The sequence below is a fragment of the Arachis ipaensis genome, chromosome B1 (genome assembly GCF_059453495.1).
Source record: "Arachis ipaensis isolate K30076 ecotype BB chromosome B1, ASM5945349v1, whole genome shotgun sequence".
In the NCBI taxonomy this organism is placed as follows: domain Eukaryota; kingdom Viridiplantae; phylum Streptophyta; class Magnoliopsida; order Fabales; family Fabaceae; genus Arachis; species Arachis ipaensis.
In genome coordinates this window covers 150,582,709-150,726,887 of record NC_142436.1, presented here as the reverse complement: position 1 = coordinate 150,726,887, position 144,179 = coordinate 150,582,709, and the positions used below count along the sequence as shown (strand labels likewise).

At 33.0% G+C, this 144,179-nt stretch overlaps 12 protein-coding genes and 1 non-coding gene across 21 annotated transcripts; 4 read left to right on the top strand and 9 right to left on the bottom strand.

Moving 5' to 3' along the window:
• Positions 1-1,416: 1,416 nt before the first annotated feature.
• Positions 1,417-3,265, top strand: LOC148578883 (uncharacterized). Its single transcript, XM_088501629.1, has 2 exons — positions 1,417-2,215; positions 2,307-3,265. Exons 1-2 carry the CDS (start codon positions 1,417-1,419, stop codon positions 3,263-3,265), a joined length of 1,758 nt encoding a protein of 585 aa, XP_088357755.1.
• Positions 3,266-21,124: 17,859 nt separating this feature from the next.
• LOC107641824 (putative alpha,alpha-trehalose-phosphate synthase [UDP-forming] 11) lies at positions 21,125-24,751 on the bottom strand. 2 transcript variants are annotated; one of them, XM_016345266.3, is made up of 3 exons: positions 22,161-24,751; positions 21,815-22,088; positions 21,125-21,703 (listed from the first exon to the last, which is right to left on the bottom strand). In XM_016345266.3, exons 1-3 carry the CDS (start codon positions 24,125-24,127, stop codon positions 21,395-21,397), a joined length of 2,550 nt encoding a protein of 849 aa, XP_016200752.3. In that variant the 5' UTR covers positions 24,128-24,751; the 3' UTR covers positions 21,125-21,394. The 2 variants fall into 2 exon arrangements, with proteins under 2 accessions (XP_016200752.3, XP_088358391.1); XM_088502265.1 differs by having other exon boundaries at positions 21,815-24,751.
• A 21,379-nt stretch (positions 24,752-46,130) lies between these two features.
• TRNAA-UGC (transfer RNA alanine (anticodon UGC)) lies at positions 46,131-46,203 on the top strand. Its single transcript has one exon. It is a non-coding gene; the product is annotated as a tRNA-Ala (tRNA).
• Positions 46,204-46,488: 285 nt separating this feature from the next.
• LOC107641811 (uncharacterized) lies at positions 46,489-48,795 on the bottom strand. Of its 2 annotated transcripts, XM_016345260.3 has the most exons (5): positions 48,597-48,795; positions 47,888-47,972; positions 47,308-47,421; positions 47,016-47,117; positions 46,489-46,748 (listed from the first exon to the last, which is right to left on the bottom strand). In XM_016345260.3, exons 1-5 carry the CDS (start codon positions 48,683-48,685, stop codon positions 46,704-46,706), a joined length of 435 nt encoding a protein of 144 aa, XP_016200746.1. In that variant the 5' UTR covers positions 48,686-48,795; the 3' UTR covers positions 46,489-46,703. The 2 variants fall into 2 exon arrangements, with proteins under 2 accessions (XP_016200746.1, XP_088358390.1); XM_088502264.1 differs by lacking the exon at positions 46,489-46,748 and having other exon boundaries at positions 46,803-47,117; positions 48,597-48,777.
• A 4,442-nt stretch (positions 48,796-53,237) lies between these two features.
• LOC107620409 (uncharacterized) lies at positions 53,238-55,724 on the bottom strand. 2 transcript variants are annotated; one of them, XR_015902628.1, is made up of 2 exons: positions 53,664-55,724; positions 53,238-53,308 (listed from the first exon to the last, which is right to left on the bottom strand). XR_015902628.1 is itself a non-coding variant. In XM_016322576.3 (1 exon), exon 1 carries the CDS (start codon positions 54,753-54,755, stop codon positions 53,865-53,867), a length of 891 nt encoding a protein of 296 aa, XP_016178062.1. In that variant the 5' UTR covers positions 54,756-55,724; the 3' UTR covers positions 53,637-53,864. The 2 variants fall into 2 exon arrangements, 1 of the variants encoding a protein (XP_016178062.1); XM_016322576.3 differs by lacking the exon at positions 53,238-53,308 and having other exon boundaries at positions 53,637-55,724.
• Positions 55,725-55,908: 184 nt separating this feature from the next.
• LOC107641791 (RING-H2 finger protein ATL56) lies at positions 55,909-58,967 on the bottom strand. Of its 2 annotated transcripts, none has more exons than XM_016345248.3 (2): positions 58,287-58,967; positions 55,909-56,262 (listed from the first exon to the last, which is right to left on the bottom strand). In XM_016345248.3, the coding sequence occupies exon 1, from the start codon at positions 58,816-58,818 to the stop codon at positions 58,291-58,293; it is 528 nt and encodes a 175-aa protein (XP_016200734.1). In that variant the 5' UTR covers positions 58,819-58,967; the 3' UTR covers positions 55,909-56,262; positions 58,287-58,290. The 2 variants fall into 2 exon arrangements, with proteins under 2 accessions (XP_016200734.1, XP_088358392.1); XM_088502266.1 differs by lacking the exon at positions 55,909-56,262 and adding an exon at positions 56,325-57,791.
• Positions 58,968-60,605: 1,638 nt separating this feature from the next.
• On the bottom strand, positions 60,606-62,503 carry LOC107641778 (RING/U-box superfamily protein). Its single transcript, XM_088502263.1, has one exon. It carries the CDS (start codon positions 62,366-62,368, stop codon positions 60,815-60,817), a length of 1,554 nt encoding a protein of 517 aa, XP_088358389.1. The 5' UTR covers positions 62,369-62,503; the 3' UTR covers positions 60,606-60,814.
• A 6,617-nt stretch (positions 62,504-69,120) lies between these two features.
• On the top strand, positions 69,121-73,644 carry LOC107641766 (E3 ubiquitin-protein ligase XBAT32). Of its 5 annotated transcripts, none has more exons than XM_016345236.3 (12): positions 69,121-69,664; positions 69,847-70,056; positions 70,163-70,432; positions 70,522-70,581; positions 70,691-70,762; positions 70,877-71,046; positions 71,138-71,298; positions 71,574-71,632; positions 71,761-71,807; positions 72,264-72,404; positions 72,640-72,728; positions 72,871-73,644. In XM_016345236.3, exons 3-12 carry the CDS (start codon positions 70,238-70,240, stop codon positions 73,440-73,442), a joined length of 1,566 nt encoding a protein of 521 aa, XP_016200722.1. In that variant the 5' UTR covers positions 69,121-69,664; positions 69,847-70,056; positions 70,163-70,237; the 3' UTR covers positions 73,443-73,644. The 5 variants fall into 5 exon arrangements, with proteins under 5 accessions (XP_016200722.1, XP_088358388.1, XP_088358387.1 ...); XM_088502261.1 differs by having other exon boundaries at positions 69,336-69,604; positions 69,824-70,056; XM_088502260.1 differs by having other exon boundaries at positions 69,353-69,611.
• A 7,787-nt stretch (positions 73,645-81,431) lies between these two features.
• On the top strand, positions 81,432-83,470 carry LOC107641757 (Acyl-CoA N-acyltransferases (NAT) superfamily protein). Its single transcript, XM_016345226.3, has 5 exons — positions 81,432-81,819; positions 81,978-82,139; positions 82,481-82,576; positions 82,679-82,799; positions 83,099-83,470. Exons 1-5 carry the CDS (start codon positions 81,514-81,516, stop codon positions 83,260-83,262), a joined length of 849 nt encoding a protein of 282 aa, XP_016200712.1. The 5' UTR covers positions 81,432-81,513; the 3' UTR covers positions 83,263-83,470.
• LOC107641745 (mannosyltransferase APTG1-like) lies at positions 83,450-86,652 on the bottom strand. Its single transcript, XM_088502259.1, has 9 exons — positions 86,357-86,652; positions 86,147-86,264; positions 85,655-85,759; positions 85,236-85,519; positions 84,725-85,006; positions 84,433-84,634; positions 84,179-84,330; positions 83,922-84,084; positions 83,450-83,817 (listed from the first exon to the last, which is right to left on the bottom strand). The coding sequence occupies exons 1-9, from the start codon at positions 86,575-86,577 to the stop codon at positions 83,734-83,736; spliced, it is 1,611 nt and encodes a 536-aa protein (XP_088358385.1). The 5' UTR covers positions 86,578-86,652; the 3' UTR covers positions 83,450-83,733.
• Positions 86,653-88,328: 1,676 nt separating this feature from the next.
• LOC107641736 (auxin canalization protein (DUF828)) lies at positions 88,329-91,601 on the bottom strand. Its single transcript, XM_016345211.3, has 8 exons — positions 91,317-91,601; positions 91,147-91,221; positions 91,000-91,068; positions 90,226-90,622; positions 89,193-89,378; positions 89,061-89,110; positions 88,883-88,931; positions 88,329-88,617 (listed from the first exon to the last, which is right to left on the bottom strand). Exons 1-8 carry the CDS (start codon positions 91,599-91,601, stop codon positions 88,406-88,408), a joined length of 1,323 nt encoding a protein of 440 aa, XP_016200697.2. The 3' UTR covers positions 88,329-88,405.
• A 7,454-nt stretch (positions 91,602-99,055) lies between these two features.
• On the bottom strand, positions 99,056-106,170 carry LOC148578882 (uncharacterized). The gene is made up of 2 exons (XM_088500174.1): positions 105,045-106,170; positions 99,056-99,380 (listed from the first exon to the last, which is right to left on the bottom strand). Exons 1-2 carry the CDS (start codon positions 106,168-106,170, stop codon positions 99,355-99,357), a joined length of 1,152 nt encoding a protein of 383 aa, XP_088356300.1. The 3' UTR covers positions 99,056-99,354.
• An 11,361-nt stretch (positions 106,171-117,531) lies between these two features.
• P1R1 (transcription factor) lies at positions 117,532-118,590 on the bottom strand. The gene is made up of 2 exons (XM_016345200.3): positions 118,467-118,590; positions 117,532-118,391 (listed from the first exon to the last, which is right to left on the bottom strand). The coding sequence occupies exon 2, from the start codon at positions 118,388-118,390 to the stop codon at positions 117,881-117,883; it is 510 nt and encodes a 169-aa protein (XP_016200686.1). The 5' UTR covers position 118,391; positions 118,467-118,590; the 3' UTR covers positions 117,532-117,880.
• Positions 118,591-144,179: the final 25,589 nt, after the last annotated feature.

Sequence of the window (144,179 nt, the reverse complement as noted above, 5' to 3'; positions counted from 1 at the left end):
AAAGATTTTATCAAATGAGAAAAAAAAAAAAAGGATTTAAGATTTGGTTATGCTTCATCACCACTTGTATCGTGATTGTTTTATAGGTTAGCGTTTTCTTTGTTAATTAGAAGCACTTCTCGGATGCACTTTTTAATTAGGAAAAAAATTGAGCGCGTAAAATGTGATCTCTAATTTTTTATTATTTTTTATCTTATTTATAAAATTAATGATAAAAGATCATACTTTACTCTTTCAATTATTAAAAATAATTGAGAGGATCTCTTCTAAAAAATATAACATTTGAATAAATAGTTTGAAAAGAATGATATTTTGGTAATAAATTTTAAAAATGATGGTGTTCGGTAAGTCGGGTACCGGACGATTCGAGTCAGGGTCCTGAGGTCAATGCTTCGGATGATGGAAAGGCTCGTCTGGTCGTGGTTTCCAGGTTCCGGGTGGACGAGGTCCCGAGCACTTCAGATAAAAGGGGGGGGTGCCACCTGCAAAGACACTCCGACGCTCTTGTCAGAATATGTGCAGGCGGAGAGAGTGATGTGTGGAATGCGACGTACTGGCTCTCCCCCTTATATATATGTCAGTAGTGGGCCCCTTCAGTGGTCAGGCCCATATCCTTGAGGACGCTGTCCTTCGGCTGTGTGCAAGCCGTACGGGACGCGTGTCCAGGTCGGGTAGAGGGCGCCTTACTGGGCCGGCGAGAGCTCGGGTCGGGTCGACCCGCGTGGATTTGGGCCAGGCCGTAACAGTGCCCCCGACGCGTCAGTGATGGTCGTAAGGGCCATTAGTGGCGCGTGATGTTTTCGTTTGTGCGTTGTCGTCGGGTCGGCTGATCGTGGGGGAGACGCGCCTCTTGTGCGCGTGTCTCTTGGTCCGCTGTGGCATCTGTTTGCCGTTTCGTTCTCCGCGCTGGGCATTTAATGCTCATAATGATTTGAAAAACCCTGTGCGCAAAGACTATCTTGCCCCTTTTCCTTTCGCGCTTTTAGGGGTGGTTTTTAAACAGTTTTTCTCCCTATCTGCTTCTCACTTTCACTATTTCTAACTCTTTTCTCCCTAACATCCAAAGTTTCCTGCGTGAACTCCTTCCTGCTTCGACTTCCAGCCCAGATTTCTTTCATCGTTCCAGGTAATCTTCTGATTTCTCCCTTCTGGTGTCTGCGTTACGCTCTGTTATTGTGTGATTTTTTGTTTGCATCTACCGCATGGCTGGTTTTGTTTTTGTTAAGAGGTTTTTTCAGTGTTGGGATAGGTGGGTTAGGAGAGGGGTACCATTCCAGGAAAGGCTTTTTGGGTGGTTTGTGAGGTAGGTGTGGTTTTTAGCCGTATCTGGTCATGATTGGGTTGAAAAGGTGTAGTTTCTGAGTTTTTTCGGGCTCCCGACCTCTTAGACTAACGGAGTGGTACCCCGCTGTAGGTATGCCTCGCGTTGTCTCCCGGGCTTCCGGATCCGCTGCGGCTTATGACCCGTATGCTTGGGTGACTGACGATATAAGGAGTTCGCCCAACCAGATGGGCTTGGAGGAGTTGACGGAGTTTCGACAAGCCGGTTACCTGTGTGGGGGTACTGACGAGGAGGCCAACTATGAGTCCATTGTCCCGCTTCCTCGTGAGCGTATTTATGAGCTCAATTTTCATTCTCCTCGCGTCCCCGACTGGATCTGGTTTTACAAATCCATGTTCACACAAGTCGGTGTTCGGATCCCGTTTTTCGATTTTCAAATGGCGCTGCTGAATCGGATATCCGTCTGTCCGTCTCAACTTCATCCGAACAGCTGGGCTTCTATTCGCTGCTTCGAGATGGTCTGCGAGTATTTAGAGCTGCCGGCGTCGGTGGACGTCTTTCTTTTTTATTTCAACCTTACCAACCCCTCCAAACAGGGGAAGGCGAGAAAGGGGTTTCTTTCTTTCCGTGCTGCCCAGGGTAGGAAGATTTTTAGCCTTTTTGAGGATTCCTACCATGGTTTTAAGGATAAGTATTTTAAGGTTCGTCCCGTCAAGGGTCGCCATCCCTTCTGGTTGTCGTTAGAGGGGGAGCGCCTTATCCAGACTTACTGGAGCTTTGGCGTGGGATCGAATCCTTTTGTGAAAGTATCATACAAGAGGTTGTCGGCTGTAGATAAGAATATAGCGAACGTTCTTCTCGCTATCTTTGAAAAGAATCCTGTGAATCCCCATCTTCTTATGGGTGAGCGGGAGGCCGGCCGGAGCTATATTCGTGAGTTACCTTTTTTGTTTATCTATGTTTCTTTGTTGTTGTTATTCTTCTTTCCGGTTTGACGACTAACGTTCTTGTTCTTTATTCGCAGTGGAAATGTCTGCCACAGTGACCGGTCTCGAGAACCTGATGAAGACCTTTTTTGAGGCTAGTGATGATGAGAATGCCGAAGAAAAGGGGGCCGGCAGGTCGGAGGGTCCGTCGGGGGAAAAGGAGGGCCAGGCTTCCCCTGCCCAGGATGAGGAGACGTCGGGAAAGCAGGGCCTAGGGGGTCAAGTTTCCCCTGTCCGGGAGGAGGGACCTGCCGACGGGAAGGCGACCCTCTCCCCCCATCCAGATAGCGACGTGGAGCTTATCCACACTCCCAAAAAGCGAAAGATGTCTTCCAGCCCGGAGGGGGTCCTAACCGTAATGGAAAGGAATTTTGATGCCTCCAAGTTCATTGACTCCCAATTGATACCCGGGACGGAAGAGCATTTTCATGCAACCGAGCTGTCCGGGCAGGCGAGGTGGATGTATCGCACCTTGCTTCGTGGGGCCGTGATAGCTCGGAAGGCTGAGTTTGAGCTGTCTGGGATGGAGGCGCTCCGGAGGAAGCTTGAGTCTTCTGTTAAGGCGAATAATGACTTTAAGGCTCAAGTTGAGCTCCTCCAGGGTCAGCTGTCCGAGATGGGGGGAAAGCTTAATGCTGCCGAGGAGAAGTCGTCGCTTATTGCGGAGAGGCTGAAGGCGTCTGATGAGACCGTGGCTCGGCTTCTTGAGCGTGAGATGACATTAGAAAGTCAACTGAACGCCGCTCAAGGTCGAGTTGTCGCTTTGGAGGAGGAACGGGAGCAGGCCATCTCGGAGGCGAAGGCCGCTAAGGCAGAGGCCGTTGATCTTAAGAAGAAGCTTAAGGTGGCCAAGGAGCAAGGGAAGAACGCCATCTTGATGACCGAAGATGCCCTGAAGGCCCAGCTGAAGATTGCTGCTCCTGATTTCGAGATCTCGTCTATTGGTGTTTTCAAGACTATCCAGGATGGGAAGATTGTCGATATGCCGAGGAAGTGAAGTCTTGTAACTTAGGATATTTTGTAATGTATTTGTCGAACAACTTGTTGATGCTTTGTCATTTTGTTTGCTTTGAACAACTTTACGTGTTCGTTGCGCGTTTTGACGCTTCGTAAGTTATCATCGTTTGATTGCTATGATTTCTTGCTTATTTCATTATTTTGTCGCGTTGTCGTTTTCGTGTTACCGTTTGTTCTGGGCGGGCTTATGTCTTGTGCCCGTCTTGCCGTTTTCGTATTTGGTAGCAGTTCGGACCGGTTCGGTCGCGTAATCGTTGAATTGGTTGAGACCTATGAGCCGTCTGGCTCCCGGGGTGATCAGTCCCGGGGTGCCGTTTTAGATTTTGGTCACGAGGGACAGATATCAAGTAAGAGAGTTTTAAACAAAACATTTGAACAAGTAAAAATTACTCGACAGTAAGTATTTGACAAGGTAAGTAAACAAGTTGAAATAACATGTGGACGGGGCGAATACTAACTCTCTGGTTAGGCTATTTGGTCGTTGAGCCGGTGGGTCAGGAGTAGAACCTCTTTAGGTTGCTCGCGTTCCATGTTCTGGGTATTTCCTTGCCGTCAAGTTTTTCGAGTTTGTAAGCGCCCTTGCCGAGCACCTCCCTTATCCTGTAGGGGCCTTCCCAATTTACCGCCAGCTTGCCTTCTCCTGGGGTCGGGGCGCCGATGTCGTTGCGTCGTAGGACGAGGTCCCCTTCTTCGAAGTCTCGTTTGAGGACTCGTGCGTTGTAACGCAGGGCTATTCTTTGTTTCAGCGCCGTTTCTGTTAGGTGAGCCATCTCCCTTGTTTCTTCGATCAGGTCTTTCTCAACCGCTTCGCTCATGCCCGCGAGGAGTAGTCGGGGGCTTGGTTCGCCGATTTCGACCGGTATTACCGCGTCGACCCCATAGGTTAGGCGAAAGGGGGTTTCCCCCGTGGCGCTTTGCTCGGTTGTCCGGTAAGACCATAAGACTGAGGGGAGTTCGTCGGCCCAGTTTCCCTTCTTACTGTCTAGGCGCTTCTTTAGCCCAAGAAGGATGACTTTGTTAGCGGCCTCTACCTGCCCGTTTGTTTGGGGGTGTTCTACTGAGGAAAACTTTTGCTTTATCCCCAGGCCAGAGAGGAATTCCATGAACTTCTTGTCGGTGAACTGGGTTCCATTGTCCGAGATAACGACCTCTGGGATGCCGAAACGGGTTATCACCTGCCTCCACATGAACTTCCGGCAGTTGGAGGATGATATGGTGGCTAGTGGTTCAGCCTCTACCCATTTGGTGTAGTAGTCAATGGCTACAATGAGGTATTTGACCTGTCCTGGGCCGATCGGGAAAGGTCCCAGGAGGTCGACTCCCCATTGTGAAAAAGGACGTGTGGTCGTTAGCGAGCTTAGCTCGGAGGCTGGTGCTTTGTGAAAGTTGGCGTTTTGTTGACACTTTGTGCACTTTGTGACAAATTCCTTCGAGTCCTTCATCATTGTTGGCCAGTAGTATCCTGCTCGGACGAGCTTCCTTGCTAGGGCTTTGCCCCCGATGTGATGTCCGCAGCACCCTTCGTGGACTTCTCTAAGCACGTAGTCCGTTTGGTCGGGGTGCAAACACTTCAATAGGGGCTGGCTGAGTCCCTTTTTGAATAACTGTCCTTGTATGATTGCGTATCTGGCCGCCTCCCTTCTTAAAGCTTTGGCCGCCTTCTCATCTTCGGGTAACTTGCCGAGTTCCAGGAAGGTGGTAATGGGATCTAGCCATGAGGGGCTCGCCCCCGTCAGGTGGAGGGCGACCGTTGGTTCCTTCACCATGCCCTGGATGAGCGACCGGTTACCCGATCCTGGCTTTGTGCTCGCTAGCTTCGACAAAAGGTCTGCTCGTGTGTTCTTTTCCCTTGGAACGTGCTGGATAATGACCTCCTGGAACTGGCTCATCACTTGCTTAACCTTTTCCAGGTATTTTTGGAGGAGGGGGTCCCGGGCTTGGTAGCTTCCGTTTACCTGCGAGGTGACGACTTGGGAGTCGCTGCATACTTCGACCCTCATCGCGCCGACTTCCTGAGCCAGAACTAGACCGCCTAGGAGAGCCTCATATTCAGCTTGGTTGTTTGACACTGGGAACTCGAACTTGGTCGATTGCTCATAGATGACCCCTGTTGGGCTTTCCAAGATGACCCCTGCTCCTCCGGACGTTTGGTTGGAGGCTCCGTCCACATGAAGCCTCCACCGTGTGCCCGTTTCCTCGGGAGGATTGCCCGTTACTTCCACCAAGAAGTCGGCCATTGCCTGTGCCTTGATTGCATGTCGAGGTTCATACTGTAGGTCATATTGTGAGAGCTCGATGGCCCAGGTCATCATCCTCCCAGCCAAGTCAGGTTTTTGCAGTATTTGCCGAATCGCCTGGTCTGTCCTCACAACTATTCGGTGACTCTGGAAGTATTGTCTTAACCTTCGGGAGGATACTAGGAGCGCCAGCGCCAGTCTTTCCAGTTTGCTGTACCTCAGCTCTGGTCCCTGGAGTGCCCTGCTCACGAAGTAGACGGGCTGTTGTGTCTTTGCTTCTTCTGTGACGAGGACCGCGGCAAGCGCTTCCTCGGTTACTGATAGATACAGGTAGAGTGGTTCTCCGACTCTGGGTTTCCCGAGGACTGGTGGTGCTGCCAAGATTTGCTTGAAATGGTTGAATGCTTCTTCGCACGCTGGTGTCCAATCGAACGTCATTCCCTTTCTCATTAAATTGAAGAAAGGTATGGCCTTTGCTGCCGATGCGCCGAGGAAACGGGACAAAGCTGTCAATCTCCCAGCGAGTCTTTGGACGTCTTTGATGCAGCCCGGACTCTTCATCTGAAGGATAGCCTGGCATTTTTCGGGATTGGCTTCCACTCCTCTTTGAGTGATCATGAAGCCTAGAAATTTTCCGGCCTCCATGGCGAACGCGCATTTGAGTGGATTAAGCCTCATGCCGTGTTGTCGTAAGGACGAGAAGACATCGTTAAGGTCACTCAGGAGATCGTCAGATCGGGCGGTTTTTGCGAGTATGTCATCTACGTAAACTTCCACTGTTTTGCCCAGGAGTTCGTTGAATATCTTATTCATCAATCTTTGGTATGTGGCTCCTGCGTTTTTTAGGCCAAATGGCTTGACCTTGTAGCAGTAGATGCCTCCTGGCGTTATGAACGCCGTTTTTTCCTCGTCAGGTCGGTGCATCGGTATCTGATTATACCCTGAATAGGCGTCCATGAAACTCAGATATCTGTACCCTGCCGCTGCGTCAACGAGCGTATCAATATTAGGTAGGGGGTAGCAGTCCTTGGGACAAGCCTTGTTGAGGTCAGAGTAGTCTACGCACATTCTCCACCTCCCGTTGTGTTTTTTAACCAGAACCACATTCGACAACCAAGTCGAGTAATCAAGTTCCCGGATGAATCCCGCTTCTAGGAGGCTGGCCGTTTGCTTGGCTACCTCGTCTGCCCTTTCCTGCGACATTTTTCTTCTTCTCTGGGCCACTGGTTTGGCTCCTGCCTTTACGGACAGGTGGTGTGACATGAGCTGGGGGTCTATTCCTGGCATGTCGGCAGGCGTCCAGGCAAAGAGGTCGGCGTTAGCCCTGATCATTTCCATCAAAGGCTCCTTTATTTCGTGCGGGAGGTTCTTGTTTATGAATGTGAACTTATCGTGCTCCTCGCCGACTCTGATCTTCTCCAAGTCTCCTTCTGGCTCTGGTCTGGGTTTGTCGTCTACCCTGGCGTCCAGGTCGGCCAGGAAAACTCCTGACGCTTCCTTTGATTTTTTCCTGAGGGAAAGGCTGGCATGGTCGCAAGCGACTGCCGTTTCCAAGTCGCCCCGGAGGGATCCCACGGATCCGTCATCGGTGATGAACTTCATCACCAGTAGTTTCGTACTGATGGCTGCCCCCAGATCGTTAATGGTCTTTCTTCCCAGGATGATGTTATAGGCCGTTGAATCTCGTAATATTACAAAGTCGGCCATGATTGTCCTCCGTCTTTGCCCTTGTCCCACAGAGGTCGGGAGTGTGATGATCCCATCTGGCTTTATGAAGTGGTCTCCTAACCCTACCACACCGTGCTGGTGGGTCGTCAGGTCGGAATCTCTCAATCCCAGGGCATCGAAAACGTTTCGGAACATGATGTTTGAGTCTGCCCCCGTGTCTACCAGGATTCGTTTGACGAGGCCGGTTCCGACCCTAGCCGTAATGACCATGGGTGGACTTTCCGGCGCTTCGTCGAACCATTGGTCCTCCGGGCCGAAAGAGATAGGTGGGAGACCTTTAAGGCCTCTACTAGGTGGCGCGGAGATTGCTAAGACCTTGGCATCTTTCTTCTGCGCCGATTTCGACCTCGGGGCGGTGTTCCTGGCCGTCACCACGTTTACCACCGTGAGACCGTGATCGTCACCCTCTGGCTCCTGCCGTCGTCTTATTGGTCGGGATCTGTCCCCATTGTCGTTGTCCCGGTTGCGTCTCCTTGGTTCCCTTATAAGGTGGGAGAAGTCGGCGAGTTTGCCTTCCCTGATAGCTTGTTCGAGGGCGTCCTTCAGGTCAAAGCAGTCTTGGGTCTTGTGTCCGTAACCCTTGTGGTACTCGCAGTAGAGGTTCTTGTTTCCTCCTGTCCTGTCCTTCAGTGGTCGGGGCTTCGACAGTATCCCCTTTTCTGCTATCTGTTGGTAAACTTCAGTGATCGATGCCGTAAGGGAGGTGTAGTTGGTGAACCTCCCAACTCGGGGGAACGGTTTGGATTGTTTGCTCGGACCGCCGTCCTTGGCGCTTTCCTTCGGTCTTTCTCTGGCGTCGAAGTGCCGGGATTGGTTGTAGGCGGGCTGCCGTTTATTGGCAGCCACGACTCGGCTGACTTCCTCATCGTTAATGTATTCTTTGGCCACGGATTGGATCTCTTGCATCGTCCAGACGGGCTTCGTGGTGAGGTGCTTCCTGAAATCCTCATTCGACAGCCCGTTTGTTAAGCACAAACTTGCCACTGAGTCCGTCAAACCGTCGATTTCCAAGCACTCGTCATTAAAACGGTCCAGGTACTTCCTGGTCGGCTCTCCGGGTCTTTGTGTCAACCCCAGCAAATTGATTGGGTGTTTGGCTTTGACAATCCTAGTTGTGAACTGAGCCAAGAAGGCGCGGCTGATGTCGGTAAATTGGGTCACCGAGCCTTGCGGGAGGTTGTTAAACCACCGTATTGCCGGGCCCGCTAAGGTGACCGGGAAAGCGCGACATCTGACCTCGTCTCCCACCCCTTCTAGGTTCATTCTGGCCTCGAAGGCCGTCAAGTGTTCTAGGGGGTCTTGTGTTCCGTCGTACTTCATGTCTGTCGGTTTGTCGAAATGTTTTGGTAGTCGGACCTCGAGTACAGAGCGGTGGAAAGGGGTCGCTCCTATTATGACGGGTCCTCGGGCAGTTCTTCTCAACTCATTGTTCTCCCGGTGGACTTCTTCGTTGCCTCGGTTCGACGCGCGCCGTCTTTCGTGTCGGGCGTAGATGATGGGGTCGCGACTTCTTCTTCTGGGACGTACCCGTTCCTCAGTGCTCTCCGACCCGTATTGGGGGCTCGGCGTGCGCCTCGACCGGCTTCTTGAACGGGAACGGGTGGGGCTCCGCTCTGGGGAGCGTTGGTCGCGTTCTCTTTCTGCTAGCCTGCGCTCTAGGTCTTGCATTCTGTGGCGTAGTTCTTGCATTATCCTGGCGTGGTTGTCGCCCGTCCCCCCGAAGGGGCGTCTCTCGTGTGTCTGTGTCGCATCCCTCGTGGGCGATCGTTGCTGCTGCCGGGATTCCGTCGCGACGGCGCCTCCCCCCAGTATGGGAGGCGCTACCTCGGAACCAGTCCCAGTTTGGACCAGTACGAAATCCATGAATGTGTGGGTTCGGTTCCCACAGACGGCGCCAATGTTCGGTAAGTCGGGTACCGGACGATTCGAGTCAGGGTCCTGAGGTCAATGCTTCGGATGATGGAAAGGCTCGTCTGGTCGTGGTTTCCAGGTTCTGGGTGGACGAGGTCCCGAGCACTTCAGATAAAAGGGGGGGGGTGCCACCTGCAAAGACACTCCGACGCTCTTGTCAGAATATGTGCAGGCGGAGAGAGTGATGTGTGGAATGCGACGTACCTCGGGGGGAGAGCCAGTCTCCCCCTTATATATATGTCAGTAGTGGGCCCCTTCAGTGGTCAGGCCCATATCCTTGAGGACGCTGTCCTTCGGCTGTGTGCAAGCCGTACGGGACGCGTGTCCGGGTCGGGTAGAGGGCGCCTTACTGGGCCGGCGAGAGCTCGGGTCGGGTCGACCCGCGTGGATTTGGGCCAGGCCGTAACAGATGGTATATTGATTATAAAAGTAAGAGAGTTAGAGTGAGTGAAGAAGAAATAGATAAATCAACGAGTTATAGTTCAAATGACATAATCTCTTCATTTTTCATCTAAAGATTTTAGATTCGAATCTTACTCTTAATTTTGAGAAAAAAAAAATAATAGATAATTTTTTAATTTAAAAAAAAAATATTTTATTTGTAATGAAAAAGAATGTCATATAATATATTTTAATGATCAAATTAATAATATATAATAGATTTTAGTTCAATTATAATAAAAAATATTATATAATATATTTTGGTTGTGAAATTATTAATTAATAATTAGAGATAATATAAAAGAGACCTAGAATAGATGGAAGAGGAAGAGATATAGAAAAGAAAAAGAGAAAAGGAGAGACTTTGATTTTGAAAAAAAAAAATCAATTCAACTGCAAAAAGAGGATGTCATGTGTATATTTTTTGTGAAATTTGTGATATATAATAGATTAGTAATAATATATAAGAAAAATAAAATGGATAAAAAAATAAAAAGAAAAAGAAAGAAATAGCTCTTAATTTAGAAAAAGAATTTATCTTAATTATAATGAGAGAGTAAGATGTGATATATTTTGATAAATTTTAAAAATTGTGACATATTAATTAAAATAAAGTCAGGAGAGATAAAGTGAGTAGAAAAGAGAGGAAAAAAATTTAACTTTAAAAAAATTTATTTTAATTATAATTAAAAAATATCATGCGTTATATTTTAATTGTTAAATTAATAACTAATAATAATATATAAGAAAAATAAAATAAATAAAAAATAAATAAATAAATAAAATATTTTAATTTAATCATAATAAAAAAATATAATATAAGATATTTTATTATAAAATTAATATATAATATTAAATTATTTAATTAAATGTATCAAATTATTTAACAATTTTTATCTATTATCCATATACAAATTAAAGACAATTCTACGTGAGAAGCAACTTAAATAAGTGACGTTTTAACCTGAATTGTGACTTGGAGTAGATAATTAAATTGCAAGAGAAAAGGGAAGGTGGGTTTATTGTCAGTGTGAAGCTTTTTAACGAAACTTTATAATGATTGATTGCGTAGTTTCCTTTGCTTATGAGACATGCAACTGCGCTCCTTCTCTATTGCGGGTCCCATCTCAATGTAGTTTGTCAAAAGTTTTGTTCTAAATTTTTTATATATATTCACATAATATCCACTTATTAGTCATTTTAATAAAAGTTAACTATCAATTTGATATTTGAAAATTTTATACGCTGGAAAAAATTTTTTAAAACATATTATTAATAAAATAATTTTTAAATAATTTAAAAATATGATAATAATAATCAATAAATATTATATTTTTATAAATAATAAAAATATTTATATGAAATAAATGACGTATTCATTTTATTTGAATTTTTTGATAATATTTAAATAAATATCTAGAATATGCAAAAAAAAAAAATTCAAAGCAAAATTGAAATTGAAATTTTTTTATTTTTGAAAAAATTTGGTCATTCAAAATAAAAAAAAAATTTAGAAAATATTTGACATAAAATTATTAAATTTTAAAAATGAAAAAAATTTATTTTTTAATAATACTTATAAAAAATGTATCAAAATCAAATTTCTAAAATTATTTTTTAAAATATATATTTAATATCTAATTTTTTTGTTATATTTTTAATTTTTTTATAAATTTATTTGTCATTAATTTTTTTTATAATTTTACTCTTAAAGATTTTTAGTTATCATGAAATGTTTGTAGAATGACTAATATATAAACTTGCAGAAAAGAAAAAAATAATATATATACAATAAAATATAAATTATACTTTTTGTCTCTAATGTATCAAATTCTTTAAAATTATAAAAAAATAAATTTATTTAAAATGAAAGTAATGTGATTAAATGTAATTTATTTAGATGTAATTAAAAAATAATTGAATACTATGTACAGTAAAAAATTAATATTATTGAAAGATAAAATTAAATTAAAATTTATTTTTATGTATCGTTTTTGTCCCTAACGTTTTCGTCCTATTTAAGTTTTTAACGTTTCAAAATCGTCTCAATTTTGTCCCACCGTCAATTCTGTTAACGGATCCCTAACGGCAGGACAATATTTAGTCAATTTTGAAACGTTAAGGACTTAAATAGGACGATTGAAACGTTAGGAACAACTTTAGGACTTACCCCAAACGTTGGGAACAAAAACGATACTTTACTCTAATTTAAAAATACGATAACGATAATCAATAAATATTATATTTTTTATAAATAATAAAAATATTTATATGAAATAAACGACGTATTCATTTTATTTGAATTTTTTGATAATATTTAAATAAATATCTAGAATATGCAAAAAAAAAAATTTCAAAGCAAAATTGAAATTGAAAATTTTTTTTTAAAATTTGGTCATTGAAAATAAAAAAATTTTAGAAAATATTTGACATAAAATTATTAAATTTTAAGAATGAAAAAATTTATTTTTTAATAGTACTTATAAAAAAATGTATCAAAATCAAAATTTTAAAATTATTTTTTAAAATATATATTTAATATCTAATTTTTTTGTTGTATTTTTAAAATTTTTTATAAATTTATTTGTCATTAATATTTTTTGAAATTATTTTTTCAGTAACATAAACTTTTGTGTATCATTTTAATAATTTATTCTTTTAATAATAAAGAATCAATGGAAATTATTTCTCCTTTAAGACAGCGATGCTTTATTGAATTTTTCTAGAAAACTATAATTAAGTTGAGAACTAGCTTCTTCCTTTATCCTTTTTTTTTTTTTTTCTCTAGATTGTAAATGACGGAAAAGATTTTGGCATAAACATTATTATTAAATTCTTTATATAGATGATTACATGCATGGTCCTGATATTTTAAGCATAAGCCGGTGGTGTCTTTTCTTGTGTAAGAAGAAAATATTTTAGAAAGCGATTACTTTTCTTAGGATTTAAAAGTCTTTCTATAGTCTTTTATCATTTAAAGGAGGGAGTCACGTTGATTTTAATTTCCTATACATATATACAGAAATGGATATATATAAATATAGTAGATAAGCTTGGCATTCATTATATGTTGAGATATGGTTATAATAAATAGTCTTCGTTTAGAATTTATCATCCTTTGAACCAATTTTTTGAAGTAAAATAACATACCTGTTATTAAATAAAAAATAGAGTAATACCTCAAATAGGTTCCCAAAGATTTAGCGGTCCAATAAATTTGTCCTCCAAAAAAATTAACTAGGTCCCAGGTTCCTAAGATTACTAGATATATCCCATATAGGTCCCCAAGCCAGGTTGAACCGGTTAACATGATACTCTCTCTCCTACGTGGAGGTTATAGGTGTGACGTGTCAAGTAAAGCAACATGTGTCACGCTCAGGACAGATTAGTCCCTGAACACGTGGCTAAAACGACGTCGTTTTGGGATAACGCCAAACGACGCCGTTTTGAGGGGACAAATTCGTCCCCACCTTTGTTTCCTTGTTCTTGAAACTTCGACTTTCTAAAGTCAAATAGGTCCCCAAAAATTTTGTTGTAAGTCAAAAAGATCCCTGAATTTAGAGTATATATATCAAATTGGTCCCCTCAAATTAAGCAACTAGAACCATAATTAGAATAAAATCATGATGAAATTATCCAATGTATGTCAAAATATGTAGGTTTGAGCGCATGAAATGGCAGATCTCAAGTATAATTACAGTCAAACAATTGGAATTTGTCAGTAGGTACCTTGTATAAAAAAACGTATCATCTCCCTTTCTCTTTGTAAAATTACAAGTATCTCAAACCCTAACATAGATTTTACGACCTAACCCTTCATATTCTTCACCTCCGTTAACGTTTATCCAAGTTCGTAATGGTACTTTGACAGTGTGAACAAGGACTGCTTGGTGGTGGTGTGTCGTACATATTGCCATTGTTCGAGATAAGTTAAGTTAATTTTTGCTTTATTAAATTGGCAATAAAGAGTGAAGTATGATGAATGTGCATGTGATGTATGTTTAGAGTAGATCAAAGACAGTTTGTTGTAGGTGTAGCTTAAATGAGAGATGTGAAGTGGTTACAGATAGATATTTGATAATAATAAAAACAATGTAGGTATTTGAATTTTTTATTCTATTATGATGTTGTTGTATTGTGTTGGTTGCTTGGTTAACTTGTGATAGAGTTTTATTTTTTGGTATTAAGATGAGTAAAGACATGATACCTGTATTTCACCGTAGTGAAAGTTTTGTTAGAGACAACGAAGGAGTACTTGTGTGCATTAATGGAGAAGTAAAAAAATTTCTCCCAGTAGACATTGACTTGATCTGTTTCTTTAACCTATAGAAATTTTTCTTGGACTTGGGTTACCATGACCACAAGGCAATGTATTAGTATGATCCCACTTCTAATTGTCTGACTGTAATTATACTTGAGATCTGCCATTTCATGTGCTTGAGACTGCATATTTTGATATACTTTGGATAATTTCATCATGATTTGATTCTAATTATGGTTCTAGTTGCTTAATTCGAGGGGACCAATTTGATATATATACTATAAATTTAGGGACCTTTTTGACTTATAACAAAATTTTTGGGGACCTATTTAACTTTAGAAAGTCGAAGTTTCGAGAACCAGGGAACAAAGGTGGGGACGAATTTGTCCCCCTCAAAACGGCGTCGTTTGGCGTTGTCCCAAAACGACGTCGTTTTAGCCACGTGTTCAGGGACTAATCTGTCCTGAGCGTGACACATGTTGCTTTACCTGACACGTCACACCTATAATCTCCACGTAGGAGAGAGTGTCATGTTAACCGGTTCAACCTGGCTTGGAGACCTATATAGAATATATCTAGTAATCTTAGGGACCTGAGACCTAATTAATTTTTCTGAGGGACAAATCTGTCGGACCGCTAAATTTTTGGGGATCTATTTGGGGTATTACTCTAAAAAATAAATAAAAAAAAAAAACCGTTTCATTCTAACATAACATATATGTCATATAATTTAATAAAATGACTAATTAATATTGCTTGTCTATCTTCTGCATTCGCTTATTGTAACTAAATATAACAATTAGTCAAAAACATTTGTTAGTCAAGTAATGAGTTTTAGATAGACACGGAAGTGTCTTATAGTTTTCAATTGCTTCTGCCTAATCATACGGTGCACAATATATACTACTTTTTTTTTTAAGATAGCTATTTATACACTAAAATTAATTATTAATATATTTATATATATATATATAATTTAATTTATTTATATATATTTTATATTAATAATTAATTTTAGTGATTTATTTTAATTTATACTTAATATGATTGCTAATTTTTACTGTGAAAAGGGAAATCTTACACCAAGTGTTGTATACCAACTATAAAATATAGGATAGTTATATAGAGGAGTACTAGCGAGTTAGTAAGTTTTGTGATTTATAGTCATCAATTAATTATTATAGGTATTTTTAATAGTGTAAAATTTTATCTAATAGTATGAGATTATTTATTTTTTTGTTGGTTAAATATTGACTAAATTTTAATAAAAATGCTAATTTTCTAGACTTTTTCTAATTATATATACACAAAAGAATATTCCAAGAGGAAGAAAATTCATTCAGATATTGCTTTTTCAAAATGATGTAATTAATTAAACTTTTTAAAAATAAGTATATGACTTTATGTCCTATCAAATTTGCACATTTTCATTATTGTGTAAATTGTACAATCATGTTGACTGCTTTTATTATAGGAAAAATTTCAAGTGTACCGTCATACTAGTGTTTCAGTTATTTTTAACCATTGATCTTAATTATAAAAAATATATATATATAATATATATAATTAAGATTAACAGTTAAAAATTACTGATATATCGACAGTACACTTGAAAATCTTCCCTTATTATAATACATACCTAACGTTAACCTTCTATGTTTTCATTTTTCTACATAAATTATTAAAAAGGATATCAAAGGAATTAAGCTAAGCAAGATATGTCTACATCACATGTAGTCGTAAGCAATATTTGAGTGTAACAGAAATGAACCTTATAGGAGACTAGAGGAATATTATTGCTTCTAAAATATATAGTGGTTGAACCATGAAAGAAACTCTTTAAATATACTATTTTGGTATATACGGAGAAATTATTATATATGAAGCATCAACATACATACATACATATAAATAAGATAAGACAAAATAATACAAAAAAATATGGAATATAATGCTTGCTCTTATATATATAGTATTGGAAGATTTTCAAGTGTATCGTCATATCGGTGTATAGTGATTTTTAATCGTTGATCTTAATTATATATATTATATATATTTTTTATAATTAAAATCAACGATTAAAAATAACTGAAATACCGGTATGACGGCACACTTGAAAATTTCTCTATAGTATTAGTTAAGCATATGCTTTTAACCTACTTTGATTATGCTAGGCTTTTGTAATGTTCTATAAAGTCGAAGATCAAAGTCCATGCTAAAAAGTTAAAAGCTTTTACGCACCAACCAATCCATTATTTATCCATATATATAATAATAACTAAAACCAAAGAAAATTCTTTCACACACACTCCTCCAATGATGTATACCTCGATCTCTTTAGTCTTTACCTAAACCCCTAAAAAGGCAAAGGATTGTCTTAGAAGGAATACTGAATGAATTAACTTTTTAAAAAGCAGATGCTGACATCTGAAGCATTGCTTATTAATTAGCCCTAAACTTATTAACATTATTTTATTTTTATAGATAAAGGCAAGGAAGTTAGAGTTGTCAAAATATTCCCTTTCCACTTATTATTCAACCAATATGTATGATATGTGCTATGTACGTATTTAATGGTACAATATAAAATATTAATATATAAAGAGAGACTATATATATAGATCCCTTGAATTAGAATATATAGAATTAATAGATAGCATGGAAGGTGGAACAAGTAGCCGACGAAGAAAAAACATGGCTTTATTTTATTGTTCATCTTTTCGTAGATATGCAGGCTTTTAGAGCGCCATGCTTACCTGTTCTCTCATCACTACTATGCTTAAATTAACATTTTAACAAACTTTTCCACTTTACCTTTTTTCCTCTTAGTTGATGAGTGTGGACCCCAATTCCAAAGTGACTCACTTGAGCACCATCACGTTTGCAATTACAAAGATGATTGGCACCACATTTTTCAAATCTAATCTAATCAAAACTGCTCCTCCATCCCTAATTGACCATATCTATATTAGAGTTTAATTTTAATATATTATTTATAAAATATTGAGTGAATACTCATTCCACCCTTACAATTATTTTAAAAGAACAATGAGGTCTCAAAAAAAAATACTCAATTTTTTTTTAGTACTGATTAGTCTATATGTCAAAAAAACAACATTTACTATTTTTGGTACAGGGACTAATCAATCCCATAAAAATAAAGTTCAAGAATCGAGTTAGATATTTTTTTTTTCAAAAGTCTCGTTGTCTTTTGAGGTAATTGTCAGAGGCTGTTTTAAATTTTTCTCTAAAATATTTCATACAGTTATATAATTATATTTATTTTTTAAATAATCATTCACATAATTAATATAAAAAATAATTATTTTTATTAATTTAATATTACATAATTAAATACACATATAAAATTATTTTATACTGATAATATATCAAAATTAAATTCATCCATATTAAAGTAAACAATTTGAGTTGAGAATATGTGCGTGGTGTGGTAGGTATCTCATTCTTATATTATCATTTGCTTATGCAATACCTCATCTTATTATATATATATTCAGCACTTTTATCATCTCAGTATAATAATCATGTAACCAACTACCACTAGGGCAGCATGTGAATGGGAGGGGTATAATAGTAAAATTCCCATATATATATAATTTATGGAGGCATATCCCAAATGAAACTAAATTTGGTACCGATATTTTTATCATCTTGAAATAGTGTAAGGATAATGCGTGCACCTGATTGATGACGGAAATGAAAAAAAACACGTGTCTTTAATCAAAGAGAAAATACCAACCATACCATATTGAATTTTTGACATTAATGGTTGCATTGATGAACAGATTTGAGGTAGGGGACAAGACAAGAGTGTCTAAGGAGCCTGCACAAACTTCCTTGCAATAAAGCATCCATATCTTGTTCAGATGATGATATAGATATGAAATAAATTTGGAAAAGTCACAACTACCTTTTTAATTCTCCCATGTTACATATAGATATAGTAATAGTATAGTCTTTCTTTTCGGTGTATTTATCAATTGTTGCTTCTAAATTACTAAATTTATATACATACCAGAAGGAAAGAAACGTAAATTGTAACAAGGATATCATTATATAATTAAAGAAAATCAATGTTTTAGCGAGATTGTTCAAAATACATTCAATGGAGAAATCAGGATAGGACATGTGCATATAATGCAAATCTTTTACAAAGATAAGGGTCAGAGTGGATGGGCCTGGAACAAGCTGGCAAATTTGATCTCATTATGTCAACTTGCTAACTATAGTTCTTTTGCTACATAATTCCAACTCAAATTGTTCTTTATCAAAATCATAGATATCTTATTTATCTTTAGAATTTTTTTTTTTTGGTCTGAAGCAACCTTTTTTTTTTCTTGGACGAGGTCTAAAGCAATCTTTATGTAGCGGGCCTAAAGTTTCTTACCATAAACATACTAATTGCTATCGGACAAAAGCCCAAAGCCCGGCTTAAGTTGCTCTTTTATAGGGCCGTTTCATTGAACCTCTCTAATTGGGCTGCCTTTTCTACAATTGGGTCCAGAAACAATAAATGAACAGTCCTTACCAAAAAGCAACCAAGCCCGGTCCAAACTTTGTAAAAAAATAAGGCCCAAAACTATAAACCAGAGGTGTGGCCTTCAGGGATTCAAGCCTTGTTAAGATAAAATGATCTAATTCGTTTTTTTTCTCTGTTCTTGTATAGCTCATTCATAAAGGAGTCCAAGTTGTGATGTTATTCCGTCCTGGATCCAAATATGCATTAAATTTGACCATTCATATGTTTAAATATCAATCTTATATTAATATGTATGATTGCTTAAATTGAAAATTATTTTTTCTATTCAATAAAAATTTTAGTTCCACCAAAAGTAACAATCTTATGAAATTTTGGATAAACTGTTTAAGACTTATTGTTAACAACATTGTGTGTGAGGAAGGTGTGTTTTTTCAAGACATTGATGATAAACACTGGTGAATTAAGATTCTTTGCTGCTATGATTTAGCAATCTTAAACAATAAGCAAACTAGATTTCTTATTCCTTCCCCTTAGAGGACCCCTTTGAATCATGGGTCAACAAGTGTATGCTTTTTTATTTTATTTCTCCTTATTAGATACATCTTATCTTTTCCATCTTTGTCATAAAAGTGGTTGAGTCAACATTTTGGCTTTCACTATTTTTTTCCTTTTTCTTTTTTTGCATATTTTTTTAAATTTTAAGTCTTATTAGAACACTTATTAAACATATTAAATATTTAACTGTAGAAAGTTTTTTTTTTTTTTTATGTTTTCCACTAATTTAACCAATTTCTTTAAAGGACTATTTAACTGAATTATTAAAAAATCAGCAGATACAAAAAAAATGGTTCAATCACTCTACCATGTACTACCAACAACCACTGGTTGTCTGGTTCTGTTAATTCAATGTAAATTTTTTTCACACACACACATGCATAGCAAGCTAGTGTTCAATGAATGAGCAACAAATGCAATGAACAGAGGGGTCTTTACTTTGATAGAAAGACAAGTTAACTATGAGGTGGATTGGTCAGAATTCTTTTATGTACTGCATTCTGATTTCTGAGTCTATGTTGAACCCTTTTCAGTATGTGTTTATATAGCTAGACAGAAAACGAGTCAGAAAATAAAGACAGAAGCTTGCAATCTGTTAGCACAGATGAATATAGTAGGAATAACTAGCCTCTACAGCTTTCAACTTTCAACTCTTCCATTCACACTCTTTTCTCTCACCAAGTTCCAACAGATTTTAGCCCATGGTTTGGTCATGCTGTAGAATTATATTTCCTATACATATATTATGAGAAATTAAATAGAGATTGACTTAAAGATAAGTAGCATCTGATACTAGAACTAGTGTTGAAATAATCACATAACATGCATGTGTTGTGTTGTATGCACCTATACAGCTACATGATGGAGCTTGTTGATGTGTTTGAAAATTGAAGGCATTCCCACTAACGGTTAATTTGCACTTGTCAATGTACAAAGCCAGTCTTATCCTTTGCACGTTGGCCACACATGGTTTTGCCATTTGTAGCATTCACATGGACTAAGAGTGCTGATTGATGCCATTCGAAATTAAATGAAAAGGAAAGAAAGCAGAAAATAAAGTCTGATGAATTTGACATAATTTCTGTATCATTCAAGTGCTTGTATTTTAGATATTAGATATTACAAGATAACTTTAACTACAGTTTAAGGAAGCTTGTTTCTTTTCATTGTCCAGCTCCCTCTAAAGAAACAGATCATGCTCAAGTATGCTTCACACTTCACAGGGATAACATCAATACATCAACCATATAGTATACATATGAATAACACTATACTTTTTCTTTAATTTTGAAATAAACGGGAATGACAATTTATTCACGCTAAGTCCTTGTCTTGGTGGATCAAAGTGGTGGTTTAGCTGGACAAATCTTATTGGATCATTAGCTGATATATCTGTACTTCTAAGGATAGACTAAATTATAGCAGAGTGTATTCCAATTGGTGATTCAAACCGGTTGACTAAGTGTTTTAGTTTAATGGGTTTTCTGGTTCAACCAGGTTATATCAACTAGGCTAGTACACCAATGTATTAGTTAATGACGAATTCAGTGGGAAATTGCTATCATAACTAGAACTACCAAAAGAAATAAAGAAAATTCCTTGACATAGAAAAAAGTAGTAGTTGGGTGCTGCACTCTGCCGACCATATGAAATTTCCAAAATAAAATATCAGCAAATTAGTACCATATGAATTTAAATATGTGATTTATCGTTCACCTAAATGTGAGTACTACTAAACACTTGGTATACTTGGTTCACGAGTTCCCTTCATCATCAAAGTCTGAACGTATGTACACGATTAACTACTGTTCATGACACTTCACAATCTGTGACACTTCTTAATTACCTAGCAAAGAAAAATAAGTTTGCCAGCCTGTTATGTCCAGCAAGTACTTTCAACTTTTCTTTTCCATCAGCGTGCTCTGATCCCACCCTTTTTTCATATCATACTTGTGCTTTCATTAAATTAAAATCCAAATCCAAATCCAAATATTAACATGTCCCACCTTCAACAACTTCACATCAAACTTGAAGATAAGTAAATTGAGAACTTTTCTAGTTTCATCTTTATCCATATGATCAAGGAAGCTTCTGCCGGCAGCCAAACGAATAGGAAATTCACTCAATATACAATTTGGCAGCCACTTCCAAAGACCTAATCCACGTAGTACTCATTTTGATCATTATCAAGAAAAAAATAAATTGTTTATTTTAGAAGTCTTATATTATTCCTCAAAGAAATGTTGGGCATGTTCTCATTGGACTGTGCACAAACAAAAGATTCCTTTGTTGTTCTAGTACAAAAAAAGAAATTCTGATGCACGTTATATGTGAAGAAGAACATGAATGAAGCTAATCTGTAAAAATTTCTAAGTATTAACCTTTTTTGTTTTTCCGAATCAACCTATAAAAGTAAGTATGGTTCTGTACAAAAGATTTTTCCATTTCCCTTTGTTACTTTTGTGTATTCAGTTCCTATAGTGATCCTTGTTGCGATTCTTGAAAAGCTGAGGGTGCTGATGCAGTAGCAAGTCCTTGTAGCAACTTGATAACTTCACTCGTATCCTCCAAATAGTACTTTGCCATGCTTGGTTTCTGGCCAACCGTGCATGCAAACACTTGTGATATTGTTGGAAGTGCTGGATTAGAAACTGAACGAGCAATGCTTTCGAACATGTCTTCATCTGATCGATCATCCCCAATGCACAACAGAAAATCTGGTGATTTACCCTCACTCCTCATGCTTGAGATTAGATTTTCCACAACTATACCCTTGCTCACACCCTGCATCTCAGATTAAAAAACAGCACAACCATTATTTAACAAAATAATCCCATCATGCATCAGAACAGAGTTCAAATACCAAAAATGCAATAAATCTTGATCGTTGTGTACCTGAGGTTTCACTTCAACTATGTGTTGTCCCCTTTTAACAACAACAGGCTCATTGGCCAGCACATTCTCAAGGTGATCAAGAAGCTCTTTGGCTTGGCATGATCCAAAATAAGGATCGGCTTCTTGATGGTGCCAAACCATTGCACTCTCCTTGTGTTCAATGAAAGAACCATCCGTTGCCTCTGTGTAATGCGCCATCACAGGTTCTGCCATCTTCTTCCAGTCAAAATCAGTTGTCAACCCGCATGTCTCCCAAGGAGTATCCCTCCTCAACCTGCCACACACACACCAAATTAGACGAACAATAACAAAACAAATTGGTCCAATGTAATGTAATGTAATGTACCTAGTGAAGTAACCATGTTCTGCTGAGAGGCCCAACTTGTCACAAGGATCAAACCACTTGCCGAGGCAATCCTTGTCTCTGCCACTCACAATGAACACCATATTCTTGGGATCACTGCATAAATAGTTCAATACAGATAAAACCTCAGGACTTGGGGTCTTGTTTATGGATGCCTGAGGCAACATAGTGCCATCATAGTCCAAAAGGATCAAGCGGCTGTGTGTAGCTTTGTATGCAGAGACAATGTTATCGACTGAGAGCTTCCTAAAGGTAGGATCCAAAGCAACGATCCTGAATCCGAGACCAAAACCAACACCCCAATACCTCTTGAGGTAATGCTCCCTACAAGCCCTCTCCAAATCCTGATCAAAACTCCTGGCCCAATAGGCCACATCATGGGAGCTTATGTACTTGTAATGCTTCTCGTGGCGCAAATGCTTCTCCCCGTCCGGCATTGTGATGGCGGAGTTCATAGCCTCGGAGACATCATCAATGTTCCAAGGATTGACCCTGATTGCTCCGCTGAGGGAGGGCGAGCAACCGATGAACTCAGATACAATGATAACACTCTGATTAGGCCTCTCACTCTCAACTATCTGCCTGCAAACGGTGTATGTGTAAGGCACCAAGTTCATGCCATCCCTCACCGCATTCACCACACAACACTCGGAAATTGCATAGTAAGCAGCCTTATCCTCCGTTGAAACTGGACCATTCACAAACACAATTGGCTGGTAACCCGGCCTACCATATTTGTCGTTAATCTCCTTAGCAAGGGCCTCGGACTCATTCTTGACGTCTTGAATATCCTTCCCTGAGCTCCTGGCGGGGTTCAGAATCTGAACCAACACAACCTTCCCTCTCAGAGCCTCATGCACCTCAAGAAGCTGCCCCATTGCCAAGAACTTCAAGCTGATACCTTTGAACAAGTCCATGTCATCGACGCCAAGAATGACAACCTTGCCCTCATACTCCACCTTCAACTCCTCCACCCTCTTGGCCGTGCGCGGCAGAGACAACACGGAGCGAAGCTGCCCCATGTGAATCCCAACGGGGAGAATCTTAATAGTGACGGTTCTTCCATAATAATCCAAGCCAATGTAACCTCTTTTAGACTCGTAGTCCAAACCAAGCATCCTGCTGCAGCAGGACAAGAAGTGTCTGGCGTAATCGAAGGTGTGGAAACCAACCAGGTCGCAGTTCAAGAAGGCTCTCAGTATGTCATCACGAACAGGTAGAGTCCTGTAGATTTCCGAAGAAGGGAAGGGACTGTGCAAGAAGAACCCTAGCTTCACGCGGTGGAACCTTTTCCTCAAGAAAGTGGGCAGTATCATCAGGTGGTAATCGTGAACCCACACGAAATCCTCGTCGGGGTTTATGACCTCCGTCACCTTATCGGCGAAGATCTTGTTGGCCAGGACGTAGGCCTGCCACTGGGCGCGGTCGAAGCGGGCGCCGTGGCTGGGAGACATGGGAAGCATGTAATGAAACAGGGGCCACAGATAGTGCTTGCAGAATCCATGGTAGAATTTGTTCTGAATTTCCCAAGGGAGGAAGGTGGGCACGCACCGGAACCGCTCTAGGAGCACCTGCGACACCTCGTCCTGCTCGGAAGCCTCCACGTCGGCCTTCAGGGACCCTACGTACAGGACCTCCACGTCGGAGGGGAACCCATCCTTCAGCTGCAGATACAGGCTGTCGGCGTCGTACTCGAAGATCCATTTCTTCGTGTCTGAATCGCGCGTCGCTTTTATAGGGAGTTGGTTCGCAACGATGATTCTGCGTTCTTGAGGGGGAGGGGAAACGGCGTCGTCGGATCCGCCGCTGGAGAGGCCGTCACGGCTGATCTGATATGAGTCCCGGGTGGGTTCTCCCGGAACCGCCATGAGGCTGGGTACACGGCTCAGTGCCTGGTAATCATCCACCGATACCAAATTCAATAGCCCTAAGCAAGATCGAGATAGCATTATCCGCAACAAGAAGAGAAAAGGCTATGGTTGAGAAGGTGCGGGGTGAGTGTCTTGTTATTATAGGTGGGTGTTGGAGAGGAAGATCACGAATCTTTGAGTGATGGGAATCCAAGATACCGATGCACTTTCCATAAGAACAAGGCAGAATGAGAGAAGACGAAGATGAAGAAGAAGAAGAAGAAGAAGAAGAGGGTGCGTCCGTGCGTGCGTGTGTTTGCAACAAAACTAACGACAGTGGTGCGGATAAGAACGAAGGAAGCAAGTGAGAGAAAGAGAGAGTCTCGGGTGGGGCATTTTATATGGGATACGTGAACGGGGTGTTTTGGACGGTCACGATTTGTTCTCTTCTTCCAGCACCTTCTTAATTACTCGCTTCTTGCATTCTGCTAAGTCCCAACTGTAACCGATTACTATTACTCTTGCTCTCTTATCCTTCGGTTTTCTTTTACTATTTTTCGTTGGTTTTCAAAATGGTTACTGGATGTAGCCGGTGAAATGTCAAAATGAATTGGATAAGGATGTGTGCATTGAAAGAAAAAGGAAAATAGGAGTTCAATGCCAATACATAGGATCACGTGATCTATACGCCAAATCGGCAATACTAGCAGATAATATGATAATATGTTCATCCATCCTAATTTTTTTTCTATAACTATACATCTCGTTATGGCTATTCAAAAATAAATATCTTATCTCTCTATGCTTTATGCCATCTTACCTACTTTATATTTATCTAAAAAATTTCAAACATCTTTATTATTTTTAAATATTATATATGTGTCAACATTAAATCAGTTTAACTATTTATTTATACAAAGTAAAAGCTTCCTTTCTACTTTTACCACAGTCAATTTCCACTATTTTTACAATTTCTCTAACTCTATGATATCTACAGTTTAATTGCTTTCTTCCTTAAAAAAATTATTTTATCTAATTAATTAAAAAAAGAAACATCCAGGTGGTTGAAACTACTGAAACCACTGTTGCGTTTCTAGAGGTGGAAAGAAGGATTACCAAGCAGGTAAATGTCACGGATGGAGAAAGTTTGCTAGTATGACATGTTCCTTAAAAATAAAAAATCTCTCGGTCTTTGGAGAAGTTTAAAGAGATTTTGGGTGGGGATTTTTTAAACTATTGTTTTTGCATTTCTTTTTGTTTATGTGGGTGGGTGGTGTGGACTGCGGAGGCATGAAATGAAATGATACAGTTGGAGATAAAGAAATGGGTGTAAAATGGGGGGTTGTTAGAAGGAGCCACGTGGTGGTGTGCCTAAGGAACGTGGCGTGTGGGGGTGGTCTTACACTCACGGGCCACTTTGACTGCTGACTTGGCATTCACGCCTCTTATATTGGGGCCAATACTTTTCTGCCACATCTCCGTTCTATTTTATCCTTACACGTACTTAGTCCCTCTACCCTCATTAATAATCACTCAGAATCAAATCAAATCCCATACCACCAATAGCAATATCCTCCTGCAGAAAATTATTCATTCATCTCTTCAATTCTTATACTTCATGCTTATCAGAAAAAAATATATATATAAAATCATTTGAATTTATTATTTTTATTCAATACTTAATTATTAATATTTAAAAATATACTAAAATATATTATTAAATTATTAGACTAAAATAATTAAATTAATAATTAAATTAATAATAATAATAATAATAAATTTTAATAATTATCTAACATTTTTTATAAAAATATATGGATACGGGATACAACTAAAACTGTTTAATATGTATTAATTAATAATTAAGGATGGCTATCTTTCTTCCTTCTATTCAAATTTAAAGAAATTGTTACATGTATTGTCATGTAGAAGACTAATTGGCATTACCAACTCAGATAATTAAATTTTGATTACTTCCACAACACGGTGGCAACAAAATTTAGCAGCTGAAGCTTTTGAATTTTGTTTTTAGCCCGTTATGTTGTCAACTACTCAACTTTAAGCTTATATAGACGATATATCTATTTTTATCTTTTATCCATAAATGGCAAATTTTTCATTCAAGTAATTACTTATGACATTTTACACACTAAACTTATCTTGTATCAATTTGAAATACGGCATGCCCAAAGTTTTGTTATTAATCCATCTATCTATCTATCTATCTATCTAATAAAGAGGATACAACACTAGTTTGGTATCCAAATTTTCTTTTTAAGACACTTTTTATTATATATAATTGTAAAATAAAATATTTTATTATTTATTTGATTAATTTTAAATTTATTATTATCATATTTATATATATGAAAAAAGTAAATTAATAGACACATTGATTCTTATTAATACACTAGTATATATAAAACACTTAATCTTTTAATATGATAAAGAAATATAAATTTTATAAATATAATTGAGATGAGGGGATGCCATAAGTTAAGATGAATTTTGGAAAGAAAATACAAAGAAAAAGTTTAGGAAGCCAGCAACTTTATTAAATTCTAGCCAGTATAATCACAAAAAAAAATTATGGCCAGTATGTAACTAACAAAAGAAAAGTGAATAATCTCTAGTTATTGTATGAAATTTCACATCATTAAAATTATTATATATCAATGACTACTTGATGGCTATAAATCACAAAAGTTGTTTCCTCCCAGTACTCTTCAAAGATAAATTCATTCGGTTCGATATTAAATATGGAAAAGTCTAGAGGCCAGCAAACTTTGTTAAATTCTGACCAGCATGTAACCAGCAAAAAAAAAGTGAGCTATTGGATGAAATCTCACACCAATCTCATACCATTAAAACCATCATTAATGACTATTTAATGGCTACAAATCACAAAAGTTGCTGGCCTAGCATTCCTCATTAAATAATTGTAACTTACATTAACATACATTATATTGAAGCAATAAGGTATTACCTTCATTTCAAATTAGTACTCTTATTTTAATTTTTCAATAAACTTATATAAATGTATAACTTATGTTAAAAGGGTTAAATGATCATTATCATTTAAAATATGATATATCAAGTTAAAATGATAATTATTATAAATTAAGATGAAGATAATAATACAAAGACAAGTTACTAAAAAATAGTTACTTAGAAGGTACTTGTAAAATCTTAATCCCAAAACAATTAATTAATATTGAGACAATTGTTTTTATACTTTTCGAAGATTAAAGAGTAAACTATCTTCTATTACATATTATTGTAGGATAAATTTATTTTATATATTTCAATGGATAAAATAATGATATCTTTAATAAATACAATCTATATTTAAAAAAAAATAAATGGTCAAATTAGTTTTTAAAAGATTATTCATTCTCTAAATTGGTCTTCCAATTTTTTTTAATCAAATCCATCTTTTAAAGATTTTATATTAGTCATATTAGTCCTTCCGTCACTTCCATTGCCAACGGCCGTCAGAATTTGTTGATGTGGTACTTTAAGTAACATCACAACACACACCTAGTAGTCCTAATTGACTATTAACACAATTAGTTTATGAAATTATATCAAATCAACCCCCAATTAAGGAATTCTGATGACTTAAGTTTTCTTTTTAATTAGATTTTGATTTGATATAATTTCATAAATTTATTATGTTAAATTGTTAATAGTCAATTTAGACTTTTAGGTATATGTTGTGGTGTCACTTAACGTGTTACGTTATCAAATGTTGACACTATCAACAAAGAAAGTGACCGACTAACATAATTAATTTAAAATCTTTAAATAACGAATTTAATTAAAAAAAAATGTCAAGTACTAATTTAAAAAATAAATAATCTTTCAAAGACAAATTTGATCATTTACTCAAAGTTTTATACAAAATAAATTTTTAAAACACACATCTAGAAACATAAATGATAAATTAAGTAACTATGTAAAATCTAATTAAAAAATATTATGTTAAATTTGAATGAAAAATTTAAAGATAATTTATGTTAGATATTAAATATATGTATAATTTAAGGGCAATTTACGAAAATAAAATATTTGACTTTTAAAATTACGGAAATGTAACTTTTGTAGTTTGAATACGAAAATGTAACTTTCTATGAATTTATGTAAATCGTGAAAGGGATCCAAGGATTTGAAATACACGTAAACTACTGCGGGGTTCCACGGTGTACGCTGATGAAGCATTTGGGAAGAAACTGTAGTAGGAGTTCCACGGTTTATGTGAGGATGCAAAACATGCATAAACTGTAGAAGGATCCAACGATTTATACACGAGTTTCACTAAATATACCAACTTAGAGTGAGTAGGGTATATTTACATCTATCATTTGTATTGTCAATGAAATAAGATTATATTTTGTAGTACATTTTAAATTTATTCAAATTGTAAAAATGATATAATTTTAAACGATTTGTATAATATTGATTTAATTTATACTTTTCAATCTAATTCAATTTTATACAAATGATTGATTTGTACCGTGCTAATTTAAATTTATTTTTCAAATTATTTTAATTTAATATAATATAATTTAAATTAAATAAAATTATATTCTATTTAAATTTAATTTTTTTAATTTAAGTAACTCATTCAAATTTTTAAGTATATACATTTAAATAATATTTTAAATTTTTAATACGTATAATTTATATATATTTATTTAAATAATACTCTCAAATTTTTATTAATAATAACATATTTTACTTCAAAATATTTAAAATTTAAATAAATATAATTTAAAATTTTAAAATTTTAAACCTTATTAATTGGATGATATATAATTTTATATATTTGTTAATAATTTTTTTTGTGCGACTTAAAAAGGATAAATTCAAAACAAAACAAAAAAAGTCACCAAAAAAATAATAATCACAAAAAAAAAAAAAAAAAAAAAAACGTCAAGAGAAGTTGCAAGCCTACAAGGCTACAACATTAGTGGAAATAAGCATTTTCAAGGTCTGACCATGTTAACCACCGTTTAGGCTTGGTTTGGTAAAGCTTTTATTTTTTAAAGTTGTAGTACTTGCGTTTGGTAAAATTAAATTAAAAATGACTTTTAATAAACATAAGTACCACAATTATGTTTAGTAAAACAGCTTTTAAAATTTAAAAAAAAATTATAATAAATGTATTTATAATGAAGAATAATTTATTTTTTCAAATTCTTTAAAATTTTATATAATATTTTAAAATAAAATAATTTTAAAATAAAAAATTCATAATAAACATAAATATAATAAATAAACTCTTTTATTTTTTAACTTTAAAATTTTATATAAGTATCATAAAAATTTATTTTATCCTAAACATCATCATTAAAAATACTAAATTACCTAACTCAAATTTTAAAGACTAATAGTTTAAATATTTACTTGGTATATAAAAATGACATTGTAGAAAGTTGTATTTTCGTATCCAAACTATAAAAGTTGTATTTCCGTAAAGATAGGAGACTCGAACCCGCAACTTCTTAATTGAGTATGAAGAGACTATGCCATTTGAGCTATAACTCATTGACTAGAAAAAAAGTCTTTCCATCTTTAAAATTTGATAATTTTATGTTAAATAAATTAAAAAATTATTGTAAATGATCAATTTAAAAAAAAAAAATTTACTATGCACTTTTTTTACCTTTTAAATATTTATTTAAATAGTATCGCAAAATTCGAATAAAATCAATAAATTATTAACTAAATATAAATTTTTTTTATCACTTATAAAATATATAATATTTATTAATTATTTTTATTATATTTTGAAATAATTTTAAAATTTATTTTTTCAATAATATCTTTTAGATTTTTTTTGGCTAATTTTTTTTATATTGATTAAATATATGTGTAATACATTATTATTGGAAGAGTAGGTTTTTTTTATATATGGTGTTTTATTCAAATCGGATGGTCCATTTGTTTGAAGAGAAAAATAAATTACAAATCGGAGAGTCCGATTTGTTTGGAAAAAAAATAAACTACAAGTTGGAGGTCCGTTTTGTATTTTTTATTTTTTTATTTTTTATAATAAAAATCGGACGGTCCGATTTTAACATTAAAATTTTTTTTTATTTTCGAAATCACAAATCGGACCGTCCGATTTGTGATTGTTTGTTTAAGAAAAAAATAAAACAAACAAATCGGTGCCTCCAATTTGTACATCCCATATCAATGTAAAACACACCTCTGCTCACAACTTCTTGTTATACACTTCTCTCTCACACATAAAAAATAATAAGCGATTTTTTTTTGTTAATAACTCAATCTTTTAAATACTGGATTGGATTGGTAGTCGACCCTAATTCAAATAAAATGATGCCAAGAAGGTGAAGGGAACAGTTACGAAACAGACAAGTTCAGTGAACCAGAGGCGCAAGGTGACGTGGTGCATGGAGCAAGGAACACGTGGCAGAACGGGGGATTACTGTTGGAGACGATTTTGGTGAGCGAACAGGAGCATAACATGTATGTCAGTCATCCTCGAAAGCTTTTATTCGAAACAAATATTGGGACCTGCGCCTGCGAATAAAAAGAGAGAGAGAAACTTTACGCGAGAGATGTGTCACGGTCGTTGATAGATTATAGATAGGTGGGCTGGGCCCACCCATTGGGCTACGTGGCCGTAATGGGCCCCACTTTATCTACAACGCTATTATTATTCTTTAAACCATAGCCATTCACGTGGCCGGCATCTTGTGTTTCTATGGGCTGGGAAGTTGGGACCCATCATTTTCTCTGCGTGCTTTATTTTATTTCTTAAATTTAAGCACATCTTAAAATTGTTAATAAAAAATGAATTTTGCTAACTAAGACACATTTTAAAAATGTTATAAAAAATATTAAAAATTATTTTAATATATTAAATATATAAAAATTTAAAAAAAATTATCTTTCTAAAAAATATATTCTTAAAACATAAAATAACTAAATTCATAAAAAAATTATCAAATAAATTATATTTCTGTTAAAATAAATTTAAATTTTTTTAATGATATTAATCTGAAAATATTTTTAAAATACACGTTAACTAATCCCTTACTGTTATTTATTTGTTTTTTTTATCAAAGTATCAACCCTCGTTTCTCATTCTATTTTTCTATGGTACATGCGCTTTACACGTTATTATTTATCGTCATCTTCGTTCTCACCCAATTTCCTTTTTCTTCTTTTTAATTTTAATCATTATCCTGATTTCTTTTATAGATCTCTATTTGTTATCCCCGTCACTCGTGATTTAGGAACATTCTCATTGTTTGCACTTTACAATCGTCCTTGTTGTGCTTTATATTTTCATCATTTCTATGCAGATTTATTTTATAATTTTAAAATAAAGAAAGAAATTCTTATATAATGGTATAATTTCTTAAAACGATATGATTCTCAACCCATTGATTGATATGAGAATGATCAATAAAAGCGTCTTACTTCTGTTTCGCTCCAACTTTATTTGATTCAATTCTGTTAGATAAACAGTAAAGATTATGAATAATGTGAATAATGAATTATAGATTTATTAAATATAAATAAATTTAATTAATTTAAAATTTAAATTTTTAAATTAAAATTATTTTTTTAATTTATTATTTACGTTATTCATAAAAAAAAGTTATTTTCTTGTATTTTCTCTATTTGATTTTATAAACATAGTTTTGGAATTCAATGAGTTAAATTTAATCTTAGAAGTTTGTTTATACAAGGAGGAATATATATCAAGCTTCATATTATTCTTATAAAGGTTATTATGGTTTTGTCTCAAGGAAATAGGAGACTTTACTAAGCTTATTAGGCTTTAATTTTAATGTGTAAAAATGGTAGAATTTGACATGGGCTAATGACTCAATTAACAAATAAAAATAAACACTATTATAATTTTAAAAATAAAATATTATTTTAGTATTTAATGTTTGAACTAAATTTTATTTTGGTCTCTAATAATGTTTTAAAGGTTTTATTTTTGTTCTAAAAAATTTTAAACAAATCTAATGTTGTTTTACCGTTATTAACGGAATGAGTGATGATATAGGCATTAACAATGTTATTTTTTTTTTTTACCAAAAATAGGAGACTCGAATCCGCAACCTCTTAATTGAGTATGGAAAGACTATGCCAGTTGAGTTATTACTCATTGGCGCATTAACAATGTTATTGTTAAGTCATATATTCTTTTTTATATTAAAAATATAATCAAATTTTTTTGTAACACTTTTTTTTATCTCCTTTTTGTCAAAAAATTCCAAAATTTTATCAATTAATTATCAATAAAAAATTAAAGAAAAGAATTTTTAAATTAGTGATCATTAATGAATCGATTTTATTTACATACTAAAATTAAATGTTATTGACTTTTTAATATGTGAATTATTCGTATCAAATTTAATAGTAGAATAATATTAAATTTGTTTAAAACCTTTTTAGACTAAAATTGAACATTTACAAATTTTTTAAATTAAAATAAAAATTTAAAATATTAAAAATTAAACTAAAATTTATTTAAAATATTAGAGACTACAATAATATTTTATCCCAATTTTAACTTTGTATGGATTCAATTTATTAGGTGAAACTTAGCGGATTTTGCGTCCAAGGCCAAACATCTAAATCATAACTAAATATATCTCAAGTGGTCCAACTTATAGACATTAGTAGCATCCATGAGTGAATAGGGCATATTAGTATTAGTTTGAAGGGCTTTATAAGAAGAATTAATAAAGGCGGTATATTTTTAAAAGGAGAGTGTTAGGTAAACAATGATTATTTTGAACAACATGAACAACCACTAATCAAATAAAAATACACTACATCCTAATTTAATGCTACTAATTAAATTTAAGATTAATTTACTCTTCTAACCCTATTAATTTACATTGTTCACACATTATTCAAAAATGTTGTTGATTACGTATATTTTTCCTTTTTAAAAAATTAGAAAGATCATTTATTTACATAGGCTTTACTAACTCACATTCTAATAAATGATTGACTTCTTACAAAGTTTCAGCAGCCTCGGTATATTACTTGAAAAAAAATTATTACCTTTTACTTTAATAACATTGATCCGTCACCTTATAATTCGGTCTTTATTGTGTATTATGATTTATAACTCGGTCTTAATTATCATTCATTCTGTAACTGATATCTTCATTACCGACTTAATGACCATTATTCTGACTTAATGATCAACGGTCATACCATCAACTCTATGCCTATAAAAGGCACCAATTTTTATATACACCATACATTCTAGGGACATTCTAGATATATTTTATATACATTCTATATTTATAGAATTATTACACAACGGACAATACCATGATAAGTTCTATAAATTCTATATCATGTCTTATATTCTATATTTATAGAATTATTATAATACACAACACATGATAACTTCTATTTCATGTCTTACATTCTATATTTATATAATTATTCTTATATCTCTTAAATACTTATTGACTTGAGTGTCGGAGTATTTTTACAGGTATCCACTCCCTTGTTCTCTCCTTGCCGATGTATAGCTCATCCCGATGAGAAGCTTGAAGACATTCATCAACAGACGAGTTATACACCGGTCAATCTCTGCAAGAACAATTGGTGCCGTCTGTGAGAACGAGTAAAATAATTCCCACTCCCTTTAGATTCATAAAACTTGATTTACATTCAAATTTTTGAACCAATCTCAACAATCTTGTTTAAGATTTTATTTAATACCTCTTATCAAATTTTAATCTATCGTAACTTTTTATAAAGTATGTACTTTATACATTCAAATTGTTTTATTTTTACGTATCATAATATTTCACATCTCATAATCGATTAATGAACCAATCCGAAAACAAACTCGGCTGTCAATCAATCCAAGAACAAACTCGATTTTCAATCAATCCGAGCACAAACTCACTTATCAATTTTGCTTACTTTTTCAAAGTTTTCTATTTACACAAGTAAAATTATATATTTTATTCAACATACTTTTGCATTTATATTTTGTATAACTAATAGTTATATTCAAACCTCAATATATGCTCTATGCAATAATGACATATAACAACCATGTCAATTGCATTTTTATTTCATTATGTATTATATTCTTATTGCTAATGATTTCATTTATACAATTAAATTACGGTAATGATGAGTTCAAATTTTAAAATTGGATTCCATAAAAAATTAATTGTATATCAATGATATATAATTGTTACACTATTCACTTTATGCTATTAACTTTTATGTTACTATTTGTTTAATACAAGTTAAGCAAAAACACATGCAAACATTCAAAATTTACTATTATTGCCCGAGGATTATCCTTCATCATACTGTAATTGCTAGAAACATTATGTTAAATGTATAATTCAATAACTGTTATCTTATTGCTTTATTATCAAATTAAAGCATGTCCTACATAACAAAATTCAAATATTCACATTTGACATGTATGACATTCATATATGTCATATTCTTCTCTACAATTATCAACTTTTAAGGTATATTTTTTTACTTTGAACTATTTTACTTTTACAATATATATTATTCAATAAATGTTGCGACTTTATACCTATTCATTTTCTCAATTTATCTTATTCATGTCAGACCTTCACTATAAATTGTAAAAATTCAATAACTAATTGTTTTGAGCGAGAAATTTATCAATAAGTTGTTGTGGGTCAGAAAAATTCCCAAGACAATTAACCATTATATCCTCGGATCATACAATCGATTCCGTCAATGGATATCTATCTATGAACTTTTCAGCTCACATACAATCAAATGCTAAAATTGTTCTTAAGCGGAAAAGTATCCCCCACACAACTACCTTTTGAATAACTCTTGTCACTCAATTATTTTTTGAATAAATACCGACATAATAACCCGACTAAGTTTGGGGGCTCACCATATCATTATTCATTTATCTTTTAACCACAAAGCTTGGAGGCTATGATCCATCACCTTATAACTCGGTCTTTATTGTGCATTATGAGTTATAACTTGGCCTTAATTATCATTCATTCTGTAATCGATACCTTCATTACCAACTTAATGACCATTATTCTAACTTAATAATCAACGGTCATACCATCAACTCTATGCCTATAAAAGGCACCAATTTCTATATACACCATACATTCTAGGGACATTCTAGATATATTCTATATATATTCTATATTTATAGAATTATTACACAACGGACAATACCATGATAAGTTCTATAAGTTCTATATCATGTCTTACATTCTATATTCATAAAATTATTATAATACACAACACATGATAACTTCTATTTTATGTCTTACATTTTATATTCATAGAATTATTCTTATACCTCTTAAACACTTATTGACTTGAACGTCAAGTGTCTTTTGCAGGTATCCACCCCCTTGTTCTCTCCTTACCGACGTATAGCTCATCCCGACGAAAAGTTTGAAGACATTCATCGACAGACGAGCTATACACCGATCAACCTCTACAAGAACAAACTTTAACTAGTCTCATTAATTAATTGCAGTGCTAAACCAATATACACAATTTTTTTTGTTTTTTACGGTATTTCCCAACTCGACAAGTCAAGGACTAATACACAATTAGAAATTGTTTATCTAATATTGAAAATTATGGTATTGGTCACGTCTAATTTAGCTGCAAGTTAAATGCCATTGAAATTTAATTGAATGATAGAATCCGAATTATCCAAAGCTTGGTCATTAAATTAATCCAACCTAATGAACCTATTATGTGTAGGATTTTGATTTGATGGCCACTTCTACCAGAAAATTAAAGTGATTAAATAATTGAAAAATATTAATTTGACAATTAAAAAAGAACTAACAAAAAATTATAAAAAAAGAAAGAGTAAAAAGACTGAATGTCCTGGCGACTCTCATTTACTTTGTAGTTGTTGGGAGAATTTAGATATTACGAACTCCCGTTGTTAATAACTAACATTATTTTGCTGACTAATTAATGTTACGCTAATCACATGGGGTTTTAATTTTAGTGATGGTACCTGATAATGTACGCCAAGTACTTATTTACGAGAGACGTGTGTATATATATGGAAGACTATTAGGTGGACCAGCTAGACTTGTGTTATTTTATTTTATTTTTTTTCGGATAAGCTATAGTAAACACTGTTGAATGTTTAATGTAGAGTGAAAAATTCTTTTTTTTTTTTTTTTTTTTTATAATAGAGAAAGGTAAAAATTCTTTAGGTTATATTAATAGCATTTCCACCAGTCCCAAGTCTCTATTGACACTGATTTAGGACATGCCGCAGACCTATAGGATCTCCAATTTTATTTATGATGAAACTCTAAAGTGTTAGTTTAATAATTAATAGATACATTACATTATTATAAGTTTTATCATCTAATTATATTAAAAGAAAAAAATATATTGGTCTCTGATCTTTTATTTTAAGGACAATTTCATCCTTCAAAATTAGAAACACAATCATTTCTTATCATCTAAAACGTATGACATATGAGTTTTTTTGTGTAATTTTTGTAGTCAAATATAGCAGAATTAGTTTATGTGGCGTTTATGTGACGACTTTTGTTTGCATTTTTTTTTCACTTTTTAGTCTTTGACTTTTAATTGAATTGGATGGTGTCTCTTTGCATGTTTTAACAATGGTGACATAAAAAATTAAAAACTCATCTTCAATTTATCACTTTCAATGACAATGTCTGCTAGATTTTTTTGTTTGTTATAAACTTTAGGGTAAAATACTAAATTGGTCCCTTACATTTAGACGTAATCTTATTTTGATCTTTAAGGTTCAAAGTGTCCTATTTGAATCTAAAAAAGTTTTATTTAGCTTCAATATAGTCCTACCGTGAGGTCAAAATTAAATAATTAACGGAATGTCTTACATGACATCAGTACAAGAACAAGATCGATAATCTGAAGAACAAGTACAAGTTCTAGAGACAGAAAATCAACCGTGGATGCATCAATATATTTATTTATCATTTTTCTTATAATTTAAATGAAATATTTTTTATAGAACTAAAGAGAATGATAAATAAATATCTTGATGCATCCACTATTGATTTTGTGCCTCTCAAACTTGTACTAGTTTTTCAGATTATCGATCTTGTTTTTCTACTAGATGTTATATAAGACATTTTATTAATTATTTAACTTTAACCTCACGGTAGAACTATATTAAAGTTAAATAAAATTTTTTAAATTGAAATAAGACATTTTAAATCTTAAAGATCAAAACAGAATTATATCCAAATATAAGAGACAAATTTATTACTTTACGTTAAACTTTAAAACGACTAATTGGCTTCTTTATGATTGGTGGAGCAGGTTTAGTATAATATGACCTTGTCCAATACTCTTCACTTGTAACTAGCTGAATGAAATGTTCATAAGTCTTATATATGAATTCTGTACCGCCATGAATGGACATAATCTTCAGGTTGATTATGTTTTTTCTTAATTTTTAGTTGTCCCATAACGTTTTTTAAACGGGTCATGTCAGCTCTGTTATAGACTCATCAGCAACACATCAACACTTTGCACACGCCCATAAACTAATTCCGTTAGGTTTGGTAAAAAAAATTACACAAAAAGATCCATATATGTGTTTTAAATGGTGAAGGATAGTTTTTATATTTTCTAATTTTGAGGAATAAAATTATCTTTAAATTAAAATATGAGAGACTTATATATATATTTTTTCTTATATTAATGAACATGAAACTAATATGTATAAAACAGTGTAACTAGCTTACTGTAACATTTTTATATTGTTAGATATTTTAAAATGATATAAATATTTTTTTGAATATTAGAAATTAGTTATTCAATAATATCATAATGCACATAACCAATAGAATATAAAAAAAATCTATAATAACATATACGTACAAATAAAAAATGACACAATCAAACATCATTTTTTTTATGTTTATTTCATATTTATTAATATGCACTAAGATTTAAATATGCTTTTTTTCAACATTAAGAAAATTAATTTTATATATAGGAGAAAGAAAATTTTTACAGAATATCTATTTATATTTAGCTCATAAGAAGATAAAACAATATTTTAATCTCTGACATTTAGTTTAAGTCTAAATTTCGTTTGTAACATTTGAAATTTTTGATTTTGTTCCAAAAATTTTATTTCCTTATATTTTAGTTTTTTTTATTAAAATTTGTTTTCTCAAAAATATTTTTTTTCCGTTATAATCTTTTTTATATATTGTTAAAAATTATAATTATAACAGTTATAGTGATGTTTTTAGTGATTAGAGAATAAAAGTGTCAGAAGAATAACAGAAATAAAAAATAATAATTAATGAAAAAATATTTTTAGAAAAAAAATTAATTTTAATCTAAAAACAAAAATACAACCAAATATAATATTTAAAATAAATTTTAGATCAGAGGTTGAGTTAGGCATGAGTCATTTTTTTTCTCTTTAGATAATTTAATTTGAGAGAAATTTTATGGTGTCTAAGATATTAGTGCTTAATTTGCCTAAAAAGTGAGAGAGACAACGATAAACTTCACCTTTTACTTTTGTATCAAATAATCTAAAAAAATTAAGTAGCATACAAAACACCTTAATTTGAACTCTCTTAATGGAATGCCAAACACTTTTCTTTTTCTTTGGTGGAGAGTCTGAACGTATTTTGATTCACTTGTTCACAAACCAAACCCACCCATGTCAATTCCTTCTCACAACTTTTTATAGCAAAAGAGAATTGTTACTTATTATTAAACTACTCTTTCATCTTAATCCATAACAACAATAAAAAAATTTTATAGTTCACAAATTCAACCCAACAGAATACATAAATTTAATTACAATTTTAGTCTTTATCATCTTATGTTGTCTTATCTTTATTTTATCTTTAATTATTCTTATTTTATCTTTATTTATTTTTATCTTTCATAGAACAATACTCTATATATATTTAATTTTATCCTCATAGTTTACACTTCAGATCAATACAATTCAATCAATCAACAATCAATAAAATTTCTTCATCTATTCTTTTCCTATTCTTTCACAATTTTATCACTTATATACCCTGTGGATGTGAATGTAATATTAATATATAGCCAAATATATATAAAATCTTGAAAAAAATGGTTATAAATAATTAGCAGGGGAAAAAAAACATGGAATGTTTGACATATGTATATACACCCACTAACGCGTCCTATATTTATGCATATCGATGTGCGTTTTTATTATTAAATTTGAAATAAAATATCTGAATAGGGGCACAAAACAAATTAAATTAATTTGAAGCATGATAGCTAGGCTGCCAACCTTTCTTATGAATAAAAAATTGCAGCACGTTGATTCCTTTGTTAGGCCAGCCAATGAATGTCTCTTTCCAACTTATTAAGCAGAAAAGTTCACGATGATCCATTCAGTACTACTACCCAAATCCGCGTTTAATTAATTGTATATGCATAGATAATTGAACACAACTTTTTGAATATTATTAGCAAGATAAGAATATTCAAAGTATAATAAGCCATTCTCCCAAGCTATCTTTCTCCCTTTCTTATGCTTTTATACCAAGAATATTATTATTACTAACTTATCTTATGTTTTTTTCCAGATCTTATATATATATATATAAATAAATACATATAAGTCTTCTTTGTCTTTTCCATGTTGGTACTCCCTTGGACCTGGTTGTTTGCTAGCTTTTTGGTCATTAATTATATATATATATATATATATATATATATATATATATATATATATATATATATATAAAGTAAAAGAATAAATAAAGTTTAGCATGCATTTGAATTTGGTAGATAAGGCGTGACAAGGACTTTAATATGTCCAAATCTTGTTTCCACGCTAAACAGGCTTATCTAGAGCGAGGAAGCAATTTCAAAAGCACAAGACACAAATTGACAAGGCTGAATCATTTGTAGTTATCTTTAAGTTGAACAAGTAATTAAAAAATAATCTCAGCTTGAATTGAAACATGATCTGCTATTCATTTAATGGGAAAGGAATAGATAGATAGATTCATAGATATTCTTTTTGTACATACAACTAGAACATATTTAGGTTGTGTTTGTTTACAGAGACAGAATATTGAAACAAGGACACTGACATATAAAATTGTGTTTGGCAGAGAAGATATGGACAAAGACAATGTATTCAGAGATACTAAAATAGTGTATTTTGTATTCATCCTGATAGAAAGGACACGGAGACACTAACAAGGGACACAACTTATTTTTTATTTTTTCTTTTATTATTCTTGTTAATTTTTTATAATTATATTTTTTATTGTTATATTTTTTATCTCAAATTTTTTGAATGAAAAAAAGAGAATAAATTGAATTTTTATAATTTGTTCTAATTTATCATCAAATAGAATACAAAAACAAAAAATTTTGTATCACTGTTGAGTATCTTATCATATTCTATTTTCAATGTCTTATCATATCATGTTCACGCCTTATTTATTATTAACACTCTCGTAAAATATTTTACATATCTATATATATATATTATTATAGTGCATGCATTCCAGTGGTAGAAGAAAAGCACAAAGGTTGACCCGTCCTTTTATTATTTTACTCTTATATTTATAGGTTCATAAACTTTTAGGGACCTTCCCTCTAATCTCTATGATTCTTTTTGTATTGTAAACATTATCCGATCCTTTCTTCAAGGGCTAACAACCTAATCTATGAAAATAAATAATTCCCCATTTCGTATAAAAGGAGTTTTTGAAAGTAACACACGATAGTTATTTGCTATATATAATATGCTATAGCCTTTACTCTTATCTACAGGCCAAAATACTTTTTCAGGGATTTTGAATATTAGGGTGGTTGGTTATTAATGTGGTTAGTGATTATTACACATTATTGATTGAAGAAAAATAATGTTTTAGACTTTTAGATAAGATTTAAAAAAAAAAAGGCAAAAGCAAAAGATGAATAGTGTCATGCAATGAAAAAGGTAGAAACCCCCTGGACTAGTTAATTACAACTTTAACACAAGCTAACGGAATCACATTCGAGAATGGTTCATCTTATCATTTAATTTCTATCCCTATCTCTCTCTTTTTCATGATAATTTTGATACAACTTTGCTAAGATTACGTATGGTGGATGCCAATTGCAAAACCAATAAGGAACATGCTATGCTAGCTAGTTTAATTTTGGACCTCCCCATGTGACATTTTTATTTTATTTTATTTTTTATAATATGTGAATTAATTAATACACGACTTTTATCCAATTGGGGCAAATCTTCAAACATGTGAACTACCCTATAAAAGGATGGTAGACATGTAACGTCCTCCACAATAATGTTTCAATACTATATAGGCACAAATATAAATAAATCCGCTATAACAAAACTTTGACACATTAATTTTACAAAAAAATATTATTTGTACATTAAAATTAGCCAATAAAATCAGTTACTAATATATTTGTGTATAAATACATACGTAATTTACTTTATTTTTAATATATATTTATATTTTAACATATATTTTATATTGGTAACTAATTTTAGTAGTTAATTTTAGTATACATATAACATTACTCTTAATTTTGATATTTTACAAGAAATGGTGAAATGCTTATATGTGGGAGAAAGAGCGTAAATTTTAGAAAAGGGATAAAAAATTGCATGTCATTGAAAATTCGACGGTTTGATTTAGGATGTGCACAAATTTCATTGTTCGATTTATATTTATAATTTTTTTTATGATTTTAAAATCAAAATCTCATTTTTAGATTTGTTTTTTTTTATTTATTTTTTTTAAATAAAATTTCATCCTCCAATTTGTGTTTAATTATTATTTATTTATTTTTTAAAATAAAAAATCTCACTTTTTTGTTTCTTTCTTTGAAAAATAAAAAAATTACAACATTAAAATTGGACTTTTGAATTTTATTTTTTCCAAATATTCTTTATGTTTTGGTAAAAAAAAATGACAATATACTTAAAAATATCACATTTTAATCCCATTTATTTGTTTGCCAAAATTTGGCCATGTATAGAGAAAATAATCGAAATTCTAAGTCCATGAAACAATTGAAACGTATGATGATATTGTTGGATAGCATGGTGGCACCAATTCTCTAAGGCTCTATATATCTTTAACAAAAATATTAATTGTCTAAATTTTTCAATAAAGTTAATCAAGTTGTTAAAATTAAAAACTTTCTCACGTGCCACATTTATTCTCTTTCTTTTATTTAACGAACATTGAAATTACGTACTGTTTGTGAAGAAGGCTCACTCTCAAAACCTTTTTTTTTTTTTTTTGCATTGTGTTCGACTCCTTCTTTTTTCTTCTCTTAATTTTTTTTCTGGGTTGTGCTCAACTCTTTCTTTTTTCTTCTCTTTCAATTTTTTTTTACATTGTATTCGACACATTTTTTTCTTTGCATTCTGTTCAGAAATATGTAGTGCTTGTAAAATCAAATCTAAATTCTTGTTAAATACGCGAATCTTCAGTGATTATGAAAAATTATAGTTTAGATAAGTTAAATCAGTGTGAATTGAATGTTTTTTCCATATCGAACATAGTTAAAGAAGTACGAATGATTTTTTTTTTTGTATTTAATTATTCTAGTAATTAGTATAAGTTATAAGAGCTAACTTGATTGAATTTAGTCGTGAAAAAAACTTGTACATGTAGCAGCATTTTTAATTGCTTCCTCTTCCTGATAAAGTTCAAAGGAGCTAGATGGAGTACTACTTCATTTGATGTCGGTTTTGAAGAAGCATCATTTGAAACCATTGCACTATAGAAGGGACACGTACTAGACAAGTGCATATGTTCTCATACATGAATTGTCTATTTGTCTTTGATTGGATTAGTACTCTTAGTTCTGTTCACAACTACACGGGACATTATGCTAACTTGTCCTAATTGCAATGGGTGGTAGTGGTAGTGGCAGTGGTGGTGCCGGTGGCTGTGGTAGGTGGTGGAGCCCTCCCCTCTACAACCAAATCCAGAATATAATTAAATGAAACCGTACCTAAATGCAAACTGGTTCTTCATTCTTCACTCAAGATGGAGATTTAACCTCAACACAGCCTAAACCAGCTCATGTATGTCATGTTATTCTATGGACCAAAAATAAATGAAACTATAGTCAAGTATGAGACCCAATGTTAGATAGATAATTATAGTTGATTATGTTAGATTTAGATTGGTCCAAAATGTGACGCGAACCAACAATTTCTTTCTGTGGTAGATTTAAATGGATTTATTATTTGGAAAAAAAAAATCCTAGAAAATTTGATGTAAGAACTAAGAACAAATTGGTTGGAGACGCATTCAGCCACGTTTTATAGAAAATGGTTTCCCAGGGTACGGGCCTACGGCGCTTAGACTAGGGAAACCTAAAAGAACACGTTTCTTTTTCGGATAAATTATTACAAGGCTAGTAATAATTATTTATTTACTATTAGAAAGAAAACAAAACACTAAAAAACAAAGTAGCTAAAATTTTGATCAAACTTTTAAAGTTTTTTTTTTATGAAATAAGATAATGTTAGAATTGAGATCTTAATTTTTGTTACCTAGTTAGGCAATATTGATTGTATATCCGATGAATTATGCAATTTATTATTTATTGTAAGATAAGGAAAATAGCTAGGTAGGTCTTGAAAGAGATTTGAAACGTTTTGCCCCACATCTTGATTCGTTGAGGATTGAGGAGAGGTCTTTTTCTTGGATCCACTTTTTAAAAATGAATAAATAAAAAATAAAATGGATGCCCTCCTACGTCGACCTCTATCCTTATCCAGTTATCCTTGTTGGTTTTAATTGCGCAATGCCACTTTCCTAGGAAACTGCTTCTTTTGTTGACCCACGGATTCATCTATGTCTTCTATTACTGCATCCTCTCTTTCAACTTTATCTATCTACCCTCTCATTTCAATTTCTCTTCTTCATTCCCATTCAGATTACACCTTCTAATACAACTTTGAATAACTATCACCAAAAGTTGTTAAGAAAAATGGTACTAGGAAGTCAATATTATGTAATTTGCATCCCCATTTTGAAATCCAGTTATAATATAATAAGGTAGAGAAAGTATAGGGAGCCAATGACCTAAGCGTACAATGTGTACAATGAAGGTTTAGAAAGTATTAAGGATATGATTATTAGTGTTACATTATCTTGTCAGATTATGCTTTTGGGATGAGTGGTTTCAGGATATGGTATTAGAGTGCTAAATTCGGAAGGTCAAGAATTTGAACCTTGGTGAACCCAAAATTAGTTTTTTATAACATGAGATGTTTATTATTCCTGGTATCCGGATGGTTATTCTGGTCACGTAAGAAAATAATATTTTTTGAGGATGGAGTTCCTCCCCCACATAACTGAAAAATGTGATTGATATCACTATATAAACTTAGAAAACGTTCATTCTATGAAAAAATTCATATACTAATTTTATTTGCTAGTTGTTGTTGAGGGATATCCCCATATCCTCCACATCTTTAAAACTTCAACACGCCAACTCAAATTCTTGGAAACATGTTATGTTATATAATATAATTCGATTCATTGAATAAAAGGAACAACAAAAGCACTTAATTTGGTTTCTTTATAGAGCAAATCAAGCCTAAGGATATGGTTGCGACCACGACCAGCACTTTATGCGTCTTGGTACTATTATGTTTTAATTTAGTACGGAACATATATATATTAAATAGCATTATTTGATTCTAAAGTGATAGCATAGTTAGTTCGACGTTGAATTTTCATCGGCGGAATTTGAGATAAAGATGTAATCTAGTGTGATGCGACTTGGGAGCGTGACTAAATGAATGTCTAAGATGAACAAGAGCAACTTTCTATGACATTGTTGCACCTTTTCCTCGTTATTTACGGCTTCCAAATGATAAGTATATATAAATTGATACACGGCTTTCATAATAATCTAAGACGCAATGTTTTGTCTGAAGGGGACCCAACATTTTTTTTTTTTTTCGATAAACAAAGGGGCTTTACGCCCAACAAAAAGAAAAAAACTAACAACCAGAAATTAGCCTTGGCAACATAGTGCCCCTAATGTCTTCATCAAGAATCATTCTTAACTCTCCTGGGGGTTGATCAATGAACACAAACCCTGGATATATGTCTAAACTTTTCTTGGCGAGCCAATCTGCCGCTCTGTTTCCTTCTCTGTAAGTGTGCTTGATCTTAATCTGCCAGTCGAAGGGGACCCAACATTGTTTGAATAGAATTTTATTTATTTCGGTGCAACTTTGTTCAACTTTAAAACAATACAAGAAGTGATGTTTTGGACTTTTGGTGTGGGAAATCTTAAAAGTGCTCTCCTCGGATATAGATAAATAAAGCCAAACACCAAGGATTAGGATTAGGAATAGAACCTTGTTAACTTTAGAAACTCGAATGATGATTACTTCTTTAGCATGCTAATAAAGTAGCGCCTCCAGCTAAAAGGTATTATTTCCTGCCGCAAAGATTAAAGGGGCTGGACGTTATATAGTATGGGCCCACTGGGTGTTAAAGGAAAGCCCAATTATTGGTCACATTATTAGTACTCATATGGATAAGATTCTCTTTGGGCTTTTAGCCCTGTTTCTATATGAAAAAAAGTAAGGGATAAGATTTCATTTCGAGATCATGACCAAAAATATTAAAAAGCATTTAATTTTGAAATTTATTGATATTACATTTAACTCCCTCCAAGTTTTTAACGTGACATTTACCTCTTTCCGTTTAACTAACATAAAACTACAATTTTATCCTTAATTGATTAAGATATTATTGGATTTTCCATTCAATGCTCCTGTGCCAAAGTAAAGAAAATTGAGATTTTACGTGAAATCGAAAAAGTAAATTAAGTACTTAAAACATAAAATCGTCAGACCTAGTAAAAATTTTATAAAATCAATTAACTCATTTAAAATCGTAATATTAAAAAATTTTAAGAGTTAAATCGAGATTTTAGCTATTATGCTTCTGTCCATCGATTTCCTCCATAACTTTGTCTTGTTCTACCCAAGAAACCCCTTGTTCTATCCTTCCAAAAATTTATGATTTCCTTAAATCACCACCATGGGGATGTAGCTCAAATGGTAGAGCGCTCGCTTTGCATGCGAGAGGCACGGGGTTCGATCCCCCGCATCTCCACAATTTGTTACCATTTTTACCCAAAAAACTCACAAAAGAGAGAATAAGAGTGCGCACGCCACTCATAATAGAAATTCCAAATAAAGTATCAAATGTTACAACTTCATTCTTTGGAAGTTAGATGCAGTACTCAATAGTTGCATGTAAGTGTTTCATTTTACTAAAATGTGCCTTATTGAGATAGTTAAGAAATGAAGAATGGAAGTTACCAAAATTGAGAAGTTAAGAGATCACATAACACCATTATTCAGGCTTCTTTGCAGCAGTTATAACTACACGAATGCATAACGAAAACTGGAAACAAGTCATATACTTCATTTAGAAATCCAATTCTTTCCTAAAAATGGGTTACATACTTACATATGTTGCATCAACAGGTAACAAAGAACGCTGAGCAGTGAAAATTTATGGCTTGCCATGACAAGAAAAAATTAAACTTGTTGAGCTGATATAATATCAAAGAATGTGAAAATGACTCCCAGACAACACTCGGCATAAGTCTACCGAACAAAAAAATGAACAATCGCAGCTAAGTAGTCTGCGAGCTGAAAGAAAGAAACAAAATGTTTATATCAAAAATGTTAAACAGGAATTGATCAGCCAAATGGAAGTAATAAAAGTAATCCATATACTCCCTCCTTTCCATATTGACAAGTATCTGGATATAAATTACGTTTGCATACCCTTGACTATAATGTAGTAGAAAAGTTAAAACCACTTATGAATAGGGAATTAAGGGTGTATTAGATTTCTTCCATTTGATTTTGTTTGACATGTGTATGCAAGAATGATGTGGCATTTGAAAATTTCACCTGAGTAGGAATACTTTTTCCAGTTTGACCTTCAATAACTAGGCCTGCCGCGAGACCAATCATTGCCCATGCTCCATTAATTGCCTCAATTTGGCGCCGCCTCTACATTCAACACATTAGGTTAGTGAGAAATGAGGAACATGATTTTAGTAGAGTTAGAGTTAGATATCTTAATTTCTGTCAGCATTGATTGACATACAAGGGGAAGCAACATAATTTGAAAGTTCCTTCTATAGTTCTACATTAGTTGAAATTTGACAATAACAACAACCAAATATAAGACAACTTTCACCTTGAGTTTCTCTTTTGCTTTAATTCTTTCCATTTGCCTGGCAGCCAATCGCTTGGCCTCAACAGGATCAACCATTATCACATCTTTATTTGAACCTTCCTTGCCCGAAGACACCTGTGTAATTAATATGAAAAAATGATGATCTCAATATAGGAAAGCCAAATAAATAAATAAATCAGAGAATGTTCAAGAGAGTTGCTGTAATTTCCGTGTGCATGAAAACTTTTAGTTACTAGTTTACATTTTAGCCTAAAGCACATAAAGCTTCAAATTCACTATATCATTTCAGAAGAAGATAGCACCCTTTATTTTCTCAGAGAAACCTAGAATGCATCAATAAAGGAATATTTTAATTATAAACATACACTGTAAATCTAATACTAATTTGATAAGCGAAATACCTTCACATGAACCAAAAGTATTTCTACAAAACTAAGAATGTTTTCACTTTTATTCCACAGTTCTCTCCATGAAGAAAGTATATTGGACGTTAACAGTAAAGTCAGAAGTTATAAACTTATAATCAGTTCTGCATAACTCTTTATGTATGAAGCAAGAAGTCTACACTTTTTATGCATACATTAGGATTAGCCAGAATTCGAAATGCTTGACCCCTGGTTCTATTCGCGGCTATGCCTGCATCTTGCTCTCTTCTCCAACCCCACCTAAAACAAGGAGGTGAATCTCATTAACATAACAATTTGTGATTCAGATTTTCCTCCATTCAGAGAGAAAATTGTTGGATTTTCTGTTAGAATGGACTGAACTTTCTTGTGCTTTTTTTTCCTATATTAAGATCAATTCTCTCTGCCTCTCCACTAAATAACATGTATGTATACCATATCAACACATTGTGATATATGTGGCCCATTAATTTTATGCTAATATTATCAAAACAGAACAGGAAATGGAAGTCCAAGCTGTTCTGATATACATATTTAGTTATTTTATTCACACCTAACACAAAACTTTAGATGGAGTTAGGAAATTACTAAATTTGAAATATATTAATTTTCGTACCCCAAGTCTTGCCTATTCTACTTTTGGCATGAAAAATTGGATGCACAAGTGCACGAAGGTTATGGCTTATAAAACGATGATAAATAATTAGAGCTATTCGACAAGCTTAATTCCGAAACTTGAAGTCGAAGGAAGTGAAAGCATAGATTGCAAGTTCAAAGCTTCAACATTTAGATGAATTTCAGCTGCAATAAAGTAAAAGCAAAAGAAATCATAGACGAGAGAGGAACAAAGATAAAACGAAAAGAAGGAAGAAGGAAGAGGGATACCTGAAAAGAGGAAGGGGCTGAAGGTGGTGGTGGTGAGCGTTGGAAGGGAGAAGGTGAGCGTTCAGTGGTGGAAGAATGGTTGAAGCCATCGCTTTGTTGTCTTCCTCTTTCTGTGGCCCTCTCCTCTTTATCTCTTCCCCTTCTCTTTCTCACTGCTCCTTTCAACTTATTTGAAAAAAATAAAATAAAGAAAGGGGTTAACTACAAAAAAACGTTCCGGAATTATTTAAACACACAAAAAAATTTTTAAAATTTAGTAATTTTTTGTTAAGTATATTTTTTTATAATTTTTTTGTTAATAATTAATAATATTTTTAAAAAATCACAAAAAATTATTAAATTTTAAGAATAATAATATTTTATTTTTCTAATCATGATTGCAAAAAAATCGCATCAAAATTCACTCTCTAATGTATTTTTTGAGAAATACATATTTAATGTTAAATTTTTTGCAAAATTAACTAACATTAAATATATATTTCTAAAAAATATATTAGAAATTGAATTTTGATACGATTTTTTGCAGGCATGATTAGAAAAATGAGTTATTATTATCCTTAAGATTTGGTGATTTTTCGCTAAGTATATATTTTTTTTGTAATTTTTTTGTTACTAACCAATAATATTTTTTAAAAATTACAAAAAATATATACTTAACAAAAAAGTCACCAAACTTTAAAAATAATAATATCTCATTTTTCTAATCATTCTTGCAAAAATCGCATCAAAATTTAATGTCTAAAACATTTTTTGAAAATACATATTTATTGTTAGACATTTTTATCGCGTTTTTAAATTATTTGAAAATATTTTTGTCGGTAATAAAATACGGATACATTTTTTTCAACGTTTGAATAATTTAAGGGTGTTTTTGGTGGTTAACCCTAAAAAAAATCTCATATTATTCAAAAATTTATTCTGCTTCACTTTTTCTAAAAAGAGTAAAGTATCGTTTTTGTCCCTAACGTTTGGGGTAAGTCCTATTTGTGTCCCTAACATTTAAATCGTCCTATTTGTATCCCTAACGTTTATAAAAGTGATTCAATGTTATCCTACTATCAATTATACTGACAAATCAGATTATATTTTTCAATTATTCTCACTTGGATGCATTCATTTTCAATTAGGTCTTACTTGGATGTGTTCGATTTTAATATTATACCCACTATTTGTGTTTATATTTAATTATGTCACTAGAAAAGTGAATTATGTAAATGTTATAGGAATTAGTTTCAACTTTTAATGAGCTATTTTTTGGAGTGGATCATCAATTTTATCCTAGACATTTGTATTCTAACTTCAAGACTCAAACTAAAGCGTTCATGGTGTGTAATTGACGGCATTGAATCACTTTTACAAACGTTAGGGATAGAAATAGGACGATTTAAACGTTAGGGACACAAATATGATTTACCCCAAACGTTAGGGACAAAAACGATACTTTACTCTTCTGAAAACTAAAAACTAATAATAAGAATTTAATTTTAATACAATGTCAGAGTAAAATAATTTTATACATGTATCTAATTATTTTTTATTAATCATATGAATAATAAAAATAAATGTAATTGTACAACTATATAAAACACTTTGTACTGTCAGTTGCATCAAAATTAATAATTTTTTATTACAAATTTTATATATTTAATAATTATTTTTTTATACTTTTAAATTAAATATTAATTTTTATTTTTTTAATAAATTAGAGAAATACTTTTAGAACAATAGCAATCACCTAATATAAACCTCATATATATATATGGAAGCAGATAAAAATTAATCTTTAATAACACAATGTTTTTCTCTTATTAATGAGAAATTGCTTATTCACTAAATTAATGAGAGATTGTGTTTGAAATGTAAGTATATCCTTTAAAAATTTCCAGTTTCATTATTTGTACACAAATATTTTGGTCCTTATTATTTAAATTGATATACGGTGATTATAATTTAAATATACACTTTAGTTATATAAGATTTAATTGATATAATACATTTATTTTTCTTTTTGGACAAAATACATTTAATAATTTCATTATTATTATTTTTTGTCTTGGAATAATTTCATTAATTTGAGTGTTCTTTAGCCTACATTTAGAAGAAAAGTTGAAATTGAAAGACAGAAATTGAGATACAGAGATTAAATTAAGTTTTTGTATTATATTTAACATAAAATGTATAAGATTGAGTTATGTCTTAATATCATGTTTAATTTAAAATAAATATAAAGACTATAAGATCAATTAAAAATTTTAAAAGTTAAATAAAAATATTTTCAAAAAGAAGTGTTATTAAAATTTTGATCTCTATTTCTAAAATATTCAATCATGAGTCCATTTTGTGGAAATATTAAAAAGGACTAAAATTTTATATGTTGGAACTGAAATTTTAATTCTATCACTAAACACAATACCCAACTCGAATCCTCCAGTCCCATTCATTTTCAGTCTCAAAATACAAATGCAATCTTTTTTTTTTTTTATCAGTTGAATTGAACATCTTCCAACTTTAAACATTATCTATACATCACACACTCATATACACTACATGGATTCATTTTTTTTTTCCTGTGAAATTTGAATTCGGATGTGGTTATTTGGAAGGCATATGATATGCCACTCAACCAAGCCTCCAAGCCTTACCGTCAGGAGTCCTTGTTTTTTTTTTTGGGGTTGAGAGTCCTTATTTGTTGTTTTCGGTGTTACAGAGTCCTTACAAATATGGGCCATAAGATTTTGGTTATAACGGGCCTCACTCCAAAAGAATTTCTTAGGCCGGATTGGGTCTAATGGCCTGAGAATTTTCACAGAGAAAAAGTTTGTGGAAGAAGAATATTCAATCAAGTTTGAAGTAACTTAAGTCCAAAAAAAGGTTTGAAGTAATTTGTAGGCCAAAATAAAAAATGTTTGAAGTAATTTGAAGGGAAAAAAATGGCATGATGACCGTGACCAAGAAAGCCTATGAATCCAAAAACATTTTGTTAATTCATCAAGCAAAAAAAGGAAGGGTATTATAGTAATATTTGATGAACGGAGAGCTTAGTCGGCTAGTCCCTCCCATGAAGGCTGAAGGCTGAAGCTGAATCAGTTATTTAATTTAGCAAAGTGGTGAATCGTAGGCCCTCCATTATTTAATTTAGAAAAACGTCAGGGTCCACCCCCATCCTTTGTTTGCTTTTGCTATCACTCACTAGTCACTCCACTTGTTGCTTCATTCTCACTTTTAATTAGAGTCAAACAGTTCCCATAAACTTAACAAACGAATAAGCTTTGCCGCTTTGCAAACACACACACGCACACACAGTTAGACAGGGTGTCATAATGATGATAGTTTTCGCTGCTTAAAGTGTCTATACAACAACAAAAGAATAATTAGAATAATAATACATAGGTGCTGTCTCTGTGGCTTTGTTTTTAATGTGGCTATAGTGGCTATAAACTTTGGACCAATAAAAAAGAGACATATGATAGGTTAACTTGCATGTAGAAAAGCTTTTGACTAAAGGGACGGTAAATGTAATAATTAAAATAGTAATTGTTTATGTGAGTATTTTATTTTTTGGGCATGCCATTAGCTGGGTGACCTGGCCCACACCAAGAGAAGAGAACCGAGTACAACCCGATTTGCTGAACCCACGCCATAGTTGTTGCATCGCCTGAAGAATTGTATCTATGATACAAATTAATCTGTTGGGCAAGACAAGCACAAAGAGATATTGATAAAATCAGGGGCTGAGTTTAATTGAGAGAGGGGTCATGACTTCCAAATTTTTTTATAAAAAATTAGTAATATTTTTTTAAAAAATAAAAAAATAATTTAATTGACTTAAATATTTTACTATGACGTAAAATATTCAGATTCAATTTTTATCTCTTGTTTTTATTAGTTACAACAATAATTTTTAGTTTTAAACATTTAAAATATGTTAGATTTGAACTGAACTGATTGAATTATTAAAGATTTTAAATTACTAAAGACACAAAGAATATCATTATAATTTATTTTATATTTTTTATTTGTAGAATTATTTATTTATTATTTTATTAGTAATAAAATTAAAGAATAATTATATTTATAAATTTTATTTTAATATAAATATTATTATTAAATTTTTATGTTAAATTTTTGACCCCCAATATTTTGTTTCAAGCTCTCGCTGGCGGTGGTTTCACAGTATCCTCGGCTGGGCGTTAGCTTGAAGACAAGGAGATGGAGATTTGGTCGCAGGGTATAGCTCTTCAATTCTTAGAATTGGAGTGGGGTGGCAATGACTTTCGTTGGCAGGAGCAAAACCTCCCCCACCAGCAGTGGTGATTGGAGAACCTATAGCAGAACAGTCTCCTTCTTCAACTTCAACGGCGATTTGTGCAATGGAGCTCAGATGAGAGGAAAATGCTGCTAGGCGCCTCTCTTTGGTCCAAAGTTGCGCCGTTGAAACGTTGGCGGCATCGTTGCTACTACTTATTGGCGATGGCTCCACCGGTTGGAGATATCAATGTTGGGGAAAGAATCGGTTGTGGATGATTCATTTGTACATTACTAGTAGTATCATTCTTGTTTGTCGAGAAACCATAGTTCCCAGCCTTCCTTTGTCATCTTCGACGGGTTACGACAACACCATCTTTCCAATGGTACCTATACTATCAAATTACACTCACACTCCTCCTGTATTATTAATATCCATAAATAAACATACACTAAACAAAAAAAAACTTTTTTATTATGAAAAAGTATATGAAACTAATGGAATATTTGTACAATGTGTATAATAAAAGTTTAGCGATGTTCAATTCAGTATTAGAGATATAACCATTAGTGTTATCTTTTCTCATCAGTTGAAACTTTTGGAATGAGTAGTATCATGACATGGTATTAGAGCTCTAGATCCGAAAGGTCAAGTGTTAAATCTTTGGTGAACTCCAAAATTAGCTTAAACTTTTGGGATGAAATTTTTATTATCCTTAGTACCCAAATAGTTATTTTGAATAGTATTAGTAATGTTTATTTTTTAACTCATATAATCTATTATATACATTGTACAAATATTTTATTGGCTCCTTAATTGACTCTTTTATTATACTTTACATCGTTAAGACACTTTCTTCTCTTAAACGCAACACTAATTATTTCATACTACCATTCCACATGTCAACATTATATTGGATAGTCAAAGAATAGCATCAATATCTTGGCCACGAGAGACTTGGCCTAATACATATGCTTAGATATACAAATAATAAGAACCAAAATTACATGAGATGAAGAGAATCAAAGGGAAACAAGTTGGAGATGTTGATCAGGATTATGATCAGGTAAGGATTCCTTAATTGGGTGGCGTTTTCTACAGTGAGAGTAAAACGCCGTCATGATCGCATAACTCCAAATCACCACAAATGCGTACGAAACTATCACTATCGCTTTTTCCTTAATCCCCGTTTCACCCTCCGCCGCCACCGCGTCCACCTTCCACCGGATCAGCCCCGAAACCGCCACGAACATCCCCGACAGCAACCACGCGCACAGCCTCCTCCCCGCCATGATGCCGTGCCCAATCCGAATCGCGTCCCATCCAAATCTCTCCTCTGCCACGGACACCACCAGCCCCAGGCTCAGCACCGCCATCAGGTAAATCTGCAGGAACGAGGCCATGGCCGGCACGATGAACGATAGGGCAGGGGAGGGGGCGACGAGGGCGGCGAGAAAGTGAGGGAAGGGGGAGAAGAGGAAGAGGAGGGCGTAGACGACGATGGAGGTGAGGAGGGGCCGGTGGAAGGAGTGGAAGGAGGCGATGGCGGCAGAGCGGAGGGTGGGGGAGGGGAGGAGGGAGGAGTGGACGGCGAAGAGGGAGGCGAAGAGGGAGAGGAGGTAGGAGGGGAAGGAGAAGAGGAGCTTGAGGCGGAGGAGAGAGAGAGCGTTTTGGCGGGACTCCTCGAAGACGTGGCGTGCCTCTAAGCGGGTGTGCACGTGGCGCCCCAGTGACTCCAGGCGGTGGATGTGGGCGGCGAGGTCGTGTGTTGTCCTTGCTTCGTACAGCGTCAGTGCCGACAGAGGGACGCTGGTCGCTGCCATTATGGTTGCGAACACCACTTTGTTGCACCCTATTGTCTTTATTGATTCCCACACCATCTTCAATGGACACAACACCCACTCCGCTCTCATGCCTCTCACTCACTTAGATCGCCTCAGATTAGATTCGTTTCCTTTTCTCTCTTTTTCCTTTTTGCTTTCTACTATTTTAATGCGCCATAGATGGGATTTGGAGCTGCGTTTTTCGAAATTTATTTATTCGTTGAGAAGTCTAGGTGCCAAAGACTGACATGTTTTCTTAACTCGCTTCTTTTTACCACCGAATGTTTCTTGGTAGGTAAATGAGTAACCCGTTCAAGTTCTTTTCGGGACTTTGGTGAATATGGCGAGCAAGGAATAACGACATCTTTAATCTCCATGAAATTTGGCCTTCGAAAAAAGTCATTTGTCTGGCATTAACTTCAGAAAAGGAGCTTAGAAATATTTTTGAATTACAACGTATGTCCCTTCTCTCTACTCTAAATGGTTTTTGGAATCCCCCATCCATTGGTACTTTTAAGATTAATTGTGATGCTAGTTATTTTGGTTCGGGTGATAGTGTTGGTTTTGCTTGTGTTATTAGAGATTGTAATGGGAGCTGGCAAAGGGGGTGTTTGGGAATGATTGAGAGTAATAGTATTCTTCAAGGAGAATTGTTTGCTATTTGGAGAGGATATCTCTTAGCTTGGGATGTGGGTCAACGAGATGTTATTTGTGAGACGGATTGTGTGGAAGCATTTAATCTTGTTACTCAAGATGGTTTTGGGTTTATTGATCCATTGGTGCTCAAAATAAGAGATATCATGCATTGGAATTGGCGTGTTGACTTTCGTTTGATTATGAGAGATGCAAACACGGTGACATATACTATGGCAAAGATGGCGATGAAGTTATAACTTTCGCATGTGGAGCTTCTTTCACCTTGGAAGGAGTTTAAGAGTAGTCTTAAACGGGACTGTCTCTCTATTTAAGCAATTCCTTGTTTTGTTTCTTTTGTTTTTCTTTGTTTAATTTATTTCAGTCACAAAAAAATGAGTAAATGACACTTCTCTGGATGCTAGTCAACCATAAGTCGCGAATTGTCACCAGATGCAAGTTTAGATAATGACTTGTAGTCATACATCACCCAAATAAAAATAACGACAATCAAGTACAACCTTTATATTTATGAGCGAAGATAACTTACAATAAGGAATGCGGCGACTTTAATTTAATGACGTATTACGTATAATAATAACAATAATAAGATCCAACGACGTCAAATACCTTTGATGAAATCATATGCAATAGATAGGAAGGTGCTACTCATCCCGTGTAGAGATGAATGCCCAAATACACTAATACACAAGGAATCCGAGGGCCAAAAAGTAAATTAGCAGCTGTACAATTTAAAGGGGATAATAAAGATATCCGTTACATGCCCCTGTGGAGTCAAGCACATCCATAAATCAGGAATATTCTGTGGGATTTTTTCGAGGGTACATCTTCACTGTTAACAACTTGGCTGTTAAGACTCGGTAGATCCATCTTAATTTAATCCCATGTTTACAAAGCTGCCAAATCAGAGACGACACTCTTACTTGAAGTAGCACCCTGCACCCTATTTGCCCCGTATTAATCATTAATTAATTAATATTAGTTAGTATTTTCGAGAGAAATATATTATAAATTCATGAAATTTAACTTCCTAACACTAATCAAAATATAAACAATTGAAGAGTTTCAGTTAAACATATAACCGATGCTCAATGTAGTATCGTGTTCCTCCTTCAATAAAATAACTGAAACATTTCAATTATGACATATAAATACTCAGTTTTCTGCCGCAAAATATTTACAAATACAAATGAAACTTCCCAGAATCCTTAATTGCTGCAGTGTAAATTGGCCATCTATGTTCGACCAAACAGATCTAAATCAATCAAGAGAAAAATGAATTCACATATTCTTTATTTGGAAATATTTAGACTGATCCGTTACTGCCTTAAAAGATAATGATGCAGGAAGACACTCGCGAACCACCTTTTCATGCCAATTAATTACTCGATATGCACCTGCCACCTTCAATTCCGCCAGAGGAGTAATACAAGGCCCATACTCGATATCGTTGCATGATCCTCGGTTGTGTTTTCCCTATGATGATAAGATTTGCCATTGTTGCCATAATCATGAACCCATCACATGCCTCATCCACTCCCCCAAAAAAAATAAAATAAAATCTAACCAACGGAGTTTCATTAGGTGATTCCATTCCGACTTGTGACTTTTAGTGGCCAAATGATAGAAACCTCTCATCAACAAAACTCAAGTGGGCATCCATCAATACCCGTCCATGACTCATACAATCAAGTATCAAATTAGTAGCAGATAAGAAGCAACAGAGCGGTTAATGCGCATAACACCAGGCAAAACTTTATAGACATTGTGCAGCAGTGAGTATGGAGAACAAGAACCATTGGGCTGTGTTTGTTTGTTGAGATATGGACACTAATTGTTAGATACGGTGGTGCACGTCTACCGTTTGTTTGTTGAGACAGAGATTTGGATGGACACAGTGGCACACAGATACACACAAAATACATGTATTTAGTGTTCCTCTTTAAAGCTGAGACACGGAGATACAATGCATAGGACACAAAATTTGACCTTTTTATCCCTAATTATTTTTGAAATTACCAATGCATAAGTCACAGATGGTAAAATTGACATCTGGTTTATACATGTGTCTTGTACATTATTACCAAGCACATTATGAAAATTGTGTATCTTTATGTCATATCTTTGTGTATTTATGTATGTGTCTGTGTCTCAAAGACACTAACCAAATGCAGCCTAGGAGAATGCAAACATTAAGGTTACAACATTCTTGATTGGATTGACAAACTCTACGAAAGGAAAACAGGATACTCGACTTGACTCGGTTGAATTTCAGCGGGAAGACAGATTTTCAATGAATTAATTCATTGCATCTTATTTCTATTGCTCTAGTTATGTCTTATGCTAACAAGGGAGAAAGAACACAACAAATTAATCACTTGAGGAAGCTAAGAATATACCACCAAAAACCCCGGTATACTACAACTATCAATTCTTCCAAGATTTGACAACTGAATTCAGTATAACCAACTCCTGAAATATCACAGTTCAAATATAATTCCCTTGCAAGTTAGAATCTCCGTCTTTGCAGGTTTAAAGCAAGAATGATCAAGCAATTAGAGTAAGGGCAACAGCAAATGTAGTAGCTATCTCTACATAAAGTTTATTTGCAAGTTTGGTATTCCTCGTATATTGGTTTTGGTGTCAACCCTCTTAACAACCACTCCCAACAGATCATATGGAAAAATACGGAGAATAGTCCAAGTATTGAACGAGAAAACACGAGACTTGCACAACACATGCTGCAAAATCACAGGTTCGGGGTTGTTTTTATCATATTAAGAAGAAAATCAATTTGCCAATTTCACAAGACGCGTAAAAGATAACACCGCCGGAATTCATATACGAATACTGTACAATATACATGAGGGAAAAAGAAAAATATATATTAAAAAAAAAAGGCTAAGTTAACCTTACATAGTTCCCAAAAGGAGGGAGGAGAAAAATAAAAAGAAAAGGAAAACTTACAAAACTATGAAGTGGGAAGCGCGTTGGAGTCAGCTGTAGCACAGGTCCCTAATTGGCGACCGTGATCGTCTCTTTTTACCGCGGCATTTAATCGAACAGGTGTCCGGCATGTGGGGCAAGCGGCAACCTTGACGAGCCACGTGTCGACGCACCTCCGATGAAAGACGTGGCCGCAACCGGCGAGGTTCCTGCACCACTGGCCGTTGCGGAAGCCGTCGAGGCAGACGACGCAGCGGGAATCGGGAGCGGGGTATGGGGATCCTCTAGAGACGCGGAAGTGGGGGAGCTTGCTGAGGTGGTGCGGGGAGAGGGTGTCGGAAGGGGAGGGGTGGAGGGAGGAGGAGGAGGAGTAGGGGCGGGAGCGGAGGCGGTGGAGGGCGCCGCCGATGAGGAAGAGGTGAAGGAGGATGAAAGCGGCGAAGCCAAGGAAGAGGAAGAATAGGGTGGTAAGGAGGAGCATGATGATTGGCTTGAGGAAGAAGGATAAGATATTAGGGTTGGGTTTGGGTAGGGAATCACGCTGAGGAGGCATGGTTGATGTTTCAATGGGGGAAGAGAAGCGAAAGAGAAGATGAATGAATGAATGTAGAGAGAAAACAGAGTCAGAGATAAGGGAGAAAACAAAGGAGACGAGAAACTGTATTCTATTCTAAAATTCTAAATCAAGCTGCGGTAGCACATTGGTTACGCTTCTTCCTGCTCTCCCTCCTGTTTCTCTTATTCTTCCTGTTAATACGTCGGTCAAACTTTTTTTTGAATTTTTTTTCTTATAACGGAAATGGGCTTCGGCCCACATAACCAAAAAAATAATGCTTTTAGAATGTTTGTGTATTTTATTATTCAGTCCAATAGGTTTTTAATCTCTTAGTTTTTATTTAATAATTATTGAAGCTCCATATAATTATATAACATTTTTATACTAATTTATATTTATAATATAACAATAGAGATTGCATTGGTCAATTCTTACATTATATTTTGTCTCTTCTCACATTATTTTTAAGGAAAAGTATAGGGTACCAACATTCTATCTGCCAACTTCTGCCAACTCTTATTTATAATTGTTTCATGGAAGTGTGTTCGTGGATGTGTCTAATAATTAATATATTTTAAATACATATATAAAGAGACACATCCAGAAAATATATCTATAAAGACATTTTTATTAAACACAGCTATAAAAAAGACATTTTATTAGACACATCCGCGAACACATTTTCATGAAACACAATTATAAATAAGAGTTAGCAGAAGTTGACAGATATTGTGTTGGTAACATAGCGGAACCGTATTTTTAATCTCTCAACCATCCAAAAATAAATCCGATGCCTGTTAGTGGCACTAATATTACCCATGAAAATAATCGAGTAAGTACAATGTTATTTATTATATGTCCAACAGAAGCATTTGATGTGACTTGTGAGACATGGGAATGGCTGGTCCAACTCAATTTTAATGGCGCCATCCCCCCTTCTTACTGCAAATAACGCTGCCGCACATGAATAGTACGATCAACATAAATACCCCTTTGTATAATAAGACCAAGGTTGATCAATCACATGCACCAATAGAAGCGAATTAGTTTAGATTATGATAATAGATGGAAATTTGGGAGCAAAAAAAATTATGGTGTCCATACGTGTCAATAGTATTAAAGAGAGAGGTAGATGAGTTAGGTGCATAAAATTAGAGAAGAGATAGCGGCATCCAACCGTTCCCGTGAAGTTATTAAACAGTGAACCCTTTGAGTAATGACTATGCCTTCCTCTCTTAAATGCATGCATCCACCACTCCCCTCTAGCTTTCAATTTGAATTTGAATTCACATTTACAACCATTTACCACTATTATTATCATCATAACTCATATTGCATTCATTACAGATAAAAAGGGATACATTCATTTATCGCTTTCTTCAACTTCACATTTTCTCATCTCCCAACTTGCATATACATCAACACACTCTTTTTACTTTTACCGCTACTACTCATACTTATTAGTACTTATTACTACTAAGACTAAATTCAATAACAGTTGGCACCATGCACAAAATTCATGTTAAGTGGCACTTCAATGTTTGACTTTTCATTGAAAATGGTTCTCTGTCCTAACACCACAATTCGTCCAAAAAGGCATGTTTCTAAGTTTGAGTTTATTTCTTAAATTACAAAGACAACAACCAAAGGAAATCTACAAATGTTTGAAGAATTATGTGACCCTTCAACAATGAAATTAATCTATGTAAAGAATGGGACTTAAAATTGTTTTCCTCCCCCCCTTCACCACCTTATGTTGTTTGTTCAATGGTACAGCAAGAAACTTTATGCAGAAATACTATATTCAGATCTAACAACTCATTACACTTTTTCTTGGTTTGTTTCTTTTCTTTTCTTTTTTTAACCTTCAATTTCTCTTGCATCCTTCCACCACCAATGTTCTACTTTAACAAAATCTAGATTCCACAATTGTAAAATTGTTCCCCTCCCCCACTCCCCCAAGAAAAAAAAGATTAAAATCAAATACAAAAAACTAGATGCTGGAATCAGAAGAAGAGTGAACAACCTTGTTCTGTCTTCCAGTGAGCCAAAGCAAAGTCCTTCTAGCAAATGAAGGAGCTCTAGCTTGAGAATCAATACTATTGCAGCTTTGGCTTTCTTCATCAAACCCATATTCACTTCCTCCATTCTCCCATTTAGCAATATCCATCTCTGAAATAGTACTACTTGTATCAAATTTCACATTCTTATTAGCCTTCATCTCTTCTGAAGAACCAACAGCGTTCTTCTGTGGCGTAGGAAACCGGAATGAAACAGCTCTTCTGGACGAATCTCCAGCTGCATTTTGCTTCTCCTCCTTCTTCCCTCTCAGCCAAATCTTTGATATAGAGAAGCTCTCTATTCTGCTCCTTCCAATTGCAGCCCCATTACAATTAGTGTTACTACTTTCAGCACCACCAAAATCCTCAATTTTAGAGGCATCAAAGCATGCAAATCTGAAATCCCTTCTGGACTCAGAGTCATATTCTGACATTGCTGGCCTGTGCCCTGGTGTCAAAGGCAAAGAACTCTTCTTTTTACTATTTGACTGTTTCTTCTTCATTGGGGTTCTTATTGGTACCTGTAGTGAAGAACTCTCATCCATAACATAAGCAAATGACCCCATTGAGAAGCACCTCCTTCCATCCACATTGTTGTTGCTGCTACTGCTTCCTTCTCCACCACCACCATCAACATTCCTAAACTTGCCCAGCTTCACAGTCACCACTTTCTCCACACCATTTGCATCAATATTAAGAACTTTGTTGCTGTCACCCGAAGAAGTCAACTCACCTGATTTGTTTTGAAAATCAATCCTTGTTGATGATCCAAATTCACAGGAATTCGATGTTATGACAGAGCTTGTTCTTGCAACAGCTGCAGCAGCAGTACTATCTCTTTCGGGAGCAATAATCTCCCTAGAACTCTCACTCCCGGATTCGAGGACAAGAACAATGGGGGAACACGTGTTGCTGGTGTTGTTAGCAGAGAAATCAGGGAGCAAGCTAGCTCTACAGAGAGGACAAGTAGAATGAGACAAAAGCCATGTGTCAATGCACTCCATGTGAAAAGCATGGCTACATTTGGGCAACAATCTAAGCTTGTCTTCTGGTTCAAACTCACACAAACAAACGGCACAATCAAAAGGGTTCTTCAAGCCTATGATGGCTTTGTAGTGGAACACAGGGAGCGTGTCTATGAAGGACTGATCAACACCAGCATCATGGAGATGGAAGAGTTGCTGCAATTGGCCTTGAAGCGCAGTGCCATTGTCAAAATCATCAGGGTCTCTACTCTGAGGCCTCCATAGGAACCTAATAAGTAGGTGAAGCAAACCAGAAACGAAGAAAACAATGGCCAGGATGATGATGATGAGGAGTATGCTTGGACTAACCTTCAAGGCCTTATCGTTGAAGCTGAAACTGTCAGATCGAATAACAGAGGGAGTTGGAAGGGAACGTGGTGGTGGTGGTGGTGGTGGGTTTGGGTGAGGAAGAAAAAAAGATGGTTCTTGTGATGGAGACACAAAGCTGTCTCCTTTAGCCATGTTTGTTTTTTGGGTCAGAGAGAAATCACCAAAGCTTGAAACTTTTTTCCAAGTGGAAGCAGTATCATATCAGATAGCGGTGGAAGAGAAAGTGAAGAACCTCATGTGGTGTTTTATTTTGGTTCCAAAAAGTGGCATAAGGAGCAAGGCACCATATAAGGTTATAGAACTGGCTTTTCTTGTTGATGCTGATGGGGACAAGTGTGAATTCTTTTTTTTTTTTTTTTGTTGCCGACCATATCTCCCAACTCGATAGGTCAAGGACTAATTCGTCGCGGATCAGAACTCCATTTAAGGATTTGTCGCTGACCAATAAATTGCTGCATGCACAAGGCGAAATTCGATAACGGACGAATGAGTTGACCACTCGAGCAACCAAAGAGTGAATTGTCTTTGCCTTTGATTTTATTTTTATTTTTACCCTTAAAAGTCAAAAAGGGGGTTTTCTTTCTACTACTCCATGCCAATATCTTATCTAGTAATAAAGGTCAGAAGAAACAGCAAGTAATGATTTGCGAGTCTTCATAAATAATTAGTGCATAATAATGACTGATGAGGCGTTAACCTGTCATTGTGCAAAATTTAATGTGATTTGATTACACTTTTCAGCCTTCAAATCAGTCACACATAGAATGCACTTTCTTCACTTATTACTTACTCCTATCACAAAATATTTGCTTAATATTTTCAATCTAACTTTTTATTAATATTAATCCAACAAAAATACTTTAAAAGTTTCCATCCAACGTAACGAAATGCAAGTCATGGTTGTTGAGTTGACTTGAACAAGGAGCCTATCCATGGTAGCATCAACCCCAATGCCCAATTAATATATCACCAAAATGAGAGTCTAATAGTGCTAATTAATTAATGGATGTCAGAAGAAAATGCAGTGATCTTATAAATTTGGTCTGATTTGGTAATGTGAACAATGAATCACATACACAGATACATGTGAACCCTCCTTAATTTTTGCCATATTATTTTGCTCGTTTTCCAACAATTTAATGTACGTTTGTTAAATCATCCTCATCACATTCTCTTCGTTTCTTCTATTCCGCTTCCAATCTGAATATTAAAGCTTAGTTTGAATAAAACAAAGCATAATTGGTGTAAATCACTGTTTCTTTATATATAGAGAGGCACGAGACGATCACATATAAAAATATATAGAGGAAGATTGCATACGAAACAGTAAACTATAGGTGAACAAATTAAATCAATTACATTAACTACGTCTACCTCTGGATTCCATAACCTCGTAAATCACCACCATTTTTATTACTATTTAGTATTTACTAAATGCCCTCTACTTTTTTACAAAAGAATATTTCTAAAGAAAAAGATAAAAATATTTAATTTTTGGTAGAGATATAATTATTTATATTATATTATATTATTTATTAATTTAAATATTTGAGATGACTAATTTTATGACAGTTTCATAACTTGTGTTGAGATATAATATTAAAAAATTGTCAAAATTTATAAATAAATAAATTTAGTTATTTATAAAGTGAATGCAACATATATTTTGTAGGGAATCACTCAGATAAAGACATCTAAAACTTTTTTTTAAAAATATTTTTTATTAATTAAAATTTAATATATATATTTAATTAAACCGTATTATTTTTATCAAAATTAGGACAGACAAATTAATTTGATCGAAAAAATGGTGAATCAAATTTTGAATCGGTCTAAATTAATATTATTTTTTATAAAAAATAACTATAATATCCTTAATTATTATAGAAAATGACTAAAATACTCCAATTATATATATATATCTTAATTTTAAAACTCTAAATTCTAACTCTATGACGACAGAGAAGTAAATGGCTAGAATTTAGAATTCTCAAAATTAATATATATATATATATATATATTAGGAGTATTTTAGTTATTTTTTATAACAAGAGTATTGTAGTAATTTTTTATAAAAAATAATATTAATTTAGATCAATTCAAGATTTGATTCATTATTTTTTCAATTAAATTAATTTGTTTGACCTAATTTTAACAAAAATAATATTATTTAATCGGATTATATGTTAAATTTTAATTACTAAAAAATATTCTTAAAAAAAGAAATTTTAAACGTCTTTATCTAAGTGGGTCCTATTGTATATGAATCTACATATTAGTATTGGTATGTCCTTAGACGAACGTATAACTCTCATTGTGTTTGTGTATTATAATAATTAATATTAAGACGCAACTAATGTCATCTTGTATTGGTATGTCCTTTAGAAAGTTTATTATAAACAACAAAAATAAAAAGGCACAATCAACCTAATGTCAAAACTATATTATTAACAGGGCTGGTGGTCGTAGTTGTAATTAGTCAACTTTTTTTTTTTTCTTGTTCTATTAATTAATTTGAACAAGATCGTCATAAAGCGCCTTAATTGGTTTAACCAATGAATTGAATATAAATATTACTATATTATATGGATCAAAATTAAAAGTGTATGGTGAATTGGTGATAGAGTGTTGAAACTTGAAAGCCACTTGGGGCGAGTGAGTGGTACGGTACTAGCTCTTTTATTCTAGGGATGGTGCATGAATGTTTGTTAGTAGAAATTAAACTTGGCTTGAAGGTGCTTCATCAAATTTAATAAAAGTGGGAAACACCAATAAGAGAATTTAATTTGGAATTGGGTCTCGGGTGAGAACTTAATAGATAGAGCTTGGCGTCAATGTCCATATCTCATATATATATGGTCCCTCTCTTTACACATATAAAGCTGTCTTCAATATTAACCAATTATATCAATTTTCAATTCAATTAAAACATATTACAATTAACTGCACGTATTTATATTTAGGAAAGTCAGTCTACCTAGTTGAATAAACCAAATTGATGCTTTTTTCCTTATTTGATGTATTTTATTCTATAAGATTCCAAATGAATGCTTGTATTATTAGTAGTGGCTTATGATGCACAAACACTGACACAGATACGAGATACGACATGATACAGGACTCGCCGACACGTAAATTTTAAAATCTTATAAGACACAGGGACATCCATACATATAAAATATAAAGTATTTTTTAGATAAATCATAACATGATATTTTGATATTTTATTGATATTAAAATATAAATTAATTTTTTAATTACTTTTAATGTTTTATTTTAATTATATCAAGTATTTAAAATATTTTTTGTTTTAATAAATAATAATATATACTCAATCTAAATTTATTTCAAAAATATATGCTAAGAATAAGATTGGATACGCCGACACGTGATGGTATTTAGATGTGTCCAAGCGTGTTCGGAGAAGAATTTTTTATTTTTTATTAAAACATAGTTGGACACAACAGACACACGTGTCAGACGAATATCGATAAGTGCCGTATCTGAAATATGTCCGACACGCGGACACGATAACTCATTGAAATGTCATGCTTTATAGTCAGTGGCATTGTGTATGTCTTTGTTCAAAATCAAATATGAAAAAAGTGGTCTAATAATAATATGCTCACATAGTGATTGGAGTTAAAAATATGAAAATAAAAACCCTCCAATAAAAATTGATTTACGAGCAAAAATATTCAAAATATTCTACTACGTGTTTGTCTCCATATATATGAATGATAATCAAATCTTCTACGTACTCTTCTTAATGGGCGTTGCAGTTTTTCTAATTTTAGCAGTGTATATATATACATCATTGATCATATCCATCTTCTCCAATTTGTATTCATCTTTCACGTTATGATAACTTTACCCAAGCACCTGGTGTAGTTTATATTAATACCCGACTAGTTTTTTGGAGTAAAGTTTGACATTTAAGGTTGGTTTGTTTCTATGTGTTTGGAATCATCCTAACGTAAGTTCAAATAAATAAACAAAAAATATATATGCTTTGTGTTTTAACGACAAACCGGCCATCGGAAACGATAAAAACATAGTTTTCAATGTTGGTCTAACAAATGAAATAACGTTGTCACTTCTGTTTAAATGTTTGACCATTCATAACAGGAAAAGCAAAATTAACAAACAACTTATACTTTTACTTTTAAATTTGAATCGATATATGCATTGATCACAAAAGCTAGATCTAAGGCTTCATAAGAAAACGAAAAATGTTATTTGTACACTAAAATCAGCCACTAAAATTAACCACTAATGTATTTATGTATAAATATATGTATAATTTAATTTATTTTCAATATATATTTGTATTCTAATAACATGTATTTTATATTAGTAGCTAATTTTGGTGTACACGTAGTATAACCCTAAGAAAACAGGCTTTTAGCAGTGTTTTGTTAATTTGTGTATGGATCTTGATTCTTGAGGATGTATGTTACGTTGGCATGGAAAATATAAAACACCGTTTTTTATACTGCTTTTGACTGCATCATATGTCGGATTATGGAATTAATATATCAAAGTTAAGTAGAAAAAACTTTGGAGATGCATGGTTGTTGGACACTTGGAGCAACAAACTTATAATTAACTACTTCTTTGTCCTATGTTGTAATTGTCAAATTGAAGCAGTTGTCACAGTTGGTAACAAGAAAAGGAAAAAAGAAAACAAAATGTCAAAAGAAATGAGCATGGAGAGGCACGAGCACCCACCAAAGGCATAATAATAAATTAAAAATAATGATAAATAAAGTTATGGATCCTATGGAGAAGAAATGAGGTGGCTAGAAAAATAGGAATGCCATGCATGCGCATGTGGTGCCAGATTTGTTTATTACATAGGAAGTCAACCCCCTTTGGTGTCACACATCTCTTTTAAGACTTTAACCATTGAAAAATCATTTCAAATAAATAAGTTGAATATTTAAATGAAGACATTTTTTGTGAAAATAATTATTAGATAATTTTATAGGTTGGATTTCAATATCTTAATAATTATTTTTATATATAAATATTTTTATACGAATAATTATCAATAAACATGCTTGTTTTATATTTACCGGAAATAACAAAAGCCCATAGCCCATATATTGCTTATTCAGTTTCCATGTTTGTAGGCTGGCCCGTTATTTTCTCAATGAAAACTGATCCAAAATTTGAGCCTACGTCTAAAGTTCCCCTTATTGGGCCCAATTTTGAGCCGACAATTGGAAGAAGAAGCTCCTCTTTTGAAATGTTGGGCCAAGTCCAAAATCAATACTACAGAAACCCCAAATAGCCCAAAATGAACCTTGACAAAGTCCAAATCACTAAAAAGAAAAGAAAATGAGTACCACTACAGTAGATTATTATATCTATGATCTATCTGAATACTGAAATCAAATATCAAAATTAGTCTTCCAGTATATGTGTATAAATATATATGTTATTTAATTTATTTTTAATGTATATTTTATATTTAACATGTATTTTATATTAATAACTAATTTTAGTGTATAAATAATATTTTTGTATATTTATATACGAATCTGTATTCAGATAAATTTACAATGAGAAAGTATAGATAACTAACAACATTTTTGAACAATGTGTAAACGATGTGAATTAATAGGGTTAAAAGAGTAAATTAATCTTAAATTTAATTAGTAGCATTAAATTAGGATATAGTGTATTTTTATTTAATTGGTGGTTATTCATATTGTTTAAGATAGTCATTGTTTACCTAGCACTCTCCGTTTACAATAGTTTCAATCATCCAGTTGTTCAAAACAATCAAAATTTATTATAGAGTTGGAAAAAAGAAAGAAAAAAAAAATAGTGGTATGAGTTCACTATTGCTCCTGTGTCGTTGTCATGGTTTGATGGTTGATTGGTTTCAATTGTTTTTTGACTTTTTTCACGCAATGGATGATAATGGAGGTCGCAATCATTTTGTTTCTTTCAAGTTCCTGTCATGTGGAGGCTCTCGCTCTCAATCCCTATGCAACAAATTTACATGCTTCACTCTAAGCTGTACTCACTAATCATTGGATGTTGTTGACCAAATGTGTCTAAACAAAATGCCCAACCGTGTTTTTCTTTTCCTAAATTAACCACCTTTGAAGTTTTCGATAAATATATAGCTTATCAATGTATTGAAGAAATTGAAAACAATGTTATCACAATTTTTTTATTTCTTTATAATGAGAAAAAGAGGAGCATGCTGACATTTTGGACAACATGAAAGGGTAACGTGTTCCCTTCTTTTATTAATTAATTTAATCTTCTAAAATGAAGAGAACAATATGGTTTTCCTGTGTAGAGACAAAACACAAGGCATGGCATAGCAGAGAATTTGGCCACTTTTGCTTCGTTTTTCTCTCACTTATCATAGTTGGCATGACATTATTATCATAATTCATTACACCCCTTAACAACAATGCCAATTTGACCTGTGTATGCAACATAGATCCACAATAGATTAATGGCACTTTTTAATTTGAATATGTAAGCAAAAGCGGCGTTGGACTCGGATATGGGGAGTACAGGTGTTTCACAGCCATGTGGTGTCAGTGGAATAGAACTCGAATCATGCGAGTTCTCCATCAGTAAACGAATGGTCCGAATTGCGTTCGATATTTTATTTCATAAAAAAATTGATAACAACAAACAATTCGGAGGATTCGTTTTCTAGCTTTCGAAATTTATATTTGTCCAATCATAAGTTGGACCCTCCGAATTGTATACTCTGAATTTTTTTTTTTATTTTTTTAACACAAATCGGATCGAATGTACTCCTACAATTTTAAAAAATACAAAAAATTATCATGTTAAAGTATATCACTCATTTTACTCCTATATCAAAATTTTTTAGCTGATTAATGGATGTGGAATGGTAGATAGTAGATAGAGGGAAGGAGAGGAGTTAGTTAGCAACATTGGGGGGTGTGAGAAAAGGGTAGGGACAAGGGAATGGAACTACACAACTACCAAGTTGACTCATTAATAATGCCCAATCATGGCGACACGCATTTTCTCTCACACCTGTCAATCCATTTGGATATTTTATTTCAATTTATTATTTTTAGCTAATTACCACTTTAAGCAAACAAAAAAACTAGAAGGGAAAAAATCTCGCTCCCCATTCCCCAATTCTCGTTCAAAAATGTTGCTTTCAGCTTCTACACTTTGATGGAGGAGGTTTGATCGTTTCTTCTGATCATTCCTCTCTCTCTCCCAATTCCCTTTCTGGGTTTTGATCCTTTAAACGAAAAGTTAGCACCTTCGCCTTCTGCGATTATTTTTTTTATTCTTTTATTTTTTTATTTTTTCCGGAGGAGGAGGGAAGCTGCTTGCTTATAGCGGAAACTGGTACCAGGTTCGTGAGATCGGATTGGTAAATTTCAAATAGGATAAAAATTCTTCCCAAAGGTACAAACTTTTTTTTTTTTTAATTTGTTTTTTCCCTCTTGGGGGTTCCCTTCCAAAATAATTTTGTAATTTTTGTTGGGTTTCTCGAAGTTCACGACGTGTTCAACCAATGTATGAATAAATAACATTGATTTTTTTTTCTTTTAATATTCGTTTGAGTCACCAATTCACTGTTTGCGCAGGCTTCACGGTTTGTGGACAAAACTACTCTGAACTGTTTTCAACTCCTCCTTTTGGTGTTGAGATTTCTGTACTTGCCAAAAAAAAAAAAATTCTCTCTCTCTCTCTCTCTGCCCCTCTCTTTCTCATGAATCATAGGATTGTAGGCATTGACAGTTTCAACTAATTCCTTCGGACGTTTATGAAATTTTGTTAGAGTTGTCATTTGTTTGGTAAGAACAATGAACCTTTGACACAGACAAAGAAGATCTCTTATTATATCCGATTGATTAAGGTATTGATGATTTTCATGTCCCCGGCTGTGTTTGTTTTGTGTAGGAGAGAAAATCTTTCCAAGGAAAACCCCTGCTTTCTCAAATCCGTGAAAAGTGTTGACTTTGGTTTGTGGGGGACATGAAATTTCTGAGCTTGGTGGGGAATTCTTTAGGGTGTTCTGCTTCCGGGGAGAGATTGGTTTCTGCAGCAAGAGATGGCGATGTTCAAGAGGCCAAGGCCTTGTTGGAATATAATCCCCGCCTTGCAAGGTATTCCACTTTCGGAGTTCGCAATTCCCCCTTGCATTATTCTGCAGCTCATGGCCACCATGAGGTACTTAATCTATTCTATTCATTCAATAATTATGTCTTGCAATTCTTCTTTTAGGATAGTATGCACTGATTTTTTCTGCATTGATGTAGATAGTATATCTCTTGCTTGAGTCTGGAGTTGATATCAATCTTAGGAACTATCGCGGTCAGGTACATGAAAAATCACAATTCAATCTAGTGTATACTTTATGTTATGAGTAGTATTATATTTCTTCTATTGTAAGATCAATTTCTTTTGCTCACATTATATGGTTAACAGACTGCATTGATGCAAGCTTGTCAACATGGTCACTGGGAGGTAGTTCAGACCTTGATTCTTTTTAAAGCCAATGTATGATCCTTGCTACTATCCATTTTTTTTTTCTTTTTTAATATTTGATTTACAATGAGTTAGAACTTAAGTTGAATTCAGATGTGAGAAAATGGTCATTGAATTGGACTGCAGATTCATAAAGCAGACTATCTAAATGGAGGTACCGCGCTCCACTTGGCTGCCTTGAATGGTCATACCAGATGCATTCGGCTCCTCCTCGCGGATTATATACCAAGCATCTCTGACTTTTGGAAATTATTGAAGTCAGATGATTGCAAGTTGACCTCAGAATTTGATCACAGGTACCTACCTTTTCCCCGATTCCTCTTGCAGTCATGCGTTATAAACTGTTGCACCCTGGTTGATTTTGTGTTTAAATTGTTGTATACAAAGTGGTCTTCGTGAGGTAATTAACAGAACTTCTGATGGAGGCATCACTGCTCTGCATATGGCAGCATTGAATGGGCATGTTGAAAGTGTGCATTTACTCTTAGAATTGGGAGCTTCTGTCTCTGAGGTTACCGTGGAAGATGGAACTACCATTGACTTAATTGGTAATTTTTTAAGTTTTCTAATTAATGTGATAAAGTGATTTCAAATCTTTGCTTGGGAAAGTCAGCAACTCAGAATACTGGATTAAATTTTCTAGTACTACTCGTTGTTGATTGTTTCTATATTCCTGCTTCACTCATCTTTGTTTCTAAAATTCAATCAGGTTATTAACCTTTATATTCCTAATTCTGCTATAGTAATGTAGCCTAAAAGATGTTTAGAAAGTTGTACGATATATTGGTTTTGCCACCATTGACTTTTGTCTCCTTACTATCAGGTTCTGGGAGCACTCCCCTCCATTATGCTGCATGTGGTGGAAATGCACAATGCTGTCAAGTGTGTTTCTGTTTCCTTTTAATTGAAAGATTTCTAGTAAAAATATGTTATTTATTTTTAACTTCATTTGTGACGTCAAATTGAAGTTCAATTGCCTTCTTAATTTGTGTATTATTTGTTTATTTCAGCTTCTGATTGCCAAAGGTGCTAATCTGAATGCTCAAAATGCAAATGGGTATTCATCAGCAAGTCTCTGGTTACTTTTGAAGTTCAATGAATTTATCTTACTCCTGCCCCTTGTCTTCTAACTTATTATGAAAATCATTAGGGATAACAAGTTAAATTGCTAGATCACCTTGCTTTTGGCCAGAAATTTATCTTTAACTTATTATGTTACTGAATCCAGAGGATCAGAGTTTCTGAGTTTTCAGATGGTCTTTTTTGTAAACTTGTGCTTCAAGTTAAGTATTAGTCTTGTCTAGCTCTGCTGTGTTGTATGATAGTACTTGAAATATGTTCATTGCTTATATCAGTATAGTTTAAATGCAGCCATCATCTATATAATTTGGATTTGCTCAATTAGTGTTACACTGCGTGTCTTGTATTATCAAGAATCCTTTGAATCCTTCTGATAATTGTAATAAAAATCAGTTGAACCTGTCTCTGATTTCTTCTGCCAATTGTCTAATAGATGGACCCCCTTGATGGTTGCTCGTTCATGGAATAGAAACTGGCTTGAGGACATCTTAAAAGAACCTCCATCAGAAATCTTAGAAGTTCTTCCTTCACCATATCTCTCTCTTCCACTTATGAGTATTGTCAAAATTGCTAGGTATGTGTTCATAGAACTATCCTAACTAACCTTGGGAGATTCAATCAATGTAGACATTTTTATTTTACATGTACGTTTCTCATAGCAAACATTAGTCTTGAGAATACAACAGCAGAAGTTTAACATTGAATTTTATCCACTTGATTGGGTTAAGCTACTTATCTATGCCTCAAACTTGTATATTCTATGGCTTACCAATACTAATCTACCTTTCTTTGGTGTTTATGCATAACAGAGAATGTGGATGGAAGACAAATGAATTAGCACCATGTCTAGATCCATGTGCGGTTTGTCTAGAAAGGAAGTGTATGGTCGCTGTAGAAGGTATTCTCCTCTCATATTGAAATGACAAATAAAACATTTGCTTCTTTATTTAGTATAATAAATAAATAAATGCTTGAAACGTTGTAATGCCATAGCTATGATGTAATAGGAGAGATTCTCAAAATGTGCTATGTTATGGTAGGTTGTGATCATGAGTTCTGCACACAATGTGCCTTGTATCTGTGTTCCACAAATTCAACGACTTCAACAAGCACAAATCAAGGTCCACCAGGTTCAATTGCTTGTCCCCTATGCCGGCACGGCATAGTGTCCTTCGTCAAGCTTCCAGACACCAGGCCTCTACCAAAGCAAACCATACCAAGAACAGCAAACTTGTCTTTAACATTCTGCACCTGCTCTAGCGACGTTCTTGAGGATCCAACCGACATGACTACCCCGTTTTGCTTACCGTCTTCATCATCTACGCCTTCGTTGTCGTCGTCATCACGGGCCTCCAAGACTTCTCCGGGAAATCTTCGCTCCCTCGGCAGCCAGAAGTTCTCCTCATTCAGCTCATTTAGATTCAACACCGGCCTCTGTCTTGGATCAGACGTGAGCCCTTCATTGGTTCCTTGCACAACAAGCAGGGACCTGAGGAACCATTTGGGCAGGTGTTCTGGTTCTGGTTTCAGAAGATCAGCTTCTCAAAGGGAGAGAAGGAAGTCATGGTTTTGTTCACTCAACCAATCTGTTGCCACAGGCAATGGATGCTGAATTATTTTTGGTCTTTTTCTATGTTTTTGTTTCCTTGTTCATCTTCACAGCAGAAAATATAAAAGGCTCTATTCTGTACTCAACAATGTACAACAATTTTATCACAATATCATCCACTCCATGAATTGCCTTGTAAATACATAGGTTCATGTTTTGGCAAAATATCTCACAATGCAATTCATAGGTTCATGTTCCATTCAAATATATTGTATTCAAAAGCCTCTACTTGGAATTCATATGGATCTTTCTTTCTCAACAATGTTATTATTGTCATTATTATTAGGAATAACAAGGAAATTCTAGTCCCTTCACGTTTGCTTTCTCTGATGATGATATTATGCAAAATTCATGCTTTCACTTTTTTGTTAACTACTATTAAATTAAGCAACTATCATGGAAAAAACATGGAAGCTGAATTGAACCCAAAGGCAAAGTCTTGATCGCTTGCTTCACTTTAATTTATACATTACAAGATTAAAAGCTCAGGAGGAATAGATACAGCATAAAAATATGGGAGTGGTTGACTTGATGAAAAAAGAAAATTAAACTAAAAACAAACTAAAACGCATTTATAATAAGAAAACAAAACAAACACGGCCTTGCAAGGTCAAGAAAAAAATTAAAAAAAAAAAAAGAAAAAAAAATTAATTAAGCTCAATTGGGATAGCACCACCAATTCCCTACCTCCTTATTTTGCTTCTTCGCCATTTGGTGTAGTGAAAGAAAAGGAATCTAGCTGAATTAAACTCACATGATAGTAGTGGGAGAAGTTTGATTCTATCTGAGAGAGATTCTTTTGTAGCAGCATCAGTTGGTAGCAAAGGCATGTTGTTGAGAAAGAAGTGACAAGTTTTGAAGAAAAGATAAAGGGTTAGTTGATGTTAAAGCTAAGGAATGATATGATATAAATGTGCAAGTAAAGAATGCATGTGTATAGAGCTTATATAGTGAAATCTGAAAAGAGAGGCACAAATAAAATGGAAAAAGAAAATAAATTAAGTTAAGAGTTAAGTGGACATACACAAAAACTATGAATGAATGATTTTTTGGTTTGATTCTGTTGTGTGCAGTGAGAAGTCTTTGATTAAAAATGGCGACTGATTTGAGAGAAGGGAAGAAAGGATAAAAGAGGAGTGTGACATGCAATGTGACTAAACCAAATTTTTTTTATCTTCCTCTTCTGTGCCCTATCTTTTATCTCCTGAGGCACGTAAATTGAAAAGCATATGCATATGAATTCATGCATGGGAATTCGGACTGAAAATTAATTTACAAAATTAAATAATCACAGTATGGGGCCTGCCCCTGCAATTAATGAATTATTATGAATGAAGAATCCCTATCAGTTCTCATCAAAACATATATGCCATGCAGTGCCAACTCTGATTGAACTATAAAAGGAAATAGAGTACTAATGAAATGAAATAGTATTCAGTTATTCACAAAACAAACTCATGAAAGTAAAAGGAAAACATTCAATTCATTACCTTGAAGTGAATGAAATGAAAGCTCCTCTTTGACTAGAATGTCTTTATTTCCTTAGCTTAATAACTTGATCAACTAGTCATTTTATTTTATAACAGTTATAAATTAATTAAGGATCTTGTGTGTTTCATTAGTGTTAATTGCAAGTCTAAAATTTAAAAAATAGTTTATTCTTTTTAATTTGTCAAAAATTGTGAACAAGATTTAGCAAATAAATATCTTGAGAACACAAGTTAATGTTATCAATTACGATTTTTAAAAAAAAAAAAGTTGCAAAACTTATTTTCTAATATGTTTATTGTATATTTATTAAGATAAAAAATAAAAAAAATTAATAATAATTTTAACATGTATTTTAAAGATACATAATAGGGGTGTCCATGGATTGGATCGTATCAGCAGATTCGCGGTAAATATCCGCATCCGATCCGATCCGCAAATTGATCGGATCGGATCAGCACTCTTTGCGGATCGGATCGCGGATATCTGCTCTACATTCGCATATCCGATCCGCGGAGCCGCAGATCCACACAATAATAATTAAAAATAAATAAATATATATATGTTTGGTATTATATTTACTTGTTTGTATGTTTTAGTTAGTAATTATTATTCATATATTGTATTATTTTATTTTTGTTATTTAGAAAAAGTTTGATTAAAAATATTTTAGGAATAAATAAGTTTAAAAGTATGAAAAAATATTTTTATTGAATTTTTTTACATATAAATATAATTAAAAAGAGAAGGTTTAATCATGCGGATATATTAGATATCCGATATCCGATGCGGATCGGATCGGATCGGATCCGGCACTAAAAAGTGCGGATATCATATCCAATCCGATCCGACAGAAATTGTGCGAATCGGATCGAATTTCGGCCATATCCAATCCGATCCGATCCGCGGACACCCCTAATACATAATGGCTAACTCCATGTGAAAATCTCTAATGGATATGGTTTTTTTATATAGTTTAGTTAATTTAATGAGATTATTCGGTGATAGCATTTTCAGCTAGCACACAGTTCTGGGCTACTGGCTGCAACCATATAGAATTTTCAGCCGGCAAGAGTACACTGCATGTTATTTGTACAATAAATAAAGATGATCTAATATCGCATATATATTTTGGTAAAAGAAATTACAAAAGATAAAATATTATTTTATTTTCAAATATTTGAAGTAAGTTTTAGATTTTATTATTAGAGTATTAAAGTTTTTTAGTCCAAATATTTTTTTCATCTTATTTTAATTCTTTAAACAAAATTAATTTTAAAAAAAATACTCCTTTTCCTCTACAGTAATCTATTTAGATAGCAACAAACAGTAATCATAATTGTGGTGATTGTGATTATAATAATTTGTTAATAAAATAATAGAAAAATTATGTTTTTAGAAAGAAAATTTTTAATCTTGATAAAAGATAAAATAAAATAAAATAGTTTCAAATTTAAGAAAAAATAAAAATTAATTCAAAAACTAAATAATTATTTCTTATTTTAAAATTATGAAAAACAAGAAGAAATATTTTGTGTATGTTTACATATTTTGTTTTTACAAAAAGCATAACAAGAACTGAAAAGGTTGAGTAAACTAGAAAACATAATACAACTTTGCACGTAAAGCTGGTTAGTGGTCAGATGCCGTGTGGGCTTTCTCTTCTTTTCTAGTTGATTCTGCATTTCTATTTTCAGCTTTCTAACTTGGTTCTTTCCCATCCCATAATCCCACCACCACTTTCTCTTCTTTCTAATGCCCTTTTAATAATATTAATTTGTCAAGTGATTAAATATGTTAAATATACTTAATTTGTTCTGACGATGACATATCTCTGCAATTTTGTAAGTACTTATTAGTGCTTCTTAATAATGTAGAATTTGAGTGTATTTTTATTTTGTATAGATATTATAAATTTAAAAATTAGATATGTAATTTTTATTTTTTTTTAAAAATAGTTTATAAATCTGAGAGTCAGATTTATCTTTTAACGTTGATAATTTTTTTGAACATACAAATCGAATTTTTCTATTTGGTTTTTTGAAATTTTTTTTGGTTTTTTTCCTAAAATTCATTCTTAATTTTCTACTTCCACCCAAAACTGATTCTCAGTTTTCTATCCACCCAAATCTGAATCTCTGATTTTTTGTTTTAAATTGTTAAAAAAAATTATTTTTATATCCATAAAAAATATATCAATTCTCTATAATTATATATAACACACTCCTCCAATCTATTACTAAAAAAATTAACCAAAAAGAAGGGCTAATTTTTTTTTATACTGAATTGTTAAAAAAAATATTAGTGTAATAACAAAAATATGTCATATTATTCTAAAATAAAATTTATCATATTGTATAATAATTACTAATAATAATATCTAAAACATGCTAATAATAAAACAAAACATTATTCTAATAAATTTGATAATATCTCTAACCTATTTTACATTAATAATAATAATAAAACTTAATTTTTATTAATTAAAATAAAAAAACAAGCATATTAACATAACAATAATAATAATAAGAAGAATAACAAAAAATAATGACACTTAAAATATTTTTTAATAATAATAATAATAACAATGTCATCACAGCCAACAACAACAATAATAACAAAACATTATTATTATTATTATTATTATTATTAACGACACTGTCACAACATAAATAAAACAATAATAACTTCTCCCTAACAATAATGTTAGATGATTATTGAATTCAATATTTGAATACCTAGCTGTGTAGTGATGGGACAGGACAAACACTATGGTCAATCCATCAGTCTCTTCATTGAAGTCTCTCTCACTCTATTTTCCATTTTATTTTTATCCTTTTATCCTTTTTTATCTCTTTTTTTTTACGTAAGATCGATCAATGCATATGCACATGTGTAGTGCTTCACTCTTATTATAAATTGCTTAAATTGCTATCTCCATGTAACAAATAATAAAATGAAAGAAAATGTTGATGATGAGGAAAGGAATCAAGAGAGTTTTGTCCTTAGGAGCAGCATATAGGGAGTAGGTAGGAAGGACAAATGGGTGATACATGCATAGACTCATCGTAATTAATTTGTTGCATGGTAGAATCTCGAGTTAGTTGGGTTGTTGCACTCAAGTAAACGATCGATACTATTCGTTATCTTCTGTTCACTACACTTTGCTATATTCGCAAGCCACCTCTCTTGCATCTTACTATTGGATCCTACTTTCTACCTATCTCCTTCTTCTTTCTCCTCTACCAATACCATTATATTTTATTTTATTTTATTTTTTGCATCTTACTGTTCATGTTACTCTATTATAAGTTTATAACCGCTCAATAATTCTGTCGGCGATGGATTTTTCAAATCGTTAACCTCGTAAAGATTTTTTTGTGACAAAATTTTACTGTCAAAAATACTAATAAATTTTTGACAAATTTTTTGTTGATAAAAAATAGAAAATTTTCTAAAAAATTAATGACAAATTTTAAGATTTCTCAATAATTCTATCGATACAATTGAAATTTTAATTTTAGATTATTACTGACGAAAAATTCACCTGTAATCGTTTAATAAATATGTCGCAAATTTAAATTATGACTAATTTATTGTTTGTACAAATACAAACTCGACTCATTTAAACAAAACTCTCTTTCTTGCACAACAATTAATTGTTAAAAAATTAATTTGTGTGTTCGTTAGTACAATTTCTTTAACTTTTTTATTTATAGTTCAGGTTAGTACAATTTTTTTATTATAAACTTGATTGATTTCTAGAAATTAAGTGTATGTTGTATGATAGACAAAATATTGTGTTATGTTATTACTTGTTTATATTGAAAATATTGATATAGATAAACATTAATAGAGCGTTGTATAATAGTCGAAATGTTGTTTGTGTTTGATGAATTATAAATACTAAAAACATTGAATTTATAAGAAATATCTTGACACAATCGAGAGTGAATATATGATAAATTGAATCTGACAAAAAGGGATATTAAATCTGAGTTTAATGATAAGACTGTACATCTCATGATAATACTACATGTTATGTTCTTAGATTTGATAAAAAAATATTTTTAATTGGTTTTAAATTGTCTAATTTTAAATTTTTTACTACGTTCATAACCATTTACCTTTTTTATAAAGCCCACTAAAGTTTAAAACCAGTTTTTTAATTATTCTCTATTTACCTTTTCATTCTAACACCAGATTAGATATTAGAGATTCTTTTGAATATGAAGAACATGCTATGATGAAAAATTATTTTGTATGCTAACTTTCTTTGTATATACATATTTATTGTTAAAGAGTGTATTATATTGTTTAAAACTTGGTTTATATAATTAATATAATCATCGTGCAATAAGAAAAATTTATAAAAAGTTAGCAAAGAAGTTGAGGCCTAACATACCAAGGCTCTCAAGTACAGGGTATTGATCTACCATCAATTCATAAGGACTTGATTTATAAGAAAGTGTGTGGTAAAATAAAAAAAAAAATCGAGTTTATGTAAAAGGGACATTCTTTTTTAACTCTATCAAATCTATAACCACATCTGTCTATTATGTATTTAGAAAACCATAGTCTATAAATTAGACTCTCATTTTTTATCTATAGAAACTGAATCATAATCTCAATGAAAAGCTTTTATAATGTGTTATTCAATATACATATGAGCATATTAGTAAACTATTAGATACATGATTGACTCTTTTAAAAAAGACTCACAAGAAGTTAGAAGAGACAATTAAAAAGACTAAGAAGGTAAAACTAAAACAAAAGAGATGGAATGAGATTTATGTTAATTATTATAAGAAAGTTAGGGTGTCAAGTAATTTCAATGTTGTTCCACTATCATTGTCGCCAGCATTGATCTCTTCGAATGAGTACTATAACAATGAGGAGGATGAAAGTGACACTCAGGATTATAGCTTATGTTTTAGTATGATTGAATATGATGTATTAATAAATTTGTGTTTATGTGTTAAATTAACTTATTTATTTTTAGTATTTTTCTTTTAATTTGATAATATCATTCACTTGTTTATTTTTTAAAATACTATAAATGTTCTAATACAAGTTTAATTTGATTTCAACTGAAAATTAAATAAAAATTTGTTTTAATTAAATTTATATTTATTTTATATGAAAATCGGTTTATTTTATGATTGAGAAATGTAAAAAAAAAAAAAAAAATCTGCTTACAGAAAATCTTTTAAAAATTATGACGCTTTTAGCAAAATGAATGAAGTGATTACTAAAGAACAGAAAGAAATCTATCTTTGATCCATTTGGCTCTGGATTTCTGAATTCAGAGTCTTTCCACCTGGTCCAAGGTTAGCTCTAACTGCCGCTGCAAAGCTATCTCAAGATTGTCTAGTTTCTTGTTTTTTCCATATGAGGCACCCAATTACAACCATAAATTGTCTTTTTTTCTTTTAAAGATATCCCCCAAAACCTCTTTCCTCCGAACCTCAATGTTATTCTTCTAAACATAATTACTATGCCCCTCCTAACTTTCATCCATCACTCTATCAAAATTACCATGCATTATTCAGAAGGACTCAAATTTATAGGACCTGTTCACCAAATCCATCATGTCTCCAATCTGCATTACACAATTCTCTATCTAATCTTTCGAAAACTTTGTCTCTACCCTCTTTCTAATCTCCACGAGATATCCAACAATTCGCAAACTCCAAGTATTTCCTAGGATTTGCCGGAATCCCCCCTTTCTTCTCAGGTGGACCAGATTCAAGATCATCTGCCACGCCTCTTTTCTCTCTTCTTGTCTAGGACTTACATAGACTATGGTTAGATTCCGAGGTTTCTACCATCTTTTTCTACTTTCATATTTTTAAGAGCTTGTTTGAAAAGGTAAGAATCAGAATTTATTCAGAAATTAAATTCTTTTTCAAATTTTAGAACAAACAAAAGTTAATAATTTTAGCCAATGAGTTATAGCTCAAATGGCATAGTCTTTCCATACTCAATTAAGAGGTTGCGAGTTCAAGTTTCCTATCTTTGGTAAAAAAAAAAAAATTAATAATTTTAATTTTTACATTTATTTTATTTATAAATCAGATTATTTTTTGTCTGATTTTTAATTTCATTCTCATGGTTATAGTTTTAAAATTGAAAAATCTAAAATATCCTTACAAAAATATTTAATCCTTTTTTAGTTAGGAATAAATTAATAAAAATTAAAATCAATAAAAAATTAATTTTATCAAAATTATGTATCATTTTAAATTATAAATTAAAATTAAATTATTTTTTAATAGAATTAGAATTCTTTTCTCTTAAAAAAATTTTTCAAACACACTCTTAAGTGTGTGTAAGCATCCATTGAGTTTCCACATTTTTACCTCTCTTTTAAATTGAAAGAAAATTGGGCTTGAACAAGAAGGGGATGAACTTTGTTAATAGAACCCAAAATTTTGGTCATGTTAGAGAGACTGGGCCATCAAAAAAATGAAAAAGCCCAAAGTGAACAGAGAGATACAGAATGTGTGAGAGGCTGAGGGCAGGGGAAGGTCATCGGTGGCCAAATAAAGAAAATAGTTTTGGATAATTCAGAAAAAGAATAGCAATGACTCTTCTTTCTTCTTCTTCTTCCTCTCTTCCCTTTCCAATTCCAATTCACACTTCTTCTTCTTCTTCTTCTTCTTCTTCTTCTTCTTCTTCTTCGTTCATATACAATTTCTCTGTTTTCTCTAACGTCAGGACACAAATCCAATGCTCTGCTTCAACCACCAACGTCTGCACTCAATCCCCCAAAATCGACACCTCCCTACTCACCATCGCCGAGTCCTTCTACGAGGATGAGCTTTGGGCCGCCGCCTCCCTCCGCGTCCGTTCCTTCAACCGCTTTCACCCTGACACCTTTGGCCTCCAGGTGAGCCCTTCCCCCCTTTTCTTTTCTTTTCTTTTCTTTGCTTATTAAAATGAAGTGATTCTAGCTTCAAGTACTGCTTTTGGTTACCAATTTGCAAAAGGGTGTTCTGCTTTTAGATAAAAGAGTGAACTTTTCAGCTAGTTGTTAACTTCTGTTAGGATCACAGAAAGTACTTGGCTGAGCGTGAGTTCGAAGCACTTAAGGAGCGTGTTTCTGGGAAAAGACTCGGCTTTAGGAGAGTCTCTTGCATCAATGCTTCCCTTCCCATGTCTCATATATTGAGCCTCTCCCTCTCCGATGATTTTTGCTCTTCATGTAAGGTTTGTTTATTCCCTGAATTCATTCATTTTATGTCCTATAGTTGATTTGATCACCTTTCTGTCTGTTGATCATTTATCAATCAGTAATTTCATCCTATGGCTTTTCATGCCCTGGCAAATGCAATGCGATGGACCTTTTCTTCACATATGCCGCTTTTTTTTTCATTATTATAATTATAGTTAAGTGTATGCATAGATGTGCCAACCTCAGTCACACCAAGTAAATTGCCACATGCCTGCATGTGAAAATATCTCTCCATTTATGTCCTTGTAGATCCGTTTATTGGTTTTATGCAACTTGTTTCATGATAAAATCAGTGATGTTTTAGTTGAATTTGTAGTTTTCTGATGGTGGAGAAGACCGGGTTGTGGTTGGCACTCTTGACCTTAATCAGTGCTTGAGCCTTCCAGATGAAATTTCAGGGACAAAGCCAGAGGTATTTATTGCTTCTCCTAGATTTTATAAATCAATGTATACGGATGTTTTTCTTTGTGTTTGCTTGACTTGGATGCTGCGTCCATCAATGTTTCATTGTCAGTTAAATGAACCAGATATCACAAGGGCATATCTTAGCAATGTATGTGTTGCAGAAGAGTTGCACAGAAATGGATTGGGGTATGCACTTCTTGAAAAATCAAAGTTAGTTGCCTATGATTGGGGTAAGATATAACATAGCAATTTTCACCACTTCATGAGCAAAATTAATTTACTGTGAGTACTAGCTGTGCTTAATCTGTGTTAAAGTGTTAACCGGGTTTTTCCTATTCTTGATTGTGGTCTATGTTTTCACGATTGTAGCAATGTATGTTGGCATATTCTTCTAGTTACACTATTTTCCTCTCTATTTTTTCATTTGAGTGTGGATGACCTTATGCTATATTGGGCATTCCCTAGTAGACCCAAAAAGGTATGATACGTGAGGTTATTAAAAGTTAATTTCTTTCTGTCTTTGTTTCAGGCATAACAGATTTGTACGTCCATGTTGCTGTTGACAATGAACCAGCAAAAAAATTGTATACCAAGAGTGGTTTTGTCTATGAAAGTGATGAACCTGCATGGCAGGCCAGGTTTCTAGACCGACCCCGGAGGCTGCTTCTATGGAAAGATCTGGCAATCAGCTAGTTTGACAATGTTTCCTGTATATTATGTCTCTGTTTTCTGTTTAGGTGAATGCTCCGAGTACCTAATGTCACTGTGTGTTCATCCAACTTGTTCAGAATATGTACACCTTAGTTCATATTATTTCTTTTTCTTTTCATTATGAACCTCAAAGTGTAAAGCATTTTGCCATTTGATATGGTTAGAAATATTCCAAGGAAAATTTGTTGAAGATGGATAGATCACTACTCTTGATAACAAACTAGGCATTTTGATACATCCTCTCATTACACTCCTTTGAAAAACAAAACTGTAGATCATCTCTAACTGTGTTAGGGAGGAATTTACAAACTATCCAGTGCAAATTTAGGAGGCAAGAAATACACTATTGTACAAAATTTTCAAATCACCAATGTCAAAATTTTCAAGAGAAATCTGAAGAAATGACACCTTAAAGTGTATGGCGAGTCCAAAACTATGCATGACCGGTAATATTCACCGCCCTATATGGACGTAGACAACGATCGATGCTTGAAGTTCGCGATCCACCTTGAAGTGAGCATTAAAAAATCTTCTTTCCTGTTGTTAAATACCAATATAAGCAAATGATTACAAATTACCTCAATAAATAACAAGACGAGAAAACTAACCAGCAAATTGATTTACAATATTCTTATTATTACCTCTCTATAATCATATGAATTTAATAAGTTGTTCAATTTTTGTTCTTCCGAATCAAATAAAACAATGTGGCTTGGCAGGGACATATTTTTCGCATATTCCGATAGAAATGGAACAGGATCCATCAGAAATCGGTCAGACTCATCAAGAACTCCTCTCTCTTCGCTGCAAAACACAATAAAATTAAAAAGAGTTATTTATTATCTTATTTCAGTCCCAATGAAGATTACAAGCCACTTCAGGATTGTGAATTCCAAACCTTGGTGTGCAGTCCAGGAATCGCATTGGCAGGTCGCGATGCAGCAAGGAGTAGTACGGGGTGGCGTGGCAAGGAGTTAGGAATAGGATGTTTTTCACTTTGCCAGCACGAGCTTCTCTGGCAAGGTGGTTCATAACATCCTCAGGTCCCCTCTGTTTCGAAAGTAAAGAATATATAGAGTATTTTTCATAGATGTTCACATAAGATCGTTAAAATAACCCCTTAATTGAAAGAATGAAGAATAGTGATAATACCTGATGAACCAAACTCATATACAGGGCCATTGGAATATTGGTAGCAAGCAAAAATATGACGGCAAGTATCATGTTCAGAGAACATTTCGTACGCTTCTTTGGAGATTCTTTTCCTTTATAACCGGGCAAGCCAGGATCTTCTATCACAGCCAAACAATAACCAGAGAACATCAGAGCTATGGGAAGAACGGGCAACACAAACCTGTACCTCATTAATTATTATCATAAACCAGTTAAAACCAACAGACCAGGTATACATTTATATATGTATGAATAATTTTAATTGAAGTACCTGAACTCCTTGTGACCTAGTACACTGTATAAACCTATAACCCAAGCAAGAAGACATGCATATCTCCACTGTTTTGAATAAATGATACCAGCTGTGCAAAATGGTAAGAAAGAGAAGATCATCACTGGAAATCCCTGAGTGAAGTACCAGTGCCACTTGTGAGTTCCATAATAGTCTCCACCCGAAGAAAGAAAATTGAATTTTAGAAAATTAAGTGGTACTAGAATCCATGTGCCATACATGATACGATCTAATAAGCAGGTAAGTCCGAGCACCAGCATCCTGATACAAGATAATAAAAATAATTCGCCCTAAATCAGACATCTGTCATTGACATTTGAGAGCTGAAATGTCAGATTAATGTGACTGCAGCCAATGCAACCAAATAAGTTCCCTGGAATATATTGCTGGAATAAGAGTTCTGATAATCTAACTCAACATGGTATTTGGATAGATATGGAAGATAACACATTATGAAATGAGACACTCCCCCATTCGCAAGGAAACATACCCAACGGGTGCGACCTCCAAAAAAAGGAGTTTCAATTTGTCGTGCGCCTTTGAAAATTCAAGTAGGCCAACATACAGCCATATGATTGCGCTTGTTGGTCGGATCGCACAAGCTAATGCTGCCAACACTAAACCCCACTTCCTTGAAACAGTGGAACTTGTACTAGAAGATCTCATGCAGGGCCAAAAGTATAGAGATACAACTGTAAGAACAGTCTCCAAGCTGTTTGATAGCGTGCGAACAGAACAATAGAACATAAACCAATTGGCCAACTGGGAAAAGAGCTGTACCAGAGTTAAGTTCTCTTATATAACGAGGGGAGAAAGTGTTTTGAAAGTGTTCCTATATTATAATGGCCGCATGCATTTTTAACATAAAACAGATTAGTCTAGCCGTAAATATATAAAAGAAAAGGATACAGCCCATTTTGCAACATTGTCACCAAAGAGAAGTGCAGAAAGTTTGTATGAGTACAAATCACCAACTGCAGCAAACACAGACTGCAGCAGCCGTGGAGCCTTCATCTAAGAAGCAAGGAACAGAGAATATAATTAGTGAAACCATATCCATAAAACGAGACAAGGAAGATACTCAAGTTTCATGAATCTTATTACAGTTAAAAAGGAGACCTATCATAGAAAACATATCAAGTTTTATGAAGTGAAGCAGAATACACGAAGCACTTCATTAGCTTTTAGAACTATCACTGATTGAAAGGAATACAAAACCTCAATTATAGCCACCGCATTTTGCGTGTCAAAAGAATACAGAACCGACATAAAAACATAAAGTATGTCTCAGTTCATGGGATAGATATTTGTTAAAGATAACATCACAAGCTTCTAAGCTAGCCTTCAATATCCAAGTGGTTTAACAAGAACATAAAAAGGATTAGAAAAAAACAAGTTTACCATAACCAAAGGGGTATCAAGATGCAGAAAGGCAAGAACACTATAGAGCGGAACGAAGAGCACCGGGTGTAGGTAGCTTCTGATGCCCCTTTTCCATTCCCACGTTAAATGGCCGTACCTGGAATAAACCATCTCCGATCAGCACTTACGGTTGGAACTGAAGAAGAAAGATGGGAAATTCAGCTGAAGAATATAAAATAAGGTACGCACCCAAACGCAATGCGATGCGCAACCTCGGGTCCCTGCCAATGTTCATCTGGATTGAAGTACGTCTGCACCAAAAGAGAGTTCAGCATTCGAAACACCAAACAAGAAAAGAACACTCGTTTCTCTGAAGAGAAGAACGACGCCGAATAATCTGATTCAGATTTGCGAGAATCTCTAGATTCGTGTTTTTGTTTATCTACGTCATTCTTGTGTCTTCGTCTCATTGCTTTGTGAATGCGAATGGTGATTCGGTTACTCTCTTTCTATTTTCTTCTCTGTTGCGTTGCAGAGAGAGAGAGAGAGTAGAATGCCGAAGAAGAACGAGATGGGCTTATGGATCTAACCCACCCGATACAAATTGGGCCGAACATTTGTTTCAATTATGGGCTTATCACTTGAGAGGCCCACTTGTTTTGGGTCGAACGTTTAGTTTGCATTATCATTATCTATTTAGCTAAGGAAAAGTATATGAACCAAGAGGCGATCAGCCAAAATGTAAACAACTTAATTAATTTATAATTATATTTAATTAATTTTATTTATTTTTAATTTATAATATTTGATATTAATTGCTTCTCACCTCAAATTTGATATGTTGGAGAAATAGGGGCGGGGGATTACGGAACTTCCAACAATCTCGATTCTTAGTATATAAAAAAATTTATAAAATATATAAAAGAACACCCATTTAGTATGAAAAAGAAACATTCTGATATTTAGTAGAAGAAACATCTTAATACCTAGCATAAATACCATCCACGTAGAGGTTTTGGATTCACCCAGAGGCATTTGACTGGTTTTTTACTGGTACCCTCTTGGTTCCTAGCATTATTGATTTAGCTAATAGATCGAGGACTATGCTACGTACTAAAAACAGCCAGCAAAGTCTGTTATCAATATAAAATACATACTAGAATATAAATACGTGTTAAAAATAAATTAAATCATATATGTATTTATATACAAATATATTGATGACTGATTTTAGATGCTAATTTTAGTATAGGAATAACATTTTTGATAAAATAATATGCTTGATATGTATGATTCATAATTCATTACTTGTACTTTAATCTTTGTCTAATGGAATCAAGTGTTTTTAAAAGCGAAAAAAAAAAAGAGAAATTAAAAAACAAAAAAGAAGTGAATGAGGTTTATTTCTTTCTGTTATCATTTTTGTTTTCTTCCTCCTGCCGTGTTCCTAACGTATCAGTTATGGGAATTGTAAGTGTGTTCTTAAGTTCTTTGGCATCTATTCAAATTTGAGTAATAAATATCTTATATTTTAACTTTGATCCTTGATCCTGTCCCTAAAATAGGCGTCGGCAAACACATGATGTATATTGGTTTAACTTTTAATAAGGCTGTGTCCGTTTTGCTTAATAGTTAATACAGTATTATGTTAAATATTGAGGGATAACAATCAATCAAAATTATTAAACAAACCAATATGAATGGGGGAAGGGCATTCTCTCCTTATAACATTTCTCAAAATCTAAGCATTTAAATAAACCTATACAAAACATATACAAATAAGAAAAAGAAAGTTTATAATTTAATAGTAGGATCGATATTATTGAAATAGTTACAACTTACAAATATATAGAGTACAAAACATGCATAAAGATGGGGAGATTAATTTTTATATAGAATGGAAATGTGTTTTTTTTATGAAATTCTGGAGTCTAAAAAAATTTGACTTGAATATGGAGTATCATGAAATTGTGAAAAGCAATTGTTAAAAAGGTATTGAAATTGCTACCGACCTGTTTCAAAAAAGAGGTACAAAAACAGCCACTAACAATTTTGAGAAAAAGTAGTAAAATCACCGTTAGCAATTTCGTGATATTCCATATGTAGACAAATTTTTTAAAAACTCCAGAATTAGATAAAAGTAACATCTCCAGTCCACTAAAAAAAAATTTAAACACCCGGAAATATATATGAATACAAAAAAAAAGTTAAGTACGTGGGGATAATAATAATAATAATAATAATAATAATAATAATAATAATAATAATAATAATAATAATAATAAGATGTAATTGGATTCAGTAATATTGGAGGTCATGTTTATGATAAGCGGAGATCTTGAGCATCCGGTTGATGGTGGTGGCCCATGTCTTGTAACGACGAAAATCAGTGGCCATGTCTAGCTTGAATAATGCCCCTCCTCTTGTTGTCAGAGCTATCAGATAACACGTGTCACCATCTGCTTCTTCTGAACCTTTGTACACCTCGGCATGCATATTCACCACAATACCTAAATAAAGAAAAGTATAGATAGACAATGAAAATACTAAATAATGTGAACAATAGATATATCGGATGTTCATTTCACTAGGTGTACGGATGATTATTTTAATATTAAGATTTAGACGATTAATTTAGAAATGTAATATATTTTTATTTAATTGGTCATTGCTTACCTAACACTCCCCATAAATAAAACCCAATCATATATGCTTACTCTCCCTAAACACACCAATAAACCAAATTAGTAACAAAGGAAAAAGAAAGGTACTTACTCTCTTTCTTGCTTTTAAATAGATTATGCTTTCTCATGATAAGTACAACCTGTGGTGACCATCATAAAACACAAAACTATAATTAATTTGATCCCACTGATTATTTAAGCTCAAGTTCAATTATTAGATCTACAATTTTCATTATTAAAAATCCTGAAAATTTACTTGAATTAATTACCTTGGCTCTACCGTCTAGAATCACAGAAACTGATCTGGGCATGTACTTCCCTGTTTAGACAAAATAGTAAATCAGAATTTAGGTGATTTACATTTAATTAGTTATGTTAACTATTAGTATTAATTAATGTACCTTCTGGTGACTCCACATATAGCTCAGCACCCTGTGCAAGAATATATCTGCCCTTGTCGAAATCAAAATTGAAGTCGTCGTGGTTGTTGTTGTTGTCTTCAATAGGCAAGACTGGGGCTCCCCCACTAGGTCTGTTATTATTGTTGCATCCTGTTCTTGCTTTTAGTGTTGCTGCTCCTTTTAGTGCTGTCAAACACTTTAATGTTTTAGTGGCTAACATGGGAAATAGATTAGTGATGGATATACTGTAAGTACATAGCATATGGCCACCAAACGCTATCAGACATATACATATATATCAGATATGAAAAGGAAGTAACGTTTTTCATTTTCGCCTCATTCATCTGTTTCCTTTTTGTTGGGATCAAGCGGTACCATTGTCCTACAAATAGACCTAAAAAGTCACCTCACCTTCCACACATACTAAGTACATCTCTTTTCTTTTGCTCCACCAATTTTTCACATCTTTGCACTCCAATTAAAATATCAAATATTTGTATGGGCTACCCGACCCGCAGCTGCGGATATCCGCACTTCATATATAACACCTATTTTATAAAAATTAGGTATATAGTGAAGGAAGTGAGTGTTGAAGCTACAATTTCCCTTGTATAATGACTTATAATAAATGCACAACCACTAAAATTAGTTAGTTAATTTAATAATTTATAACATTAATTTTTTATTTTTTATGGTATTAATATGTATAAAATTCGAAATGATTGAATTTTATATTTACTCTAAAAAAAACTTTGACATTTCTGTGGGTAGAGTAGGGTAGGATAGGATTAGGATTGAGAGATTTTCAACCCACAAGTAAAATAATGTAGAATTTTAATAAAATTTTTAATCCGCGGATAGGGTTAGAGTAGAGTCCAAATCCTATCCTACCCTACCCATTTCCAGCCCTACATATAATTGAGTTGAACAACAATAAAAATTGAATCTTATAGATCTACTTTATTCCATATAAATTTATTCATCTTTTAATTATATATATATATGCAGTTAATTAGAGAAAAGAGATAGATACATGTAGCAGCAGCAGCAGTGAAAGTAAGGATATCAGTGGTGGAAGTGGCAGTGATGGCAGAGGTAATGACATTGGAGAGTTGTTGTTTGTTAGCACCCATGGCCTCAGCTACTTTTGCACACTGCGATGCCACCAATGCAGCCGCAGATGCTATGGCTGCTTCCCTCTCTTCCTTATTGATTTTGGACTCATCATCATCATCATCTTTATTTTCCTTCTTATTATTGTTGTCAGCAGCAATGGCAGCAAGAGCGGCGGCAACACCTGCGATGGATACTGCTGCATGCACCTCTGCCCTTTGCAACCTCTGCTCCTCTTTCCTCTTCTGCTTTATCTCCTTAAACCATTTCTTTATTGACACACTCTTCAAAGGCGCCACCATTTCCTTCCATGGCATCTGCATATATATACAACTTAATTATTAGTATATATTACAGGAAGAATTTCAAGTGTACTAAGTATACTGCTGTTCCAATGATTTTAACCATTAATCTTAATTATAAAATATATATGATATATATTAATTAAAATTATTAAGATTTATCGGTATTCTAGGTAAATTAAGTATATACTATTAAAAAAATATTTAAAAATTATCAGAATTTATTATTTTTTGTCATTATTTAGTTGTTAATTTAATTTTTTTAGTCTAATTTTTTTAATTTAATAATCTAATAACATACTTTTAAACATTATTAATAATTAATTGATAATAAAAAAATAATAAATTTTGATGACTCTCTATCATTACTCGTATTGATATTAGATACATACCCATTTCTTGCGGAAACAAGTGTTGTAGTTCAGTTCAGGATGCATGGCTTGCTGCATCCGTAACCATGACTGACAAAACCAAAATGAAACATGTTAATCACATATATGAATATGATGAATAAGATAGAAATGAGTGATAGTTGTTACCTTGACATCATTATTGGAGTTCCATGGTGGAAGAGACATGAAATCTGGACCATCCATCTTAGCACAATTTTCCATCTAACATGTTGAATTTTACAAACATTATTATTATTATTATTAGGCTAAATAATCAGGATTGTTGAAAAATAAGAATAATTAAGTAGTAAAGTGACCTTTTTGGGGGAAGGTAGATCGAGAGGAAGAGGGTCCAATTGAAGGTGAGGGGGAGGAGGGGCAAGAGCTTGTACGGCAAAGTTGCACCATGCAAGTGAAAGGAAATCCATTGTTTCAGGATGTGCATCTGAAACTGATAAAGTCAAATCCGAATTACCACTACTCATTCTCATGCTCATAACTTCTGATCTCTGATGAATATCACAGTATTCAACAAAAGAAGAAGAAGAAAAAAAGGGTAAACTTGAGATTCGTGGTCTCAATTCAGAATATAGGGCATGCATGCATATGCTTCTATATTTATACACCACCCACTTCACTTATGAATGAATAAATAATTAAATCATTATTTCCCTGTAATCATTTCAAGCCACACTGTTTAATTTCTTCCCAAAAAAATAATAAACACGTAATTAAAAAGCATCGAAAGTGACGCACTTGTTTTTTCTGCCTATTTTTGAAAATGATTTTTTTTTAAATTAAAATATTAAATAATTTTCACGTGAATATTATTTTAGATATATTATTGCTAATAATTAGACGACAAAAAATCTTTTATGTCCAAAAGTTTAAGAATTATACATCTAAACATTATAATTGTTGATTATTATTGTTAAAAAATATTCGAAAAATAATAAAATATTTATTCAAAACAGTTTAATATTATCATGTTTTGTATTCGTTAATTATCGTTTATTTTATTATATTTTTCAATTATTATTAAAATAATTGAATAATATTGTTCATACATTGTTCCAACACTAAGACTCAGGTCTAGATAAAAAGCCCAATTCAAAAATTGGCCTTCACTCGACACCAACTTTTTCTCAAAAAGACCCTTATTTAAATAAATAACTGTTCCTAAAATCTCTCAACTCACTTCCAGGTTAACTTCCCTAAGATGAAGAGAGGAAAAGTCTAGGGGGCCAGCAACTTTTGTGTTTTTTGGCCAACACTTAACCATCAAAACAAAAGTGAGTGATTTCCCATCATTAGATGTAATCTCACACCATTAAAAACACTATTGATGGCCAATTGATGGTTACAAAACACCAAAATTGCTGGCCCCCTACCATTCCTCGTGAAGGGACGGTTATCCACCTTAAAAGGTGGAACTACTTCAACAGTGGTTATTGGTTCATCACTATAAATACACTTACACTCCTCAGGTATCTTTAAGTTCCAATACTCTCTAAACCTGCTAAAACCCTTTGCTGACTTAGGCATCGGAGTGTCTTTGCAGGTACCACCTCCATTCTTTCACATATTACAAGTCGGAGAGCCGCCCCCAGACGCTAGTCTAGGCAGAGACTATCTTCACTCAATGTGTGGGCTAGTCTCACCCCAATCCCCTAACTTCAGGTTACCCATGTAACAAATATTAAGTATAATAAATATATAAAATTATAAATATTATATATATAAATTAAAATTATGAATATTAAATTAAATAAGATAATTTTAGGATATTATTTCTCTAGTATATAGCCGAGTATTATTTCTCTAATTTTATGTTTATTCAAGCATAACGCATTTAGTGATCTTATTACATCTATCCAACTGTGCACAATAAATTTTAGAGTGCTTTATACGTAATGAAGAATTGAAGATACATATATAGCGAAAGAGGACAGAAAGAAAACGTTATTATTTGCTTGATTTTCAATGATCCCCTGAGTGCTGACCCACTATGAGGAAATTTCGAATCAGAACAAGCAAAGGGTGGTTCAGATATTTTAGATCAGCCCACCATGCATCAACAAATTAAATAACAAATGCTATGCATATAAATATCCAACACTATTTCAATAATATTATTTCTCGATGATATTTTAAATATATCTTTATTATTTAATTAACTATTTTCTTCATTAAATAGTTAACGGATTTCTCTTAAAAAAAAAAACTACAATTTTCACCTTCAATTCTGGAAAATATCTTTATGAAAAAAACTAATGAAAAGAAACAAGACATAAATAAGTTAAAATGTCAATAAATCCTTTCACTTTGAGGAAACAATAACACATGTAACAGTGAAAAGTTTCTGAGAAGAGTACGATAGATATTATTAGTATATTACATGCAGAAAGGGCTTTACACTTTTTCATGATTGTATATATATCTTTAGTATATGTTAAGTTGCTAAGTTGATAAACCCAAGGGGCCTAACAAAATTAGGTTTTAAGAGACAAGCCCGCAAGATTCGACTAACATGCACACATGCATAGCCATAATAGAACAATGTGGATGGCATACCCTTTTTCTTTTGGGATCTTTAAACGAAAGCCAAATATCAGAGACTACAGCTATCTACTTAAGGCTATGCATGATGCATTTTTCATATGATAACAACTAAAAGCAACTTGCCAGAGGACCAATTGCTTTTCACAAGGTCCACCACATTAACACGCATTCAGAATAACAAAATAGAATGCATTATATACCTACCATGCTTATTAGCTTATGGGCCAATTAAGTATTGTTGTGATCATGGAAAGGAGCTAGACATGCATGATTATTATTCACATTAATTAATGCAACTTGATAAGCTAACCATCATTGTGTTTAAACCCTTTTATTTCTCATTAGATTAATGAAGCGTTTCATTAGCATCCATGCGTAGCTTTCTAAATTTATTAAATAAGTAAATAAAACCGATGAACATACATTAGCTTTTTATGTTCTTATTAGAAAGCTAAGATTATATAAAGCTAATAATCTTATTTATTTTATGGCAATTATTTTGGTATATATAAGACCTTTCATAGGGATGCATGCTGATTAGGTTCATGTCACTAGCAAACGCTCTTGTACATTGTATTAGATGCTATGAACCAGTCTCTTTCTCCGTACAAACATTATAAGAATATAAATCTTTTAAAATGATGTGATTTTATTTTAATATTATAAAATTATGATAAAAAATTTATAAAAAGATTATCAAGGACAAAAATTTCTATCGAATAATAAAAAAATTAAGATTTACGTAAATAAAAAAATAATAAAATTTTTTAGTTATTATTTTTAGAATTTATTTTTTTAATAATAATTAATTTTAACATTTATTATCTAAAATTTAAAAGAATTTAATGTATATACTTTTATATTTGATCAAGTATTAAGTTTGTTACACAAATAAAATAATTAATGTTCATGTTTATTATTTAAAAATAATATATCTTTTTCTATAATAAAAGTATAATTAGATATTAGTATAAAAAATTTATAGTGATAGTTATAAAATTAATTTTTTGAAAGAATAAAGTATCGTTTTTGTCTCCAACGTTTGGGGTAAGTCTCAAATTTGTCCCTAACGTTTCAATCGTCCTATTTAAGTCCTTAACGTTTCAAAATTGACTCAATATTGTCCTGCCGTTAGGTATCCGTTAAAAGAATTAACGGCGGGACAAAATTGAGACGATTTTGAAACGTTAGGGACTTAAATAGGACGAAAACGTTGGGGACAAAAATGATACATAGAAATAAATTTTAGTTTTATCCTTCAATAATATCAATTTTTTACTATACATAGTATTCAATTATTTTTTAATCACATATAAGTAAATTACACTTAATCACATTACTTTTATTCTAAATAAATTTATTTTTTTTATAATTTTACACTTAAAGTTATAAGTTAATATAAAAAAATTTATTTAAAGTTGGGGACAAAACAATACTTTACTTTTTTTGAAATAATTGAATCTTGATTCTAATTATTAATCATAACATAATATTTTCTCCAAATTATATGTAATAAATATTTAAAAAAAGAGAAGTGAAAATATAAATTAAAAAGATAAATAGTGAAAGTTTAAAACTAAATAAAAAAGACTAAAAAAAATATGCATATAATATATTTTTATTGTTGTTGTCGTCGTCTATATAGCCTTCAATGTACGGGTTGCATGCAGGCTAGCCCGCCCCACCCCTCCAAAAACTCGATAGTTGGCGGACTACTCCAACCTAACTCATCTACTAAGGTGGTCTCGAATTTCTACTCCATTTTGTTTAATGGCTGATTGGCGGTCCGACTGCTAAGTCCACTAAATAAAAATAATCATCAACTAAATATTTTATAATAAAATAATTCAATAAATATTGGCTAAAATATTTAATTAAATATTATTTAAATTTTTAATCAATTAAACAATGTTCAAATTATATCTTAAAGTAAAATGAACAAATATTTTAAAAACAAGCATAAAAATGAGAGTGTGTCTGCGTAGGGAGATAAAAAAATTTTTTTTGTATTATTAAGACTATTTATATTATTAAGAGGACACAAAAAGATTGTTTGACCATCCATCAATAAAAATTAGCTGGAGAGACTAAAAAAGAATATATTTGATCGACCTATAAAAAGTAAAAATAATTTCGCTATTTAGTGTCTTTAAGGATATTATGAATATTTTTTCTTTTATAAAAAGTATGCAGTGATATAGCTAAATTCAAAAGTATGAATTCTTATACCTATACAGATATAGTAAAGCCTACCTAAGTACTTTGTCTTGCGTATAATTCATGGAATAGACAAGTGTGTAGGAAAACTACACCATGCATCGTCGGGCCATGAAATGTGGAAGTTGAAGGATTCCAATTTCCTCCCACTCTCCCAAAGCATTTACAGAAAACAAACAACCACATGCCCAACTTGGCAACCTTCGCTTGCATCTATATTTTTTTTCTTCTTTATTTTCGTGCACAATACTACTTTTGGAAACAAAAAACAAACACGCTCCAATCAGGGACCGTTCTATTTGTATTTGTGTAGCCGTGTAGAGCACTACAATATTGTTTAGAATTTTAATGACTAATATACATCAATAATATTTATTTGTTTCAAATTATTAAATTTGATTTTATAATAATTTCTTACTCAATTTTATTTTAATATTTAATGATCAATTTAAGAATTTTATATTAGATGTTTATTATAATAATTAATTCTCAAAATTAAATATTTTTTAAATTAATGTAAAAAAATATTATTTATCTATTCGTAATTTTTCTTTTGAAATTATTTTTTTCGTAATATGTATTAATTAAAAGAATTTTTTTAATTATCAATATATCATTAAGAGTTAATTATATGTGAGATAAAGTTTTAAATGAGTGTTTAGTGACATATAAAATGAGAGATTTTTCGATTGCATTATCAAAAAAAGATTATTCAATAATCTTTTAGAAATATGAAACCTAAGAAATAGAATTATAAATTATATGTTATTATTTAAATTATTATTTTAGTATTTTAATTTTTTAATTAAATATTTTAAAATTAATCATATTTTATAATAATAAAATATAATTATAACAATAATTATGTTACATATACATAAAAATAATTATCTATATAAAATATATATAAAAATAAATTAAACAATATATATTTATACATAAATATATAATAAATAATTTAATATTTAATTTTTTATATACATATAATATTTTTTTTAAAAATTATTAACATGTTATATATTTTGTTCTAACTATTAAAATTTTTTGTATTCGTCATTATCTCCCATAATCAAGATGAGACCATATATATGGTTTAATTAGTTTCATAGAGTGTGTAATTATTTTTTTTTTTAAAGTTAAGAGAAATTCAAATTCAAAATCTCATAAAAAGATTATATTATTTCAATTATAGTTGGTTAGTTTTATAAGGTGGGTACCTATGTATACTATTTGTGTATTTAGTGTGTATATAATGACTGTGCTATATTAATTTAGGATTCCGCTAGAGAGATAATGGACTATTTGTACAATGTGTATAATGAGTTATTGAGTTACAAAATGAATATCCCCCATATTATCTAGAATAACCATCCGAATACTAGCGATAATAAATATCTTACCAAAAGCTTAAATTGATTTTGGGGTTCACTAAGGATCGAACTCTTAACTTTTCGAATCTAGCGCTCTAATACCATGTCATGATACCACTCATCCCAAAAGCGTCAACTAATAAAAAAAGGTAACACTAATGATTATATCTCTAATACTCCCTAAACTTTTATTGTACACATTGTATGCTCCTCATACTTTCCCATTAATTTATTCAATAACATCTGCCGTGTCACTAACTTTGAGGTAAGAGGGATAAATTAATAAGGTGTTTGTTACGGTATGATGATAAATTTATAAGTATCGATACGTTTAAAATATGGACAAATAATAACAATTTATGTGGAATTTATTTTCCACATCAACGTTTAATTTTTGTTTTTTTAAATATATATTATATCACCACTTTTACTAATACACCCATTTAATTAAATAAAAATAAAAAAATATTTTTTATTTAATTTTATAAAAAATCTTAAACATCTTTCTTTTATTTGATTAGACAAAAGTATCCTTTTAAATTAACGAAATTTTAGAATTCAATTAATCCTAATTTTATAGTTTCAAATAATTTAAATAACAAAACAAAAACATATTAAAAAAATAAAAAATCAAAATTTCTTCGTCTTCTCCAATTTCTCTAATCATCCGTGCCTCCTCTGAGCAAAACATATCAAAGAAAAAAAAATCAATCGTTCTTCATCTTCTCCAATTACTCCTCTGAAGCAAAGCAGTGAAAATCTCAAACCAAAACCCTAAGTTCTTTGCCGCTGCCTTGAAAATGTCCAACCAAAACCCCTTGGCTCAAACGGGTTACAAGCAGGGTGGTCTCTATCTTCTCCTTCAGGAAGAAAAGCCCGCCAATACCAATCTCGATCTTGAAGCTTTACGAAATACTTTTCATCAAGCCTTATCTCTGACTCAGTCCTCTTCTCTCTACCGAACAGTGGATGAAGAAGGATGTTACCGAGAACTTCGATTCCCGCCTCCGCCGCTCTCACTGCCACGTGGTGAACTATGTTTCCACCTGAACTGTCACCGCCATGTATATATTAACTTTTGATTCCGATTCCGATTCGGATCTTCCGCTCCGGAGCCATTTTCTCGATCTGACCCACTCCAGGGCGGTCCAGCCGTCCTCGTAGGCGCAGGAAAAGCGGTGCTCCGGTGAACGACGGTAGTTGACAGAGACGACGACAGAATTGCTTACATTGACGAGACGGCGGCGGCAAAGAACCTAGGGTTTTGGTTTGGGACTTCACTACTTTGCTTTAGAGGGGTAATTGGAGAAGACGAAGAGCGATGGATTTTTTTTTTTTATATGTTTTGCTTAGAGGGGGCACGAATGATTAGAGAAATTGGAGAAGATGAAGAAATTTTGATTTTTTGTTTTTTAATATGTTTTTGTTTTGTTGTTTAAATTATTTGAAATTATAAAATTAGGATTAATTGAATTCTAAAATTTCGTTAATTTAAAAGGATATTTTTGTCTAATCAAATAAAAGAAGAATGTTTAAGACTTTTTATAAAATTAAATAAAAAATATTTTTTATTTTTATTTAATTAAATGGGTGTATTACTAAAAGTGGTGATATAATATATATTTAAAAAAAAACAAAAATTAAATGTTGATGTGGAAAATAAATTCCACGTAACTTGTTATTATTTGTCCATATTTTAAACATATCGGTACGTATGATGTAACACCCTACCACACAAAGCTTTACGCTTAAGTCGTAAAACAAAGGTGATGTGGTATTACGACCTCTAAAATAAAATAAGTACATATAATAGCAGAAGGGTTATAATATGCTAGGAGCCTTGAAGGATAGGGAAAATAAAAATCGCGAGATAAAAGCGCAACGCTCAAGGAACGAGTTAACTTGCATGCTAAGAAAACTGTAACTGTCAAACATAAGATAACAGAAGTAGGAATAGAGTGCCAAAGATACAAAATATCAAGCTCCTAACTCAGCCTGCGAAGTCAAGACTGGCCGGAGAATATTTACACATATATATACATACATATCCAAAACCCAAAAGTACATATACACAATCCTGCCTCTCCATAAACCTCTAAGAGGATCAAAAAGAATAAGTCATGCGGAGAGAAAACTAAGTACATATATATACATCATAGCATAACAAAATATCCCAGTAACTACTCCGCTTCAAGAGTCCAGACGCCTAACGAGATGCCTCTCGACCTGCATCTGAAAATTAACAACATAGTATGGAATGAGAACCGGAGGTTCTCAGTATGGTAAAGGTGCCACACACATAATATATAAGGTCCTGGGAATGCCAGAGGCAATCCTAGAACGCCGACACTCAGATTGTAGAGCTTAAAGTATTAAACAGAAGCCATAAAAGGTGGTTTCCTAGAAATATTTAATCCTAACTTAACTTAACCTTAAATCTAAGTCCTATACTTCCATTCCTCCATACCTCCAATTCCATCATGCATTTTCACAGACAAATAAACAGATAAAGGCAAACACAAGAAAGTTACAACTACTGCAGGTAACAAATACACATTTAGCATGGCAAATACAGATAGACACACCCAATTAGAGCACAAGCAAGTAATTCAAGTAATATGCATATGATGCATGCCTGTCCTATGGCTGATGAGGCTCATCTGTCGGTTATCCAGCCAACCCGACAAGTCTGAATTGTCCTTAGACTGTCCCCCGACGTGCATCCCCAAGAGTCTATGCATAGATTTTTCTCAAATAATCAATATTGCTCAATGGGGGTAACATTCCCGGGAATTTATATAGTGCCCGGTTACACTTACGTTGTAGGGTCAACAGAGTATCGAGTTTTCAACCTGGTACACGTGGTGGCAAGCCACGGCACTTAATCCAGGGAATCTCGTATCTCAGATTATTCAAATTCATAAGCCATATAAATAATTCAATTATAATTCATCAACATCCACATCATTCCCAATTGCATCTCATTCATCATCATACATTAAACATATTCAATCCTTATCCTTCATTATATCACCTCCCATTCCATCCATCAATAGTTTCAATTCAAAGCATAATTCATTCTTTTCTAAGAATCAAACTTCAAACTTAAAACATACTCACTATCTTAATAACTCAAAATCAAACCATATAACCCTTAAATCTAAATCTCTTTTAAATAATCATCTAAATAAAATCTCTAATTTTTTTATAAAATTTCGGCAGCATCTCCTCTAAAACTCGGACTTTGCCACCCTTTTCGGGTCCAAACCTGCTTTCTTTTCAATTCAACATACCCTTCCTCATCATCATAACAATCACCACAATAAATCTACTTCAAATCAACAATTAAACTCATACAATATTCAAATCCAACAACCAAAATTCAACTAAGGATCATAGTTCACAAATCCTAGGCTTTTAACACAAAATACCTCATTATCACAACAACCTCCACAATAGTTATACCTCAAATCAATAATTCACCAAATCATTAGTTAATCAACAATAACATTCAACCATAATTCTCTCCAAATTAACATAACAACATTCACCATCCAAAATTAAAAACTAATTATCCAATAAACTTCAACCAAATATATTCATCGATAAATTACTAAACATTAAACATACACCTGCATTCCAACTTATCCAATGGTCATCTAGCCTAAGTTTTCACAGAACATTATATATTAAATGCAAGAAACCTAAACCATACCTTAGCCGATTTCCACGTAACGACCAAAGCTATTTATTCAAAACCAAAACAGCCCCTCAAAACTCAACTAATCCGCTTCCTCCAAGTTCCAGTATTCACAATTTCAAGCTCCAATTATTTATTTTCAACCTAATACACATTCATAATACATATATACCCAATTTAATACTCAAAGCTCAAATTTAATGAAATTAAAATAGAATTATCATATCCTCACCTTACCCAAGCTTCACATAAGCAAGAGTGAACGTTTCTCTCAAGCTAATTGGATCCTAAAACATCAGAAATCAAAGAAATTCAATATTCCCACTTAAAATTCGAAAATTGGGGGAAGATGAAGCTGAGAGTGAAATAGCAAGTTACCTATGAAATTGTTCCGGTAGAAATGTAGAGCTCGACGTGGTGAACGCGTGGCCGCAAACGGTGCGGCGATCGGAGCTCGAACGGAGGAGTTACGGGAAATTGAATTTCACGTAAACGAATTTCTCTTCTTCTCTTCCCTGGGAGGCTTGCTGCGTCGCTGAGGGAAATGAAGAGAAAATGAGCCCGTGGCTCTTTTTAATGGGCTGGTCCGGTTGAACCGACAGCCCGGTTCGGGTCCGGTTCAACCGGTTCGGTCCTTTCGGTCCATTCTTGGACCGTTTTCTTCAAAATTAGTGTCAAAATTCTCGTTTCGATGAGCTCTACCCTATTTTGATATAATATTCGCATTGCTAATCCTCCTTATTAAAAAATAATTTATTAACTAATTATCTACTAATTTAACCGGGGTTTACATTCTACCCACCTAATAAAGAATTTTGCCCTCAAAATTCAAATATAGTTACCTGAAAAGAGATGTGGATAGTCCTTTCGCATATCTGATTCGAGTTCCCAGGTATGTTCCTCGATACCAGCTCGTCTCCAAGCTACTTTTACCAATGATACTTCCCTTCCTCGTAATCGTTTAACACTGGTGTCATCAATCCTCACCGGAATTACTGGGAGTGTTAGATCTTCTCTCACTTGGATTGGTTCTGGTTCTAGAACATGACTTGCGTCAGGATTATACTTCCGAAGCTGTGACACATGGAACACATCGTGCAAATTCGAAAGGTATGGCGGTAAGGCAATTCTATAAGCCACTGGTCCAATTCTTTTCAGAATCTCAAACGGTCCAATATAACGGGGATTCAGTTTCTTGGTCTTAATAGCTCTTCCCACTCCAGTGGTTGGTGTAACTTTCAAAAAGACATGTTCTCCTTCTTCGAACTCCAAAGGCTTTCGCCTCTGGTCAGCATAGCTCTTTTGGCGGCTTTGGGCTATAAGCATTCGACTACGAATCTTCTTTATCTGCTCAGTCGTTTCGGCTATCATCTCAGGCCCTAATAAACTCCTTTCTCCAGTTTCATACCAACACAATGGAGATTGACATTTCCTGCCATACAGAGCCTCATATGGAGCCATTCCGATGCTCGCATGATAGCTATTATTATAAGCAAACTCTACTAATGGCATATACCGGTCCCAGCTCGCCGGTTGGTCCAAAACACAAGCTCTTAGCATATCTTCCAAGGTCTGAATAGTTCTTTCTGACTGACCATCTGTCTGAGGGTGATACGCAGTACTCAAGCTTAACTGAGTCCCAAATGCACGCTGAAAAGCTCCCCAGAACCTTGATGTGAAACGAGGATCTCTGTCAGATATGATAGTAGAAGGCACACCATGCAACCTGACAATCTCTTTGATATACATTCGAGCCAATTCCTCCATTGTGCAACTTATTCGGATAGGAAGAAAGTGAGCTGATTTTGTCAGTCGATCCACAACCACCCAAATAGCGTCACAACCAGATCGGGTTCTAGGCAAACCTATCACAAAATCCATTGCGATACTCTCCCATTTCCATTGTGGAATCTCCAAAGGCTGAAGGGTCCCTGATGGTCTCTGATGCTCAATCTTAACCTTCTGACACGTTAAACATTTAGATACATGCAATGCCACATCATTCTTCATACCTGGCCACCAGAACATCGCTTTCAGATCCTGATACATTTTAGTGCTCCCTGGGTGAATTGAAAACCCGCTCTTGTGAGCTTCCTTCAAGATACTTTGTCGTAGGTCTCCAACATCAGGCACAATAATCCGGTTCTTGAACCTCCATAAACCATCCTGACCTTTTGACATTCTCCACTGTTTTCCCTGTTCAACTGCTGGTAATACCTTACGTAACGCTTCACTATCTTGATGAGCCTTCAGAAGTTCTGATTTAAAATCACTTGAAATCTGTAACTGACTCAAACACAAAATTCCAAATTCTTCTCTAACTCCCAAATTCAAACCTTGAAATGCCTTTAGTAACTCTTCCTCCCGTAGCATCATCCAAGCTGCATATAAAGACTTCCGACTCAAAGCGTCCGCCACAACGTTCGCTTTTCCTGGATGATAATTCAATTCAAAATCATAATCTTTCAGAAGCTCCATCCACCTCCTCTGACGCATATTCAACTCTTTCTGCTCAAAAAGATACTTCAAACTCTTATGGTCTGAGAAAACATGAAACTTAACGCCATAGAGGTAGTGCCTCCAAATCTTTAAAGCAAACACAACAGCAGCAAGTTCTAAATCATGTGTCGGGTAGTTCATCTCATGCGGCCTTAACTGCCGTGAGGCGTATGCTACAACATTCTGGTGCTGCATCAAAACACACCCCAACCCTTTCAGAGATGCATCACAATACACTTCAAACGATTCACTTGGTTCAGGTAATACCAATACAGGTGCAGTAGTCAACCTGTGCTTCAATGCCTGGAAACTCTCTTCACATTCCGGAGTCCAGATAAAAGGTGTATCCTTCCTAGTCAACTTAGTTAAAGGTAAGGCGAGCTGTGAAAATCCCTTAATGAATCTGCGATAATACCCTGCCAAACCTAAGAAACTCCTGATCTCTGTCACTGAAGTTGGTCGCTCCCAATTCATCACTGCTTCCACCTTAGCAGGATCCACAGCTACCCCCTGCTTACTCACCACGTGGCCAAGAAACTTCACTTCACTCTTCCAGAACTCACATTTAGATAGCTTAGCATATAACTTCCTGTCTCTCAGAATTTGCAGCACAGTTCGCAAATGATCAGCATGTTCCTCTTCAGTCTTAGAATAAACAAGAATGTCATCAATGAAGACAATAACAAACTTGTCCAGATACGGTCGAAAAATCCTGTTCATATAATCCATAAATACTGCCGGGGCATTAGTTAACCCGAAAGACATCACTGTATACTCATAATGACCATAACGGGTTCTGAAAGCAGTTTTCGGAATATCCTCGTCTCTAACCCTTATCTGATGATATCCGGATCGCAGGTCAATCTTAGAAAACACACTGGCACCCTGTAGCTGATCCATTAGATCATCGATTCTAGGCAACGGATATTTATTCTTCACAGTGATCTTATTCAATTGCCGATAATCGACACACAGCCGCATACTCCCATCCTTCTTCTTTACCAGTAACACTGGCGCTCCCCACGGAGAAACACTTGGTCGGATAAAATGCTTACCCAACAGATCTTCCAGCTGAGCTTTCAGTTCAGCCATTTCTAAAGGCGACATCCTATAAGGAGTAATTGAAATTGGACCGGATCCAGGTACCAACTCAATTGCAAATTCAACCTCTCGGTTAGGTGGGAATTCATTAATATCATCCGGAAACACATTTGGAAATTCACATACAACCGGAATTTGCTCTAAACTCTGATCATCACCTGATACTCCCGCAGTTAATAACATAATACCCTGACATTCGGTTCCAGAACAGTTTACTATCATAGAGTTCAAATAGTAACTATTCACCACAACCGGTGCTTCTGACCCTTCTGGCATAAACTGTACTGACTTCTCAGAACAATCAAGCAAAACATGATTCTTGGATAACCAATCCAATTCCAAAATGAGATCAAGACCAGTCATAGGCAAACAAATCAAATCATGCACAAATTCACGCTGTTGTACTCGAAAGGGAACTTGTGGACATTCTATCCTAGTCACCATAGCTTCATGAGTAGCATTATATACTTTCAAATCATAACCTAAGACCACCATTCTCAATCTTAATTCATGGGCCTTTTCAAATGCAATAAATGAATGACTTGCTCCTGAATCAAATAAAGCATTTAAGATTTTACCAGCCATTTCACAATTACCTCTAATAAGTGTCTCAGATCCCTCAGCACCAATGGTAGAAGTAGTGTATACTCTCCCCGGCTGTTGCACCCTACCAGTCTCATACTTCTTCTTCTCAGGGCAATTACTGGCTATATGCCCGGGATGTCCACAGGAATAGCACACTCCAAGTCCTAATCTACACGGAACTCCAGGATGATATTTTCCACACTTCTGACAATTCAGATCCTGCTGTGGCTGCTTCCCAAACCTTTTTCCTTGATTAGCAGTAATATTCGGCCTTCTGTAATTACCTTGACCCTGAGTCTGCTGCGAAACAAAACCTCCACGTTTGAAATTCCTACCTCTCGGAGCAAAGTTCCTCCCTGAAGGCCTCTGAAAAGGCATCCTCAAACTCCCTTTCTCTGCTGCCGCCTTCCTCACACAATCCTCAGCCACCCTACTCTTATTCACCAATTCAGAAAATACCCTGATCTCCATTGGGGCAACGAAGCTCAGAATATCGCTCCGAAGACCTCCCTCATATTTAATACACTTCCATTCAGCAAAATCTTCAGGCGCACCTTGACAGATACGAGAAAAGCGACATAACTCCTCAAATTTGCTGGTATACTCAGCAACAGTCATTTGTCCCTGCTTTAACTGCATTAATTCAAGTTCCTTGGCATTTCTAGCTGAATTAGGAAAGTATTTCTTATAGAACTCTGTCCGGAAAACCTCCCAAGGAATCGCAGCACCATCAGGCTGCAGGATACGTCGTGTTCCCTGCCACCAATACTGAGCTTCACCTTGCAACTGATAAGTCCCAAATTCAACCCATTGCTCTTCAGGAACCTGTTGTGCCTGTAACGCCCTTTCCATAGCCTGAATCCAATTATCTGCATCAGTTGGATTTGAGGTTCCCCTAAAAGTCGGAGGGCGAACTTTCAGAAATGTAGCAAGTGTCATAGGACCGTCCTCATCATTATTGTTCCCATGATTACCCTGATTTATCTGATTACCCAGTGCCTCAGCTGTTGCCTGCATAGCTGCAGCCATATTTCCCAAGGCAGCCATAAAGTCTACTGGATCAGTCCCTGTGGGTACAGGAGTAACGGTGCCTGCCCTACCTCTACCTCGCCCGCGACCGCGTCCGCGAGTCGACATCTGGTCCCTATACACACCAAACAAGTGATATTAAGTTGATCAGTCTCAATATCGCAGGTCTAATGCTTTAAGTTCCAAATGCATGCTCACAAACGTTTATGCCATATATATCAATCAGATATCCTAATAGCACATAAACACATATACAGAGAATGCACAGAAGCACAATCAGTCCGTCTTTCAGGCTCTATAGGAACGAACTGCTCTGATACCATTAATGTAACACCCTACCACACAAAGCTTTACGCTTAAGTCGTAAAACAAAGGTGATGTGGTATTACGACCTCTAAAATAAAATAAGTACATATAATAGCAGAAGGGTTATAATATGCTAGGAGCCTTGAAGGATAGGGAAAATAAAAATCGCGAGATAAAAGCGCAACGCTCAAGGAACGAGTTAACTTGCATGATAAGAAAACTGTAACTGTCAAACATAAGATAACAGAAGTAGGAATAGAGTGCCAAAGATACAAAATATCAAGCTCCTAACTCAGCCTGCGAAGTCAAGACTGGCCGGAGAATATTTACACATATATATACATACATATCCAAAACCCAAAAGTACATATACACAATCCTGCCTCTCCATAAACCTCTAAGAGGATCAAAAAGAATAAGTCATGCGGAGAGAAAACTAAGTACATATATATACATCATAGCATAACAAAATATCCCAGTAACTACTCCGCTTCAAGAGTCCAGACGCCTAACGAGATGCCTCTCGACCTGCATCTGAAAATTAACAACATAGTATGGAATGAGAACCGGAGGTTCTCAGTATGGTAAAGGTGCCACACACATAATATATAAGGTCCTGGGAATGCCAGAGGCAATCCTAGAACGCCGACACTCAGATTGTAGAGCTTAAAGTATTAAACAGAAGCCATAAAAGGTGGTTTCCTAGAAATATTTAATCCTAACTTAACTTAACCTTAAATCTAAGTCCTATACTGCCATTCCTCCATACCTCCAATTCCATCATGCATTTTCACAGACAAATAAACAGATAAAGGCAAACACAAGAAAGTTACAACTACTGCAGGTAACAAATACACATTTAGCATGGCAAATACAGATAGACACACCCAATTAGAGCACAAGCAAGTAATTCAAGTAATATGCATATGATGCATGCCTGTCCTATGGCTGATGAGGCTCATCTGTCGGTTATCCAGCCAACCCGACAAGTCTGAATTGTCCTTAGACTGTCCCCCGACGTGCATCCCCAAGAGTCTATGCATAGATTTTTCTCAAATAATCAATATTGCTCAATGGGGGTAACATTCCCGGGAATTTATATAGTGCCCGGTCACACTTACGTTGTAGGGTCAACAGAGTATCGAGTTTTCAACCTGGTACACGTGGTGGCAAGCCACGGCACTTAATCCAGGGAATCTCGTATCTCAGATTATTCAAATTCATAAGCCATATAAATAATTCAATTATAATTCATCAACATCCACATCATTCCCAATTGCATCTCATTCATCATCATACATTAAACATATTCAATCCTTATCCTTCATTATATCACCTCCCATTCCATCCATCAATAGTTTCAATTCAAAGCATAATTCATTCTTTTCTAAGAATCAAACTTCAAACTTAAAACATACTCACTATCTTAATAACTCAAAATCAAACCATATAACCCTTAAATCTAAATCTCTTTTAAATAATCATCTAAATAAAATCTCTAATTTTTTTATAAAATTTCGGCAGCATCTCCTCTAAAACTCGGACTTTGCCACCCTTTTCGGGTCCAAACCTGCTTTCTTTTCAATTCAACATACCCTTCCTCATCATCATAACAATCACCACAATAAATCTACTTCAAATCAACAATTAAACTCATACAATATTCAAATCCAACAACCAAAATTCAACTAAGGATCATAGTTCACAAATCCTAGGCTTTTAACACAAAATACCTCATTATCACAACAACCTCCACAATAGTTATACCTCAAATCAATAATTCACCAAATCATTAGTTAATCAACAATAACATTCAACCATAATTCTCTCCAAATTAACATAACAACATTCACCATCCAAAATTAAAAACTAATTATCCAATAAACTTCAACCAAATATATTCATCGATAAATTACTAAACATTAAACATACACCTGCATTCCAACTTATCCAATGGTCATCTAGCCTAAGTTTTCACAGAACATTATATATTAAATGCAAGAAACCTAAACCATACCTTAGCCGATTTCCACGTAACGACCAAAGCTATTTATTCAAAACCAAAACAGCCCCTCAAAACTCAACTAATCCGCTTCCTCCAAGTTCCAGTATTCACAATTTCAAGCTCCAATTATTTATTTTCAACCTAATACACATTCATAATACATATATACCCAATTTAATACTCAAAGCTCAAATTTAATGAAATTAAAATAGAATTATCATATCCTCACCTTACCCAAGCTTCACATAAGCAAGAGTGAACGTTTCTCTCAAGCTAATTGGATCCTAAAACATCAGAAATCAAAGAAATTCAATATTCCCACTTAAAATTCGAAAATTGGGGGAAGATGAAGCTGAGAGTGAAATAGCAAGTTACCTATGAAATTGTTCCGGTAGAAATGTAGAGCTCGACGTGGTGAACGCGTGGCCGCAAACGGTGCGGCGATCGGAGCTCGAACGGAGGAGTTACGGGAAATTGAATTTCACGTAAACGAATTTCTCTTCTTCTCTTCCCTGGGAGGCTTGCTGCGTCGCTGAGGGAAATGAAGAGAAAATGAGCCCGTGGCTCTTTTTAATGGGCTGGTCCGGTTGAACCGACAGCCCGGTTCGGGTCCGGTTCAACCGGTTCGGTCCTTTCGGTCCATTCTTGGACCGTTTTCTTCAAAATTAGTGTCAAAATTCTCGTTTCGATGAGCTCTACCCTATTTTGATATAATATTCGCATTGCTAATCCTCCTTATTAAAAAATAATTTATTAACTAATTATCTACTAATTTAACCGGGGTTTACATATGAATTTATCATCGTACCGTAGCAAACACCAATTAATAAACACAATATGTATTGGAATTTTATATTTTATATGTTATTTAATTTGTTAATATATGATAGAGTATAATTAGGATCAGCTAGTATCACTTATATTTATATAGTATATCAACGTATTTATTGTAAGATTTTATATTTTTATTGTTTTGATTTTTTTAGCATATATATACCTTTGTACATTGTACTTTTAACAACAATCTAAATAATATAATTTTTAGATTATTCTCTTATTTCTAATATGGTATCAATAGCATATGTGTTTTTTTTCTATGAATATTCGTTCATAGTCCCTTGTTTTTCTCTTCCGGCAATATTTTTTGGTCTCGTTTTTCAATCTTTTTCCGATGCTTTGGTTTGTCATCATCGTTACCACCGTCTTCGTCTTGTCGCCGCGAGTTCAACAAGCCCAGCCCTGTCGCCAGCAACAGCCGGACACGTCGCCGCAAGATTGCTGCCCGTTTCCACCGTTTTTCTTCTCCAAACGTCTCCAGCACCATTCGATCTCCAGCAACGATCAACTACGGTCCAGAGTGTGTCACGTGTCGCAGAAGCAGCGCCTCCTAGTGACCTGCAAGTCAAACCGTGACTCAATCCGACCCGGACCGCTTCGTGACCCGCGTGCCACCCTCGCGGACTCAGTGTTGACGTGGCTCCCTTCTCCACTCAACTGTCGCCACGTGTCGACCCTCCCACCCGACTCGGACCGCTTCGTGACCCGCGTGCCACCCTCGCTGACTCAGCATTGACGTGGCTCCCTTATCCACTCAACTGTCGCCACGTGTCGACCTTTTCTGCTGATGTGGCAGACAGTGGGACCCTCCCTAGGATTTTTTGAGAGCTCTTTCCGATTCTGCCGCTGTTTTCTCATTTCCGGCCCCAAATTTGTAGTTTTCTCTCCTCTCTTTAATCTTTGTATCTCTATTATGAAAAAATCAGATGTTTTTGCTGCCACAGACAGAAAGAGTAAATTCTGTTGAATGTCGCAAATGTCAATAGAAAAGTCACACTGGCTACAATTGTCCACAACTGTTCTTCCATTACTGCAAGCTTTCATGACATTTTATTACTACATGTCCTACTCGCCTACCACGTCCTGATCATCTCAAGTATCATTCTCATCCCAACTTCTCCAAGAATGTGTCTGCTTCTGCTGTTGCTGCTACTATTGAATCTACCACCTCTATTCCTCTTAACCCGTCTCCTGTCTCTCTATTTGATATTGCGTCTCTTCTTAAGCATCTTCTCTCCCTTTTTGGTAATACTCCTGCTACTTTTTTGACTCCTCCAGGTAATTCTAAATGGTATTTTGACTCTGGTTGCTTTAATCACATGTCTCCTTTGCATCATCTTTTCTCGTTTTTGTCTACTACTACAAAATGCACCAAATGTCAATACTGCTAATGGTTCCCTTTTGCATGCGACACACAAGGGTTCTATTTTTCGATCAACTCTTAATCTTCCTGATACTTATTATATTCCCAAATTGAACTTCAATCTTATTTATGTTGGTCAACTTGTTGATCTCGATTTTGATGTCAATTTTTTTTTATTTCTGGTTGTTGTGTATAGGATCATCGGACGGGACAAATCATCGGGACTGGATGTAAGGTTGGAAGGTTGTTTGAACTTGAGAATCGTCATATTCCTCTTGTGCCAACTCTCTGTACTACTTCTTCTCCATCTACCCTTCACTTTTGGCATCACCGTCTTTCCCACAGCTCCTTTGGAAATATGCGTCCTTAGTCAGGATTACAGATAGTCGCACTGAGTCTGCTCCCCTTGAGCCTAATGTTTGATTTACTCCTATGGATAGCACTGTTTTGGATAATTCTACTCTTTATCGACAGTTAATTGGAGGTCTCATCTACTTGACTATCACACATCCAGACATCGCCTATCCAGTTCATGTTCTTAGTCAGTTCTTATCAGCTCCTCGTACTACTCACTTTGCGGCCGTTCTTCGCATTCTTCGCTATATCAAAGGCACTCTGTTTCATGGACTTCATTTCATCTGCTCATTCATCTTTATCCCTTCAGGCATACTTAGATGTTGATTGGGCTGGTGATCCCATTGATTGTCATTCTACTACTGGTTATTGTTTGTTTCTTGGTGACTCTCTCATTTCTTGGCAAGCAAAGAAGAAAACGTTCACTGCTCGCTCAAGCACAGAAGCTGAATATCATGCTTTCGCTGACACCACTACTGAGGTTGTCTCGATTCGTTGGCTTCTCAAAGACTTGGGTGCTCCTCGGTCGTCCCCGACTGATGTTTTTTGTGACAATCGCAGTGCTATTCAAATTTTTCATAATGATGTTTTTTATGAACGCACCAAACACATTGAGATTGATTGTCACTTTGTTCGTCAATGTCTACTTATTGATGTTGTTCATCTCATAGCTGTTGGAACTCCGGATTAGACTGCAGATATCTTCATGAAGGCTCATCATCCTACTCGTTTTCGAACTCTAATATCCAAACTCAAGATAGTATATTGAGCTCCCACTTGAGTTTGCGGGGGATGTTAGAGTATAATTAGGATCCATTAGTATCACTTATATTTATATAGCATATCTGTGTATTTATTGTAGGATTTTGTGTTTTTATTGCTTTGATTCTTCTAGCATTTATATATACTCTTGTACATTGTACCTTTAATAACAACCTAAATAATACACTCTTCAGATTATTCTCTTGTTTTTAACAATATAAAAATTAATTTATTATGTATTAGTATTTAAAAATATAAAGAATTAATTTTTAGTTAATTAATATTAATTACTTTTTTTTAATTTTTTTTTAACATTTATAATTTAAATTTTATAATTTATATTTTAAAATTTATGATTTAGGATTTAGAATTTAAAATAAACAAAAAAATTTTAAAAAAATAGCAAAAATTGGTTCCGAAACATTTATCTAATATTAACTATTGAATAACGTAACTTTCTTTTAGTCAATTATAAAGTGGTAAATAAATCTTTAAGAATTTACATTTTGGATAAATTAATCTATAAAAAAAATATATTAATAAAATTCTCAAACATATTATTTTTAAACTAGATCTTGTAATTAGAGTAAAAGATCTGAATTTAAATTACTTTATTTATATTTATTATTCTATAGGACTTTATTAGTATTTTTATTAGGGACTAATTTATCTAAAATATAATTTTTTAGGGATTTATTTGTCATCTTAGTATATTGATAGTTAATAAGAATCAATTAATTTATTTATTTTCTGATAAAGAAAGTATATATAAGACTTTAATTTAATGGGAGCTACTCAAATAAAGACGTCTAAAACATCTTTTTTTTAAAGATGTTTTCTAGTAATTAAAATTTAATACAAATAACTGATTAAATCGTGTTATTTTTGTCAAAATTGGATTAGACAAATCCATTTGGCCAAAAAATCGATAAACTAAATCTTGAACTGATCTAAATTAATATTTTTGTTTATAGAAAATAACTACAACACCTTTATTATAAAAAATGACAAAATACGTTTATTTTATATATATATTAATTTTAAGAACCATAAATTCTAATCCTTCTCTTCTCTCTATGCCGTCATAGTAATATATAATTATATATGTGTGGTCCATTTATATATATTCGTATGGATCGGAGGAGACCACGTCCTTGGCGAAACTGAAAGGGTGTTGCTATTCTATTTTGTGAAATCCGAACGATGAACCCCACAGACAAGGCAGCGACTAAATCCAGAGGTAGGAGGAAAGAAAAATTAATAATAGATATGAGAAATAGTTGCATGTGATAGGGATATCATAATACGACAATAATAATGTTTGCAAGTTAATCAGATACGGAAAAAGTGAAAGTTAATGTATATAGAAACTTTTTAATTTGAGGTAATATATGTACACATTAGGTCTTTGTCAAACAAGATTTTCAGCCTGTATATGTTCGACGTGACTCTTAGGAGAACAGTGTAGCCTTCAACTAGGTGTCGGTATATAGAGGAATAACTAATAGGAGGATATTTGTATATGCAAAACAATAAAATAAAATCTCTCACATGAATCACATTATTAATTAGAAGCATCACGGTGCTTCGACTCAGTTTTGTTCAAATCATATCCCGCCAAAAACAAATTAAATAATCAACTAGCTAATCATATTATGACTTTGTTTGAGGTGCACCACACATATATGTTCCTTGCGAAAACACTCAAAAATCGGGAATCTTTGGTGGTCTTAGTGGAATGCACCCGCTTTTGTCTGGGTACATTAAAATTAATTATTAAAATTAGAGTTTAATTTATTTTTAATATATATTTATATTTTAATATATATTTTATATTAATAATTAACTTTAATAACTGATTTTAATATACATATAAAATAGATATTTATCCTATTATTATCTCTGTTTCTTTGAATAGATGCAAAAAAATGGAAAGCAGTGGTCCCTTGGAATAATAGGATCAGAGGGCCCAAGACCTAGCCTAAAGCGCTTTTTGTTGGGCCATAATTTGGGCCATTAAAATGTTACTGTGTCATGCTTTAGAGGATCACTCTCCGCCCTTTTTGTTGACACATCATGGGCTAACCGAACAGGCTTGCAAATTGCAAGTGTTATTCATCCTAAATCCTCAATAGCGTATTGTTTTATTGCTACAGGGGTTAGGTAGTATATAAATGTTATTAGGTGTGTATTAATTTCTTACCCTTGGTTCACTCCGATTAAGCAGGCATGAGAGATTCGAATCCCACTTTGTACATATAACAATCTTTAAATAGAATTTCGATTTGCAACGGATTAGTCCTCTGTTGGGTTAGGAAATACCATGGGTAAGCAAAAATAAAAATTTCTTACTCTTGGTCATGGGTGAGTATTAATTTGAAAGCAGGGAATGTTTGTAGCATTGGGGTATAATCTTGGGTGAGGAAGGGTTGTTTTTGTTTTTCGGTGTGGGCCGGTTCCTCTGGCCCAATACCAGACCCAAAAGAAAAATTCTGGCATACCAAAAAAAATACTGAAATGGCATACCATACCTTATTTTTTTTTTTCCGTAGATTTGCAAACAAGGATAAATGGATAATCTTTTCTGTTAAGCAATAAGCATATCATTTTTCACGGATAATGGAAGAGAAAAGTCTATGAAGCACCAAGAGTTTAGTTAGATAGAGTGGGGTCGAGTCAAGGGTTTTGGCTGGTTCACATTATCACCTTATTGCAGTTGAAGACAAAAGGTTCCCTTTCGTTTTCGCATTTACATTTAAATATTTTATTATGAAAAATTCTTAAATGTTTCGAAAGTGCAAGAGAATTGTATTATAATCAATAATATAACTGTATTTTAGGTAAAAAAATATATATATTAGTGCTAAATTCTATTTTAAAATATCATTTTTATTCTTAGTTATAAGCATACCAATAGTATTTTTCACCAAACATAAAAAAATATATATCAATATGCTGCTCCTTTACTATCACAAAAATTACTTTTAACCACAAATTTTTAATGGTAATAACATAATAACCATTATATGTTTTATATAACTTGTATTTTTGTGGCAATTATATAGTTATTATTATTATTATTATATATTATGACAGTCTTTTTACTGCTATTAAAAAAATATTTAACGGTGGTTGTATTAAATTTTTTTACCAACAAAATATAAGAAGATTAATATCCAATTGCTGTTAAATATATAATTATTAAAAATAAAATAAATAATTGCTAAAAGTGATTTGTATAGTAGTACTTGAATATATAAGAAGTACTTCTCTTTTTAAAATAGGTTTAAATATTCTGTCGGTCCTTATAGTTTCACCAAATTTTCAATTACGTCTTTATATATATATTTTTTAATTGAATCTTTATATCATATTAGATTTTGTAACAAAATTTATACCGTGATAAAAATATTGGAATTAATGGAATATTTTATTAAACTATATAAATTTTCAATCAAATGTTAAGTATATTCTTTTTGTTTAATAAAATATGTTAATTCTAATATTTTTGTCACGACAGGAATTTAGTTACAAAATTTAATATAATATAAAAATTCAATTAAAAAAAATAAAGTATAAAAACTTAATTAAAAATTTAATAAAACTATAAATATTAGTAGAATAGTTAAACCTTTAAAATATGTATATCCCTTACTTTTGATATATCTCGTACATATATATGACTCAACTAAATTGACTAAGTAGGATAAGTTATGTAAAATGGGACATGCAATATGAAGCATATATGGTCAATGTGCAAGTAAATTGTATAAGTTGATTATATCTATCAAAGATAATTCATATATAAAACATTAAAATTATATACTAAAATTATCTACTAAAATTAATTATTAGTATAAAATATATGTTAAAATATAATATAAATAAATAAATAAATAAATAAATTTATACATGTAGCTAATTTTAATATATTGGTATATGTTTTATAAAACATATATACTTCTTACATCTCATATTTGTTTAATATGAAGTAAACTGTAATTATATACTGATGGGAAGTTTACAAATTACAAGTATTTGAATGAATAATGGCTATAAGTGAAGATTAAAAAGGTAGTTGTAATGGTTTATATTATTTTTAAAAGTTATTGTGGTGAGAAAACTTATTTAGTTATTTATAATCAAACAAGTAGTAGTACTAACTTACACTTCAATTTTTATACCTTAACTAGTTTAAATTTGATCATCCAACCTATAAACACTTCAATCCTCTTATGAGCTGCGGGTAACCCTAAATAAGGCATGCATACACATCTGATCTCTAATAACTAGTGAAGTGCAGTCAAGTCGGTATTTCATAGAGATTATGCATATTTTAATTTGTATGCACCACCAAACTTTATTTACTCTTTTTTTTTTTCTTCAAAGAATTAGTACCGGAGAATTTCACCACCTCATGCATGAAAGACTATATATGTATATAATCCCGCTATGTTTTTTTTTTTACCGAAGATATGAAGACTCGAACCCGCAATCTCTTAATTGAGTATGGGGAGACTATGCCATTTGAGCTATTGCTTCTTGGCATATAATCCCGCTATGTTACCAACAACATTTTTGCCAACTTCTATTTATAATTGTATTTAATGAAAGTGTCTTTATAGATGTGTCTAATAAAAATATCTTTTTTATAGCTGTGCTTAATAAAAGTGTCTTTATAAATATATTTTCTAGATGTATATCTTTATATATGTATTTAAAATATAATAATTAATTATTGTTAGCAATAAGTTGACAGATATAATATGTTGGTACCTTATACTTTTCCATATGTATATAACTCTTCAATCACTAAACCATTCGTCGTTATTTTCAGTAAGCTTTAATTAGTAAATACTTTTTAGATGTTTCTAACCAATCAAACACCACCACCCCCATCCACCGGCGCCGGAAAAAAAAACTTTATTATTATTATTGTTGTTGTTACTACTTTTGATGTATTCAAGTTCAATCCAATTTTAAAACAACCTTGATGCATCATAATCACTAGAATGTTACTGGCAATTAAAAGAGATGATAACACGTTTTATCACGCGTACAACATTAAGAAATTAAGGTGTTCCGTTATTAATTACTTAAGGCGCATTCTTGTAAAGTAAAAAGTGAGGAATAATTATTAGAAGCCTTTATCATCTCATTGCATTTCAATTTAAAAAGGACCGGTGATGATGATTGTTGAGCCTTTGTCTGGGCTATTTAATGGATTCATAAGCTGATGCTCCATATCAAGGTTCACATGGTCAGAAAATACTTCTATATATATCTCGATCAAAAAGTATATGTTGTCAATAAATTTCATTTATATTACAAATTCCTCATTTTAATATAGCTTAGAGTACATTACTAGTGAATGTAGAAAGATTAATTGGTCACATAAATTTGCCTATAATAATTAAGCTGAAAATTATTTTCTACTTCAAGTTCAAAACTTCACCCAATTGTTATAAATAAATTCCATGTGTGTGTTCATAATTTTTCGAAAAGTATGTAATGCATAAATACACATGTATAGTATTTAAGAGCAGGCCTAATCGAGATTAAACAAGAAAAAGAAATCATGTAGAGTTTTTTGTTAATTAGTCCTTGTCATAATGCAATTTGGTCTTGCGTTAGTTAAACATATGCATGTTATTAACATCCTCTTCTCTTATATTTGCCTCAATAATGCAAAATCTTCATCCGTTTCTTGGCTAAAATCAGCTATCACAGCCTGGACAATTAATACTCCACATGGCATAATAAGATATTGATTTATCACTACAAATTATTTTTCTCTCTTCATAGATATGTGTTCTTTTTGGATCATCTGATCTTAACGAGATAAATATAAAATACACATAGCACACATGCATAAACCTTTTGGATTTAAACGCATACATTATTGCTCGCTTTAGTTTCATGAAATATATATACATATCATGAAAAAAGAAAGAAATTAAAGAAAAGAGAAGCTTAATTCAATTGACTTACATAGCATATGATATGATATTTATATATGTTTTCCTCTGTACAGTGCTTTAATGTATATATGGGAGCGCCTCTTTTTCTCTTTGGCCTCTAGCTTGCAAAGAGAAATAATGAAGTATATGAAGAAGCGAGAAATAAAAAAATAAAAATAATAAAAACAGGATATAATAAATAATAAAGGCATTAATGGAGGATAATAATAATCAAGGATATGGATTTATGATGAGTTGTGATGCAGTGACAAGGTATCTCATAACTTCAATTTGAGCTCTGAGTGATTCTATGTAATCTAGGGTTTCTTCAACCAAACACCCCTCATCAATCGATTCTCCACCTGGCAACAGATTCTTCAGCTTTCTTGTTCTCTTCTCCGCCAACCTCTTGGCGATGCAACTCGCTGACATCTCCTTCTTCGCGCTCTTCACCTTCGGCCTTCTCCTTCTCATCATCAACATCTTCTTTCTGCTTCTGCTGCTATTGTTCTTTGAGGATCCTGTTAACGTGTCTCCGGAACTGGAAGCGTTGGCAATCAGAGCCTGGCTCCAGCGTGTGGTTTTGTCCCTGGTGGAAGCCATGGCTATATCTGCAGAGAGCTTTATGGCTTTCTTTCTCTCCAAGAAGCTCATGTTCTTCTTCTCATCACAGCTGTATCTTCTAAGACCTGTTATCCATTTCCGCAGGAATTCCTGCTTCACCGACCTTTGATTACGCATTCTGTAAATCAAATTAAACAATTAATTAATCTGGATCCAGCTAGGTTGAACAATAATCTAAGATTATAGTACGTACCTTAAGTTTTGGTGAAAATTGTTTGGAAGATGAGAGAAGAGAGAATGTGAAGGGAAGGGGAATTTATGTGCGTGGTAGAAAGAGAGAGTAGTGGTGGGCCTTTAAGAGAAAGACACAGCACATGCTGGCACATGGAGTCCATGGCCCACTACCCAAACCCTAACAACAGAATAAATAAATAAATAATTATATAAAAAGAAAGCATTTAATTTGGATTAGTGGTAAACAAGAATAAAGGTGCTTAATGCAAACCTAACCTAACCTCAGTATCTTTGTTTTCAATACAAACAAAAATCCCTCACTAAATACGCCTCACTCCCAAACAACCTCCTTATGGCCCGCCCCTGCCACTCCGTGAGCCCATGATTTATCATCAACTTCCATCTATTATTTCTAATTTTAATTCATTTTTCTCTCTTCATCACACCCACACACATATATATAAACTTTAATTTCAACCAAAGGTCATCATGTATTATGTCACATTCTCCGATATCAGATTGCTTAAAACTATTATATATTACTCATGTTAGGTATATATTAAAATTAATTATTAATATATTAAAATATATTAAAAATAAATTAAATTATATATATATAATAATTAATTTTAATATATAAATAGTAATTTTTTTATATATATAGTTGTTTTCATGCCGTCATTCAGTTATGTATATATAATATAATATAATTGAAGGGTACGGTTGTGTTAAAATACATAAATAATGTATTTTGTCTAAATGTTGTTATGATATTAAGGTACCAAAATTCTGAGTTGGTCTAAAAATTAGTTTATTAATTTATTTAAATAAATTTTAGAAATTTAAATTATATTTTATATATAATAATTTTATTGACTAATAAAATTTAATTTTTAAATAAAATTTTAAAACATAACGAATTATTTTTTGACCTGTTAGATTAAAAGATAGCATGGAAAAAAATTCAACCTCGCTCATTGAACTGATTATGAAACATTTGATATACATATGCACGTCATTATCGTAGAAAGTTTGTTTATTGTTTGCAAATTATAATAATTAATCTTAATGGCTCAAAGATAGATAGATATTTTCTTTCATTCTATTCGCACTCTAGTATTTAGGAAGAAGAGATTGAGAAAATCCTGTGATCTCTCTCTTCTTTAATTTATCTTTTCCCCCTTCAAAATTTGATTGCAGTAAAGAACTACATCAAAGCATATATAGAAGTTGGCATAAAATGCACATTTATGTGGGATTGGTTAACATACATGCACAGTGTAGTGTTTGGCTGCCATACACAATTCTAATGCATCATGTGACATGTTCTCAACTCCTAATTAAATAATGAGAAATATTTGGTAACCAATGAAAGTTAGTTAAAATTTATCTAAATTTTCTATTTTTTAATTTATTTTATTAATGTTGATTCAGTATCACTTATTTTGTTTCTTTTACGCACATAACTGTAATTGATTATTTTGGTAATTACATTTAATATGGAAACGTTCATACGCTTTAAATGTGGTGATTCATTTATAGGATGTGTTCTAGGATTTATCTATTTTGTGTTTTGAGAGTATATGTTATAAATTAAAAATATAAAAAATGTTAATTTTTAATATATTTATTTAAAAAATTTAAATATTTTTATTAATAATAATAATCTTATTCTATGCTTTTAGGACATAAATTAGTTAAATTCTGTGTTATATATAATTATAATAAAAACATCCTATGAAGAATGCAAATTAACTAACGTCCTTTAAATATAAAAGCTTATTAGTAATACATTTACTTTTAAGTTCTAACACCCCAAAAGAAAAGAGCATATGCCATGAAATTGAAATAAAAAATTCATCATCAAAATTTTTGTAAGTGTTCAATTTTTATTCATGATATAATAAATTTTTTTATAAGCATTGTGTTTATTTTTTCATTTATTGGTTGTTATTTTTTTTTAATCTTTGTCCTTTTATTATTTATTTACAGTCCCTTTCAAATATCAATCATTTCATTGTTTTTTTCTATATTTTATTTTTTATTTTTTATTTTATAACGATCAATAAGTAAAAATATAAGTTGTATAGTAAAATTTGTGAAAATATCATTAACTTAACATTTATAACTTTACAGACATAACATCCATAATTTCATACTCTTAATTTCATATTCATAAAAAAATGTACATTATAAATTTTTATCTAATGAGTTAATAATTAATTTAATTACTCTATTAATTCCTATAATTTCACTAAATTTACAATTAGATCCTTATATTTTTTTTAATTGGTTCCTACATTGCTTTTAATTTTATAATTATGTTCTTTTTATGTAAAAATATTGAAATTAACGAAATATTTTTTCCAAAAAATATGTGGTTAAAAATCTAATTAGGTATTTCATTGTGGATAATTCAATTTGTGAAAAATATTCAAATAACTGTAACATTTTTTACACTAAAAATGATCTATTTACAAAATTAAAAATAGTGTATCGTAGGGACCTAATTGAAAAAAATAGAGACTTAATTACAAATTTGATGAAATTATAAGAATTAACAGAGTGATTAATAATTACATTAAAAAATCTATTTCATAATTTTCTTTCATATTTTATTTTCATTTTTTATTTTATAATATATATTCTATATATAAAAATGAGTCGTATAATATAAGTTGTTAAAATATCTCTAATTTAACATCCATAATTTTATATGTATAATATTTATAATTTCAAACATAGAAGATCCATAATCAATGAATTAAAATTGATTTATTATTATATATTTATTTATTTTGCGGGTCATAAATCAATAGCTTTTTTATGTATTTGATTTTCAATAAATTGAGACTAATTGAATTTGAGATTTTGGATTTTTTATAAAATGTTTTATAGTGATTTAAAAATATTTTCCAGGATAAATGATATAATGATTTAAGACTTTCATTTGGAATAAAAATTGTAAAATTATGTATGTAATAAACTAATAAAGAAAAAACTTTAGGATTTGATTCACATAAAAATTGAATTAATTTTTGGTATAATTAAATAAAAAAAATAATTATAAAAAAATTAATTATGTCAATTAATTAAAAAAATAATTTACACTCTCTTATAAATGAGAATAATATTAAATATATATTTTATTTATTGTTTATGATTTTTTAACTACATAGTATTATTCATAAATAATATCTCATGTGCCATTATTAGTATTATATTAATAAAAGTAAACTAGTAAAAAGCAAGAAAAGATGATTAAATAGCCCCTCAATTCATCATTTGATTTAGTATGTTTTCTATAAAGTTGAGTTAACATGTCCTATATATAAATGTATATAAAATGTTTAGTAACAAAAAAAAAAAATCAAAAACAGGCAAAATTTATTGTATTTAGTATTCATTAATTCAAATAATAATTAATAAATATTAAATAAGATAATTTTTTTTTCTTTCTAACATTATATATATAGTTTAGATTAAGGAGAAAACTGGCCTCAACTTAGGCTGGTACATATTTCTTGATTCACTGAGTTCATCACGTCTATATTAATCAACGGATATATAGGCTTAACACATGAAATTATTTAAAATTAGAAATGATAACCTTGTATGATGATTAGTAAAAAAGTGGTGATGAAGAGAATGAAATATCCGTTGGTATGTATAAAGTTATTTGTTCCTTCTTGTGAATGCTACGCAAGCAACATAAAAATATGCATATAATAAGTATGATGATGGAGAATAATGAATTAGGTATAGCTAGGGTTAAGGTAGTATGGAATTGAAGAGAAGAAAAGAAATTTGGCAGGATCCGAAAAACATGGTGATAATAAGAGCAGTAGATAATATATAAGGACCCACAGTAATTTCAATTTGGAAAAGTATAAGTAATCAACAAGATTTTTGAACAATGTGAATTAATAGAGTTAAAAGAATAAATTTAATTAATAACATTAAATTAGAATGTAATATATTTTTATTTGATTGGTAATTGTTTATGTTGTTCAAAATTTTCATTGTTTAGCTAGTGCTCCCTTTCGAATTTGTGGTGTGACTTGGGATTTGGCATTGCCTTACAGAAAGAAAAAGAGCACAATGCAATCCCCACATGCTCTCCACATGGCCCCTTTCATTTCAAAAGTGTATGCCCCCCACCCCTCTCTCTTCTCTTCTCTTCTCCTCTCTGTCCCTCCCATTTTCTTTCTTCTTTATTTTCAATCCCCTCGACTCAAACCCCCTATACCTATGCCCTATACCTTTTACTTCATTCTTTACCAAATCTTTTTCTCCACCCCCTCCTCCAATAATCTTTCAAAAAATTTTTAAGTGTACCGTAGTACCGGTATTTCAGTTATTTTTAATCGTTAATTTTAATTATAAAAAATATATATAATATATATGATTAAAATTAACGGTAAAAAATTATTGATACACCGATATAATGGTACACATAAAAATCTTCCTAATCTTTCATCACTTGCTATAAAGACAGCTACTTCACCTAAATCGTGATTGCCGCTTTAATTTTCCAACAATTGGATTATCAAAACTATGCTACTTTATCTTGTATCTTGTACATATATTGATTTTGATCTTGGACATATATTGATTTTTAGTGAATAAAAATATCTATCTTCACGCAAAATAATAGTAAAAATATCTTTTACTAAATTAGTTACTATAATAAATATTAATATTGTAGTCACTATATTCGTATGAAAATGTCTTCGTGTAAATAATTATTATTAAATTGTTTATTAATATTATTAGTTATTAAAAATAAATAAATCTAATTAAAGCTTTAAAAATTAACTTAAACCGTAAGAATTATTATAAGACACTGAAAAAAGGTGATTTTGATTCCTCCTTCTTAATGTATTTGCATAATTCTTGTGTCTTAAAAAGGAGTGGAGTATCATCGTATACTTATTTGATTATTTCCAGGCAATCCAGCAATGCGTGCTGAGATTGCTGCCACATCTCTCCTTAATTCATTTAATGATTAAATATCGAAGAGTAGTGAAATTTAAAAAATTGAGTAAAGTATCGTTTTTGTCCTCAACGTTTGGGGTAAGTTCTATTTGTATCCCTAACGTTTAAATCGTCCTATTTGTATCCCTAATGTTTATAAAAGTGATTCAATGTTATCCTAATATCAATTATACTAACAAATCATATTATATTTTTCAATTATTCTTATTTGGATATATTCATTCTCAATTAGGTTTCACTTGAATGTGTTCGATTTTAATATTATACTCACTATTTGTGTTTAGATTCAATTATGTCCCTAGAAAAGTGAATTATGTAAATGTTATAGGAATTAGTTTCAACTCTTGATGAGCTATTTTTCGAAGTGGATCATCGATTCTATCCCAGACATTTGTATTCTAACTCCAAGAAGAGATTTTCAATACTCAAACTAAAGCGCTCATGATGTGTAATTGACGGCAGGATAACATTGAATCACTTTTACAAACGTTAAGAATACAAATAGGACAATTTAAACGTTAAGGACACAAATAGAATTTATCTCAAACGTCGAGGACAAAAATGATACTTTACTCTAAAAAATTGAATATGCATATAAAGTAGTATTTGTTCTTAGATACTAAAACTGAGATTTAATATTATGTTTGGTAGCTTGAGTCTAAAGACGTAAAATTTTAATTTCTTCATTACTTTAAAAAAAATAAAGACTGTGAAAATTGAAATTTTTAAAAATAGAAATTAAAATTTTAATAATAATATTTATTTTAAAAAATATTTTTATCCAACTTTTATATATATTAGGATTTTATAAGGCTAACTCTACCATAAAAATTAAGTTAAAAGGACAAGACTTGTTAATTAGTTGTTAAGCACTTGTTATATGCTAAATAGGAGGAGCATGGTTATATATATGGAGAGCTAGAAAGAAAAAAAAGAAAAGAAAAGAAAAGAAAAGTTTGGCATAGTCCGAGAAAGAAATAGGAATGAGAAAGAGAAATGTGAAGGGAGGGTAGCAAAAGAGGAATGGGACCAGAGGAAGTTGCAAAATTCATGTATGTTTAGGAAAATGAAGGGAAGCAACACCCAACAGGATCGGATGCTTATGCATGCGTCCCAAACTTTGTCGCCATCTATCTTCCTTCAATTCTCTCCCTTCTTTTAAGGCATTCATTTTACGCTTTCTTTCTCCAAATCCAAATCCACCTTTAATTATTTCCTGGTCTTCCTTTGAATATACATGTGGGATTTAGCTAACTCTTAGCTGCTAGCTACTCCATTCATGATCGATATTCATTATTGTTAGAAACAAGAAAGCAATCTAAAGAAAGTATTTTGTATATTATTCAAGTTGAGAAAAAGTATAATGTACAAAAGGTATATATAGCTGTTAGAAGAATTAAAGTAATAAAAGCATATAATCCTACAATTAATATACAGATACGCTATATAAATACAAATGATACTAATTGATCTAATTTGATTCTAATTATTCTCTTAACATCCTCTCTCAGATTCAAGTAGGAGTTAATGATACCATCTTGAGTTTGAATAACAGAGTCCGGAAACGAATCGGATGATGAGCCTTCGTGAAACTATCAGCAGTTTGATCCAGTGTTCCAACAGCGATGAGACGAATAGCATCAATAAGGATACGTTACCGAACAAAGTGACAATCAATCTCAATGTGTTTGGTGCGTTCATGAAACACATCATTATGGGCAATCTAAATAGCATTGCGGTTGTCACAAAAAATCAGTTGAGGATGACTAAGGAATACCCAAGTCTTCGAGAAGCCAACGAATCAAGATAACTTCAGCAGTGGTGTCAGCGAGAGCACGGTATTCAGCTTCTGTGCTTGATCAAGCAGTGAATGTTTGCTTCTTAGCTCGCCAGGAAATGAGAGAGTCGCCAAAAAATAAACAATAACCAGTAGTGGAACGACGATCAGTGGGATCACTAGCCCAATCAGCATCTGAGTACGCCTGAAGGGATAAAGATGAATGGGCAAAAAAATAAAGGCCAAGGAATAAGGTGCCTTTGATGTAGCAAAGAATGTGAAGCACTGCCGCATAGTGAGTAGTACAAGGAACTGACAAGAACTGGCTAAGAACATGGACCAGATAGGTGATGTCTGGTCGGGTGACAGTTAAGTAGACGAGTCCTCCAACTAGCTGTCGATAAAGAGTAGGATTATCCAAAACAGTTCCATCCATAGGAGTAAATCGAACATTAGGCTCAAGAGGAGTAGACTCAATGCGACTATCTGTGATTTCGGCTCGAGTAAGAAGATCTGAAGCATATTTAGCTTGAGAGAGATAGATGCCATCATCGGTGGATATGACTTCTAGATAATAAAAAATAGCTGAGAGAACCAAGATCTTTCATCTCAAAAGTACGCTGAAGGAACGCCTTGAGATCAAAGATACCATCAACATTATTTCCAGTAATGATCATGTCATCAACATACAGAAGTAGGAGAACAACTCCACGTTTGCTTTTACGAATGAAGAGAGCATTCTCATGAGGGCTGCACGTGAAACCAAGATTGCATATGGTAGTGCTGAACTTGTCAAACCATTCACGAGGTGCTTGCTTAAGTCCATAGAGTGTCTTGCGAATGAGACAAACTTTGCTAGAAGGACAAGGATAACCTGGAGGGGGTTTCATATACACCTTCTTTTTTAAATCTCTATTAAGAAATGTATTCTTCACGTCCATCTGACTAAAAGGCCATTTTTTTACCGCAACAATGGCAAGAAGAGCTCGAATAGTCAATACCATACTCTTGTGTACAACCCTGAGCAACCAATCGTGCCTTATAATGGTCAAAAGAACCATCAGAGCGAGTCTTGATCTTGTATACCCATCTTCTCCCAAAACTTTCTGATTAGAAGGAGAATCAACCAAATCCCAAGTGTGTGCTTTTTCAAGTGCCTGTATTTCTTCCTGAATTACTTGTTGCCAATTTGGATTTATGGAGGCTTCTCTGAATGACTTAGGTTCGTGTTGATAAAGAATAGTAGAAAAACAATGATAATCAATAAGATGAGGAGGTGGATTTCTTACCCTATAATAACAAGTGGGAGGAGGCATGACGGTAGGAGCAGGATTGTTGTCCGGTCTGGAATCATTGGGAGATGGAGAAGGCAGAAGAATAGGAGGATGTAGAGCGTAACTTGAGATAGAACCTGTAGAATCATCACTAGGAAAATGATCAATATTGGGGTTAGTGAAAAAAGGTGACTGAGTAGGAGGAATGGACTCAAAGGAGGATAACCGAGAAAACATGTGATGCTCCCAGAAGACAACATGAAGAGATATACGAATACGTTTAGAGAGAGGATTCCAACAACAATAATCCTTGTGTTCAGTGCCATAACCAAAGAAACAATACATACGAGCCCAAGGTTCAAGTTTACTATGTTAATGAGGCTGAAGAAGAACAAAACAGACACAACCGAAAACTCGAAGAGAACTATAATATGGAGAAGTATGATAAAGACACTCAAAGGGAGTAACGTTACCAAGAACAAAAGAAGGGAGTCTATTGATAACATGAACAGCAGTAAGAACAGTTGCATCCTAAGTACGCTCAGGACACGAAGAAGAAAGAAGCATTGCACGAACAGAGTTAAGAATGTGACGGTGTTTGCGTTCAACTCGGCCATTTTGTTGAGATTTACCAGGACAAAAAAACTCAGACAAAGTGCACTGTTCTGCAAGAAAGGTTAAAAGTTTGGAATCATGGTATTCCATAGTATTATCGCGTCAAAAAATCTTAAATGACCGTGGAAAACTGAGTTTTAATCATAGTGGCAAAGTTAATATAAATATGAGGTAACTCATGGCGATTAGGTATCAAATAAACCCAGGTAAAACGTGAATAATCATCAATGAAAATGACAAAGTATCGAGCTCCGCCCATAGAAGCAGTAGGAGCGGGGTCCCAAACATCAGAGTGAATGAGATCAAAAGGAGAGCAAGCAAGAGAGGAATTATTGTGAAAAGATAAAATGGGTTTTTTGGCAGTTTGACAAGAAATGCAATAAAAAAAATATTTGTTAGGAACCTGACCCAAAATACCCTGAAACAGAAGAGGACGCAATTTTCCTAAGGAGCTGTGGGCAAGACGTTGATGTCATAAGTGAAGGGTAGATGGAGAAGAAGTAGCACAGAGGTTTGGTACAAGAGGAATATGAAGATTCTCGAGTTCAAATAACCTTCCGACCTTACGTCTAGTCCCAATGATTTGTCCCGTCCGACGATCCTGTACACGACACGTGGTGGGCGAGTAGGACAGGTAGTAATCAAATGTCCTGAGAGATTGCAATAATGACAGAACAGCTATGAATAATGGTAGCTAATATGACTTTTCTAGTGGTATGTGTGACATTCAACAGAGGGACAGTCGGAGAAGAGGTGCCCGAAACAGTTACAGTTTCGATAGAAGTTACCCTTTTTGTCTGTGGCAGCAAAAATATCTGACTTTTCCAAAATATTAGTCATAGAGATCAAAGAGAGGAGAGAAAACTACAATTTCAGAGCAGAAAATGAGAAATCTGAGTGCAAAATCGAAAAGAGCTTATCAAAAAACCTTAGGGAGGGTCCCATTTGTCTGCCACGTCAGCGCCACATCAACAGCTACGTCAACATATGGATGACACATGGCGTCGTATGAGTGGAGCGAAAAGCCAGGTCAGCCACGTCAGCTAAAGCGCGGGTCAGCCAGTGGATCAGGCCGGGTCGTGCGTAGGTCAGTTGAAGCGTCTGGAGAGGAAACAAATGAGGTGGGCAGCGAGGTTGCGGCAGCGCATGAGGGCGCGTTCGGTGGCGTCAGGTGGCGAGTCTGGCGGCGTTGAAATCTTGACGAAGAGACGAACACGATGGTGACGAACCAAAGCGTCGGAAAAGATCGAAAAACGAGAACAAAGAAGCACTGTCAGAAGAGAAAAATAAGGGGACTATGAATGAATTTTCATAGAAAAAAAAAGGACTTAAACTATTGATACCATGTTAGAAACAAGAGAGCAATATAAAAAAAGTGTTTTATCACTTTGCGTATTATTCAGGTTGAGAAAAAGTACAATATATAAGGGGTCTATATAGCTGCTAGAAGAATCAACATAATAAAAATATAGAATCCTACAATTAATATACAAATACGTCATATAAATACAAATGATACTAATTGATCTAATTTGATTCTAATTATTCTCTTAACAATTCCCATTTTCCTTTTCCTCACTAACAACAGCTCCGTTTAAAATCTCTTTTAATGGTCTTCTTTTAAAGCTTAAATTTTATGTTTAATAAAAACTTTCTAATCTCATTTTACTCTAATGAATACTTATTTATATCGAGGATAGTTAAATCGTTGTATGGAAAGTTAGTTCGAGTCCTAGGGTCCGAACTATGGTCCACTTGGATTTAGTGACTCAACCGTGTGGTTCTATACTGTTTTGACGGACTATGTCAGAAGTTTAATCCAGTGAAATCGCTGCAATAAAAATTGGATTTGGATCCTCTAAAGTTTGAATTTCACTTTAGAGAATAAAGTATGATCTCTTACCATTAATTTTATAGGTAGGACCAATAATAAATATAAAAAAAAATTATTCAAGAATGAAAGATCACACTTTACTCTCTAGAGTGAAATTCAAACTTTAGAGGATTCAAATTCATAAAAATTACTTTTAATGACAATATAAGATAATGACATTTTATGTTATAATAATAATTATATATTTTTTATCATCATTAAAAAAGTTTTTATATATCGACAATTATATACTTTTTGCTAAAAAAAATTTTGCAATAAAATATAAAATAATTAATGTCTAATTATTGATAAATATATTAATAGCTATTATTATTACTAAAAACAAAATGAATGACAGTTAAAAATATTATTTCTAGCCGTGGATGGCGAGACCAACTTTTGATTGGCTCGTGTTATTTGACTCATTATATAGATCTAGGTATAAACAGAACTGATTTATTAATGAATAATCTTCGGAATGTTACAAAATATCTTACAAATTCACGTGTAATGTGTAACTTTAATTATAATGTTTCTGCTTAGGCTTGATTTATAGTTGAAATACTCGGGTCAAACAGTGATCTTTAATATTAACTGTTTGTTGACCAATAAGAATTGTAGGTTTGAGTTTAATTTGGATCATTATTAATAATTACAATCATACTGTATTGAAATTAGTTTTAAGAATAAAATATAGGACAATTCACTTAAATAAATCATTTAAAAAAAATATTACTCAAATACAACTTTTTAAATACCAAGATCGAAATGTAATTTTTTATATTATTATAAAACTTTTATTGTCAGTAGCAGTTTACAGGAGCACATAAACCGCTATTGACAACCACAGTTTATATGGAAGGGGCACTGAATAGAAACTACTATAGGCAGCAGCGATTTTTATGGACGCTGGCTTGGACATAGTAGTAATTTATATGTTGTGATGCGTGAACGTAAACCGCTGAAAGCAGTAGCAGTTTATGTTGAATTTGTGTATATGGTGGTTGGCTATATATATCCCTCCTAGGCATTGAGGTAGAAGTGGAGTGTCATTTTTCACAAATGGATAGTGAGGAGAGTTATTCTGGCTCTAGTGCATTGATCTGGAAAAATTCAAAAAAACAAAAGACACAGTGTTAAATTTACAGATAGAAAACCGCTTAGTCTTTTTATTCGGTCGTTGAGCACGTTGGTAGAGATAAAAAGCAGCATATTATAGAAGTTGGGTGTGTGTGGGACAAAGTGAGTAAAGAAGTTGTTTTACAAGATTCCTGTAACAACCCAATTTTCGACAGGTCTGGATCACTGCCAGTCATCAGGTGTCACCTCCCAGTCATCCTATAGAATTCTAGACTCGATAATATTTACTACCTATGAGCCTTTCGTACTAACGGAATCGCGTATGTTAGCTTATTTTTATCATATGTTTTTCTTAGTAAACCCATTAGCAGCAACCAAAACGGCATCGTTCAAACATACATTACTTCATCAAACATACAACAATTCATCAATCCAAAATAGCAAGCTCAGTAACAAAAGAAGCATTCTATCTATCCTATCCCTTACCTTTTTTGAAGTTCAAAATTCTGTTTGTGCCTCTTCTTTGAATTAGAAACCCTAACCACACAAAATTGAAGCTTCGGTCAGCCCCGTCTCATGTCATTACTCTGTTCCTCTTGCAGCTCTGATTGATGGAGAACAAGAAGAATTTGAAGGACTCCTCCTTAACTTCCTTTTGGCGTCACTCCTACTTCCTCTGTCGTTTTCCTGCTCTCTGGTTCCCAAGTCTATTTTTATGCGTCTGAAAAAGAATACCCAAAAAAAAAAACGGTGGACATATAAATAGGAGAAGAAGAAGTGGGATGAGGTGGTGAAGAGGGTTGCGTGGTTCCTCCTCTAGAGAACACCTAATCAGAGCCCATCATCACATGAGAAAACCAAGAGGTGTAACCTTGGTTGAGGAGTTTCTCTCTGTTTTGGTTATCAGAGGAAGAATGAAGAAGATTAGGGCTTTAATCATGGTTAGGTTCCTGATGATGTGTATGTTATGGTTCGGTTGAACCGAAAAAAAGTTGTTTAATATATTGGTTCATATTTGACTAATCTTAATGATATATTTATACTTCTCTTTAATTAATTCATCAAATGAATAATTAAAGATATAATATTTTGTGATGTTTGATAGAAAAATGTGGAGGAAGAAAAAGAAAACCGTGGCTTTTTAATGGAGAAAAAACCGGTTTGATTGTGGAAGGGTGGAGTTTGTTTGGTATGGTTTTCAGCTTAGGACACGCGTTTATCTCTCACGATATATCTATTCTTTTCACTTTTCACTTGTCACTTTGTCAGCCGGTGTGAAGTATGAGACATTTGTGATAGGGTCCGATGAAGATATGTAGGTGTTGTTTCACTGTCAGTGGAGTTTTCTTGATGTTAGGATACCCGAGTTGTTTGCGAAATTGGAAGATGGCGTTGACAGCTCTGGAGCATCAGCGCCGAATCCTCAGTCGACGACGATGGGTTGTGCATCAACGTCGATGCCTATGGTAGGACCTTCTTGTCCGATCTCTAATCTTCCACGTGTTGCGGTTGGTACTGCTATTGTGCCTCGTGGTGTTCTTGATTTTGAAGTTGAGACTGGACCGGATTGAGTTGAACATGTGATGCGAGACGATGATTTGGACGATGAATCGGTCGACATTGTTGAGGACAGTGACAATGATATTCTAAGCAACACACATATACCCCATGGAGCATCGGGTTCCGACTCACAACAATATCCTCCACACTTGTCAACCTTGAACTTGGAAGCCATATGCTAACAGTCGGACGTCAATGCAACCTTTGCGGATTAGGGTCTGCATGATGCAACCGCTCTAACAAAATTTTAGATTGACCAATCTTTCCAGAGTAAGGAGGAAGCTGTGCTGGGCGTGGATTACAGCATCTGGCGTGGAGTTGAGTACAGGGTGATGGAGTCGGACCATATCAAATACCACGGGAGATTCAAAGTGTTTGAAAAAGGGTGCACGTGGATGATTCGTATCACGTTGCGACAAAGGAAGAGCATTTGGGAAGTTAGGAGGTACAACAGACTGCACACGTGTTTGCCACATCGATATCGAGTGACCGCAGACAACTGATTATCATGTCATATGTGCGAGGATCTTTCCGTTGGTCAGAACCAAAGCGTCGGTTACGATTAAGGTGTTGCAAGAAGCAACTGAGGCAACCTATGTTTAAAAGCCCCCTCGAGAAGGTGCTGCACACCACTAAGCTGGGGGACCACCCTATCAACTTGAAGCCACTTAATGACGGCAAAATATATCAAGCTGGTAACCACTCGCCATAACCAACAATTCTCCTCCGTAAGTATCTCAGGATGAACTACAGCAAGTACGTCGACGGAGGGCGGAGTAAGGCTCCCATACAATTTGAAAATTCAACATCTCGAACGTTAGAACAGAATGTAAGGGATATTATGAAGGTATAACATGACATATAATATTTTATAAACTTCAAACAAACAAAGAATACCTAAATGCCAACGGAAATAAAAAATTCTCAAATCTAGGTAGCCTTAAAGAGGAAAACCGCCAGAATATCCAACTCTGTAGCAACTAGAGACGACCCGCCAAGTTGGTGACATTTCTATTCGCCACCCGACACATGCATCGATACAATCATGCCAACGCAGCAGACCCCCAGCTATAACTGCCCATGTCATTAAGATTCGCCACAAAGGACAACCACCGAATATGAATCCGGTTCGCCCTCTTGTCCCCAATTAACTGAGTGGATAACAACATCATGATATAGGCACATGCGTATATGCGAACAGTATCCTCCATCGCATCTGCTGGTAACACCATAAACCTCTCATGGAACCATGTGAAGTAGATTATCATCTGCTTGACCTTATTCGGCGGTGGAAGCTCACCGAATAACTCCTGAAACCATTCTCAAGATGGTCGGCCACCCTCCATGAATTTTTCAAACTCTGCCAGGCCCCCACTAACGACCTTCCCATTAACAGGTAACCCAAGCTGAAACGCCACATCTTGCAGCGTCACCGTGTACTCTCCAAAAGGCATATGAAAAGTGTGTGTCTCAAGATGCTACCTCTCAATGAACGCATTGACCATAGGCTCATCCAACCTGAACCAACGACTGTTTAGCTTAGCCAAGTGGTACAAACCAACCCTTTCTAAATAAGGTATAATCTATTCATGCATAGGCATATTTTGTTGCCGCCTCACGCTGTAGATACACCTACTTGGCTGCACCATGCAGGAAAGATATACACAAAGCAATTAAATTCTACTTGATACTCGGAAAATCCTAAATAATTACACCAAATAAATAAATAATACCATTACTAAACAATGAAACAATTAAACAATTAAATTGTTATTCAATTGAGAAATCAATTTGTTAAATTTTTTTTACTTATTAAATAATTAAAAAGAACCCTAAACGTATTAATACTAAATAATTTAAATTTATTCTACTTCATACATGCATAAACACTGAATAACATCCGCATTAAATCTAACACCCTAAACTATAAATCCTAATTAATTAGATTGGTTTTATACGATAAAATTACTTATCAATCGGCTATAAAATTTAAATAAACCCGTTTTAGTCAAAACCGATTTTTGAACCAAAAAACCGATTTCTTAAATTTTTTTTACGAACATTTAAAATAAAAATTTGAAATTAAGATTTTTTTAAAATTTGGTTTTGATTTTGTTTAACCAGTAAAAAACCGATTTTTTTTTAATTTGATTTTCGTTAACCAATTTTGAAAAACATGGATACGGTTTTAAATTTATTTTGTTGAGTTAGTTAACCAAAACGTGGTTATGATTTTTTAACTGATTAACGATATTTTGGTTTTTGTATGTACACCCCTACTATATTCTACATCCTAAATTCCAAAGTCTAATACTCAACTATAAAGGTTAAATTATAAATTATAGCTCCTATATCCTACATACTATATTCTATTTAACAAATTATAATATTCAGAAAAATAAAACAAAGCTAACCTCATCGACAATGACACCGGCAATATGGACAACGCCGTTTAGTCGGTACAAGATCTATTCGTCTGCCATGCTGTCCAACTGAAGGTCAGCGCTGAGAAAATAAACCTGAATCCCTCTCAAAGTGCTCCTCTCTCTCTCTCTAGAATTTTCTCTTTCCAACCAAAATCTCAAATCCACACCAAATGAGGAATCTGCGGCTGGCTTCCACGATTTTTATACACACATTTAACTAAAGCACTACTGTTTTCAGCAGTTTACATTCACGCATTACAACACATAAATCGCTACTGCCTGTAGCGGTTTATGCCCAAATCAGTTTCCACAGAAACCGCTGCTGCTTATAGCGGTTTTTGTTCATTGTCACTTCCACATAAATCGCGGCTGCCAATAGCAGTTTACGTACTCCTGTAAACCGCTGCTACCAATAACAGTTTTATAAATAATATGAAAAGTTACATTTCGATCTAGGTTTTTTAAAAGTTGTATTTAAGTAATATTTTTCTTTAAATGATTTATTTAAGTGAATTGCCCTAAAACATACATTAAAATATAATATATTAAAAATAAATTAAATTATATATATTTAGATATAAAAATATAATAACTAATTTTAATAATTAATTTTAATATATAAATAATATATTTTGAATATCTAACATGTGTGTAATGAAGCACGACGACACATTATCAATGCTTTATTAAAAGGTTATTCCCGATTACGTCAGTAGCAATAATGATATATCTTTCAAGGCTACAAATGAGTATATATAGTTGCCCAAGGTTGGGAAAGCAAAATAAGGACTTGCATAAAACAATAAAAAATAAAACAATTCACTTAATATAAAATTACTAAATTTTAAAAAATAAAAATCTAATTTTTTTATAATGCTTGAAAAAGTTATATTAAAATTTAGTTTTTAAAAGTTTTCTTAAAATATATATTTAATATTTAAATATTTTTGTTATATTTTTAAATATTTTAAAATTTTATTTATTATTTTTATTAGCAATATAAACTTTTGAATATTATATTTTAGTAATTTATCTATTCTTTCAAATGATGGAGTAGCCTTTATAAAAAGTATGTAATATACCTCTTTAATCTTTCAAAAGAAGGCAGGTTCAACTTTATAAACCCAATAGTGTAAATTACTACTATTTCGAAAATTTTTGATACATTTAGTAAAGTTTCTTATACAATTATCTAATTATTGATATTGTAAAAAAAAACTTGTTAATCAATTACAAATATATAATTAGACACACATATAAATGATTCTTATATTAATAATATATTAAAACTAAATTATTTTGAGAGAGAAGCACATATTTTGACATACATGCATTAAGAGAGATAGCAAAACTAGACCATAAATCTTGAAGAAAACAAAATAGAATGAAATGTGTTCATCAATTAAAAGTGGAAAAAAGTGAGGTAATGTAAGAATTAAGATGATGATGTGTATATAAATAGGTATCAATATCTTTTAATTAATGATAAGATGATAATGTTTATATTACTCTTAAATTTTTTAAAGTTGAAAAATTGATAAAATCATAAAATAAAAAGTTAACTCTTAAATTAAGATAGTGAAATACATATTTTATAAAAGTTATATAAAATTAATAGTAATTAACTATTTATTTTATTATTTTACTAACTGTGTTTGTGTGAATGAACTTTTGAGATATAGCTAATCTCTTATATTATTGTAATAGACTTTTTTTTCTAATGGAGTGAGAACTTAGACGTTAAAGAATACAGTAGATGGGTAACCTGCAAAAGACATACCAACACTCAAGTCAGTAAATATTTAACAGGTATAAGAATTCTATAATTATAGAATATTAAACATGAAATAAAATTTATCATATAGTCTCTTTTGAGATATAAGAATTAATGCTTTTATAGGTATATAGTTAATGTTATGACCATTTGTCATTAAGTCAGAATAATAATTATTAAAATCGTTCGTTACAAATTTAGAATAATAAAAACAAATAAAATCGAATTATGACTTATAATGTATAATAAAAACTGAGCTATAAAGTGACTCATCACAACTATTTTTATTTTAAAGGATACAAACTCATACACGAGACATGTTTGTATATTTAAAAATGGGAGAGCTAATAAATTTGTTTAGTTTGCATGAAAATAATTAATTAGCCAAATAATGGAGTGATGAGGCATGTTTATGTTTACGGGGAAGAGAAAAAGTAAGAGTGAGTAAGAGAGAGGGAGGTTTTATATGATGACTACTTGGTCCACCAACCCATCCTCCGTAATCTTCGGTTATCCATTGAAAAACTTGCATTACACTCCACACTTAGCTTACACCAACATTTTAGTCTCAAAATTACTACAAAAATACAAGTGTTTGATTTTGATGACATTCTAGTCAAACTACTTGTCAATGTATTGTCAAGCCGCAAGGCGGCAGCCACACACAACACTCTTGCTTCATTACAAAATGGTCAACTACTCATGTGTTGTGTAGTGTAGAATTTCCCTAACCAGAGTATTATTAATATTAAATAAGTCCATCACTAAATAATTAAGGTGAATAGTAGTTAAAAAGAATTGGTAAGAGAGAGAAAGGAAAAGAAATAAAACGGCGGTGATTGGTGGACGCACGCTCGGGGTTTGGAACAGAGGCATGTGCACACATGGAAGGGACCCACTTATGTCCTAACAAAGGTTTACACCACCGCAACCCTTCAATCATGCTCATCTCTCTTCTCTTTCTCCTTCAATTCCATCTCTCCATCTCTAATAAGGTAGTTTCGGGTGAACACAGGTTAGGTTGGACCAAGCTTCATTCTTAAGAGGTTAGATTTACAATAATAAAATTTGTTAGTCTCGGCTTCATTTGTAATTTATTATTGAATCAATCCCGCTACATTATCAACAATATTTCTGTCAACTTCTGCCAACTCTTATTTATAACTGTGTTTAATGGAAGTGTCTTTATGGATGTGTCTAATAAAAATGTCTTTTTTATGGCGGTGTTTAATAGAAGTGTCTTTATAGATATATTTTTTAGATGTGTCTCTTTATATATGTGTTTAAAATATAATAATTAACTATTGTTGGTAATAAATTGACAGATAATATGTTAGTACCCTATACTTTTTTTTATTGAATACTATGTCTGATATGTTGTTGACAAATTTAGATTGATCTAATAAAGTCTATTAAAAAATCTAATGATTTAAAAAAATAAATAAATAAATAATCAAGCAATTAAAATAAACAATATTAAATATATTTTTAAATATATATAATTAAAGAAACCAATAGTTTAATGAATAATATACATTTTTTTAAATAAAATAAATAATATAAATTTAAACTCTCACCGTTATATTTTTCAATATAAAATTATAATAAAATTATGTACTTATATATCTTAATACTTTAATAGACTAAAGTTGGTCTGACAGGTCAAATAGGATATTTCATAAGCTTGAATTTGGCCTATTAAAAAAATTTAAGTTTTGATTTTTTTTTTGTTAGGCCAAGTCAGTCCAAATCAGTGTGTAAATTTCTGGCCTTTTTTCACTCCTAAAATAAGATATATGAGACTAAAGAATTGAGATTTAGTATTGTATTTAGAGATTAGAGATTGAAACTAAAATTTTATTTTGAAATATAAAATTTTAGTTCTTTTAATATTTTTAAAAATTAGGGACACAAGAGATTTTTTTTTTTTTTACCAAAGATATGAGACTCGAACCCGCAACCTCTTAATTGAATATGGGGAGACTATGCCATTTGAGCTATTACTCATTGGTAGGGACACAAGAGATTGAAATTTCTAAAAATAGAAAATAAAACTTTAATAATATTTTTGTTAATAACTAAAAATATTTTAATAAATATACTTTTTTATTTTTATATTTATCTTAAATCAAATATGATACTAAGATATAATTTAATTCTATATACTTTATACTAAATATAATATAAAAATTTAATTTAGTCTAATTTTTATTTAATCATTAATGGATCCAAGTTTTAATTAACAGGGGCAAAAACAACATGCATATACACACATATGTATATATAAAATATAAAATCTAGGATAGTTACATATTTTAATTTGAAACATGTCATTTAATATATGAAAATTGTAACTAATACAATATGATTAAAAATAAATTTATAATTATTTTCTCCACCTTTCTACGTGATGAAAATATTAACTAATTTTAATACTATTTATATACAAGGCCAACAATAATATATTGTATTTACTCTCTTTAGTATAATATTAAAAATAATTTTTCACACCATTGAATTTTTCGTATCTCATTTGAATTTGAAAATAGTATATTCAACTTTTATTTTTTTAATCAAAGATAAGGAGACTCGAACCGACAATCTCTAAGTGAGTATGAAAAGACTATACTATTTAAGATATAACTCATTGGTAATTTTCATTTTTTTTTTATATTAACGTTTCTTAGACAAAAAAAATAAACAAGATGAGATCATTGTATTTTTATATTTGAGACACTAAAAAATGATCATTGTATTTTTTGTTAAAAATAAATAGTTAAATGACAAAATAAACTACTATAATTTATCTTTACAATAATATTTTAAAATTTAATATGGAAACAAATTTAAAATACTTTTAACAATAGGGACAAATAATTATAACAATGGAAGCATCTATTATTTATACCCATATATTAGCAAAGGATCAGAATTACAAACTTTAGTGGGACATCCAACCTCTTGTATGTGTGTTCGTCTCTGCTTTGAATTTATGTCTCTCACTCTTAATCTCCTCTCCGAAAGCAGCCTAACATAAATAACCACATACCTTCTTATTCCTACTCCCGTTTTTTTTTTTTTTCTTATAGAGTAATGCTAGGTGAAATCATCTTAAAATATATATTATATATATGTATATAGTTCATGACTATTTGACAAATGGCATATATAATATGTTGCTGATCTGGCAGGGCTATGTGCATTGTAGAATGGCCAAACAACACAGATGAGTTTGTTACTTTGTTTATTAAACGTAGTACTTTACAGAGAAAAACTCAATTAAAGCGTTTTCATTTTTATTAACAGCATCATTGCAGTGCCTTTTAATTTGTCAATTTCATGATTGCCTTGAATCAAGGGTTTGGTTGCTTCCCATACACCATCATCTAAAGCCAATTGCTCTAAGCAAAAGATGTAATCACACACATTTGTTTAATTAACGCTATCATTAGACATAATTAAACAGAGCATCAATATCTATACTTATATATTATTCTATACACATTAGATAGCATGCCAGAACTTGCTAACGGCATGTCTTTTTTCAAAGTTCATGCATATAAGATTTGTCTTTCATTTGCTACTGATGAGAGTCAAATTTGAAATTATAATAAGGGATGAATATAATATAAAAATTATTCTAACCATATCTTAAAATAAAGTGAAACTTAACACATTTATTAGGGGTGAGCACGGATAGTGGATACTCGATTACCTGTCCGAATTCGAACCGAACTAATTAAATTGGTTCTGAAATCAACGGGTAATCGGGTTCAATCCGAACCAAATCGATAACTTTTGTTAGTGATTGGTTCGGGTATCGATTTTGGGGTGTGGAACCCGAACCAACCCGCGAACCCGATCATATATTAATTAAATAAAAAATATATATATGACTTTTCCATTAGACAATGATTATTCATTATTAATATGTTTGAATTTTAATGAGTTTAGTTTTTAATGTATTTGGTGTTTAACATGTTTGGATTATTTCTATTGATGTTACGTGTTTATTGTACTTGTTGAATTTTTAAGATAAAAATTTGATTTTTTTTATGAATTTCAAAATTATCGGATACCCAATTACTCGAACTGAACTAATCCGTTCTTAATCGATTTGATTCTAATTTTACCATAAACCTAAACCAAACCAACCCGTACTCACCTCTAACATTTATCATGTCTAATTACATAGCATTGATACAATAATGAAACCAATTTAAGATTATAGAGCCAACTACACATGAAAACTAATTAGCCTAAAACAAGTGTTATTTAAGTATAATTTCATATAATGGATCTATGGTATTAAAAATGAATGTGGGTTGAATTAAGAACATAACACTCTAACTGCTCTGCCTAGTGCCTAGCTAGGGTAGCCCAATTGGAAGGGCCCATCACACTCTTAATTACACCTTTAATTGCACGAGTTTGTTAGAAAGTCAAAATCCTTAATTTAGATTAGGCCCTAAAAGAAAAACACAGTTCAGCCCCCATCTCATCATAGAGGACGATGCAGAACACTGTACACACAAGACAAGGTTTACTATCACTCTAGCATGATCGACAAATAAACTCATTAATTCAGGAAAGAGAAACTGCATGAACTGATTTTTTTGTCATCTTCTCACTCAGGGTTTTTATTTAACATTATAATATATAACCTCTTTTTTTACTGTCACATTTTTCTCTATGTAAATTATTTCCTTTTTTCCTTATTCTTTTTACACTATGAACAAAATTTGAGCAGTTTGAACTTTAAAGGGCAATCAAGAGAACAAAGGGCGGCCTAATTACACTTTCAAGAAATCATTTACCTACCTCTACTTAGATTAACCATGTGATTATTTCATACATATCATCACTATTTCCGTGTTGGTGAAAACTCAAGTGAAGTCGACTTCACGTGAAGTTGATACTTGAGAGCCGTTAGATGAAAATTTAGTCAAATCAGTCAAATCATCTAACGGCTCTCAGGTATCAACTTCACGTAAAGTCGACTGCATGTGAGTTTCCACCTTCCGTGTTAGCACTCGATCTTCCACAGAAACTCTTACTCATGGTCTTAGACTCTTAGTAGCATCTGAAATAAAGTCTCTCTCCCTCTCTCTCTCTCTCATAATAAAACATATCATAAAAATAAATGTAACAAGAATAAGCGATAAGAAAAAAGTGACATGATCTTCCCTTTTGATTACAACACTTTTTTTTGGTGTAATTTTATTAGAGGACTTTAAATGAAAGAAATACAATACAATACAATGATATATATTATTTCTTCCAAACCCCAAACTTAATTAAAGATTTGTGGTTGGTTGAGGAGGAATGAGGAGTACATAATATATAAATATATGTGTGTAATTTCTAAACTCCATAGAAATTCGACAAGCACCTTAGGACGGTGACTTTAGCTTCAAGTGCAAGTATGTAGTTTTCAATGCTTTTGAACAAAGTGTGCATGTCCTCCATTCCACTGCTCCCTGGAATTGACCTTTGAAGCTCCCCAAGCTTCTTCTCTAAGCAAGAAGGAGTAGTTTTGTTGCCACCACCATTGGCATTCTTTGCCAAACACAACTTGGCCCTTTTCTTTCTTCCCCCTCCTCTACGCCTATTATTCATCCCCATTATTTTAATCCCAGCAAAGAAAGAAAGAAAGAAAGAAAGAAAGAAAGAAAGAAATGTATACTGAGGTTGGAGGATATGATATATATATAAATATATAATATATCATTCAAATAAAGGTTTATATAGGCAAAATACTAGTTGGTCTTGTAAGAAAAATAATGACAGTGCTGATGATATGGTATCAATTATTTAACTTAATTTGTGGTGGATACATACTCATGTTCCTGTATGGATATATTAGTTAATTTATTTTAGAGGAAAGTGATGATCACATCCTCAAATATTTCAATACGGAACTAATTAATTCATGAAAAAAAATATATCAATTAGGTCCTTAAGGATAATAAACGATGAATATATTATGTTCTTTTAAATAAAATAAAATAAAATTATCTATGTGATTTGTTATTTATAATGACGTGTTCTATTGTTACTAATAAAATAAAATATAATGATATTGTTTTTGGCATTGAAGTATTTATTATTATTTAAATTTTTATACAATTAATCAATTGTTCTTAATTTACCACAAATTTTAATGAAATAGATGAAATTTCGCATTAAAACATATTATTTTCGTGATGATCTTCTATAAATAAGTACGTTATTATAGTTAACAATATATATAAACACCATCTTTAAATTTTATAGGATGAATTGATATAAGGACATAACATATTTATTATTTGTTATTGTAAAAGATCTAATTGATATTTTTTTAGAGAATAATTAATTTGAAGTCAAATTTTTGAGAGACCTAATTGTTATTTTTTTAAAATTTTATTTCATTATTTGTTTATTTATTTTTTACCATTAGCTAAGTTACATATGTTTGGTTGGAGTAGAGGCTGGAAAGGTGAGCCAAATATGACATTATTATTTAGTACAATTTGCAAGAAAAAAAGAGTAAGTCCATGAAATGAAATGCGAAGTATGTTTGGTCAAATTGGAAAATTACGTGTATTTATGTATATGTATGTTATATGTATCTATGTATGTGTCCTTTTCACAGCTGTGCTCGTGCGTCGCCTACAAAATTTGAGGTTAAATCAAACCAACAAACCCTACACATTTTCATTCGCGTGGTATTAAATAAAGTCTGTTTGGCATGTAAAAATGGTGTCTCATAGTATATATATTAATGTCTATATATGATCATAGTTATTTTACCTATGGCTATAAGTTCAATTCATAAAATCTTCTTTACTATTTTCACTTTCTTAACCAAACCCTAAAAAGCAAGCAAAACAAATACACTACTGACCTTAGTTGGTAGAACATTAATCTAATATGACGGGGTTGAATTTGTATGCACGAATTAAATAGAAGCTTATGCTAGCAAGGGCAACATGTTTTTGAATTTCGGAATGTTATATGCATTGTTCTCTAAGTATATCTTTTTTTTTTAGTATTAGAATAATTACTAAAATATATTATATTTATATGCATTATTTTCTGTGCATGTGGAAATTTTTATTCCAGATATTCATGTACTCTTTGTTAGTGATTGAATTCAAGGTTAAAAAGCATGACATAGATACCATAAAATTTATTTTTATGTCATTTTTACTCCAACTAAACATAGGTTTTGGAAACTATATGATTTGAATCAGTTAATAAAGACAAAGCAGCTTAACACACTAGCCATAGTAGCCAACTCATCATAACTGTTTAATGAAATAATCCAAATTAAGCATATATCCTTTTAGGAAAAGAATATAGAATCAAGAAGTGATCAGCCAAAAAATAAACAACTTAATTAATTTATAATTATATTTAATTAATTTTATTTGTTTTTAATTTATAATATTTGATATTAATTGCTTCTCACTCCAAATTAAAATTTTGAATGATGCGTTGGAGAAATAGGGGTGGGGATCATGGAACTTCCAACAATCTCGATTCTTAGTATATAAAAAAATTTATAAAATATATAAAAGAACATCCATTTAGTATAAAAAGAAACATTCTAATATTTAGTAGAAAAAACATCCTAATGTCTAACATAAGCACCATCCACATAGAGATTTTAGATTCACCCAAAGACATTTAGCTGGTTTTTGGCTGATAACCCTCTTGATTCCTAGCATTGTTTGATCCTTTTATTATTTGTCTTTAATTAATTTAGTCCCATTTGGTCTTTGTCGAGGTCTAATCGTCCAATAATATTGGTCGTCCGATAATATAAACATAATTATTTTGTGACCACACATTATATGTAGTAGCTAGGTAGTTTGTGTAGAAGAAAAAAGAAAAAGAAAAAGAAAAAAAAAGTAAGAGTTATGATGAATGGGTTGAATGTGGTATGCTTATTATATGGTGTCAGCATCGAACAAGTACCAATCTTATCAAGGGAAAGGTCATTTTCAAAACACGGTGAGTATCTGAAACTAACCAATACGCCAGCCTAGCCCAGATAAAGATAGATAGCCTCTTGTGCATACTCCACTACTATTATTGATGAAAATAATAATGTTTATATCATACATACACAAATTTTAATTTCAATTATAGATAAGCAATGGGATTGATTTGTTGTTGAGATGGGGAAATGAGATATGCATTTAAGGGGATACACGTGCATAGGTATGTAGGGGCCTTTCTTAGGTGTCAGGTGTCTTATTTCTACCGCAACTTATCTCTAATTTACTAAGTACTACTACTTCTTATAAATCTTATACATATATTATATTATAGGAAACATTTCAAGTGCACCGGGGAGTACCGGTG

Excerpts from the sequence above, each read along its gene's own strand:
- LOC107641757 (XM_016345226.3), top strand. The coding sequence starts at position 81,514 with ATGACTCTTCTTTCTTCTTCTTCTTCCTCTCTTCCCTTTCCAATTCCA. Across the intron at positions 81,820-81,977 it reads CTGACACCTTTGGCCTCCAG|GATCACAGAAAGTACTTGGC; the intron begins GTGAGCCCTTCC and ends AACTTCTGTTAG. Across the intron at positions 82,577-82,678 it reads TTTCAGGGACAAAGCCAGAG|TTAAATGAACCAGATATCAC; the intron begins GTATTTATTGCT and ends TTTCATTGTCAG.
- LOC107641824 (XM_088502265.1), bottom strand. The coding sequence starts at position 24,127 with ATGCTATCTCGATCTTGCTTAGGGCTATTGAATTTGGTATCGGTGGAT. Across the intron at positions 21,704-21,814 it reads TAGTTGAAGTGAAACCTCAG|GGTGTGAGCAAGGGTATAGT; the intron begins GTACACAACGAT and ends TCTGAGATGCAG.
- LOC148578883 (XM_088501629.1), top strand. The coding sequence starts at position 1,417 with ATGCCTCGCGTTGTCTCCCGGGCTTCCGGATCCGCTGCGGCTTATGAC. Across the intron at positions 2,216-2,306 it reads GGCCGGCCGGAGCTATATTC|TGGAAATGTCTGCCACAGTG; the intron begins GTGAGTTACCTT and ends CTTTATTCGCAG.
- LOC107641745 (XM_088502259.1), bottom strand. The coding sequence starts at position 86,577 with ATGAGACGAAGACACAAGAATGACGTAGATAAACAAAAACACGAATCT. Across the intron at positions 85,760-86,146 it reads TTGATACCCCTTTGGTTATG|ATGAAGGCTCCACGGCTGCT; the intron begins GTAAACTTGTTT and ends CTTGCTTCTTAG. Across the intron at positions 85,520-85,654 it reads ACAATGTTGCAAAATGGGCT|CTCTTTTCCCAGTTGGCCAA; the intron begins GTATCCTTTTCT and ends ACTCTGGTACAG.
- LOC107641766 (XM_016345236.3), top strand. The coding sequence starts at position 70,238 with ATGAAATTTCTGAGCTTGGTGGGGAATTCTTTAGGGTGTTCTGCTTCC. Across the intron at positions 70,582-70,690 it reads TTAGGAACTATCGCGGTCAG|ACTGCATTGATGCAAGCTTG; the intron begins GTACATGAAAAA and ends TATGGTTAACAG. Across the intron at positions 71,633-71,760 it reads GAAATGCACAATGCTGTCAA|CTTCTGATTGCCAAAGGTGC; the intron begins GTGTGTTTCTGT and ends TGTTTATTTCAG.
- LOC107641811 (XM_088502264.1), bottom strand. The coding sequence starts at position 48,685 with ATGGCTTCAACCATTCTTCCACCACTGAACGCTCACCTTCTCCCTTCC. Across the intron at positions 47,973-48,596 it reads CAGCCCCTTCCTCTTTTCAG|GTGGGGTTGGAGAAGAGAGC; the intron begins GTATCCCTCTTC and ends TCCTTGTTTTAG. Across the intron at positions 47,118-47,307 it reads AAGCAAAAGAGAAACTCAAG|AGGCGGCGCCAAATTGAGGC; the intron begins GTGAAAGTTGTC and ends TGTTGAATGTAG.
- LOC148578882 (XM_088500174.1), bottom strand. The coding sequence starts at position 106,170 with ATGTCGACTCGCGGACGCGGTCGCGGGCGAGGTAGAGGTAGGGCAGGC. Across the intron at positions 99,381-105,044 it reads ATCTGAGACACTTATTAGAG|ATGCAGGTCGAGAGGCATCT; the intron begins GTAATTGTGAAA and ends GTTAATTTTCAG.
- LOC107641736 (XM_016345211.3), bottom strand. The coding sequence starts at position 91,601 with ATGCATGCCCTATATTCTGAATTGAGACCACGAATCTCAAGTTTACCC. Across the intron at positions 91,069-91,146 it reads ACTCCAATAATGATGTCAAG|TCATGGTTACGGATGCAGCA; the intron begins GTAACAACTATC and ends TGGTTTTGTCAG. Across the intron at positions 88,932-89,060 it reads TTCTAGACGGTAGAGCCAAG|GTTGTACTTATCATGAGAAA; the intron begins GTAATTAATTCA and ends TGGTCACCACAG.
- LOC107620409 (XM_016322576.3), bottom strand. The coding sequence starts at position 54,755 with ATGAGAGCGGAGTGGGTGTTGTGTCCATTGAAGATGGTGTGGGAATCA.
- P1R1 (XM_016345200.3), bottom strand. The coding sequence starts at position 118,390 with ATGCGTAATCAAAGGTCGGTGAAGCAGGAATTCCTGCGGAAATGGATA.
- LOC107641791 (XM_016345248.3), bottom strand. The coding sequence starts at position 58,818 with ATGCCTCCTCAGCGTGATTCCCTACCCAAACCCAACCCTAATATCTTA.
- LOC107641778 (XM_088502263.1), bottom strand. The coding sequence starts at position 62,368 with ATGGCTAAAGGAGACAGCTTTGTGTCTCCATCACAAGAACCATCTTTT.